The sequence below is a fragment of the Natrix helvetica genome (genome assembly GCF_964273705.1).
Source record: "Natrix helvetica genome assembly, chromosome: 3".
Lineage (NCBI taxonomy): Eukaryota > Metazoa > Chordata > Lepidosauria > Squamata > Natricidae > Natrix > Natrix helvetica.
Window position 1 is genome coordinate 168,467,751 of NC_138549.1, and position 144,179 is coordinate 168,611,929.

Sequence of the window (144,179 nt, forward strand, 5' to 3'; positions counted from 1 at the left end):
CCGGTTCTGTGGGCGTGACTTGGTGGGCGTGGCTTGGTGGGCGTGGCAGGGGAAGGTTACTGCAAAATCCCCATTTCCTCCCAGTCAGCAGGGACTCGGGAGGCAGAGAATAGGTGGGGGCATGGCCAGCCAGAGGTGGTATTTACCGGTTCTCCAAGCTACTCAAATGTTCCACTACCAGTTCTCCAGAACTGGTCAGAACCTGCTGAATCCCACCTCTGGCTGAATCCCCTTAAGACAGAAGTCTCTAACCTTGGCACTGGAGATTTTTAAGAAGAGACTGGACAACCACCTCTCTAAAATGGGTATAGGGTCTCCTGCTTGAACAGGGGGCTGGACTAGAAGCCCTCCAAGGTCCCTTCCAGCTCTATTCTATTCTAAACTTTATGATTTGTGCACTTCAACTCCCCAAATTGCTCGGCCAGCATTGAAATTACAGTGGCACTGGAAAAAAGTGACTTCCCACCACCACAATTTTTCACATTTATGACCATTATCGTGATCCAAATTTGGACACTTGCCTACTGATTCATATTTATGACGGTTGCAGTGTCCTCCTGGGGTCATGTGATCACCTTTTCCCAACTTCTGACAAGCAAAGTCAACAGGGAAGACAGATTCACTTAACAACAGAGTTATTGAGTTAACAACTGCAGTGGTTCACTTAACCACTGTAGCAAGAAAGGTCATAAAATAGAGGGCAAATTCATTTAACAACTGTCTTGCTTAGCAACAGACATTTTGGGCTCAATTGTGATTGTAAGTTGAGGACAACTTTACCTGTACCTCCAAATTCTCTGTGTAGCCCAAGATGCTGCCTCCTTCCACCCACAAAGGAACCCACAGCTTGTCTCGTCTCTCTTTTAACCTCTGCCTCACATCCTTTCTATCAGCAAGGGAGGAGTCCCCACCTTCCGATGCTCGTCACTCTTCCTCTCCTCTTCTGCCTACTCATATTGAAACTTGGGGCTTTTATATGGTTTAGATCTGACTCCTTGCCTCCCTTCTTTTCTCTTCTCTTCTCTTCTCTTCTTTCTTTCCTTTTCTTTCTTTCTCTTTCTCTTCCCTTCCACTCCACTCCATTCCCTTCTCTCCTCTCCTCTGCCCTCCCATTTCCTTCCCTTCTCTTCTCCTCCACTCCACTCCAGTTCTTTCTCTCTTCTCTTCTCTTCTCTTCTCTTCCCTTCCACTCCATTCTTTCCTGTCGTCTCCTCTCCCCTCCCCTCCCCATCCCTTCCCTTCTCCTCTCCTCTCCTCTCCTCTTCCCTTCCCTTCCCTTCCCTTCTCCTCCACTCCATTCCTTTCTCTCTTCTCTTCTCTTCCACTCCACTCCACTCCATTCTTTCCTTTCCTCTCCTCTACTCTTCCCTTCTCTTTCCCCCCTTCCCTTCTCCTTTCTTCTCTTCTTTTCTCCTCCACTCCTTTTTCTCTTCTCCTCTTCACTTTCTTTCCCTTCCTTTCCACTCCACTCCATTCTTCCTCTCCCCTCCCCCTCCCTTCCCTTCTCTTCCCTTTTCTTCTCCTCCACTCCATTCCGCTTCTTTCTCTTCCCTTCCCTTCCACTGCACTCCATTCTTTCCTCTCCTCTCCTCTTCCCTTCTCTTATCCTACACTCCACTTCTTTCTCTCTTCTCTTCTCTTCTCTTCTCTTCTCTTCTCTTCTCTTTCTTTCTCTTCCCTTCCACTCCACTCCATTCCCTCTTCTCCTCTTCCCTTCCCTTCTCTTCCCTTCTCTTCTCTTCTCCTCCACTCCACTCCATTCTTTCCACTCCTCTCCTCTTCCCTTCTCTTCCCTTCTCTTTTTCTCCACTCCACTTCTTTCTCTCTTCTCTTCCCTTCCACTCCACTCCACTCCATTTTTTCCTCTCCTCTCCTTTTCCCTTCCCTTCTCTTCACCTCCACTCCATTTCTTTCTCTCTTCTCTTCTCTTTCTTTCTCTTCCCTTCCACTCCACTCCATTCTCTCCTCTCCTCTCCTATTCCCTTCTCTTCTCTTATCCTCCACTCCACTTCTTTCTTTCCCTCTTTTCTTTTATTCTCTTCTGCTTCTTGTTAGATTCGGGCAACGAGAGACAGACTCCAGACGATAGTGACAACAACACCTCTTTATTTATAGTAGTAGTGATCCAGCTTGGCTTGGGGTCTAAGAGCTCCCCTTTTATAGGGATCAGGTACACCTCCCGTCCAATCAGAACAACCCCTTGTTCCCGCCCTAGTGGCGGACCTGAGTGGAGACTTACAGCGGTATATGCTAATATCTAACACCCCTCCCCTCTTAGACGGAGTGTTCCGGTTAGTGACAAAGTCCTGTAAATATGCCGGTTTCTGCCTTACTCGGGTGGATCGTCAAAGTTCGGGCTGAGTTGGAGCAGGCGTGAGATCGGCGTGTTCCTCTTGTTCCGTTTCGCTGTCAGGGGATGGTAGGTTCCCCTCGCTCGGAGGCTGTTCCGCTCCATCGTTGATCTCCGATTCCACCGCAGGCTTCGTGGTGCTGTAGTCCTCTGTGTTCGGGTATTCGGGTTGTTGTATTTGCTGATTTTCTGACGGAATGAAGTCTTCGTTTGCTGATCGTAGGTTGGAGTGCGTTAGGCGACCCCGGAGTTGGTCTATGTGCCTCTTCCAATTCCTCCCGTCCTCTAGTTCCAACAAGTATGACCGAGGACCCGTGATACCAATTACCTTTGCTGGAATCCACAGCGTTCCCCCTGCATAGTTGTGGGCGTATACCGAATCCCCTATGCTAAAGTTTCGAATTTTGCTTGTGGAGTCTGGGGGAGATGTGGCAGAGTAGTTTGGGTGAAGCCAGTCAAGGTGAGACCGTAAACGGCGACCCATGAGGAGTTCAGCGGGGCTCCTTCCGGTCGTGGCACTAGGGGTAATATGCTGGATTAGTAAGTAATGGTCAATTCGTGTTTGCCAATCACCTGGGCCCATCCTAGAAAGGGCCTCTTTTGCAGATCGCACCATTCTCTCTGCCTGTCCGTTCGATGCCGGATGGAATGGCGCGACGAGGGCATGCCGAATTCCCTGACTTGCTAAGTACGTTTCGAATTGCATGGCCGTGAATTGGGGCCCGTTGTCGGAGACCAGGAGGTCGGGCAGGCCGTGAGTGGCGAAAAGCTGTCGTAGTACCTTAATGACTGCCTCTGCCGTGATTGAAGTCATTAGGACTACTTCCAACCATTTGGAGTATGCATCCACAACTATTAGAAATGTTTGCCCTTGGACTGGCCCTGCGAAATCAATGTCTATTCGCGACCAGGGTGCTTTCGGTTTGTCCCATTCTGTGGCGGGTGCTTCAGGGGGTGCTGGTCTGGACTCTTGGCACGGATCACAAGTGGCTACCCATTCCTCTATCTCCTTGTCCATGTTTGGCCACCAAACGTAACTCCTAGCTAGCGCTTTCATCCTTACGATCCCCGGATGCCCAACATGTAAAGCCTCTAAGACATTTCTCCGCAGTGCGTATGGAACAACAACTTGATCCCCCCACAATAAACAACCTTGCAAAACCGACAGTTCATCGCGTTTAGACCAAAACAGTTTGAATTCGGGTCCCACATTCCCTTTGGGCCACCCCCTCCATACCCAAGTTTGTACTTGTCTGATTACATTGTCCTTAGCAGAAAACCTAGCAACGTCCTCAGAAGAAACTGGTCCTGAGTCCAAACAGTCAATCAATAGCACCGGTATCTCGGGAGTGGGGTCTGTTAACAGTTCTGGTAGTGGGCAACGGCTGAGTGCGTCTGCGTGCCCTAGTGTAGAACCCGGTCGATGTATCAATTTGTAGGAATACGCAGCCAGGAAAACAGTCCACCTGGTCATGCGCGGGGAGAGTGAGACCGGTGTGGGGCGGTTCCCCACCAAGAGACCCAGCAGTGGTTTGTGGTCTGTGATAAGTTCGAAATCGCGGCCGTAGAGATACTCGTGGAAACGTTTGACTCCAGCCACAGCGGCTAACGCTTCCCTGTCCATTTGGCTGTAGTTCCGTTCAGCCGATGATAAAGTCCTTGAGTAGAACGCTATGGGTGCTTTGTTTCCGTTTGGCATTCTGTGGCTGAGAACTGCGCCGACGCCGAAAGGTGATGCATCGCAGGTCAATACCAGTGGTAGAGTTTGGCTGTATTGGATGAGTAGCGAGTCGGTCGTGAGCAGGCGCTTGACTGCGGCGAAAGCGGCTGCCTCGGAGCATCCCCAGGTCCATTTCGCGTTCTTGGCTAGGAGTCGGTGTAGCGGCTCAGCGACGGTAGTTTTCTGTCTTAGAAAAACGCTGTAGAAGTTAAGAAGTCCGAGGAATGCCTGCAACTCAGTCTGATTTCGTGGTGTGGGGGCGTCCTGGATCGCCTTAATTTTCTTCGATGTTGGGTGTATACCCAGTCCATCGATTCTATACCCCAGGAATTCTACGCTAGGCACGTTAATTTGGCATTTTTCCTTTTTTAGGCGGAGACCCTTTTCTCTGATTCTGGCCAAAACAGTTCTAACACGTTTTAGTAGTTGCTCCTCATTTGCAGCCGACACCAAGATGTCGTCAAAATATGGGACAACTCCTGGTATGCCCTGCAAAAGCTGTTCCATGACGCTTTGGAACAGACCTGGAGCGATGCTTACGCCAAATTGTAACCGGTTGCATTTGAAAGCACCCCTGTGCGTCACTATAGTTTGGGCCTCCGCCGTGGCGCTATCCACAGGCAGCTGCTGATACGCTTGTGCCATGTCTAACTTTGCAAATATTTTTCCTGGCCCCAACGAGTGCAATAGGTATTGGACTACGGGCACAGGATATGCTCTCTGTTGTAGGGCAACATTAATTGTGCATTTATAGTCCGCGCAGATGCGGACTGACCCGTCTGGTTTAACTGGGGTCACGATGGGGGTTTCCCAGCGCGCGTGATCCACCGGTTCAAGGATCCCTTGCTCTACGAGCTTATCGATTTCTTTATCAATCTTGGGACAAAGCGCAAAAGGCACTCTTCTAGGTTTGAGTCGGATTGGCGCCACTTTTGGGTCTAGATTGAATGATATTGGCTTTCCCACATACTTACCAAGGCCGGGGCTGAACACATCCTCGAACTCCTTAAAAATCTGTTCAGCGCTGCTGTTCTCCACGGCGTTGATCCCGGTGACTTCTAGCCCCAGGGCTTCGAACCAATCCAGTCCCAGGAGGCTCTGTAATGGCGCGCTGGCGACGGTCACGGGCAGCTGGGCTATGATGTCTTTGAACTGGACCCAAAACGTTCCTTGACCCACGATGGGGACCCTGTTCCCCTGGTAGTCTCGTAGCAGGATGTCTGGTGTTCGCAGTTGGCGCTACTTAAGGCTCGGGATTGCTTTTTTCATGGCTGACCACGAGATGATCGTCAGGGATGATCCTGTGTCGACTTCCAGCTCGCAAGGGGAGTCCTCCAAGAGGACAGTGAGTTTCAGCTTTTTAGGCCGCTTTGTGCGGACCTGACCTATCGTTGTGAGATAGGTCCTCATGGGTTCTCTCTGGGGATACTCTCTCTCGGTTTCCTGGGAATACTCTCTCTCAGCTCTCTGTGAATACGCCCTTTCAGCTCTTTGGGAATACTCTCTCTTGGCTGACTCCCTTGGTTCTCTCTCTGGGCGCCCTTTGTTTTTCCGCCAAACCCCTGGGTTGGGCTTCTGTCGGCAGTACATAGGAGGCTGCCATTGTGAGGCAGGGACTTCGCTCCGGCACACTCGTGCGATGTGCCCAAGTTTGTCGCAATGCGAGCAAACAATGTTTGCTCTGGCCCTTCTTTGCCCCTGGCAGGTAGACTGGGGGTGGTTCCCTCCGCAGCTTGCGCATGGTGGCAAACGGAATTTGGATTTTCCCACCGGTCTTGTGTGACTGCTCTGCATTCGATGACTGTCTTCGAATTCGCTGTCCTCGACCTCTTGATCGGCGGCCTCATAATGTACTCTGGCGTGTCTGGCTCCGGTCTGGATCGCGCTGTATCCGCACTGTATTGTTTCGGAAGATCTGTCCGCTGATTCAGAAGCTCTCGCCTCGTCTAGTGCAATTTGCAGGCTTAGGTTGGGTTTGGCCAACAATCGTTTCTGTAAAGAAATGTCTCTTAACCCGCATATGAGGCGCGCCAGGATTTGCTCGTCCAGATCCCTGAACTCGCAATGTGTTGCTGCTTTCTGAAGTGCTGCAACGTACTGGTTGATGGATTCTCCCGCCTTCTGGTTCCTCGTGTTGAATTCCTGGCGACGAACGTGGCGGGAAGGTTTTGGCGCGTAATGTGTTTGCAGCGTCTGCTGTAGCGCCGTCCCTGATACTGCCTGGATGGGGGTTGGCTCGGAGAGATCCCTGGCCGTCTCGAAGACCTCTCGACCACAGTAGCTCAGGAACATGTTCTTTTTCCGAGAGTTCAGTACTCCCGTGAAATCATTTGCCTCGAGAAAACACTCAAACCTCAGCATGTAGGATTCCCAATGCTCGGCGATCGGGTCGTATGGAGCTGGTGGAGCGTGCATCGACATCTTGTCTGTGTTTGAATTTGCCGTGCTGAGATGGCTGCCGGAATTTCAGCCGAATTCCGGGGCTGGATCGGATCCGTAGATTTCGGAGGTATCTTCTTCGTCCTATCTGTCCCTCGATCCCATCCTCGTCGCCAATGTTAGATTCGGGCAACGAGAGACAGACTCCAGACGATAGTGACAACAACAGCTCTTTATTTATAGTAGTAGTGATCCAGCTTGGCTTGGGGTCTAAGAGCTCCCCTTTTATAGGGATCGGGTACACCTCCCGTCCAATCAGAACAACCCCTTGTTCCCGCCCTAGTGGCGGACCTGAGTGGAGACTTACAGCGGTATATGCTAATATCTAACACTTCTCCTTTGCCTTCTCTTCTACTCCCCTCCCCTCGGCTCTCTTCTCTTCTCTTCTTCTCCTTCTCTCTTCTCCTTCTCGTCTCTTCTCTGCCCCTGCCCTCATCCCATCCTACTACTTTGTTTACTTCAGACTGGTTGAACTTTAACTGCAGAGCTCAAATATCTACCAAATTAATAGTTTCTCTTTCCTGCCTCAACCTTTGATGCAACTTAACATCTTCACCTTTCCTTGGATTGTATGAACTTTAATTAAGTCTTTGTGGCTGCCACAAAGAAGGGAGGGTGAACCTATGGCCAGTCTAGAGAAAAGAAAGACTAGGGGTGACATGATACCAGTATTCCAGCATTTAATGGGATGCCACAAAGAAGGTGTGGTGGCAGTCAACGTATAAGCACCAGGAGGCAAGAAAAAAATGGATGGAAGCTAATCAAGGAGAGAAGCAACCTTGAATTAAGGAGAAACTTCCTAACAGTGAGGGCAATTAATCAGTGGAACAGAAGTTGTGGGTGCTTCATCACTGGAGGTTTTGAAGAAGAGATTGGACAGCCACCTATCTGAAATGCTACAGGGTCTAGTGCTTGAGCAGGGGGCTGGACTAGAAGACCTCCAAGGTCCCTTCCAGCTTTATTCCGATTCATTGATTTGATATTCCATTCACCAGAGAAGACTCAGGGCCCATCCTCAGATTTATGACTGTCTCAATAACCCATAGTCACATGGTCAAAATTTGGACACTTGCCAACAGGCATATATTAGAATAGAATAGAATGGAATAAAATAGAATAGAATAGAAAAATAACAAAGTTGGAAGGGACCTTGGAGGTCTTCTAGTCCAACCCCCTGCTTAGACAGGAAACCCTATATAATTTCAGACAAATGGTTGTCCAGTCTCTTCTTTAAAACTTCCAGTGTTGGAGCATTCACAACTTCTGGAGGCAAGTTGTTCCACTGATTAATTGTTCTAACTGTCAGGGAATTTCTTCTTAGTTCTAGGTTGCTTCTCTCCCTGATTAGTTTCCATTCATTGCTTCTTGTTCTGCCCTCAGGTGCTTTGGAGAATAGTTTGACTCCCTCTTCTTTGTGGCAGCTCCTGAGATATTGGAAGACTGCTGTCATGTCTCCCCTAGTCCTTCTTTCTATTAAACTAGACATACCCAGTTCCTGTAACCGTTCTTCATAAGTGAATCATATGACCATATGATTCACTTAACAACCGCAGTGATCTTCTTTAACAGCCCTAGCAAGAAAGTTTGCAAAATCAGTCCCGAATCACATTACAATTGCCTTGCTTAGCAGAGGAAATTCTGGCCCGAATTGTGGCCGTAAGTCGAGGATTACCAGTAAAGGAAAAGGTGAATTGAAACACAGGTGATCCTCAACTTATGACCACAATTACAAGCCTAACATTTCTGTTGTTAAGTGAGACCTTTGTTAAGTGAGTTTTGGCCCGTTTTATGACCTTTCTTGCCACAGTTGTTAAGTGAATCACTAGACTGATAAGTTATAGCAATTTGGTTTTTAAGTGAATCTGTCTTCCCCATTGACTTTGCTTGTCATTCGGTTGCAAAGAGATCACATGACCCCGTCATAAACAGGAATCAGTTGTCAAGCGTCTGACGTTTGATCATGTGACTATGGGATTGCCAAGGAGATAAGTATGGAGAATGATCATGTCACTTTTTCGGTGCCGTTCCAACTTTGAATGGTCATTGAAAGAACTGCTGTAAGTTGAGGACTATGTTGTGGCCCACCAGCTGCCGGCGGTCATAAATGTGAACCAGTTGCCAAACATCTGAATTTTGACCACATAAAGATGGGGATGCTTCAAACTGTCAGGCCTACAGCGGATCCATTAAGAAACTTTGGCCTGCCACACACTCTCTTCTAGCTTCATCTTTAGTATGCATATTCATTAAGGGGGGGATAGCAATGGGTAGAATGTGTTGTTTTCAAAATAAAAAAATCCTTCCTAGAAGCTCAAGGTTATTCTTTGTCTCCGCACCTCGATACCTGACCGGAACCAGCAGGATAGAGATGACAGCGTGGAAGAAGAAGATTGGACCATATGATGGATTAGTGGGTGCGGGGACAAGATCATGAACTTTCAACTGGGTGGGAATCCTAGGTAACTTCCAGAATTGGGATTCCCACAGATGTGCCAACATGTCTGACTTATTAAATTGGAACTTTAAGGAAAGGTTTGCCTTGGACTCGGATTTAATTCTGCATGTTACTTGGAATGCCGACGCAAAGGTCATAACTGGAAAGCATCCCTAAGTCACATTTTTTCAGCGCCGTTGTTACTTTGAACGGTCACTAAATGAACTGTTGTAAGTCGAGGACTACCTGTAGAATGTCCTTTGAACACTCTTCTTTCAGCTTTTGGGAGTTTCTGTGTTTGTTCCCAAAGGACTGGATTTTTAAAACGTTCACATAGTTAACATTAATCTCCCTAAGAGTGTATAACTGACTTAAACGAGGGTGGTGCCAAGCAGAATCACCTTAGAAAAATCAACCCTGAGTCACACTGGCGATTTCTCACAGGCATGTTAACTGAGGAAAATGAGGTCAAATTATAGAAATATTTAGGTGTGTAATCTTCCAAGGCAATTATCTTCAAAACACAATGTAAACACAGAAGCATCACTGCAAGATGAAGTTGTCTGAGAAGGAGTTGTTGTAACAAAAGGCTTAAAGATACCCCAAAGCAAATGGGGAATTAAAATAAAATGTTATAGGGCCTCCTGCTTCAGCAGGGGGTTGGACTAGAACAGCGGTCACCAACTGGTGGTCTGTGGACCACTGGCAGTCTGTGAGAAAAAATTGATAGTTTATACAGAAAAATTATTTGCATTTTTTATATTACACTAAATCAGGGGTCTTCAAACTACGGCCTCCAGCCGGATACATACAATATAATACAATACAATACAATAGTAGAGTTGGAAGGGACCTTGGAGGTCTTCTAGTCCAACCCCCTGCCTAGGCAGGAAACCCTATACCGTTTCAGACAAATAGCTATCCAACATCTTCTTAAAGACTTCCAGTGTTGGGGCATTCACAACTTCTGGAGGCAACTTCTGTTCCACTGATTAATTGTTCTAACTGTCAGGAAGTTTCTCCTCAGTTCTAAGTTGCTTCTCTCCTTGATTAGTTTCCACCCATTGCTTCTTGTTCTGCCCTCAGGTGCCTTGGAGAATAGTTTGACCCTCTCTTCTTTGTGGCAACCCCTGAGATATTGGAACACTGCTATCATGTCTCCCCTAGTCCTTCTTTCTATTAAACTAAACATACCCAGTTCCTGCAACCGTTCTTCATATGTTTTAGTCTCCAGTCCCCTAATCATCTTTGTTACTCTTCTCTGCACTCTTTCTAGAGTCTCCACATCTTTTTTACATCGTGGCGACCAGTATATACAATAAATGTTTGTGTTGCTGCAGAGAATCTCCCCCTTCGGGGTCTTTTTTGTGCGGGTCGGAGGGGGGCAGAAATTCTGACTTGGGCTTTGCTTCAGCCTCCTGGTGGGGGGCTTTGGGCGAAGGCTGGAGGGAAGTGACGCTGGTGGCAAAGAGCCAGCGGGCCTCGTTCCAGTGGGACTGCATCATGGCCTGGAACTGGTTGACCAGCTCAACCCACTGAGCCTCCAGGTGCCAGCACCTGGCCTTACACTCCCACAGGTCTTCCCTCTGCTTGGAAAGCCCATGCTCGTAGTCCTCAGTGAGGTGCTTCTGCTGTGCCTCCTTCTCGATCAGATCCAATTTGAACTGAGCCAGTTGTTTTGTCAACTCTTTCTCCTGGTGGCTGCTTAGCTCCAACAATTGCTTCCTGTTAGGGCCCTAAGGAGCCCGGGCGGGCAGGAGAGGAGTGGCGAGTAGAGACTGGCGAGGCACCTCTCGATGTGAGTGACATTGAGTTGGCCATGCCCACCCAGTCACATGAGCACCTTGCCACGCCCACCCAGCAGGTCATTAGGCAGATCGTATTAATGCTCCGCGGGATATAAAATTATGAATTTAGTGGTCCCTGAGGTCCAAAAGGTTGATGACCCCTGGACTAGAAGACCTCCAAGGTCCCTTCCATCTCTGTTATTCTGTTAAAATCACGAGAAGAACTGCTGGTGGAGAGACACAGTTTTAAATGGTTCTCTTGTTTGCAAATACAGGTAGTCCTCGACTTACGACCACAACTGAGCCTGGAAATTCTGTTGCTCAGTGAGACCGATGTTAAAGCCCATTCCACGACTTTTCTTGCCATGGTTATTAAATGAGTCACTGCAGTTCTTAAGTTAGTAAAAGGGGATCACATGACCCCTGCAACCCTACAACCGTCATAAATGTGAGTCAGTGGCCAAGCATCCACATTTTGATCACCTGACCACGCGGATGCTGCAAAGGTTGTAAGCGTGAAAAATTGTCCCAAGTCCCTTTTTTTAGTGCCATTGCAATTTTGAACTGTTGTATGTTGAGGACTACCTGTGCAGATGTGAAGATTCAGCACTATCCACACTAGAGGAATGGGTAGTGAAGAAACTTGCTGAGATGGCTAATTTGATTTATTTGATGCGAGAAAAATATCTATGTTTATTACTGACTGGAGTTATGTTGCAAGAATAGAGTTAACAGTTAAATTCATAACTGCAAATATAATTTACAGCAAAGAAGATCAGAAGCTACTGTGCTTCTTTGTATTTCTTTCTTCTCTATTTTTCGTTTACTTTTTTCCAGACACATTACTGGCACTCTAACATTGGAGGTTTTTAAGAAACGATTGGACAACCATTTGTCTGAAATGGTATAAGGTCTCCTGCTTGAGCAGGGGGCTGGACTAGAAGACCTCCAAGGTCCCTTCCAGCTCTGTTATTCTGATATTCCCTTTGTTGCCCTTTTAGCTTTCTCTTTGAATTCTTTCTCTTTCCTTTTTCTTACTTTACTTGCATTTGTTTTTAATCATCCTTGTTTAAAATCATCAGTCTATCTATCTATCATCTATCTATCTATCTATCTATCTATCTATCTATCTATCTATCATCTATCTATCTATCTATCTATCTATCTATCTATCTATCTATCTATCATCTATCTATCATATATATATATATATATATATATATATATATATATATGTGTGTGTGTGTGTGTGTGTGTGTGTGTGTGTGTGTGTGTTCCAGCATAACTCTGGAACGCCTCGAGCAATTTCAACCAAAGTTGGTACACAGATGACTTAATCTATGGAAAAAAAATATTGTGGGGGTAAGACAACACTAAATCCCCTCAGGGGTATGTGTTCTGTTAAGATACAGCCTGTTGTGCCTTAAAATGGCTTTCACTGTACTGCCGTAAAATGGCTTCTACTGTGCAGCGCAGTGGAGTTGCCATGGTAACAGCTTCCCAGTACTCCACAAGGGGGCTCCCCCCTCAAGCAGGAAACCCTAGGCTTCCGGTTCCGGCGGCTACGGCGACAGGCAGGTCTTTGCCTGCTCCAGCTCTCCCGGTGGGCTCCCCCCGCTTCTGGGGGGGCACAAGACGCCCTGGAGGGGCGTCTTGCCGAGGGAACGGCTCGCGGAGGGTCCTGGCGTCGGCGTCGGCTGGCGGGGGCTTCTCCGTTTCGTTCTAGGCATCGGGGAGCCTTTTGGAGGACGCGCGCGCGTGCGTCTCGCCCCATGCCGATCGGAGAATATACTTCTGAATGAAGCAGCGGCGGTGTGGTGAGAGGCTTCCTTTCTTCATTCCCTTCCTTTTGAATTAATGGACTTTTCAGCTCTTTTTTTAAACAAAGTTTCTTTCGGACTTTGCTGGAGGTGCGGCTAGAGGGAGGGGGATTTCCCCCCCCCCTTGGACAAGCGGCTTGAAAAGATTTTGCTCTCGCCCCCAGGGGAAGGAGGAAGGGGGAGAGCCAACTAATGATGCCTCACCCCTATAAAAGTGACTTTCCTTGGACTTAGATCTAGAACTTATGGGTGAACTGAGAATTTTCTGAACTTTTAAAAGTTTGTTATGCCTCTGAGCCCAAAACTGGCAGGGCAAGATGGCACACTTCCGTTGTCTTTGTGAACTGTGAGATCTGACTCCACCTTCAAAATTCAGGCTTCCGGTCTTTGTCTCCGAGCCGCCCAGAGGAATCTCTTGTGGATTGTGATTTTTTGAACCCTCTGGGGGAAAAAAAAAAAAAAAATCTTTCATCTATTGCTAGAGTGACTAAAGAAATTCCCATCTGTTTGGATTCTCTGTCTCCTGGACTCGACTGCCTGCTCTTCTTCTCCAGCTGCCCAATCTCTACAGTGACTGATCTCTTTGCTTTTTAAACCATGTCTCCAAAAAGACCACCTCCTGGAAAACCTGGTTTTGCTACTTCTGCTCCAACATCTGCAACATCCAGTCCAGCCACACAGTCAAAGATAACAGAATTGATGCAACCCAAGACTACAGAGATAGACTTTCAACAAATGCTCCAGCAAATCTTACAGGGCCAAGAGGAAATTAAGAAACAGCTAAGGGAAATGAAAGATGAAATTAAAGAAAACCAAGCGCAAATTTATAAGAACTCACAGAGACTGGACCTTGTGGAGGGTGGGGTGGCGGAGGCGAGAGGGGGGGTTGAGGCCTTGCGGAGGGGAAACAAAGAGCTTGATATTCAACAAATGAAAACAGATTTTGAGAGAATGTCCTTTTATCTTAGATTCCAAAATGTAATAGAAATAGATGGGGAAAATATAAGGGACATAATGACTAATATTTTAGCTGAATATACACACAAAGATAAACAACAGATGGAATGGGAGATAGATCTGGCTTATAGAGTGAACTCAGCATATGCCAGAACACACAATGTACCCAGGGAGGTTCATATTAGATTCCTTAGGAAAAGCACAAGAGATGAAATTCTGGGTGTGCAAAGGGGGCAAACATTGATATACCATGATAGGGAGATAACCATTCTAAAGCAGATTCCCAAAAAAATTAGGGAGAAAAGGAAAAATTATTCGCAATTGGCGAATAAATTATACCAGAAGGGGGTGTGGTTTAGATGGTTGATGCCTGAAGGTATGCTGATATTCTGGGAGGAGACAAGAATTAGAATTAACACACCCATAGAGGCACAGGCCTTTATGGAAAAAAACAAAGCAAACCTAGAAAAAACAGAAGACACCACAATGGTCACACAGGACACGGGAGGGGCCGGAGCTCTGCCAGCAGGGGGGGAAGGGGCAATACCAAGAAAGCTCAGATCACAAAAATGAATAAGAAAGCCACAATGTTATAAACAAACCGAAAGCAATAATGAAATTATATCTAGATTATATATTATAACTATATAAGCTGACTGAAAAATTTTTCTCTATAATTAATATGCTGATTTTTTATGACTATGGATTAATGTCTGATATTTGGATGTAACTTATGAGTTTGGAGGGAGGGGGCGTCTGTCACACTTGCTACTGCCAAAATTTGTAACCATTCCATTTACCCTTTTCCCTATAAATGTTTTAAAAAACCAATAAAACTTTTTTTCAAAAAAAAAAAAAAAAAGCAGGAAACCCTAAACCATTTCAGACAAAGTATTGTCCAATCTCTTCTTAAAAACCTCCAGTGTTGGAGCATTCACAAGTTCTGGAGGCTAGTCGTTCCACTGGTAAGGGGGAAAAACCAACATTAGAAATTATGATTGGTCTGGACATTTCCCCCCTATAAATAGATACCTGGGCAGCACCGGGTTATTGGTTAATTCAAAAAAAAAAATTTAAAAAAAAGAAAGATGGAGATTTTATTTGGAGGACATATTATTTGCAAAAAGCGAGCGGGGCATCTTTGAATCAAAGCAAGCAAGCAGAACAGTATCCATGGGCCCCGAGTGAAGGGCAATAACAGTTGAAGAAATGCAGAAAAACTAATCCCTGCATTGGTTCCAACTTCCTTGTTTTTCAAACTCTGGCCTTTAGAAACCCTTTGATTAAAACCAGCTTCAAATGTGGGAAATAAGTAAACTGATACATCAAATGGTATAATAAGTAGTAATCTCCCTGGTGCTTTTTTCAACCTTAGGACAAACCAAGAATTGGAGACGGGGAAAGAAACAAGATGCTTGATCCTTCTTCTTGGCCTGTTGTTGATGAATACAGAGACACTCCTTCAAACCTCAAATTTTTATTTGTCTTTTTCGTGGCTTTGGTTTGAGGATATAGCCGTTGTTTCATCTTCTTACCTCTGCCTAGGACAGAGTAAGACACCTGCAGACAGAGTTTATTTTTACAGAAGGCCCTTGGACTGAGCTAAATCTGCTCATGGATGGGAACGCTTCTGTCCTTTTGGCATATCTGACAGACACCTGCATGAAATTCCACTTTTGAACTATCTAAACAGACAAGCATTCCAAATAGAAGGGAAAGAAATGGAGGGAGTGACAGATTTTACTTTCCTGGGTTCCAAGAACCCCGCAGGTGGGGACTGCAGCCAAGAAATTAAAAGACGCTTCCTCCTGGGGAGGAAAGCTATGGCAAATCTAGACAGCACACTAAAAAACAGACATCTTCCTGCCAACAAGTGTATAGTCAAGGCTATGGCTTTCCCAGTTGCAATGGATGGCTGTGAAGATTGGACCGTAAGGAAGGCTGAGCGCCAAAGAATGGAGGCCTTTGAACTCTGGTGCTGGAGAAGACTCCTGCGAGTCCCTTGGGCTGCAAGGCGATCCAACCGGTCACTCCTAGAGGAGATCAACCCTGACTGCTCTTTAGAAGGCCAGATCCTGAAGATGAAACTCAAGTACTTTGGCCACCTAATGAGAAGGAAAGACTCACTGATGAAGAGCCTAATGCTGCGAAAGATGGAGGGCAAAAGAAGAAGGGGACATCAGAGAACGAGGTGGCTGGATGGAGTCACCGAAGCAGTCGGCGTGAGCTTAAATGGACTCCCGGAGATGGTAGAGGGCAGGAAGACCTGGAGGAACGCTGCCCATGGGGTCACCATGGGTTTTTAGAAAGAGAGATTTTAGAAAAAAAAGAAGAGAGTTCTTGTAAGTTCATGATGTAACTTAAGCATTTAAGGATAGAATGAACACCACCATTCTCATGATCTCTAAATGCCTTTGACTTGTATTTGGAAGCAACAGAAGAGCAGAATAATAGAACTGATGAGAGAGGTATTGATGGGGCTCTAGAGAGTTGACAGTGAGAGGTAGATGTAGAGGCAGATGAAATACTTAGACCAGGGGTGGGTTCTGGCCAACTTTACAGCAGAGAACTTAAAAACAAGATGGCGGCAGTGATGGCGGTGACTAGGGAACCAGTTTGCAGGAAACAGCAGCGACCCAGGCCGCCATACCATTACCGGTTCAGCCGAACTGGTCCAAAGTGGTAGAAACCCACCTCTGACTTAGACTAAATAGGAGTGATGCAAGAGGATACAATACCAAGGGAGTGTCTGAAGAAATGCCCACCTGGGTTCCAGTGACGTGCAGTCAGGTGAGGCAGGTGAGGCACAGCCTCACCACTCTCATCATGAAAAAAAAAAGGAAAAGGAAAAAGCTGAGCTAGTTGCTGCCTCACCGTGGATGACTCTGCTTAACCTCACTGGTGCTCTCCCTCCCCAAGTGTAGTGACTTCCTCCCCAGGCCCCCATTCATTTCTCTCTCACACACACACAGCTGGATAAAACTATATAAAAATCTAGCCCAGCTTCACTGATTACAAGTTTGAAAAGGCAACATGGCTCCACCTGCAATCAAACTACACTTGGGGAGGGAGAGCACAAGCGAGCACTGAGGAGACCACAGGAGGAGGCAGGAAGCCAGGCAAAGAGCCATGCTGTAGTACACACACTTCCCCCCAGCCTCTTTCTTTTGGAAGGCTCGGCTCCCCTCCGGCTTCTCTGCCTCTCCTCTCACCCCAGCCTGCCAGCAGGAGGTGGTGGGTGGGCTTTATTGTGTTCCAGGCATTTCCCACCCAGACAGCGGGCTGCATTTGCAATGGTGGAGGTGTTTGGGAAAGGCAGCAGGGGAATGGGGGGGGGATGGCAGAGGAGCTGCTTTCAAGCCACTGGAAAAGATATCCAATCCAACTTTTGTGTGTGTGGGGGGTTTGTTTGAGAGTGAGTGAGAGAGGGAAGGGGTAGGAGAGATAGTCCAATCCAACTTCTCTCTCTGTGTGTGTGTGTGTGTGTTTGAGAGAGGGGGAGGAAGGGAGAGAGGGAGGAAGGAGGGGAAGGAGAAGAAAAAGAAAAAGAAAGAAGGAGCAAAGGAGAAAAACAAATGCTGTTGCTTTAAATTGGAACTGAGCATGCCTGGCTGTGGAATTCTGGGAGTTGAAGTCCACAAGTCTAAAAATATTTGAAACCCAGCACTGTGTCAGTGCCTCACCAGTCATAAACCTCACCGCACGTCACTGCTGGGTTCAGTTCCAAGTGGGGGGAAAGACACTGCATTCATGGAATTTGCTTGGAAAGATGGTTTTAATGGTGGACAGGATCACATGCCTTGAAGTTGTTGGGTGAAGGAAAAAAAAGAGAGAGATGCTGAGAGTCCCTGGGTTTTAAGTCCTCTCTGGGCTTTTGAATTTGAGCTTCTATTCTGATTGGTTGTCAGTCTCCCATGGGGCCATGCGGGAGCAATTCTGTAAGTTGTCCTGAGTCCCAGGCTTGGTTGAGCCTTGCTGGGTGATGTAATCTCCCCAGGTGCCATGTGGTGAGATGAGTCGAGAGCTAATCCTATCATGTCTTTAGGGCAGGGACGTGCGGTCAGGGGAGGCAGGGGAGGCAGAGCCTCACCGCTCTCATCATTAAAAGGAAAAAAAAAAGGGAAAAGGCACACGTGGTCTGATTCCCTGCCTTCCTGAGTCAACATGAAGGGGACCGCGGAGCGCGCTCCACCAGCTCGCACTCCACTGTCCCCTTCATGTTGACTCAGGAAGGCAGGGAATGGGACCATGTGTGCAGGAGGCTGAGGCTGGCTCAGCCTCCTGCACACGTAGTCCCATTCCCCGCCTTCCTGATGACGTCACCAGCCTCACTAGCCATAAACCTCACCGCACGTCACTGCTTTAGGGCCATGTCTTAATCCCATCACCCTGGAGCTGAAGGTGGGGGAGCTGTAGGAAGCTGTTTTGTCTTTAGAAACATGTTTCTCCTTTTCTCATCCAGGGAAATAGAATATTCTGCCTTTTTAATATTTCCCAGAATATTTCATTCTTCTAGGAGGTGGGTGGATGCTAACTTCCTACAGGTGGAGCATGGGAGATTTGTCAAAAAGACATTGAGTTGAAATATTAAAAAGGGCAAGAGATGATAAGATAGATGCAGTATACTTCTTAATATGGAATTTGCTTTATGAAGGGTTAGAAAATAGACAAAGAAATTGGGAAAATATTATGTATACTGCTGCATAATACAATATATTATAATTACTATGTATACATAAATGTTAGAAGTTGAAAGATTATTACCATGTATACCTAAACTAGTATTCTACAAAGATGATTAGGGGACTGGAGACTAAAACATATGAAGAACGGTTGCAGGAACTGGGTATGTTTTGCTTAAGAGAAAGAAGGACTAGGGGAGACATGATAGCAGTGTTCCAATATCTCAGGGGTTGCCACAAAGAAGAGGGAGTCAAACTATTCTCCAAAGCACCTGAGGGTAGAACAAGAAGCAATGGGTGGAAACTAATCAAGGAGAGAAGCAACTTAGAACTGAGGAGAAATTTCCTGACAGTTAGAACAATTAATCAGTGGAACAGCTTGCCTCCAGAAGTTGTGAATGCCCCAACACTGGAAGCCTTTAAGATGATGTTGGATAGCCATTTGTCTGAAACGGTATAGGGTTTCCTGCCTAGTCAGGGGGTTGGACTAGAAGACTTCCAAGGTCCCTTCCAACTCTACTATTGTATTGTATTGTATTCTTATTCTTATTATATTGTGTATAAAGTAAATTGACCCAGACAACATACTGTTCACTAAGCACTTATGTATGTCAAAGAAAAAACTATAAATATTTTTTTAAAACAGAGATTTTAGATTGAAGAAGAGAGTTCATGATGTATCTTAAGCATTTAAGGATATTGTAATTGTCACCATTCTCACCCCTAAATGCCTTTGACTTGTGTTTGGAAGCAACAGAATAACCGATTAACAGAGTTGGAAGGGACCTTGGAGATCTTCTAGTCCAACCCCCCTCAAGCAGGAAACCCTATACCGTTCAAGACAAATGGCTATCCAACATCTTCTTAAAGACTTCCAGTGTTGGGGCATTCACAACTTCTGGAGGCAACTTCTGTTCCACTGATTAATTGTTCTAACTGTCAGGAAGTTTCTCCTTAGTTCTCGGTTGCTTCTCTCCTTGATTAATTTCTATCTTGTTTGCTTCTTGTCCTGCCCTCAGGTGCTTTGGGAAATGGGTTGAAACCCCCTCCCCCCTCTTCTTTGTGGCAGCTTCTCAGGTATTGAAAGTACATTCTGGATAGATGGAGCTGGGCTGCTTGTAAACAGGGAAATACCACTGCATTTATGTAAGGGTCACTGGAGGGTCTCCCATGAAACCAGCTGAATAAGAGAAGACTCCCAGTGTTCTCGTGATGGGAGCGCGTACGTCTAAACCTACACATCTCTTTTATTGGTTACAAAAATGGGTGGTTACAGAAGGCAAACAAAGGAATAGCAAAAGGAAGATTATGATTTCATACATAGCAACACTTTACACGTGATTATAAAAAGTAGTTACAAGCCAGAGATATCGCAACTAGAGGTGAAAGCCTTTTCTGTTCTGCCAGGAAAGGAATGTCTGTGAAAAACTCGCTTTCGTACTTGGAAGGTCAGAGAGAAATGTGTTTATTTGAAGTCTATATGTGTATCTTTTTTTGTATATTGAGACCGAAGTATGTCTCCACAAGGCACCAGGCTAATTGAAGATTGCAACACATTTAAATTTCAGAAAACAAGCTGGGATATCAATTGATGCAACATTATTTCATGGCATGGTGTTAGATTTTGCAGACGTCTCCCTGATGTGCTACTTTTGAATCAGTCTCACTTGAAGTCTTCCAGAAGCTGTGATTGTGCTGGAACTCAGATTAGTGCTGTGTTGGAATTCTGTTTTTAGTTACCGTAACCTTTATCTGGTATTTAAACCTTGAGTCTCTCTTCTCCTTCTAATTTCCAAGATTTTTCTCTTATCACCCACAATATACCAGAATAAATGGAGCGTAGCTTTTCAGGGTCAACATAGACACCAAGTCCCAAAACGGATGATTAGATTCTCCTACGTTTTACGTTTGACTATTTTGCGAGAGGCCAAAACAATGACTGGTGGATAGATAGGGTTTTTTTTTTCCTCTCTCACACACACATCCTCAGCAGCTGTGCTTGTGTGTTGGGCCTAGCCAGGTTGGTGAAAGATTAGATAGTTGAACGGAGCACAACAGGCAAACCGTGTGAAGTTTTAAAGTCTGTTTGATTAGGGTCGAATGGATTGCATAATCCAGCCGATAAGGATTCGCTGCTAAATTGAACGATTGTGCAAGGGCAAAAAAGAGAGGAGTGAATTCAGTGCTCATGTTAAGAGAGTTGTAGCCACACAGTCCCTGCACAAAATGGTCTGTAACCAGATTAGCTTGTCCTAAAGGAGGGTTTCTCAACCTTGGCAACTTGAAGATGTCTGGATTTCAACTCCCAGCGGCTGGGGAATTCTGGGAGTTGAAGTCCGGACATTTTCAAGTTGCCAAGGTTGAGAAACACTGTCCTAAAGCATCTGCTTAGGATACAGAAGAAGAGAAAACCACCAGTAGCAAAGTGGATAACTATATAACACAAAGACTTAACATACCGCATGCCTGCAAATTTGGCAGTTCGATCCACACCGGCTCAAGGTTGACTCAGCCTTCCATCCTTCCGACATTGGTAAAATAAGGATCCACATTGTTGGGGGCAATAGGATGACTCTGTAAACTGCTTAGAGGGGGCTGTAAAGCACTGTGAAGCGGTATATAAGTCTTAAGTGCTATTGCTATAATCATATATAAATAAAATGCCAATGAATGAAGAAAAGCTACAGGAACTGGGCATGGCTAGTCTAGTGAAGAGAAGGCCCAGGGGAGACATGATAGCAGCGTTCCAATATTTGAGGGGCTGCCACAGAGAGGAGGGGGTCAAGCTGTTTTCCAGAGCACCTGAAGGCCAGACAAGGAATAACGATGGAAACTGAACAAGGATGAGATTCAACCTAAAAATAAGGAGAAATTTTCTGACAGCGAGAACAATCAACCAATGGAACAGAAGTTGCCTTCAGAAGTTGTAGAAGAGAAGGAAGGAGAGGGAAAGAAGAAAGAGGAAAGGAGAGGAAGAAGGGGAGGGATAGGAAGAGGAGGAGAGAAGGTATGAAGGGGAAGAGGTCGAGAGGAGTAGATGAGAGGAAGGGGAAGAAGGAAAGGAAAAGGAGAGGAGGAAAGAAGAAATTAGAGAAGGGAGGGAGGGAGGAAAGGAAAGGAAAATAGGATGGCGGTAAAACAAAATAGGTGCATGGGATGGTAAGCAAAGCAATCCCAATCATATATTTTAATTTTTTATGTGGAAAAGCGGATGTTTAAAAGTGTTAAAATGTGATAATAACTATGAGAATGTATACTTGTAAATGTGTGTATGAGACTAAAAATAAAAAACTTTAAAAAAAAGAATTTGTATATCACTGGAAGCTTTCAAGAAGAGACTGGACTGGCCACCTGTCAGTCTCCTGCTTGTGGGGAGGGGAGGGGGGAGGGGTTGGACTAGATGACCTCCAAGGTCCCTTCCAACTCTGTCAACTTGTTAAGAACTTTACCTGGGGAGGGGGATATTTCCCCCAAATCTCTATGCCCCCTTTAGGTTTTCCTCTTATTCTTGCTATTGTTCTCCTGTTTCTTTTTGTTCTGTCATTGTCTTCCTTCCCCCCCTCCTCACCCTACCCCGCCCCGCCCCGTTTTGTCACGCCTCCCCAGCTTTGTTTCTCTTAACCCTTTCCCTCCCTGCCCGTCAATCTCCCGGGCTGTCATTTCGGCTGAAGCCCCGCTTTTCTCGCCATTGGCTTAAGCCGAGATAAGACCACCACGTCAGAGGCGCTTGGGTTGGTCCGGCCAAACCTTAGTCCGGGCGAAGGAGGCGGGTTTTTAACCCTGGGGATTGAATGAGAGGGAGGGGAGGGAAGGGGGAAGGAAGAACCGAAGAAGCTAGAGGCTCTCTCCGGGTCAGTGCAAAATAAAAACAGGTACAGGTGAAGCGAGGTGGAAGCGAGTTGTAAAACGCGGAAGGCAGGTTAGTTAGGCTAGGAAGGAAAGAAGGAAAGAAAGAAGGAAGGACGGAAGGGAGGGAGGAAAGAAGGAAGGAAAGAAGGGAGGTAGGAAGGAAAGAAGGGACGAAAGAAGGAAGGAAAGAAAGAAAGAAAAATCGAGTGGCTCAAACGAAACGTCGGAAAGAGATCGCTACCTGGCATGAGGGAACTACGATGTTTTCCGCGCAGCCTAATGCTGACCGACGCGCCTCGCCGCTCGGTTCCTTAAGGATCTGGAGGCGCGCCATGCAAATCCACCCAAGCCCGGGAACGGCGTCGGTGTGACACGTGGAACGCAGTCACCCGTGGGAACGGGGAGCCTAGGTAAGAATGGAAGGGGAATCCGGGCTGGGTTGGGCGGCCGGGGGCGGAGGGAGATGCCTCTCCGGATCCCTCCATTGTCGTCATCCCCGTTACGGGGGAGCGGGCGGGGGGCGCAATCCAGATGTGTCAAAAGCACCTCGGCCGGTTTAGATTCCGCTTCTCGTTTTCCTCTTCGGAGCATCCGAATTTATTTTATTTTATTTTATTTGGATGTTTTTTTCCCCCTGACCGCTTTGCTTGCACCGAGCTGGAGCCGAGGAGAAGATGCGGATAGTTGTGTTGTTAAGAGCCGGTAAGTCTCCCCCCTCTCCCCCCCCTTTTCTTTTGCACGCTGAAGACCAAACGCCGCCGAGATGATTCAGCGTTTCAAGCCGGGGGAGCGGTTGTAAAAGCGGTTGTGTGGCGGAGATGAATGGGGACGCGGCGGGTGGTTTTGTGCGTTGTGTGTGTGTGTGAGAGAGAGAGATGCAGAAGGGCGCGAAAAGCTCTTGGCAACGAGACGGGCGTGTGTGTGTGTGTGTGTGTGTGTCTCTCTCTCTGTGTATGTTTGCTTGTGTGGGCGCGGGCGTGCAAACGGCTTCCTTTGTGTGACACACGTCTCTCCCCCACGGCAGCCAAGCAGTTTTTCCTCGGGTTTGGTTGTATTTTGCTAGGGGGAAAAACGGCCGGAGTGCAGGCGCGTTAAGAAAAATTAACGGGGAATGGGGGGGGGGGGGACGGGGACGACGACGGTGTTTCCTTTTCTTCGGGGGGAGGGTTAATTGATTTCACTCTGTTCATGCTCGACGCCTCCTTTCTGCGCTTTGCTCAAATGAGAATTTTCGTAGCTCAGGGTTGAGGTGGCGAGAGGTCCTTTGGTGCTCTCGGAGCTTGGTGGAGCTTTGGAGTTTGGTGCAGACGTTTCATTACTCAAACTAGGTAACATAATCAGTGCTACAAGGGAGTGGGATTTGGGGGGGGGAGGAGGAGGAGGAGGACTGGGGGATTCCTTGGTGCTCTCTGAACTTGGTGGTTTTCTTGTAGACGTTTCATTACCCAATTAGGTAACAGATGACAGATTAACAGAGTTGGACCTTGTAGGTCATCTAGTCCAACCCCCCAACACCACCAATGCTAGAAGGAAGTGGGGTTTGCGGGGAGGAGGAGGAGGAGGAGGAGGAGGAGGAGGAGGAGGAGGAGGAGGAGGAGAGGAAGGGGGCTGGGGGGGTCCTTGGTGATCTCTGAACTTGGTAGTTTTCTTGCAGACCTTTCATTACCCAATTAGGTAACAGATGACATTATTTACAGAATTGGACCTTGTAGGTCATCTAGTCCAACCCCCCAACACCATCAATGATAGAAGGAAGTGGGGTTTGCGGGGAAGAGGAGGAGGAGGAAGGAGAGGAAGCGGGGCTAGGGGGGGGGTTGTCCTTGGTGCTCTCTAAGCTTGGTGGTTTCCTTGCAGACGTTTCATTACCTCCTAGGGACACACGTGTCCTTTGTGCCGTTTCGCGCGGTCCAGCGGCGCCCGAGGGGGAGGGTCGGCCGGTGCTTTTCTGGAAATTCTCGGGGAAACTTTCTGCAGTTTCGGGGTGTTTGTCCAGGAGAGAAAAGAGAGGGGCGAACTTCTTTCTCTCTCCCCCCCCCCCTCCCCATAGCGGGGTTTAAGGGAACGCAGGTTAGCCGACACAGGGAGCAGCAACCTTTCCTCTCTGCCCGAGAGAAAATATCTTTTTTTAAAAAGGGGGTATTTTTGTTCTCTATATACAATTATAGATATACATTCACATAATTGTTATTCTTTTTTACATTCGTCGTTCTTATACATTTGTCATTCCATTTTCAGGGTTATAACATACGGTTTGGGTTGCTTTGTTTACCATCCCTCTTTTGATACCATCTTCTTTTCCCTTTCTTTTCTCCCTCCTTCCCTTCTCTACTTCCTTCCTTCCTTCCTCTCTCCTTTCCCTTCCTTCTTCCCTTACCTTTCCCCTACTCCACTCTTCCTCTTCCCCTTCCTGCCCTCTCTCCTCCTCCCTTCCATCTTCCTCTCCTTACCTCTATCTTCCTTCCCTCCTCTTCCTCTCCTCCTCTCTTTCTTTAATTTTTATTTTCTTGGGGTGGTATTTCCCCAGACCCAAAAATAGTTAAATATAATTTCTTGTTCCCTTTCCTTCTCAAATCTATCCTGATTATGCCCCCCTTTTGTATCTTACTTTTGAATATATAAATATATTATTATTTTCTTCCCTATTCCCCCCTCCCCCCGCCTAGAAAATAAGATGCTCTTGTGCTGCCTTCACACGACTCGCTTAACTCGGTCAGGTGTAAACTTCTGGGATGGAGATTCTCCCCCCCCCCAAAAAAAAAAACCGCTCAGGTTGGGTCAGGTTTTGGCTGCGAATAGAGGGCGGCTTAAAACTCTGGAAGGGAAGCCAGATCTGGGTTGGGTTGGGTTGGGTTGGGTTTAGTTTAGTTTAGTTTAGTTTAGTTTAGTTTAGTTTAGTTTAGTTTAGTAGTTTAGTTTAGTTTAGTTTAGTTTAGTTTAGTTTAGTTTAGTTTAGTTTAGTTTGTTTTTTCCCTCCGCATCTCGTGTGAAGCCAAACAACACCCCGGCCCACGGGGTTGTGCGAAGGCAGCCTCCCTGCTCCGTAGATTACCCTTCCGGCTTCGCGAGCGGCGGGCGCAGCTGTCTTCTTGGAGCCGAGAAGCGGAGGCGCGCCTGCAGGATGTGGGTGGCACAATCGGTTGGCGTCCAGGGACAACCGTCGCGCTTGGGCGGAGAGGCGAGCGCGTGTCTACTATCCGGGGTTACCGTCGGTCATCTTTCCAAGATGAGAGGGCAGGGAGGGAGGGAGAGAAAGAGAGAGAGGAAAGGAAGAAGAGGGGGGATAAGGGGGAGCGAGGAGGGAGGGAAGGAAAGAAAGAGGGGGAGAGAAAGGGGAAGGAGGGAAGGAGAGAGAGGGAGGGAAAGGGAAAGAGAGAAGGCGGGAAGAAGAGGGAAGGAAAGAAAGAGGGGGAGAGAAAGAGGAGGGGAGGAAGGAGAGAAGGGGAGGAAGGAGAGAAGGAGGGAAAGAGCGGGAGGGAAGGAGAGAGAGAGCGAGAAGGAAAGAAGGAAGGAGGAAGAGGGAAGGAAAGGAAGAGGGGAAGAGGGGGAGGGAGGGAAGGAGAGGGGGAGGGAGAGAGGGAAGGAAGGAAAGAAAGAAAGAGGGAGAAAGAGGGGAGGGAAGGAAAGGGAAGAAGAGGGAAGGGAAAAAAGAGGGAGGGAAAGAGGGGAGGGGAGGAAGGAGAGAAGGAGGAGGAGAAAGAGAGAGGGAAGGAGGGAAAGAGCAGGAGGGAAGGGGAGAGAGAGAATGAAGGAGGGAGGAAGAGGGAAGGAAGAGGGAAGGAAGGAGGGAGGAAGAGGAAAGGAAAGGAAGAGGGAAGGAAGAGGGGGAAGGAGGGAAGGGAGAGAGGGAAGGAAGGAAAGAAAGAGGGAGAAAGAGAGGAGGGAAGGAGGAAGAGAGAGAGAGAGAGAGGGAAGGAAGGGGGAAGAAGAGGGAAGGAAAGAAAGAGGGGGGGAAAGAAAAAACCCGCCCTCTTCCAGCAAAGTCATTCCCTCGCTGCTGACGCTCTGGGGAGACGGGTTTTCTTCCCACGCTGCTTGACAACGAGGGAGCCGCCGCAGCTCTACACCCACCCCCATCCCTCCGCTGACGCCGCCGCCGGGGCTTCCGAGCCGCTGGTTTGGCAGCAGGCACGGGGCGGAGGGGATCCTAGAGGAGGAGATCAAGGAGAGGGGGGAGGTTAATCCCTGGTTGGGCCGCAGAACAAAGTGGCATTGAGGGGACTGCAGCCCTCGAGGGGTTTTAAGGCACCACAAGACGCTTGTTGGCTGGCTTCGCGCGACATTCTGGCCCTGGGGAGTAAGTTAACCCTTCTCTGGTTTTGTGGAGGGCAGTCAAACAGAACCCAAGCCACAGGAGCAGGGAATCGTTCAAAGCCTACAGTACCTAAGGTGGCCTTGTGTGAATGTGACTGCTAAAGAGGCAACTGATCTTAGAGAATCAGTGGGTGTAGGGATTAAGGTGCTGATCTAGAAATGAGACAAGGAGTACTATCATAGTTCTGACTTAGGGATGAAAGCCAGCTAGGTGATTTTGAGCCAATCATCAGGAGACTCTGAGTTCTAGGTCTGCCTTAGGGATGAAAGCCAGTTGGGTGATTTTGAGCCAATCACCAGGAGCTTGGGAGTTCTAGTTCTGCCTTAGGGGTGAGTTTGAGTTTTATTGGATTTATATGCCGCCCTTCTCCCAAAGGACTCAGGGCGGCGTACAACATTAAAAAACACACATCACGAAAGTTAAAAAGAAATTAGATACATATCCAAAAAACAAACCCAATTAATAGGACAATAACATTTTAAAAAATGAGACAAAATTAACATTAACAGGCCAGGCCGGCTTGCTGGAAAAGCCAACTTTTTAGGGCGCGTCGGAAGGACCGGAGGTCAGGGATTATGCGAAGCTCCGGGGGGGGGGGGGGAGCTCATTCTAGAGGGAAGGCGCTCCCACAGAGAAGGCTCTCCCCCTGGGGGTCACCAGCCAACACTGTCTGGCCAAGGGCACCCTGAGGAGGCCAACTCTGTGGGATCACACTGGACGGTGGGAGGCTACTGGTGGCAATAGGTGGTCTCGCAGGTACTAGCTAGGTGAAAGCCAGCTGGGTGATTTTGAGCCAATCACCAGGAGATTGTGAGTTCTAGTTCTGCCTTAGGGATGAAACACACCTGGGTGATTTTGAGCCAATCACCAGGAGACTGTGAGTTCTAGTTCAGCTAGTTTAGCCCATATTTTGCTGTTTTTCACATAAATGGGAGCATTTTGCCTTCCCCCAGCCCTGGTGAAGCCTGCAGAGTGCTGCTGGGGGCTGGGAGAAGGGAAAAACACCCCATTATTTTTTTTTTGCAAAATTGGGATCCGTGAGCCTGGGGCTTCAGGAGGCAGCCCAAAATGGCTGTATTTGGTATATAAGATGCACCAATATTTCCACACTCTTTTAGGGGGGAAGGTGTGTCTTTGAAAAATACAGTATTTATGATGCAATTAAAAAACATGTAGCCCTCCATCTGATGGAGTTTCTTGACTTCTCCTATTCTAGGTCAATACTTGTGAAATTCATCCCTCGTCTATTGTGGTGGGTGGGGAGGGGGATTCCCCCTCACCCCCACTGCCGCCACCGCCCATATCAACTCTTTATGGTCCCTTGTGTTTGTGGATCATGGTTAGCTTGGAATCAGAGATGACTCAAGCAGAATTTACTCATTCAGACTGAAAAAGCCCAGGTCCTTGAAGGAGAGGAGTTCGTGGGTTTGATAAAATAGTAACTCAAAGGTGATGAATTTGTAGCGTGAGTAAGAGCGAGTGGAACAATCACATGGGTAAGACGCATGACTAGGAAATTTGGAGTTGTCAATCTTTCAACGCTTGCTAGCTTGGGGAAAGCAGTAAAAAAAAACAACCACTGATTTTTTTTTTAAAAAAGCATCAGGCTATTCAGTGAAACTAAAAAGAACACCTACGTCTCAGAAGCGAAAGTTTGAAGGCGAAACTAGCATGCACCGAACGATATCCGTACAAGCCAACATGTTTGCTTAGGCAAGCTAAGGCAGTTATTTCACCTTACTTTTCAGTGACAGCCTCTGTGGCTTAAACTTCATCTTTCTGCCTACATTCAGAGGCCTCCAATTATCTTCCACCTTATCTTGGAAAGTTGGAATCGGTAGATTGAGAGATGTAAAAAAACACCTTGGTTTCTCTAAAACGTCCTTGTATGTGCCCTCCTCTTCTCCTTCCCGCAACTTATCATTGGCACAAAGAATCTTCAAATTTGGTTTGAGATTCACTTTTGATTCACCTGGAGCAGGGGTTGGCAACCTGTGGCCCTCTGCTGTGGCTCCCACAATTGATAGGGCTTTCAGTTAGGACAGGTAGAGGAAAAAGGACGCCACGCTAGGAGGAGACTCTATGGTGGGAGAACCGGACTTCGATCAGCAGAGGAAAAAGGATACTGCACTAGGAGGAGACTCTATGGTGTGGGAACCAGACTTCCTGTCGGCTCCAGAATTGAAAGGGGGGGCGCTTCCGGTTAGGACCTTTGTGGCTTTTTGAGTGTTTAAGGTTGCCGACCTCTGACCCGGAGTGACCCTGAGGTTGAAATAATAGACTATTCTTTCTCAATTTGGGGCAGTTTGAAGATACAGGCAATCCTTAACTTACAACCATTTGTTGGGTGACAGAAGTTGCAATGACATTGATTGATGACCTGTGTCACACTTACATGGTCACATGATCAAAATTTGGAACCCTTGGCAACTGACATGTATTTATGATGGTTGCAATGTCCCGGGGGTGTGTGTGTCATATGATCCCCTTTTGCGATCTTCTGATGAGCACTCAGTGGGAACGCCAGATTCATTTAACCATGTTACTAACTTAACAACTGTCAGTGGGGAAGCCACTCAACAACTGTGTTATTAGCAACTGCAGTGCTTCACTTAACAACTGTGGCAAGAAAAAGGGGGCAAGGTTCACTTAACATTTGTCTCACTTAAGCAACAGAAATGTGGGGCTCAATTGTGGTTGTAAGTCGAGGACTAGCTGCACTTCATTAAACTCTTTGGGTGAGAGATTGGGAAGAAGGCAATCTCTTCTCTTCTTCCCAATCCCTAGGAAGATTGTAGATGTGAGCAACCGAGGGATATCAAAAATTGTTCATGGCTTTGCTAAGAATTAGCAGCTTAGCCCAAGGTATGGAAAGGATGGAGGAGAAGGAGAAATGCCAAATTTTCAAAAAGAAACCCAACCTTAACAAACTCAATTATAAATGAAAGCTGGAGAAGACCCTATCACCTTTTCCAAGATTCTGGACTTTTAAATCCTAAAACATCCAAAGAGCAAGAAAGATGATTAAGGGGCTGAAGGCTAAAATATATTGCAGGGCTTGGGTTCAGAGGTGGTATTCAGACCAGTTCTCCCGAACCGGTAGCGGAAATCATGGGTGGGCCTGCCCACAAGCCCTGTCTCTATGCTGTTCTATTTAGGCACATTTTTGAGGCCAGGTGCATGCGCGGAAGACTGGGCGCATTCATGGAAGGGGTGCGTGCGGGGAGAATCAGTGGTAATAAAACATAAAACCTGCCGTTGATTGAGTTTGTCTAGTCTTTTGGAAAGAAGGACTAGAGGGGAGACATGATAGCAGTGGTCCAATATTTGAGGGGCTGCCCCCAAGAAGAAAGGGGACAACCTATTCTCCAAAGCACCTGAAGGCAGGACAAGAAGCAATGGATGGAAACTAATCAAGGAGAGAAGCAACCTAGCCCTAAGGAGAAATTTCCTGAGAACAATTAATCAGTGGCATGGCTTGCCTTCAGGGGTTGTGGGTCACTGGAGGTTTTCAAGAAGAGACTAGACAGCCTCTTGTCTGGAATTGTAAAGGGTTTCCTGCTTAAGCAGGGGGTTGGACTAGAAGACCTTCAGGGTCCCTTCCAACTCTGTTTATTCTGTTACCTCCACCTGCTCTATAAGAGTTGGCACATTCAAATCTGCCCATCATTTGTTGGGCAGTCACCCAACCCCAAAACATAATGCAATCCTTTCCACGCTTATCCCAGTTAGCAAGATGCTCTGCTCTTCTTTGCCTTCAAGCTTTTTTATTCCAAAAGTATTTCACCACCACCACCCCCGAGTCCCGAGCCTTTTGTTCCAAATTGTTGTTGGCTTATGGTAGTTGTCTTTAGACAATAACCTCGGTGATGTGATCAGTGAAAAAGACACTTTTCTCACCACAATCTGTGCAGTGAGGATAAATACTCCAGAGGAGTATTTATCTCACCAAAAAGGAGAAGGATACGACCTAGCCTCCATCGGCCTTCTCCCACCCTGCCCCCAAATCTGGCATGAAGTTAATATGGGTATTTACGGAATCTTTTCATCACCTCTCTCACCATGCTCTGCAACCGGCGATGGCCAACTTGATGACTAATCACAAACATTTGCAGCATTTCCAGAAACTTTCCGCTGTTGCCAACATTGCAGATGTGAGGCTCAGGTAGAACACACAAGAGGCCGCGGACATGCCCCAGTTTTAAGATAAATCTGGTGCATTCTTGTATTGGCCCCTGAAGGTCCTGGAATAACTGAGAAGCACCTCGAAAAAGGTAGAACACAGGAAGTGGAGATTGGCAGTTCCTTTGCCTGAGCAGGCACAATTGTAATTTTTAAAATTTTATTTAATTCAATTTTTTTAAAAGAAAAAGTGGGGAGAAAGGCATGGAGGCTGATTGGAAAGATGGTTTATTGAAGAGGACCACATGAGTTTGAGGTCCTGGGCAGCTGACCACACAGAGTGGAGAGTGAGGGTTATTTATACCTTCTCTTGGGCCTGGCCCTTGAGCTTCCTGTCCCTGTGGCAAGGGCATGTATTCTGTTGGTTGTAGTCAGACTCCCATGGGGCCACGTGGGGTCATGTTTGTCTGAATCAAGCTGAGGCTGTAATTACCTTATTCTACTGAACCAAAAGGAGTTGGAAGTCATCATTTTCCCCCCTTCTACTCTACTTTTCTCCCCCTTTTTCTCTCATATTTTCCCATATTTTCCTTTTTTCCGTTTGTATTTTTGTATTTTATGTTTATATTTTGATAACTAAAAAATATTGGGGAAAAAGAGGGGAAAAACCCTACCCTTGAAATAACTTGATCCCAGGCCACTGTTCTGACCCCCCTCCATCCGGTAATGAACGCTGACACAGGCTTAGCTGTTTGCCACACTTTATTTACAGTACTATAATCTTGTTGGCTGAAAGCCCAAACACGACTCACAGGCAAGATGGTGGCAGCAACCCAGACTCCAACAGATACAGACAAGAGCTTCTCCAGCTTGTTACAAATGGAAACACAAGGCAGATCAGACAAGAAGTTCTTCAGATTACTATGAGCGGTTGTGTCCTGCAAAAAGCCTCCTCCCAAAGCCCCTTCTTATATACGCTCTTGGGAGGGGCCAAGCCACAACCACCTGAGCTTGATTATCTCTTAGGAGCTTGTCTCCGGAGCAGCTGTTGCCTTCATTTCTCCGCCCTTCTTAATCTTGTGTCAGGGACAAACTCTCTTTGATCTTCCCCACTGCTCCATGCCTCAGGTGCCTCCTGGTGGCCAACCAGCCTCTCTGGTCCTTGCTCTGGGTCTGAACCCTGCCCAGGGTCCTCCATCTCTTCCATAGCAACTCATCGGATTCATCGCTATCTGAGTCCCTCAGCAGCTCCGAAGGATCCTGCTGGGCCACAACAGGCCACATAATGAATGAATGAATGAATATTTATTTCTTAGCCGCACCCTCTCCCGAAGGACTCGGGGCGGCGTACAATAAAACATATAAAATACATATCTGAACAAGACATACATATAACAAAGACGTGTACTAAGACGTGTACAAGGAGGAGGTGGGCTGATGGATAAAAACAATTAAAATCACAATATTTAAAAACCCCTAAATAAATAAATAAAATTCAATTAAATTACACAAATAAAAACCCGTCAGGAGCGATATAGTTAGATCATGGTTGAGCCAGGCCAGCTACTTGGAATAGGTGGGTCTTGAGCTTTACACGGAAGGAGTGGAGGTCAGAGGTAGTCCTAATATCCGGAGGGAGGTCATTCCACAGGGCTGGGCCCGCCACAGAGAAGGCTCTACTCCTAGGCACCGCCCCTCGGCACTGTCTGGTGGACGGCACCTGGAGGAGGCCCTCTCTGTGCGAGCGAATTGGTCGCAGGGATGTATGGGGCAGGATACGATCCATAAGGCTTTGAAGGTGACAATCGTAGTTTTCCATGACTGGGTCTCATTGATTCAGGTCCAACACCAATAACTGCCCGCGGACCTACCCTACCCTACCGCACTGAGCTCTGTCCATACCTTCTGCTTTGTGACCCAGCTGGATCACAAGCCTATCTTTCCTTGGTAGGTCTAAGTAAGCAGAGGCAAGGATTAAGAGTGAAACAACAATAATGTCATGGAGCCTGAGTCCGCAGAGGAGGACGAGCCAGAGCTGGGGCCAACAGAGGTTGAGGGGCAGCCTCATGGCTTTGGAGAAACATGGGGAGGAGCAGGATGAGGCAACCCCAGGTCCCTTGGGCTTGCGACTGTTTGCCAGCAGGGAAGAACAGGGGCAGGACGACTGAGAGAGGGGGGAAGAGAGGACAGGCAGTGGAGATGAGGAACGATGGAGATCAGGTGAAGAACAAGGACCACCCACTCCTGATCCCCCAGCACGGAGAGTGGAGAGAAGGCAGGAACAGCGCAGGAAGACACGACGACTCGGGAGGAGCACACCCCACCCCATCTTCACAAGGAACACCTGGGGACTGAGACTTAAAGAGACACTGTGGAGAGGGGTGCTTGTTGGGAACAAACACTGAATTTGTGGAGTTTTGTGTGTTGTTGTCGATGTCTGGAGTTTGCTGGACTTCTTGCCTTATCATTGCCTTGTTCCTTTGCTTTATGGACTCATTGCCTTGTTCTCTTGCCTTGCTGGACTTCTTGCCTTGAAACCGTTGTGCTAACAGTGTTTTGCTGGACTGCAGGCTGCTGGAGTTATGTGTGTGTGAGCGAAAGTTGGAGCAATAAAAGGGAGTTTGAACTGTCAGCTGATTGTGTTGCTTCCATGCCTTGCCCCTGGTCATCACAAATATGTAGCTAAAGGTAAAGGTTCCCCTCGCACATATGTGCTAGTCATTCCCGACTCTAGGGGGAGATGCTCATCTCTGTTTCAAAGCCGAAGAGCCAGCACTGTCGGAAGACGGCTCCATGGTCATGTGGCCTGCATGACTAAATCTCAAAGGCGCACGGAACGCTGTTACCTTCCCACCAAAGGTGGTTCCTATTTTTCTACTTGCATTTTACATGCTTTCATACGGCTACGTTGGCAAAAGCTGGGACAAGTAACGGGAGCTCACTTCGTTACGTGGCGCTAGGGATTCGAACCACTGAAAGGCAGACCTTTCTGATTGACAAGCTCAGCATCTTAGCCACGAGCCACTGTGTCCCTCTGACTGTATTACTCTGACTGTAATACACCACAATGTATACAGGTAGTCCTTGATTTACAATCATTCATTTACTGGTCATTTGAAATTACACCACCACTGAAAAAAGTGGCATGTCTATTTTCACACTTATGAGCATTGCAGAATCCTCATGACTAAACATCAAAGGCACACGGAACGCTCTTACCTTCCCACCAAATATGGTTCCTATTTTTCTACTTGCATTTTTACATGCTTTCGAACTGCTAGGTTGGCAGAAGCTGGGACAAGTAACAGGAACTCACTCTGTTACATGGTGCTAGGGATTTGAACCGCCGAACTGCCGACCTTTCTGATCGACAAGCTCAGCGTCTTAGCCACTGAGCCACCACGTCCCCATATGTAGAGGAATAGGTAGAAATATGTAGAGGAGGCATCAATTGAGGGCCCTTCAGCCAGATCAGCAGAATGTTCTCAATTTCATGGCCTTCAAAGCTCTTTTGAAGGATTTGCAATTTCCCAGGAAACTTATTCCCCTGCCTGCCCTTGGGGACAGCTGCCCCAGCCAACTTGGACAGCTGATTTGTTAATGGCCCATCTCTTTCCTGGCAGGAAATTAGCCGCTCTTAGTGCCAAGACATTTGGGCCTACAATGGTAACACAATCTTCCTTTTTTTTTGCCCTTTATCTTGGAAAGAAATGGCTCTTCCATTTGACCATGTTTTCATTATTTATTCTTGGACCAGGGAATTATTTCTGAGTGCAAAAGCTCCTTTCCAGAGGCTTCTTGGAGGTGTTGCCTCTTTTTTCCTAAACATTTTCTTGGTATGGTCTACTCTCAAATCTTCCTGGACTTGGGGTCTTTAATATTAGTTCAAATTAGTTCTTGGAATGCTATCATACAATAAGGTGAGGATCAGTGATGGGGATTCAAAAATGTTTACTATCGGTTCTATGGGTGTGGTTTGGTGGGCATGGCAGGGGAAGGATACTGCAAAATCCCCATTCCCTCCCCACTCCAGGGGAAGGATGCTGTAAAATCTCCATTCCCACCCCACTCTAGGGGAAGGATACTGTAAAATCCCCATTCCCTCCCCGCTCCAGGGGAAGGATACAGTAAAATCTCCATTCCCTCCCCATTCCAGGGGAAGAATACTGCAAAATCTCTATTCCCTCCCCACTCCAAAGAAGGATACTGTAAAATCTCCCCTCCCTCCCCACTCCAGAGGAAGGTTACTGTAAAATCTCTATTCCCTCCACACTCAAGGGAAGGGTACTATAAAATCCCCATTCCCTCATGATCAGCTGGGACTCGGGAGGCAGAGAATTGATGGGGGCGGGGCCAGCCAGAGGTGGTATTTACCAGTTCTCTGAACTACTCAAAGTTTCCGCTACCGGTTCTCCAGAACTGGTCAGAACCTGTTGAATACCACCTCTGGTGAGGATATTGTTTCACCCCATTGTGTGTTGTCTAATCTGACAGGTTTTGATTTTCCGGTGTCCAAGGCAGGAGCCCCGTTCACACAAAATACAGTCCTATAGTTAAAGGATATAATGATTTTCTGAATTTACGGAATTGTCCAAGTTTGCACAACACACTGAAATATAAACAAATAGCTTGATGCCAACTTACTTTCAAGATCATGTCCTTCAGCCAGAATTGATTCATCTGATGCCTACAGTGCAGTGATAGGTTGTTAATTTTTTTTACTACCAGTTTGGCGCACTCCTGCGCATGCACAGAAGCCTCCCGGCGGGTGGGCAAAGCCTCCTGCCACCGCTACAACCAGTTTGTCCGATCCGGGCCGAAACAGGAGCAACCCACTTCTGATGCTGTGCATTGGAATTTCATTTTAATATGTGTCATTGTGTATACAGGAAAATGTCAATAAAGATTATTTAATTCAAACATGGTGGGGAAAAATTGCTTATGATTCCCCATTTTTTAAGGTTAGGGGCCTGAGGCAAAAAAGAGATGAAATAATCTGTTTTCTGGATCTACCCTCTGCATTCAAACATAAAATAACCAAATGGGGTCAGTTCACACAACATGTAAAGCCATGCATGCGAAAGAAAACGGCAACATTAAAATGAACCTAGGTTGTCACTAACCAAGGTCAAGATGTTGTGCAAATGTTTCACTTCACAAATTTTGTGCAAAACTTTCAGCCTGATGCTGATATATGTAGCAAAAAATGTTTCCCATTCTTGTACTTAGCAAGATAACCTTTCTGTCTGTTTCTTTTTTTGTGTGTTTGTGGGAAATCTTAGCATAGCTTTAGAAGAAAAATGTATGAGTGAGTTGAGCATCAAACATTGTACTTGAAAGATAACCAGTTAATTCCAAAACCAAAATGAAATGGAGGGGGAAATGAATGAATGAATGAATGAATGAATGGGAAGGAAGGAAGAAAGGAAGGAGAGAGAGAGAGAAAGGAAAGAAAGAAAGGGGAGGGAGAGGGAGGAGGAAGAAAAGGAAATGAGAAAAAGAAAGAAGAAAAAGAGTAAGAAAGAAATGGAGGAGGAGGAAGAGGGAGGAGGAGGAGAAGGAAGGAAGAAGGAAGGAGAAAAAGAAAGAAAGGAAAGAAAAAGAAAGAATGAGAAAGAAAGAAAGAAAGAAAGAAAGAAAGAAAGAAAGAAAGAAAGAAAGGGGAGGGAGGGAGGAAGAGAAAGGAAAGGAGGAAGGAGAGAAAGAAAGGAAGGGAGGGAGGAAGGAAGGAAATATCACAAGTTAAACACATTTAGCGAGTTTAAGGTTACAAACATTCATCCCAGATTCTCTCACCCACAAACAAATCTGTGAAGTATCATCCATGCAGCCCTGATGTCACTAAAAGCCCATTAAGTATTTCTGGGTACAATATTATTTATTAAAGGGTGAGACTTGAGTACAGCTGCTGACTCTTCAACCTTCCATTTACTTTGGCAGGATTGCCCCAAAGAGGGATTTAAATAACTCCAGGGCTTGATCTGTGATTTCCAAAAGTGTAAAAAGCTTTCTCGAAGCAAAGTGAAAGAGAAGAGCAAGGGGGGGGGGAAATCACCCAAGTGAGTTTTTTGCTTCCACAAAATGCAACGCCCTCCCTTTTTCAACCTGCTTTGCTTTTTCCTTAAAACCATAACTGACTGTTGCGTTGACGGTGGGTGCAGATGTAAAACTCCATTTAGAACCTGAATGGATTCCTGCAAGCGCAGAAACATGCCAGTGATGGCAGAAGAAATTAAGGAATTGGTTTGGGGGGGGGGGCGTGGCCAGCCTGGGCCGCTGGCAGTTCTGTGACACAGACCAAATCAACACTACTGGTTCGGCCAAACCAGGCCGAACCGAGAGCAACCCATCTCTGCCCTGATGATGTTACCTAGTTTGGGTAAAGAAACGTCTGTAAGAAAACAAGCTCAGAGAGCACCAAGGCCCCCTCATGTCAACCTGAGCTACAAATATTTTCCCTTATTAATATCTCATTTGTTTAAACTGAATAAGGTCACAGGGATTTATGCAGCTGGATTAACAGAGGGGATTTTGATGTTCCAGTTTAGCCAAACATGAATATTATCTCCGACTTCTGAAGGAAGGAAAACCCTGGCATTTAGAGCGTAATGGCTCTGCTTTTCTGGTCTCTGTTTCAACTTCTCTTTCACGCTGCCTCATCGTTACCAGTTTTAATAAGATTTCTCTCAATGGTCTCCTTGTCCGCAAATGTGATCCTGTGAACAGTGGAATGATTGAGCATATTACCCTAAGCTCAAAGATAAAAGTGTAAATTGGATTCACCCAATTTAAACTCTCTTAACTACTCCTGGAGATGTTGGAATCTTCCTTTTGACATCTTACTTCACCGAGCATAATGAGGACTTAAGAGAAGTGGATATGAAGTCTCCGCACTGGCAAATTAAACATGGTCGAATGTTAGTAATAAATTGTTGAGTGATTTCACATCAGACAAGAGTAGATTTACGATCAATCAATCAAACGGAATAGAGCTGGAAGGGACCTCTGAGGTCTTCTAGTCCCAGTGAATCCCAGTGGTGGGATTCAAATTTTTTTACTACTGGTTGTGTGGGCGTGGCTTTGTGGGCATGGCATGGCTTTGTGGACGTGGCAGGGGAAGGATACTGCAAAATCCCCATTCCCCCAACACCACACTAACCTGCTTTCCAGCTCCGTTCTCCTGTTCAGGGCAACAAAAGAAGATCAGCTGGGAGGCAGCAGGGGCGGGGCCAGCCAATTTGCCGGTTCTCCTAACTACTCAAAATTTCCACTACTGGCTCTCCAGAACCTGTCAGAACTGGCTGAATACCACCTCTGAGCCACTCCTTAAGCGGGAGACCATTTCAGAACAAGTGACTGTCCAGTCTCTATTTAAAAACCTCCAATGATGAGGCACCTACAATGTCTGGTGGCGAGCTGTTCCACCAATTAATTGTCTTCACTGTTAGGAAGTTTCTCCTTAATTCCAGGTTGCTTCTCTCCTTGATTAGTTTCCCTCCATTGTTTCTTGTCTTGCCTTCTGATGCTTTGGAAAATAGTTTGACTCCCTCTTCTTTGCGGTAGCCCCTCAAATACTGGAACACTGCTATCATGTCCTCCCTAGTCCTTCTTTTCTCTAGACTAGCCAAATCCAATTCCTGCAAAATGACAACTCCCAACATTGTCATAGTAAGAGAAGGGGGGAAGGGAGTGCATTCCCCATATACTGTCGGCTGAAGTCGGATCTCAGATTACTGCAGCAGACTTGGGAGAGGTGCATCCAGTGGTGGGTTTCAAATTTTTTTGGAACCTCTTCTATAGGTGTGGCCTGCTTTGTGGGAGTGGCTTGCCAGCCATGTGACTGAGTAGGAGTGGCTTGGCAGTCATGTGATTGGGTGGGTGTGGCCAACTTGCAAAATGTGATGAAACTCACTTAACAATGCTCTTGCTTAGCAACCAAAATGTTGGCTCAGAAACTCTGGCATATGAAGCATGCAAGACTTAAAGCTGTCAAGTTACAAAACCCTTGCACCCCTAACCCTTTAGAAAAAAAAAACCCAGGGGTGTTCAAACTTGACAGTTTTAAGAGTTGTGGACTTCAACTCCCAGAATTCCTCCTCCAGTCATGTTGGCTTAGAAACTCTGGCACTGAAGTGTGTAAGTCTTAAAGCTGTCAAGTTACAAGACCCTTGCACCCCTAACCCTTTAGAAAAAAAACCCCAGGGGTATTCAAACTTGACAGCTTTAAGACTTTAAGGTTTGAAAGCGGAGGTAGAAAGCTGCACGGTCCATCTCCATGTGAATAAGCGATTCCTCTAGATTTTTATTTGATGCTTTCATTTGTTGTTCAACCTGGTTTATTTTTGTTTCTGTCTGTTCTGTTCTTTTTTCTACTTCTTTTATTAATTGTTCATTCTTTCCCAGAGCTTGTTGTATAGTTTCCATTTTATCATCTAATTTCTGTATATCTTTCTTGACTTTATTTTTCATTTCACAAATCTCTGCTTTCATTTCATTCATATCTATTTTCATTTCATTCATATCTTTTTTCATTTCATCATGGTTTTTTGTTGCTGTTTCTTGGAATTTTAGCATAGTTTCTTGAATGGTTTGCAGCACTGTCTGTATATTTTCAGTATTCGACCCCACATTTGTTTTTTCTGTTTCATTCATTTCTTCTGTTGGCCCTTTGGATGTTGGGGGGGGGGCGGCGAACCCCTTGTTGTTGGGCATGGATGAATAAGGAAATCGGGGCAGAAGTATATAAAATTGAAATACTACCAAACACCTGGGCAGACCATAACCCCATTAAAATAATCTGGAAAGGGGGAAAAAAAACTAGACGAAGATGGACATTAAACCTGCAAATATTAAAAGAAAAAGAATTTATCCAAAAGTGTAAGAGTGAGTTGGGACTATTTTTCAAAGAAAACACAAAAGAACAGACATCAATACAAAACCTATGGGATACCATGAAAGCCTACATACGAGGAATCATTATAGCTTATTCAGCAAAAAGAAATAAAGAAAAATGGGCACAACAGAAAGCATTAGAGAAGGAAATTGAGAACCTAGAAAAAGAACTCCAAAACAAACCACAAAGTGACAAAATTAGAAAAGATTGGATGCTAGCGAAACACAAATTAAACATACTAGTCCAGGAAGAAATAGTAAAACACTTAAAACTAACGAAACAAAAAATTTTTGAACAAGCAAATAAACCAGGAAGGTGGTTATCTTATAGATTGAGAAAAGAAAGAGAAAAAAGACTAATATATCAACTCCAAGAGGAAACGGGTGAATTACAACACACAAGGGAAGGGAAAAAAAAGATTGTACATAAATATTTCGAGAAGTTATACAAGGGGGAACAAGTAGATGACAAACAAATACAAGAATATTTGAACAAAGAAGAACCCCCAGTAATACCGGAAGAGATGAAAGAAATGCTAACGAAACAAATAACAAATATTGAACTGAAACAGGCAATTCAAAAACAGAAAAATAATAAAACACCAGGTCCAGATGGATTCCCAGCAGAATGGTACAAAACGATAAACGAGCTGAATGAATCAATAGAACCCCTAATGTTGGAGATGTACAACGAAACATTGATGAAAGCAAAAATACCAAACACATGGAGGGAAGCATACATTACGTTAATATATAAAGAAGGTACAGACCACAACCAAATTCAAAATTACAGGCCAATCTCGTTGCTGAATGTGGACTACAAAATATTTGCAACAATAATAGCGGAGAGACTAAAAAGATTACTAAATGATTACATACACCCAGATCAAAATGGATTTCTCCCAACAAGACAAATTAGAAATAATACCAGAACAATTGCTAATATCTTGGAGTACTATGAGGTGCATACAGAGAAACAAGTGGCACTTGTATTCCTGGATGCACAGAAGGCATTCGATAATTTAAATTGGCAATACATGAAACAACAAATTAAAAATATGAATCTAGGAAATAAATTTGAAAAATTAATAGAAACAATATACTCCACCCAAAAGGCAAGCATACTATTGAATGGGGAGAATACAGAGTCTTTTGAAATAACGAAAGGAGTGAGACAAGGCTGCCCACTATCACCTCTGCTTTTTATTCTGACGCTAGAAAGCCTTCTGATACGAATTAGAAAAAACCAGAAAATAAGAGGAACCAAAACTAAAAAGGAAGAATACAAAATACAGGCCTTTGCAGATGACTTAGTATTTATCATAGAAGATCCATTAGAAACAGGGAACAGGTTAATGCAAGAACTAGAAAAATATGGAAATGTGGCAGGACTAAAAATTAATAGAGAAAAGACTAAAATAATAACCAAAAATCTGAAGGAAAAACAGAACAAAGAATTAGAAAAAACAATAGGACTCCAGGTAGTAAAGAAAGTCAAATATTTAGGAATATGGCTAACTGCAAAGTGCTCAACCATAAAAGAAAATAATTACACAAAATTAGTGCAACAAATAAAAAAAGACCTAGAATTATGGGGGAAACTACAACTATCGCTATTAGGGAAAATAGCAACTATAAAAATGAACATATTACCAAGAGTCCTATATCTATTTCAAACGATCCCCATAAAACTAGAGAAAACTTTTTTTACTGAATTGAATAAAATAATACGAAAATTCATCTGGCAAGGGAAAAAAGCTAGGATAAAACTGAAAGCATTACAGGACGATAGAAGCAGAGGTGGTATGGGACTACCTGACTGGGAACTCTACTACAATGCAGCAGCACTAATTTGGATTAAAGATTGGATAAATCTAAAAAACAAAAGAATATTAGCAATAGAAGGCCACGACCTACAAACAGGATGGCACTTTTTCTTATGGGAAGAGAGTAAAAAGAAGCAAAAATATTTCCATAGACATTACATTAGAGAAGCATTAATTCAAGTCTGGAATAAAATTAAAGCAAAACACTATATGAAAATACCGGCATGGCTTTCCACCATGGAAGCCATGATACACCCCAATACGCTAGATTTATCAAAAATGGTTAGGTATAGTGAAATATTAGATAACCAAGGGAATTTGAAAACGAACCAAGAACTAAAAGAGAATAATATCAATATAGATTGGTGGCCATACCTCCAATTACAATCAAGATATAAAAAAGATATAAAAGAATATGGAATATATACGGAATTGCAACAAATAGACAAAATCTTAATTGGCCCAGAAAACAAATTTATAACGAAAATGTATAAATATTTGTTAGAAATAAACTTAGAAGAAGAAATAGTTAAAGGATGTATGATAGCATGGGCCAAAAATTTTGGTTATAACATAGATCTAGCGGATTGGGAAAAAAATTGGAATATAAATTATAAATTAACGAGATCAGCGACACTGAAAGATAATATATATAAAATGTTTTATCGTTGGCACCTACCACCAACAAGATTAGCAAAAATGTACCCAACACTGAAATCGATATGCTGGAAATGTAAAAAAGAAGAAGGGACCTACGACCACATGTGGTGGACATGCCCGGAATCGCAAAAATACTGGAAAAGAATCTGGAAGTGGGCACAAGAAATTACGGGGGAACAAGTAAAGTATAAACCCGAAACCCTTTTATTAGGAATAATTAAAGGGAACTATACAAAAAAAATTAAATATTTACTAACACATATATTAACTATAGCTAGAATTGCCTTCGCCCAATGCTGGAAGCAAAACAATACACCGCCAGACGAATTAGTGATAAAAAAATTTTTGGAGTGCGCAGAGATGGACAAACTAACTCAAAAATTACAGGACAAAGAAGAATCGGAATATTATGAAATTTGGAATAAGTGGTATGAATGGTTGGATAATAAGAAAAACATTTAAGCCGAAAACAATATACATAAATAAACATAGAACTGTATATAAAAGTAGGTAAATATGTTAAACATCATAAAAATGTATAGATAAAATGACATAAGGATTGTAATATATGGTAAAGAGAGGAAAACATACATAGATACGACGATGTAACATTGTACAAACTGTTGATATAAAGAGTGTAATATGTGATAAAAAGACAAAAACAATAAAAAAATTATTCAAAAAAAAAAGACTTTAAGGTTTAGATAGGACTCTTAGAGGTGGGTGGGACGATTGGTGAACCAGCCAATCAGTGAGCAGCGGGCGGGGCAAGCGTGGTGCGGACGGGTGGGGGGAGGGAGCTGGAACCCATTCTAAATGGCACAGTAGATTTGTGGAACCTCTTCTATAGAAGATCTTAGAACAGGCAGGAACCCACCCCTGGGTGCATCTCATAGGGGAATGTAATTTATGACACAGCCTGAGGGGGGAGGGAAGGAACAGGTGTAAAGTGCAACTATAAATCAAAAAAAGCTTAGATCTGACTGCGAAAAGATCTTGCATACGATGCTCCTAATAAATAACTAGTTTTGTATTGAAACTTGACTCGATACTCATGAATCAATTAGGGCATTTTTAGGAAACCTTACACAACCATTCTTCATATGTGTTTGTCTCCAGGCCTTTAATCGCCTTAGTTGCTCTTCTCTGCACTTTTTCCAAAGTCTCAACATCTTTTTTGCAATGTGGTGAGCAAAACTGGATTCATTTTATTCAAGGTATAAATGAAAGATTTGTTGGGCTTTTATTTCCAGGAAATAAGCTACAAATTTTGAATAGGAATCCACCCTCAAGGGATCATTTTTCACGGGACTCTGCCATTTCTGTGATAGTCTTGCAGATAATGGTTTTTCTGTAGCTTCTTTATAGTTCATAATTTTAAAAGTTTTGTATGTTTCATAAGCTTGCACTAATTACAGCAATTCATTCCAGACTAATACACGTTTAGCTTTCTGATACATCATTCAGTTTTCAAATGACTTTTTGATTTTTTAAAAAAGTATTTATTTACCTATTGAAAACAATTTCTAAATCTCTTCCCTTTCAAGGAAGACATCAAAAATTTCTCAGATTGTCACTTGTTACATACTGTTATTTATCATTGTAAAAAAACCTAGACCTTTTTGAATACAAGTAGTCCTCGACTTACGACCATAATTGAACCCAAACTTTCTGTTACTAAGTGAGAAATTTATTATGAGTTTTGCCCCATTTTATGACCTTCCCTGCCACATTTGTCAAGTGAATCGCTGCAGTTGTTAAGTTAGTAACACAGTTGTTAAGTGAATTTGGCTTCCCCATTGACTTTGCTGGTCAGAAGGTCACAAAAGGGGACCACATGACCCCAGGACACTGCAACCGTCATAAACATTAGTCAGTTGCCAAGCGTCTGAATTTTAACCCTGTGACTATAGGGTTGGTGCAACGGCCATAAGTGTGAAAAAAATGATCATGTCCCTTTTTTTCCAGTGTTGTAACTGAAGGGGGGGGAGAGAGAGACAAGAAAGAAAGAAAGAAAGAAAGAAAGAAAGAAAGAAAGAAAGAAAGAAAGAAAGAAAGAAAGAAAGAAAGAAAGAAAGAGTGAGAGAGAAAAGAAAAGAGAGCGAAACAAAGAAATAAAGAGAAAGAGAGAAAGAGAAAGAAAGAAAGAGCAATGGAGAGAGAGAGAGGCAGGAAAGAAAGAAGAAAAGAAAGAAAGAAAGAAAGAAAGAAAGAGGAAGAGAGAAAGCATGAGTGAGAGAGAAAAGAAAAGAGAGCGAAACAAAGAAAGAAAGAGAAAGAGAGAAAGAGAAAGAAAGAAAGAGCAAGGGAGAGAGAGAGAGAGACAGGAAAGAAAGAAGAAAAGAAGAAAGAAAGAAAGAAAGAAAGAAAGAAAGAAAGAAAGAAAGAAAGAAAGAAAGAATTAATTAATTTATGACAATTATTGAGCCCAACATTTTGGTTGCTAAGCAAGAACGTTGTTGTGAGTTTCACCACATTTTACAAGTTGGCCACGCCCACCTGGTCACATGACCACCAAGCCACGCCCACAGAACTGGTAGGGAACATATTTGGATTTCACCACTGCTTAGAATGGCCTTTAAATGAACTGTTGTAAGTCAAGAACTACCTGTGCTTGTAGAATCAGAACATTCTCCCAAAGGAATGTTTTCAGTTCTCTAAATCTGGGAAAGGATCCGTTGTTCAGAGCCCTTTATTTCCAGCAATACAATAAGTGGTGAAATGCATTTGTTCTTATTTCCTCTTTTGCCAAGTTTCCATTTTCCCACTTAGGAGGGAAGTGAAATGGCTCAACTGAGAAGGTCTTTGGCTTCAGAACTTTTCCCCTGGGCGTTGTCCTGTTTCAGAGGAGAATTAATGAAACACACTATACAGTCGATCCTCAATATGAATAAACTTCTACAACAGTACTACTTCTTATCATTAGTCACTTCTAATTGGATTATATGTTACGGTTCTGACCCAGCTCTCCAAACATGACAAACCCCCTCTGAAGTTAACTCAAAGATTCCTTATTACGAACGCCGGCAGCTCCGACAAAAAGTTTCTCTCATCGCAGACTAACAAGTCTGTCCGGCTGAAAGATAAATAGTTGTCTGCCATACCTATTCATCTTCACCTCCTGCCTTTTATCCCCAGAGCTAGGGTGGGGCTTCGCTAGCAGCGGTGGCTCTTCCTTCCCAAGGACCGGCCCATAGATTTCCACTGCTCTCCTCTCCTCTGCCTTCTGCGCATCCACGCGTCAGGCACTGGACCCAGCTGTTCTTCCTCTTCCTCATCAACCACCTCTAGACCTGGGGGCTGTTGACTCTCCATCTGAGGGCTGACAGACGGTCCAGGCTCTGCCTCTCTCTCTCTCTGCCAGCTCCATTCCCTCTTCCCGCTCAGAGCACTCAGTTTGTCTTGATGTTGACCTTGACTCCCACGCCTGTTCCTCCTCTGATTTGGCTGCTGGTGGAGCTGGTGACTGACAGGCCACAAGAGTTACTTGGATTATTTAGATCATCTCCATTGTTCATGTATTTATTGTTGCTGGCTGGGGAATTCCGGGAGTTGAATCCCACCCATCTGAATGTTGACAAGAGTGAGATATTGGTTATCTTGGCCCCATATTTCAGTTCTGTTTAAGATCTAAACTGAGTTTTCCTATCCTAATGGGTTTATACTAAAATACAGAATAACAGAGATGGAAGGGACCTTGGAGGTCTTCTGGATCGAATTAACACCTTGAGCAGGAGACCTTATACCATTCTGTGGCCAAATGTCTATCCATACTCTTCTTGAAAACCTCCAGTGATGGAGCACCCACACCCATCTGGAGGCAAGCTGTTCCACTGGTTAGTTGTTCCTATTGACAAGAAATTTCTCCTTAATTCTAGCTTGGATCTCTCTTTGATAAACTTCCATCTAGTATGTCTTCTTCTGCCTTCAGGTGCTTTGGAGAATAGGTTGATCCCCTCTTCTTTGTGGCAGCCCCTCAAATATTGGAACACTGCTATCATGTCTCCCCTAGTCCTTCTTTCTCTTAAGCTAGACATACCCAGTTCCTGCAACCGTTCTTCATATGTTTTAGTCTCCAGTCCCCTAATCATCTTGGTTGTTCTTCTCTGCACTCTTTGTAGACTAGAGCCTCAACATCTTTTTTATAGTGTTGTGAGCAAAACTGGAGGCATTATTCTAGGTGTGGTTTTACTAGGGCTTTACAGGAGAGCCTCTGATGCAACACAGATTGTGAAGTTCCATCAAGGTTGTCCTCTCAATATCCTAATGGACCAAGGCAAAAATGGTCATTTCCTTACAGTAGTTCAATTGTTACTGGGTAGCCCTGTTCAAATAAAAACCCTTCACTAGGTCATGAAGTGGGTTAGTATGTCAGTGGACTTAATTTTAGCTTCAAAGTCCCTAGGGCTGTTTGGTGCTGATTAAGCCTGCTTCTTTCACCAAATGCTGAAAGACTTTCCAGAGTAGATTTAGGATAGTTTGGTTGTTAGTTGCGAAGTCGTGTCTGACCCATCGCAACCCCATGGACAATGTTCCTCCAGGCCTTCCTTCCCTCTATCATCCTCTGGAATACATTTAAGCTCACACCTTCTGCTTTGGTGACTCCATCCAGCCACCTCATTCTCTGTTGTCCCCTTCTTCTTTTGCCCTCAGTCGTTCCCAGCATGAGGCTCTTCTCCATGGAGTCCTTCCTTCTCATTAGGTGGCCAAAGTCTTTGAGTTTCATCTTCAGGATCTGGCCTTCTAAAGAGCAGTCAGGGTTGATCTCCTCTAGGACTGACAGGTTGGATCACCTTGCACTCCAAGGGACTCGCAGGAGTCTTCTCCAGCACCAGAGTTCAAAGGCCTCAGTTCTTTGGCGCTCAGCCTTCCTTATGGTCCAACCTTCACAGCCATCCATTGCAACTGGGAAAACCATAGCCATACACACTTTTGTTGGCAGGGTGATGTCTCTGCTTTTTAATATGCAGTCTAGATTTGCCATAGCTTTCCTCCCCAGGAGCAAGCGTCTTTTAATTTCTTGGCTGCAGTCCCCATCTGCGGTGATTCTGGAGCCCAGGAAAATAAAATATGTCACTATCTCCAAGAGACCACCTTGCAGTCCAAGGGACTCGCAGGAGTCTTCTCCAGCACCATAGTTCAAAGGCCTCAATTCTTCACCTCTCTAAACACCGCCTAATGATTTCTTTTCTACTGTTCACTCCAGGACCTGACCAGGGGTGAGATGATAGCAGTCTTCCAATATTTGAGGGGCTGTCACAGAGAAGAGAGGGTTGACCTCTTCTTCAAAGCACCTGCGGGCAGGAGAAGTAACAGGTGGGAGTTTATCAAAGAGAGATCCAACTTAGAATTGAGGAGAAATTTCCTGGCAGTGAGAACAATTAATGATTGGGGAACTAAAAGGGGAACTAAAAACTAAACAGGAACTTCGCAGTCAAGGGATAGATATCACATGGTGGTCACAAATGCAGATACAATCTTATAAGAAAGAGATTAATATGTATGGTTTTAAAAAAGAGTTAACAGAATTAGAGCAGCTATTAACTGGAACAGATGATAAACTGATAAAGAAATTATATTGTTATATACTAAGTATTAAACTTGAAAGTGAGCAGGTAAAGGAGACAATGTCTGCCTCAGCTAAAAACTTTGGATGGGCAATAGAGTGAGATAAATGGCAGAAACTATGGGATAGAAATGTTAAATTGACTATGTCAACTGCATATAAACAAAATTGGTACAAAATGTTTTATAGATGGCAATGAACACCTGCAAGACTGACCAAAATGTATAAAAATAGATCTGGAAGGGTAATCAACCATTGGGTTCATACTATCATATGTGGTGGAGTTGCCCAAAAGCTAAAAAATATTGGATGAAAATACACACTTGGTTGGAAAAGCAGCATATGGACTTGAAACCATTTTTTGTTGGGCATCCTACCGGAAAAATATGATTAAAAAGACTATATATTTGGTTTTACATATATTAACTGCAGCCAGAATAGTATTTGCACAACAATGGAAAAATGATGAGATTCCATCACATGAGACTGTAATTAAGAAAATACTAGAATGCGCAGAAATGGAAAGATTAACACTTACTAAGGATAAAGAAGAAACTAAATATTTTTTGATGTGGGATGTATTTTATCAATGGTTTCACAATAGAAACAGAAGTTAGAAAGGAGGAGATATAAAAAGAGGAAATGTTTACATGGAAAGAAGTTGATGACGAAGACGCTATGTATTATTGCAATTATATTAATATATAGTTATATTATTAACATTATTGTGACAAATATAATAACAAATATGTGGATTATGACTGTTCAAATAACTGTATCCAGATCACACACTGTTTGATGGAAATGAAAAGTAATATAAACCAAAAAATAAAACATGAAAAAAGAACAATTAATGAGTGAAACAACTTGCCTCCAGAAATTGTGGATACTCCGTCACTGGAGATTTTTAAGAAGAGATTGGATAGCCATTTGTATGGAGTGGTATAAATTCTCCTGCTTGAGCAGGGAGTTGGACTAGAAGACCCCCATGGTCCTTTCCAACTCTCTTATTTTGGATTCTATTCTGTATTTTGAATCTTTTTCACCCTCTTGGAGACCAAAACCAACAGCTAGGAATTGACAACTTCTCTGCCTCCTTTGTAGAGGCTGAGAGACCCCAGAAAATGGTTGCTGTCCAAATGACTTTGTGGTCTTGATACAGCGCTGCTGACATGAGGGTGTTGGCCATGACAGCAGATGACCAAAACAGTCAATCAAACAGCCCTACAGATACCCTTGACTCTTCCTATAGACCATGTTTTGGATGGTGGAAAGGGATACAATGACTTGCTTTCTCAGGCCATCCAAAAAGAGCTCAGACACAGTCGGGATCCAAAGTAGGTCATGTGTTCAAGCAGAATTGGGCCATCAGAGAACATGTTAAGATTTCTATATAATAAACTGGAATGCTACTTAGAACATAGAATCATAGGGCTGGAAGGCCCCCTGGAGATCATCTGGTCCAACCCCCTGTTCAAGGTGAAAGACTGGATACCATCCCATTCAAATGGTTGCCCAGTCTACTTTCAAGGTGCTGACTATCATCTTTAAAGCGCTCCATGGCACAGGACCTAGGTATTTGCGGGATCGCATCCTGCCCCATACATCCCTTCGGCCGATCCGCTCTCACAGAGAGGGACTCCTCCGGGTGCCGTCCACTAGGCAGTGCCAGCGGGCGACGCCCAGGAACAGGGCCTTCTCTGTGATGGGCCCGACCCTCTGGAATGACCTCCCCCCCGATATCAGAATAACCCCCGATCTCCGCTCCTTCCGTAAGAAGCTTAAAACCCACCTGTTCAATTTAGCTGGCCTGGCCTAATCCCAGTTTAGTCCCTCAAGTCTGTATTTTAAATTTTTAGGGGTGAGTTTTTAGGTTGTTTTTAATTTTTATCACTTTGTACAGCCTATTGTTTAATTCGATTTTACGGGAATTTAAGGGTATTTATTTTTGTATACGGTTTTTTATTGAGATGTCTGTATACCGCCCCGAGTCCCTTTGGGGAGAGGGGGCAGTCTATAAATCTAATAAACTTGAACTTGAAACTTACTCTTAAAAACCTCCAGTGATGAAGCACCCACAACTTCTGGAGGTAAGCTATTCCACTGATTAATTGTTCACACTGTCAGGAAATTTCTCCTCAATTCTGGGTTGCCTCTCTCCCTGACAGGCTGCCACCAGAGGTGGTATTCAGCAGGTTCTGACCAGTTCTGGAGAACCGAAGGCAGAAATTTTGAGTAGTTCGGAGAACCAGTAAATACCACCTCTGACTTGGCTGCCCCCATCTATTCTTTGCCTCCTGAGTCCCAGCTGATCGGGGGGGAATGGGGATTTTGCAGTATCCTTCCCCTGCCACGTCCACCAAGCCACACCCACAGAAACGGTAGTAAAGAAGTTCAAATCCCACCACTGGCTTCCACCTGTTACTTCTTTTCCTGCCCTCTGGTGCTTTGGAAAATACGTCCATCCCCTCTTCTGTGTGATGGTTCCACAAGAACTGGAAGACTGATATTCTAGGACATTCTGCTGATTTCTCTTATGTTCTTTTTTTTCCCCCAGAATGAAGTGTTCCATGATCTCTCCTTGGCCCGTCTATTAATTTATCTATTTCCTACAAAATCTCTCCTTCTGAAGACCAAGATTTCAGCCCACCACCACAAGGATCCAAGTCAAGACAGACAGGCAGGCAGACAGATAGACAGACATCTGAGAATCCCAACTGGCCCCGTTGGATGGAAATGTCTCACAACATGGTGGGAGAAAATGGCTTCCACTGTACTCACAAGCTTATTTTCTCCAACGCACCCAATTCCTCGGAGAACAGTCCTCCTTTTGATAGCCCCAGTCCTCAGGAATCCTGCCCCACTCCTTTGAGCAATGGGGCATTCTACTCCAACACAAACAGTCCTTTGGATTCCTGCAGGAAGCCTCTCTGTGAGGCAACGTCCCCCAACGAAAACGGGTTCAACGGCGGCATCAAATACGTCTCCACTGAGCAGGAGGTCCTGGTGTGCGGGTGGGGCGGCTTCACCCCAAGTTGTTTACAGTTTTTCAACACCCCCAAAGGAGTTCTATTCTTCCTGTGTGTGGCTTCCTTCCTGCAAGGCATGACCGTCAACGGCTTTGTTAACACCGTCATTACATCAATCGAGCGGCGCTTCGACCTCCAGAGCTACCAAAGCGGGTTGATTGCCAGCTCCTACGACATCGCGGCCTGCGTGTGTTTGACGTTCGTCAGTTACTTTGGGGGCAACGGTCATAAACCGCGGTGGCTGGGCTGGGGAGTTTTGATCATGGGGATTGGCTCCCTCATTTTTGCCCTGCCCCACTTCACCACCAGCCAATACGAAGTCCATTTTTCGGAGGAGGTTGGCACGTGCTCCTCCAATCAAAGCGCGTTGTGTTCAGAAAGTGTCTCCACCCTCTCTAATTATCAGTTTGTCTTCATGCTCGGACAATTTCTACATGGGATTGGAGCAACGCCACTCTACACCCTTGGGGTGACCTATCTGGATGAAAATGTCAAGTCCAACTATTCTCCTGTGTATATTGGTAAGTTCTGCAGTCTACAGAATGATGGAATGGATAGGAGGATAGCATTTTATTTATTATTTATCTATCTATCTAACTATCTATGAGCCACGGTGGCACAGTGGTGAGAGTGCAGTGCTGCAGGCTACTTCTTGCGACTGCCGACTGCCTTCAATTTGGCAGTTCAAATCTCACGAGGCCCAAGGTTGACTCAACCTTCCATCCTTCTGAGGTGGGTCAAATGAGGACCCAAATTGTTAAGGGCAATAGGCTGACTCTGTAAACTGTTTAGAGAGGGCTGTAAAGCATTGTAAAGTGGTATATAAATGCTATTGCTATCTATCTATCTCTCATCTATCTATTTTATTGATTGTGTGTCTGTCTATCTGTCCATCCATCCATCAATCCCATCCGTCTGTCTGTCTGTCTGTCTATCATCTATCTGTCTGTCTGTCTGTCCATCATCTATCTATCTTTTTATCTATCTGTCATCTATCTATCTATCTATCTATCTATCTATCTATCTATCTATCATCTATCTATCTATCTATCTATCTATCTATCTATCTATCTATCATCTATCTATCTATCAAACCTGTATGCTACCCTAAACACGACTCCAGGCAGCTTAGAGTCATTGAATGAAATAGCAATAACACCTAGACTTATTTACCACTTTACAGCCCTCTCTAAGCGGTTTACAGAGTCAGCCTGTTGCCCCCAAAAGTCTGTCTCCTTATTTTACTAACCTCGGAAGGAGGGAAGGCTAAGTCAGCCTTGTACAAGTAGTCCTTGATTACTGGTGGGATTAAAAGGTGGGAGCAGATCTGACCTTGAGGGGCAGGCTGTTCCCGAAGATGGGCTTCACAGCCCAAAAATGATCCTCTTCTGGAGCCCACCAGCTGCAGGGCTCTGCTGCAATTCTTGCCAGATGTAAGGATACAATGGCAGAATGGTAATTTGCACATTTTAAAACTTCATTTCCTCGCTTGTAAGGGAATGACATGCCTGCAAGAAAACCACTAAGATCAGAGAGCATCAAGGAGCCACAGTTCAACCCCTGAGTTATCAATTTATTTTTATTTGTTTATTTATACACTGTATTGGCGGCCCATCTTATCATAGGGCCATGATGGCGAACCTATGGCGCGTGGGCCACAGGTGGCACACAGAGCCATCTCTGCAGCCACATGAGCCGTCACCCATGCCGGCTCCACTGTGCATACACATGCGCCTCCTCCCGGCCAGCCGATTTTCAGGTCTCTTCTGGCAGACACGGGCGCATGCACGGGGCCGGGGGCGATGTGGAGCTCTCCCCCCCCCCCGTGCCCCATTTTTAGTCCCAGGAGGCTTCAGGGAGGCCTGCTAGTGCCAAAACGGGGGCTGCGTGCACATGCACAGGGGGCAGGGCCTGCAGGAGGACATTGCATGATGGTGTCAGGACATGCGCTATTGCGTGTGCAAGCAAGCTTTCGGCTCCCGAGGGGAAAAAAGGTTTGCCATCACTGCCATAGGGTAACTGGGTGGCTTAGTTAAAATGAAAAAAGGTTAAAATAATGCCAATGACACTTGGGTAAGATGGGGGCGGCGGCATAGGAAGGAAGTGGGATCTGTTATTAATCAACCACCTCCATTATACAGATTCCCCCACTGGGACCTCAAACCAACTGGCAGAGCCAGGGTTTTAGGCCCTTACAGAAGGATAGGAGGATTGGGGTCAACCACAAGATGTTCCAGAAGGGAGGAGTAGGAGTGGGATTCAAAAAGTTTAGCAACCGGTTGTCTGCCTGGGCGTGGCCATGGTGGGTATGACCTACTCGGCCTCCTGCACCATGGCGGAGGAGAGGAGGGAGTTTTCTCCCTCCCCAGGCTCTGGAGGCTTTCCTCGAGCCTCCGGGATGGCAAAAACAGCCTCCCCTGGGTGTCAGCATTCCAAATATCATCCAAAATTAAATCAGAGTCCAAGGCAAAGCATTGCTCTAAGTTCCAAGTTATTAAGAGAGCCATGTTGGCGCATCTGTGGAAAACCCGAATCTGAAAGCTTCCTGGGTTTTCCACCCAGTTGAAAGTTCAAGATCTTGCCCCCCACACCCACAAGTCCATCACACGGTCCAATCTTCTTCCTCTGCCATGCTGGCATCTCCACCCATCCAGTTCCGGTCAGGTGCAGAGATGCAGAGACAAAGGATGACCTTGAGCTTCTAGAAAGGAATGTTTTGTTTTGACAACAACACATTCTACAATTCTACTCCTTACTATTCCCCCTCCCAATTACCCTACTGATGAAACAGCATAATAAAATAATAGAGAGTGTGGCAGGCCAAAGATCCTAAAAGGAATATGACTGCAGGCCTGACACTGGGCTTCAGAAGCCAGAAACATGCCCATTTTCAGACTTCTGGGAGGCCTGTATTTCACCCTTCCAGAGCCTCCGCATGGAGCCCTGCACTTTCCTGGCATTCAAAATGGGCTACATGGAGACTCCTGGGAGGGCAGGGGTGCCTGGGGCAGCCAGTCCTTGCAACTACTGGTTTGGCGAACCAGATGTAAAATTAGCATCTGGTTCGCCCTAACCGGCTGAATCCCACCCCTGGGCTGGAGCCATGACAGAGAAGATCTTCCTCCTGGACCCGGTCAGTAACAGGACCCACAACATGCCGCCTCTGCCGGCATGAGTGGTGCAGGCCAATCCTCATGGGGTGAGATGGTCCTTTAAGTAACCTGAATCCATGCGATAAAGGACTTTAAAGGGTTTCATGGCAGGGTTTTAAGATATTCTCTTCTATTGGTGCAGCAGTCCAAAAGGCTGTCACAGGCCAATGGGAGCAGGTCTGTTTGCTGAAACCGAGGGCACACTCCAAACCAGTCAGTTGAAATGAACAAGCAGTTCAGAAGAAGATGGTTAGTCGGCGAAACCGTCCTCATTGAACAAGAGAAGAAACCACGGTAGAGGTTCTCCAGTTGATGGTCACCTATGGGGAATGTATCCTCTGGGTCATGTAGTCCAATCCTTACATTGTCCAGGAGGTGGGATTAGAGCAAAGGTCTCCAAACCTGGCAACTTTTAAGACTTGTGGACTTCAACTCCCAGAAATCCCCAGCCATGATCGCTGGGGAATTCTGGGAGTTGAAGTCCACAAGTCTTAAAGTTGTACCTGCGAGACCACCTACTGCCACCAGTAGCCTCCCACCGTCCAGTGCGATCCCACAGAGTTGGCCTCTTCAGGGTGCCGTCGGCCAGACAGTGTCGGCTGGTGACCCCCAGGGGGAGAGCCTTCTCTGTGGGAGTGCCTTCCCTCTGGAATGAGCTGCCCCCAGAGCTTCGCATAATCCCTGACCTCCAGTCCTTCCTGTTAATTTTATCTAATTTTTAAAATGTTAGTGTTATATTAATTGGGTTTGTTTTTGGATTGTTTCTAATTTCCTTTTAACTTTTGTAGTATGTGTTTTTTAATGCTGTACGCCGCCCTGAGTCCTTTGGGAGAAAGGCGGCATATAAATCCAATTTAAAAAAAGTTGCCAAGTTTGGAGACCTCCCAGATTAGAGGACCTTTCAACTTAATGACTGAACGAAATTTGAAGAAGGTTATATGCAATTGCCTTCTTTGCCCCAGTTTGAGCCTGGGCAAACACCAAAATCTTCCATGTTGACCTTTTCCCAATATCATAGTTGTGTCTTGTCTCTTTTCAGCCGTTTTCTACACCGCTGCCATATTGGGCCCAGCAGCTGGCTACTTGGTTGGAGGCATCTTTCTCAATATTTACACTGAAATTGGGAGACAGTAAGTTCCTGGTCCCCTTTCTCTTTCCTTCCATCAGCCCTGAAAATTTCCTTCTGCCCCTGTCTCAGTATACTTCCATCAGGTAGAGCCAAAGTCAGTGTCAACAGGGATGTAGCTTCAATGCATGTCAGCGTTTTCAGACAGGTATTTCAAGTAAGATATTTCAGAGCACACTCCTGCCCTGCAGGGAGTCCTGGACCCTTTACGCATGGCAGGAGAGAAAGTTGATCACCTTTCATATGTGCTGTCTCCGAAGCATCACCTGGCACGGCAATATTCCAAGTGGTGTAGTGGTGGAATGTGCTGGAATTTCTAGCATGTCTACTCTATTGAAACAGCAATGTCTAAGCTGGCTTGGGCATGTTGTGAGAATGGATCCCGAAAGATCTCCTGCATGGGGAATTAGTGCAGGGAAAGCACCTCAAAGGGAGACCACAGCTGTGATATAAGGATATCTGCAAGAGGGATCTAAAGGCCTTGGGAATGGACATTAACAGCTGGGAAACCTTGACCTCTGATCGTTCAGCTTGGAGGCTAAAGATGCAGCTTGGCCCAGCCCCCCAAGGTCAAACACACAACCCTGATGCAGCCCTTAATGAAATCGAGTTTGACACCCCTATTCTGGTCAATGTTTCTCAACACTAATTTTTGAAGATGAGTGGACTTCAACTCCCAGAGTTCCCTATCCAGCAGGGTTGGCTAGGGAATTCTGGGAGTTGTAGCCCACTCACCTGGAATTCAGTTGTCAAGGTAAACACCAATCTAGGAATGGCAATTGGCAGCAGCTCATTCATCCCCAACTTAGAGCACTTTTGAGCTCCTAAAGTTCCACCCTCAATTCTTAAGTTAAATATAATGGGGGGAAATCCCCAATTCTCCAGGCCTCATTCCAGGGGTGAAATCCTCCCGGTTCGGCCCAGTTCGGCCGAACTGGTAGAATCGATTGCCCTTTGTTCTGCGAACCGGTACTAAAAAGAAAGCTTCGGAGGATGGTGTCACTCAGCTGTGAGCCACGCATTCGTCAGAAGCTTTTTAAAACAAAAAAAAATGCTTTAAAAAGCTTCCGGCGATCATGCGAACTGGCAGGGAAAAAATGCTTTAAAAATCTAAATGAACAGCGAACCGGCAGGGGAAAAAATGCTTTAAAAGCTAAAAAAAACTAGCTGAAAGTGGGGAAAAATGGCCACGCCCACCCAGTCACATGACACACGCCCCCACAAGCCACTCCCACAGATCTGGTGATGTCGGAATTAGATTTCACCACTGCCTCATTCCTTTGTTTTTTGAAGCATGTTCACTTCTGGTTTGGTTCCTATGTATTACTGTTGCCAGGAGAAATTCTCATTATTAAGTTTTCATCACCGGGTAGATAGTTTCTGTTGAAAGGCAAAGAGCCCCATTCAAACTGCAATGGTAACTATGATAATAACTCATGGCCAAGGTTTAGTTGAGAATGGAATAAAAGGTATCCTATAGTGATGTGAGTCAGCAGAGTGTTTACAAGAAAGCTAAACCACCCAATTCAATTCTTCAGCTGATTCACCAGTTAGAGCTCGCTTGGCATTTACGCAGCGCTATCCAGAATGATGTTGAGTCATTCATTACGCTAGTCCTCAACGTACGACTGCGATTCAGAACCAGAACTTCTATTGCTCAGCCAGGCAGTTGGTAAATGAGTCACACCAAATTTCATTGTCCTTTTTGCCGCATTCATTAAACAAATCACTACGGATGTTAAGTGAATTACAGGGCTGTGGTTAACTTAATTTGTTTCCCACTGACTTCCGCTTGACGGAGGCTGGCTAGGAAAATCACAAATGGCAATTGCGTGACCCCAGGATACTTTATCTGCCATAAATACATGCCTGTCAAGCCCCCAAATTTTGATCATGTGACCCAGTGGTGGGTGGCAAATATTTTTTACTATCAGTTTGGGAACTTCCCGGGAAGGTGCAACACTTCTGCGCATGCACAGAAGCCTCCTGCCACCGCTACTACCAGTTCAGCCAAACCGGGCCAAACTGGGAGCAACCCACCACTGATGTGACCATGGGAGCACTGCAATGATCATATGTGCAAGGACTGGTTATAAGTCACTTTTTTCAGTGCAGGTGTCACTTCGAACAACCACTAAACAAATGGTCATAATTTGAGCATTACCTGTAAGCTTAAAGTTCTATTAGCCTTAGAAATTTTTCCTGGGTGGCATCTTTCATTTTCCTTTCTTTTTGTACTTTTGTCATTCTCACTTCCCTACCATATAGCCCAGCGATGGCGAACCTTTTTTGGCTCGCGTGCCACAAGTGGGGGGAGCGCAGGGGGGTTGTGTGCGGGCGTGCCGCACCCATAATGCAATGTGAGACTCCCGAATGCGCATGCGCGCACAACGCACTCCCCCTCCCCATTTTTACATGCTTTTTTCGCCCTCCCCAGGCTCCAGAGGCTTTATAGGCGCCTGTGGAGGGCGAAAAGAGCCTCCCCCGTGCCCCCGGAGGCCCTCCGGGGGCTTCAGGGACTGTCCGAAGGCTTCCCTGAAGCCTTCGGAACGCTTAAAACAACCCTCCGAGCAAAACGGAAGTGACTTCCGGTTTGCTCGGAGGGTCGTTTTAAGCGCTCCAAAGGCCCCAGGGAAGCCTCCGGATGGGCCCTGAAGCCTTCAGAACGCTTAAAACGACCCTCCGAGCAAACCGGAAGTCACTGAAGCCTCCGGAAGGCCTCGGGGGGGGGGCAGGGAAGCTCTTTTCGCCCTCCCCAGGCTCCATAGGAGCCTGGGAGGGGGAAAAATGGTTTTTAAAAAGGTGAACTCAGCCTTGCGTGCCCTGACAAATGGCTCCACGTGCCACCTGTGGCACGCGTGCCATAGGTTCGCCATCACTGATATAGCCACTTGGGTTGTTTATCTGATTAAATGATTAGGGGACTGGAGACTAAAACATATGAAGAACGGTTGCAGGAACTGGGTATGTTTAGCTTAAGAGAAAGAAGGACTAGGGGAGACATGATAGCAGTGTTCCAATATCTCAGGGGTTGCCACAAAGAAGAGGGAGTCAAACTGTTCTCCAAGGCACCTGAGGGTAGAACAAGAAGCAATGGGTGGAAACTAATCAAGGAGAGAAGCAACTTAGAACTGAGGAGAAACTTCCTGACAGTTAGAACAATTAATCAGTGGAACAGAAGTTGCCTCCAGAAGTTGTGAATGCCCCAACACTGGAAGTCTTTAAGAAGATGTTGGATAGCTATTTGTCTGAAACGGTATAGGGTTTCCTGCCTAGGCAGGGGGTTGGACTAGAAGTCCTCCAAGGTCCCTTCCAACTCTACTATTGTATTGTATTGTAAATGTCAGGGTTCCAAGTAATAAATCTATTGCAAGCAAGACTCCGAGGCAATTGAGTTCCTCAAATATTAATTGTATTGGAAATATCTTATTGGCACATACTTGGTGAAAACCAACTCTGAAACTCCCCTACGGTTTTCACCTCATTAAAAGTAAAGTAAAAGATTTTCTCAAAACAATCAGTCACGTGGTCCAATCATCATGCAGTCTGACAGCCGGGTGGCATCACTCCGCCTTCTTCCAACCAGTTGTGAGAATGTCCTTGGTTCCTTAGAGAAAATATTTTGTTTTGGCTAGAAAAATCCCTCTATCTCAAATCCCCCCTCCCTGACCCTCAGCTCCAGTGTGGCAACACTGAAGCAGACAAAATGGCTTCGGTCAGGACAGCTCCAAGATTGACATGACATTTAAAGATCTCATCTGTTCCTCCCACTTCAAGAGTAGCCTAAGATCCAGCAAGGGGATTTTTAAAATGCTTAGTTTAGTCCTAGATGTTGATCTGAGTGGCATATTGGCCTAGTGGTGAAGACGCTCGCCTCCCACTTGGAAGGTTGAGAGTTCAATCCTAGGTGGCAGCAGATATTTCTCTCCTTGGCCACAAAGAAAAAATATTTGCTGTGAACTCCACATAGGCATCGGGAAGGGCATCCAGCCAGCTAATGCTCAGTTCCATCCAGTCGCCCTGACTCTATGCTGAATTAAGGGAGTAAATGGTTGTAAAAAGGGAGCCCTAGATCTGGAAACTTTACACAGTTAGTTTTCTTTCTTTTTCTTATCCTTGGGACTGTGATTATCATGAACACAGTTGTTGTTGCTGTCCCAGGTTGTCAAATGGAGTCCCAACAAGTCTTGAGCTGGGTGGGAAAAGCTAGTCTGAGACTCACTCTCATTTTGTTTGCTTGCATGCATGTATGTGTGCATGCTTTGTTGTTGTTGTTGTCATTATCCTTTAGCTCTGTCTAAAGCTCTTGTCATTATCCTTTAGCTCTGTCTAAAGCAAAGTACGACGACTTTGATTTATTTTTTCCGGTGGTGCCCAGTTTGTAACCCTTACAAAAAGAATGCCTCACTTGAAAAATTTCTCCCAAGTAATTAAGGAACTAATATATCTTTGAAGAAAGAAACGGCTACATTTCACGCTTGTTTGAATTAGCTTTGTCTCCAAGTTAGAGAGGCTGATTTGATTAGATTTCTGGAAGTTTATGACTTTTTTCCTGGCTTTATTCCCAGAATTGATATTACACCCGACAATTCCCTGTGGGTTGGAGCATGGTGGATTGGATTCCTAGGCGCTGGCGCTGGTTCCCTCTTGATTTCGGTACCCATTTTGGGGTACCCTCACCGACTCCCAGGTACGTGAACTGAATCCCAACCAAATTCTTTCAGCTTCTTTTCAGGATTTTGGAAACCTGCCAAAATAGCTGCTGCTCCTACCCATCAAGGGTATAAGGTAGTATAATAGCTGTCTTTAAAAAAAAAAAAAAAAAGGCAGTGTTTTGAATCTTGATGCAGTGTTTTGAGGAGGAGGAGGAGGAGAATAGAAATAGAAATGAATAGAATAGAATAGAATAGAATAGAATAGAATAGAATAGAATAACAGAGTTGGAAGGGGCCTTGGAAGTCTTCTAGTCCAACCCCCTGCCTAGGCAGGAAACCCTCTACCATTTCAGATAAATGGTGATCCAACATCTTCCTAAAAACTTCCAGTGTTGGAGTATTCACAACTTCTGTAGGCAAGTTTTTCCGAGGAGAAGGAGGAAGAGGAGGAGGAGGAGGAGGAGGAGGAGGAGGAGGAGGAGGAGGAGGGGAGGAGGAGGAGGAGGAGGAGGAGGAGGAGGAGGAGGAGGAGGAGGAGGAGGAGGAGGAGAAGAAGAAGAAGAAGAAGAAGAAGAAGAAGAAGAAGAAGAAGAAGAAGAAGAAGAAGAAGAAATTCTATCCATTGTATTTTAAGGATGTAAATACAGATGGTCCTCAATTTACAACCAAATTATGTGGTTGCTAAGTTTAATTTCTCCTTGATTTCACACCCCTTTTTGCTATGGTTATGGGAATGATGGGTTCATCAAGCAAATCCAGATTTCTCCACGGTCTTTGCCTGTTAGAAACCAGCTGGAAAGGTCGCAAACAGCAATCATATGACCCAGGGATGTTGCAATCATTGTAAATATATGCTGGATGCCAAGCTCTTGATCAGGTGTCAGTGGGGACACCGGAACAGTTGTAAGCCTGAACATCAATCATATGACATTTTTTTCAGCACTATCATAACCTCTGAACGGTGGGTGCTCCTCCAAGGTACCTTCCAACTCTGTTATTCTATTTTGTTCCATTCTAATGCATTCCATTCTATTCTAATTTTTTTGGAGTGGTCCTAGATCATGGATTATCTATATAGTCTATCTACTGTGTTTTTTGGTGTGTACAAGACGCACCAAGATTTCAAAGAGGTAAGTGAGAAAAAGTTTTTGTCCTCCCCGGTCCCCTAGGAGCACTCTGCAGGCTTCAGCAGGGTTCGAGGAAGGCAAAAGTGCACCTGTTTTTCACCGAAATGGGGGCATTTTTCCCTTCCCCCAGCCCTGCTGAAGCCTGGAGACTGCTTCAGGGGGTGGGGGAAGGCAAAAATGCCCCAATTTTTGCAAAAAACCACCCTGTTTTTTTACCTATTTTTCACAACAATGGGTTCTAGGGGCGGGGCTTCGGGAGGCCAAAAATAGCTGTATTTGGTGTATAATAAACACCAAAATTTCCACTCTCTTTAGGGGGGGGGGGAAAGGTCCGTCTTATATTCCGAAAAATATGGTATATAGCCGCGGTGGCGCAGTGCTTAGAGCACAGTACTGCAGGCTACTTCTGCTGACTGCTGGCTGCCTGAAATTTGGCCATTCGAATCTCACCAGGCTCAAGGTTGACTCAGCCTTCCATCCTTCCACGGTGGGTAAAATGAGGACCCAGATTTTGGGAGGCAATAGGCTGACTCTGTAAACCACTTAGAGAGGGCTGTAAAGTGCCATGAAGCAGTATGTAAGTCTAAGTGCTATTGCTATTGCTATATTGCAAGCATAAAATTAATTAATTAATTTTAATTAATTAATATTTTTGTCCAAAATTGAGTAGACATCAGTGGTGGGATTAAAAAAAATTACTACTGGTTCTGTGGCATGGCTTGGTGGGCATGGCAGGGGAAGGATACTGCAAAATCCCCATTTCCTCCTGATCAGCTGGGACTCGGGAGGCAGAGAATAGATGGGGCAGGGGCAGCCAGAGATGGTATTTACCCGTTCTCCGAACTACTCAAAATTTCCGCTACTGCTTCTCCAGAACTGGTCAGAACCTGCTGAATACCACCTCTGGTGGACATTCAAATAGGACTGCTGCAGAAGGCTGTAACTTTTGCTTGCCAAGGATTGTAAATTTGTCCCTGAGGTCTTCAGTGGAAAGCTCTCAAGATGATAAGATTGGAAAAGGTGTAAACATTTATAGCTGGACTACCTTAGAGGGAGAATGTTGGCATAAGTTTTCAGGAGTATAGTACACTTACAAATAATTGGCCTATCAAATAGTACTCTGAGTAGAAACTGATGGTATATAGCCCACTTTGCTAACTCCTTTATGCATCAGAATGCAACATAGACCATGTTGGAGTATACAGGTTGCAATAAATAGTTATAATCATAAGCATAATTTGCTGAATAAATCCCCAGTGGTAAGTTTTATTTACTGAGCATACCAAGCTATAAATCAAATTTTGCAAAGCACAGTAGCTTAATTCCTAATCTGCTATGACAAACTACACAAAATACTTGGGGTATTTGGCTGTTGGTAAATCAAATACTCATCTAGCTCTTTCAAAAGGATGACCTTTAATGGAATGGAAAGGAAAGGAAAGGAAAGGAATGGAATAGAATAGAATAGAATAGAATAGAATAGAATAGAATAGAATAGAATAGAATAGAATAATTCTTTATTGGCCAAGTGTGATTGGACACTCAAGGAATTCATCTTTGGTGCATAAAGAAAAATAAAACAGAATATATTCATCAAGAATCATAAGACACAACACTTAGTGATCTTCATAGATTATTATTAAGCAATCGAATTATACTAGGAAACAAATGAAACAATATAAAATGTAAAGATACAAGCAACATAGTTATAGTCATAAGTGGAAAGAGATAAGTACTAGGAAGGAAGAGAAGAATAATAGAAATAGTCTTAGTAAATAATTGGACAGTGTTGTGGGAATTAGTTGTTAAGCAGAGTGTTGGCATCCGGGAAAAAACTGTTCTTGTGTCTAGTTGTCTTGGTGTGCAGTGCTCTATAGCTTCCTTTTGAGGGTAGGAGTTGAAACAATTTATGTCCAGGATGTGAGGGGTCTGTAAATATTTTCACAGCCCTCTTTTTGACTTGTGCAGTGTACAGGTCCTCAATGGAAGGCAGGTTGGTAGCCATTGTTTTTTTCTGCAGTTCTGATTATCCTCGGAAGTCTGTGTTTGTCTTGTTGGGTTGCAGAGCCAAACCAGACAGTTATAGAGGTACAGATGAGAGACTCAATGTTTCCTCTGTAGAACTGAATCAGCAGATCTTTGGACAGTTTGAGCTTCCTGTGCTGGCGCAGAGAGAGCATTCTTTGTTGTGCTTTTTTGATGATGTCTTTGATGTTTGGTGTCCATTTTAAGTCTTGAGATATGATAGAACCTAGAAACTTGAAGGACTCTACTGTTGATACTGTGTTGTCTAGTATTGTAAGAGGTGGTAGTATAGGAGGTTTAACTTTAAATGGTTAAAGCTTAGCTAAGAAATCCAAATAATAGGAATAAATTATCATTGTTAAAGAATTGACAACTTTATTTTAAGAGAAGGCATGGCAGAAACCTCAGGACGTTGGTTGTTGATGGGAGCATTGATATGCTCAGATGATCCAGCTGATAAGTCACAAATCAAAGATCTTATTGAAACATTTGTTGTCCTAGGATCACAGCGTTACATAGTCATGCGAGTTTCGGAAACCCACCAATCAAAAGATGGCAGCCATAAAACAGCCTCGGATCCTGATTTCGGAAAGACGGTCAAAGATCTGCCACAGTAAGAACTTGCCTTTTTAATCGTTTATAAACATTTGTATTGAATGTGACTTTGGGGTACTTTTTGCACGCTGAACCCGCAGTAATGCCAGCAGCAACCCACCCTTGGAAGGGTGACAAGCTGACACATATTGCACAGGTACAGTATATAGGTGGTACCTTGCTCAATGGTAGTAATTTTGAGAGGAATCTTGGAGTCCTAGTGGACAACCATTTAAATAGGAGCCAGCCGTGTGCAGCAGCTGCCCAAAAAGCCAATACAGTTCTAGGCTGCATAAACAGAGGGATAGACTCAAGATCCCGTGAAGTGTTAATGCCACTTTATAAGGCCTTGGTAAGGCCATACTTGGAATTCTGCATTCAGTTTTGATCACCAAGATGTAGAAAAGATGTGGAGACTCTAGAAAGAGTGCAGAGAAGAGCAACAATGATGATTAGGGGACTTGAGACTAAAACATATGAAGAACGGTTGCAGGAACTGGGTAGGTCTAGTTTAATGAAAAGAGGGACCAGGGGAGACATGATAGCAGTGTTCCAATATCTTGGGGGCTGCCACAAAGAAGAGGGAGTCAAGCTATTCTCCAAAGCACCTGAAGGCAGGACAAGAAGCCATGGGTGGAAGCTAATCAAGGAGAGAAGCAACCTAGAACTAAGAAGAACTTTCCTGACAGTTACAACAATTAATCAGTGGAACAACTTGCCTCCAGAAGTTGTGGATGTTCCAATACTGGAAGTGTTAAGAAGATGTTGGATAGCCATTTTGTCTGAAGTGGTGTAGGGTTTCCTGCCTAGGCAGGGGGTTGGACTAGAAGACCTCCAAGGGCCCTTCCAACTCTGTTATTTTAGTCTATTCTATTTACTTATGTATTTATTTGTTTATTGGACATCTACAGATGTATAAGCATCACCGGTGGTTGGGTTCCTTCAACATGCTCAGTCATGACATCCCTTTAGTCTAGTCTAATTTGTTGTTTTATTCCTTGGATGAGTCTGCTACCAAACCGAAGACAGCATTGAATTGTCTTCTAAAGAGGATCCAAACAAATGCATCCTTCATTCCTGAGGCCCTTGTGCTGCCTTCAAAACAGACTGAAATAATTCTGTGCTGTATCTTCATTGTACACAAGTTGTGAGCGGCTGCTCCTAAAGACAGAGAATCATCAGTATATTGGGGGCCAAAATAGGATAGCCCACAAATCTGAACTGAGCTAAACTCAGAAGCATAGACTTTATGTTCTGACCTAGGCTTCCTGAGACAGTAAAAAGCAGACGCGTAGTCCCCAAAACCCTCTTTTTATTTCAATGGCTCTGAATTATGTTCATTCACAGCTCGTAATGAGTCACAAATAGTTTGTAAAGAGTCTGACAGAAGTCTGCCACAGTCTTTTAGGGTAATGCTGATAAGCACCCACCTTTATCTCCCTTGAAACGCTGCCTGAGACCTCACTGGCAATTAGCTTTGAAAGGCCCCACGGAGCACAGAGGCAAAACGGAATCTTGGACTTTAAACTGACCAGAATGAACAAAGTTGCTTCTTGCAAAGGCTCATGTGCCTTTGCTCCTCCTTTATGTCTTATGAGAGGGGCCAATCATCTCCAAAACTCCTTACTCCCAAATTGCCCCTTTTGTCTTAACTGTTTTTTGCCTTCTGGCAGCTCTGCGCATGCACGCACTGGGAACAGACTCCCCCTGTTCCTCTGCCTTGCTGATGTCCGATTTTGGAGGCTCCAGAGGCAGCACATAACTCCCAGATGGCCCTGGCCCCCTCTCTGCCCCCGATGCAGACCCCTCATCCGAGCTTTCCCCAGACTCCAGGACTGACCCATGTTCCTCCCCAACTTCCTCACTGTCCAACTCTGTTGCCAGCTCCTCAGGTCGCCGGTGGACCACACCACTTTAGAGCAGTGTTTCTCAACCTTGGCAACTTGAAGATGTCTGGACTTCAACTCCCAGAATTCCCCAGCCAGCATTCTGGGAGTTGAAGTCCAGACATCTTCAAGTTGCCAAGGTTGAGAAACACTGCTTTAGAGGAAGAACAGTAATTTGGTTAATGCTAGAGTTAACCTGTTGGGAATCGTGAAGTTACACCAGACAGATTAATCCCACCACTGAGGTTTACTCAATTTTGGACAAAAATGTTAATTAATTTTATGCTTGCAATATAGCAATGGCAATAGCACTTAGACTTCTATACTGCTTCACAGTGCTTCACAGCCCTCTCTAAGCGGTTTACAGAGTCAGCCTATTGCCCCCCAAAATCTGGGTCCTCATTTTACCCACCTTGGAAGGATGGAAGGCTGAGTCAACCTTGGACCGATGAGATTTGAACGGCTAAATTTCAGGCAGCTGGCAGTCAGCAGAAGTAGCCTGCAGTACTGCGCTCTAACCACTGTGCCACTGTGGCTATATAGATAGTCTATATAGATTATATATATAATCTTGATCTATGACCACTCCATAAAATAGAATAGAATGGAATGCATTGGAATGGAACAAAATAGAATAACATAGTTGGAAGAGACCTTGTAGGTCATCTAGTCCAACCCGCTGCCCAAGCAGGAGACCCTTTGAAGTGGAATCTATTGTAAGCCCATCTTTGCGAAGGAAATTGTATTTTCTCCGAGGCATCTTGGTAAAAGCAAGTATATAGCAGCCATCATTCATCTAAGAATTGTTAAGAGTAAGATATATATGGAAACTAAAATTTTTGACCATTTGCCAATTCTGAAGACCATCACACAGTTATTCGACATAAGAAAATTAAATTCAAAGACAGCGTTTAAAAGCCAGGCAGAGTGCGACCAACTCAGCAAACAAAAATAAAACGAAAGCAGTTTAAATGTTAGCTTGTGACTTTAACCTCTTTTTCCTCCAAATATTAACCCAACTTTTATTGAATGAAAGGATGAAACTGAGATCTTTGCATTAGGAAGCCATCTGCAAAACCCCTCTCAATTATTTCCTTATTCCAATACTAACTATGCAGTTGGGTTTATACATCATGTTTAGTCTTAAACTTAACTATATATCAAGTGATGGCTAAACTTTTTGCTGTCGTGTGTCGAAAGCATGCGTGTGCGACAGCACACCTGTATGTCTGCACCCATAATGCAATGTGCGTGCCGTTTGGGGCCTGGAAGGCCTCCTGCACCAATGTACAAGCCAAAATGGGGTATAGGGGTGCCATGCGAGGCCCCAAAAGGCAATGCATGCAACACCCTCCCCCCATGCATGAATGTGCATGTCCTCCACATGCACCCCGCCCCATGCATGAATGTGCATGTCCTCCACATGCACCCCGCCCCATGCATGCGCGCCAGAGACCCGAAGACCAGCTGGGCGGTGGTAGGCGCATGTGCATGCGTGCTAGAGCTGGGCTCAGGTGACGACTGGCATGCCCACAGAGAGAGCCCTGCATGCCAACTGTGGCATGCATGCCATAGGTTCACCATCATGGCTATATATTGTTTTATTCCTTTAACATGATGTGTGTAAAGAAATATCCCTCATTGTGGTTTAATATGGCCTGGTCCAGACAAGATGCTAAGATAGTGGCTTGTTTGCAACACAGTATAGAAGTCACAAAATAGGTTTAGTTGGCATGAATTCAACCACATTTCCTACTAATAGTCCACATTGCAGCATTGAAAATGTTACCTAGTTTGAGTAATAAAACATCTGCAAGAGGAAAAAAAACCAAGCTCAGAGAGCACCAAAAAAAAAACCCACCCAGTTAAAATTCTCCATTTCCTAATACCTTTAACTATTCATACAGAAAGAGTTATTGTGTGGCATACATTGTCTGGTTAATTTTCTTCTCTTTCTAATTTCCTGGTAGTGAATATGGGGGAAAACCCTTTCAGTAAAGCAGAAGAAAGTACCACAAATTGCATTTTAGATTAGGGTTTTTTTCTTCTTCTTCTTCTTCACCAGATTTAACTGTCTAGAAATGTAGACATCTTACCAACTGGTAGGTTGGGTTCCTAGGTCATCCTCACTTCTGGGAAAGCACTTGTGTGAGAAAACACTGCTGAGCAGCTGCTTACAGCATATCCCAAGGGAGTTGGTGCACAAATTATTGTTTCCAATAGTATTTTCTTCCAGGAAGCAATTTTCTGTAAGAGACATTTCTCTGTTCCCAGGACTGTGTTTTTCCCCCTGAACACTTTAATAATAAAGACTATTTATTTATTTATTTACAGCCCACCTCATCCAGAGATGATTTTTGGAGGGGCATTTTCCTTGGATTTAGGGATTTTTCTTGGAGCTAATGTTTTGTGTGTGTGTGTGTGAATCACATACAGATTATTTATTTGGTCAATTATCATAAAAATAAGAGTTGGGCAGCAAAATTTCATTATAGTCATATAGCATAATAAAAACTGATTTAAATCATATGTAAAATTCTAACTACATCAAATGTAACATAACTTTCACTGAGCAATTTTGTGCTTATTTCTTAGTCATTTTCTAAAATTAATTTTTATTGAATGTTTTGATCTTTAAAAACAATAAAAAAGACATAACAGGGAAAAAAACACAATAAAACAAGACAAAACACGGAACATACATAACAATATAGAGTAATTTTACAGCTTTCAATATCGGCTTTCCTGCCTAGCTTTTATAATTCTCCCTTCTGCATTGCCTTCCTATTACTATAGCCTTGTCCTATGATGTAACAAGCATAATATACACACTTATAGTAGTATTCATTATTTGTATCTCTATCTATTTGTATTCTCTATTTCCTGTTTTGGCTTCTGATTTCTAGCCACTTGTATATTTTATTCCATACTTTATAGAAGTCTGGAGCTAATGATTTTTGATGAGGGAGGAGGAGGAGGAGACAGCACAATACTACACTCTCGTAAAAAGATTTAATGTCAGGGTTCCAAATAGCATCTCAAATTAAATCAGAGTCCAAGGCAAAGTATTGCTCAAAGGTCCAATTTATTAAGAGAGCCATGGTGGCACATCTAGGAAAACTCGAATCTGAAAGCTTCCCAGTTTCCCCCACCCAGTTGAAAGTTCATGATTTTGTCCCCACACCCACAAGTCCATCACATGGTGCAATCTCCCACTGCTATGCTGGCAGTTCCACCCATCCAGTGCCGGTCAGGTGCAGAAGTGCAAAGACAAAGGATGACCTTGGCTTTCTAGAAAGAATTTTGTTATGGCTACATAGCATCTAACTCTGTACAATCCCCCCTCCCATTTTCCCGCAATAGAAAATACATAGTAGAATAATAGAAAGTGTGGCAGGCCAAAGATCCAAAAGAAAAGATGGCTGCAGGCCTGACAAGTAGATTTGCAAAACACACAAATTAAAATATAGTTGTTGTTTTCTGAGTCACTGTGTCAAGCAAATACACCCATTATTTAGGCTTTGAAGTTTGCAACTCCCTGGGAATTTTCTGTAGTTAGGATAAAGCATTGCAACTAGAACCATTTCCTAGAAGATGCACAAATAATTCCCAGATGTGAGATCTGCTGGAATTTCTTTAGCTCTCCATCTTTTTCAGAATTCCTTCCTGCCGCCAATCATTGTTTTCCAATCCGGCCATCATAATTTGGGCCTGCAATCTTTAGGATTCTCAATTCTCAGTTTTGTCATTCCGACTTTCTGGAGAAAGTCGTGAAAATCTGTCCTACGTTGCCTGGTTTCTATTTCATTCTTTGTTCTAATGTTCTTCTAGAACAGGGTTATCCAACCTTGGCTACTTTAAGACTTCCAGACTTCAACTCCCAGAATTCCCCAGCCGGCATGGCTGCGGAATTCTGGGAGTTGAAGTCCACAGGTCTTCAAGTGGCCAATGTTGGACATCCCTGCTCTAGCTATTGATGTCCAACTAACCAGAATGGAGAGACAGATTTTTAAAAGATAACAATTATTTTTCTTTAATTATAAGACATTTGGAGAATACGCCATGAAGGATATGGGATTATTTGTTGTTGTTGTTAGTTGCAAAGTTGTGTCCCACCCATTGCGACCCTATTGACAACATTCCTCCAGACCTTCCTGTCCTCTACCATCCTCTGGAGTCCATTGAACTCCTACTGCTTTGGTGACTCCATCCAGACACCTCATTCTCTGCCATCCCCTTCTTCTTTTGCCCTCCATCTTTCCCAGCATTAGGCTCTTCTCCAGGGAGTCCTTCCTTCTCCTTAGGTGGCCAAAGTATTTGAGTGTCATCTTCTGGATTTAGGACCTTCTAAAGAACAGTCAGGGTTGATCTCCTCTAGGACTGACCGGTTGGATCGCCTTGAAGTCCAAGGGACTCGCAGGAGTCTTCTCCAGCACCAGAGTTCAAAGGCCTCCATTCTTTGGCGCTCAGCCTTCCTTATGGTCCAACTTTCACAGCCATCCATTGCAACTGGGAAAACCATAGCCTTGACTATACACACTTTTATTTGTTTTATAATCCTCAGGAAAACTTTGCTTAAAAAGAAGAATCAACTAAAATAAATGGAAATCACCTTATTAATGCTTGCACACCTGGCTTGGAACATAATATCTACCCTAAATAATTTGTTCCTTTGGGGTTTTTTTGGATCCTAAAGGTCACTTTGGCTGCTATTGAAGAACCCAACTTTCATCTTCCTCTGCTTAGCTGGAGCTACAGAAGCTACCTTGATTGCTGGGATGTCAACGTTTGGCCCCAAATTCCTTGAATCCCAATTCAGCTTAAGTGCCTCTGAAGCAGCAACTTTGTTTGGTAAGAGAAAAAGTCGTTGAATGAAGCGTTAGGGGAGTTTAATCCCCATTTAACTGAGTTCAGCTCCTTCAGATAATTTGCTAGTATTACTGCTCCAAGTTTCCAGAATAGAAATAGCATTGATCATGCTGGTTTGATGATCTCGGATAGAGTTTAGATAGGGAAGTGTACTCCTTTTTGGTCCAAATAGACTTCTCGTTTGCCCTCAATAATGATTGTTAATATAAGTGATTGTTAATCCGTGTGGCCCCACTTGGAACTCATAGTCCAGAGGATAAAAAGCATGCACGCTCAAAAACCAGCAAACTTATGTTTTTGAGGCTGACCAGACTAATGACGCTAGCCAGGTGAATACCTGGTAGGCAGAAATCCCCCCCCCCCTATTTTCCTCCCCCAAAACTAAGGTGCGTCTTATACTCCGAAAAATACGGTAATAATAAGCTTGTCAGTGAAATTGAATGTGATTTAAATAACAAAGAATTAGATTTGAAAATGACGGATCTGTTTCCTCTCCTTTGGAAGGCTACCTCGTGGTTCCAGCTGGAGGCGGGGGCACTTTCCTCGGAGGCTTCATCGTCAACAAGTTTAAGCTGCGCTGCTCAGGGATCATCAAGTTTTGTTTCATGTGCACCATGTCGAGCCTGCTGGCAATTTTTATCTTCTTCATTGATTGCCCCAACATGCCCATGGCTGGAGTGACCCAGAGGCATGACGGAAGGTAAGCAGGGGAAGAACAATCTCTTTGCAAAGGAGGCGACTCCCCCCCAAAAAAGCTGCAAAAAGGATAATATAACATTATAAATCTACCTACCTACCTGTGGCGGGTTTCTGCTCCCGTTGCAACCGGTACACTGCAACAGGAGCCGGGGGTGCACCACGGGCATGCGCTCTGCGCACGCATGCGCATCCACTACCTACGATGCTCCAGCTGCTCGGCGAACCATTGCACAGGTGCCGTACGTTGCGCACGCATGCACACATGGCACATGTCTTTCAAATACAGGTAAGGAACACGGGCAGGCGGGCCCTCCAAAGTATCGTTCTAGTACGGTGGCTGCTGCTTTTGGCAGGCACCGGTATATGCGTACCGCCTGTAAACCACCACTGCTACTTACCCTGTTTCCCTGAAAATAAGACCTCCCTGGTGTCAGGCCTGCAGTTATATTCCTTTTTAGGATCTTTGGCCTGCCACACTCTCTATTATTTCACTGTGCTGTTTCATTAGTGTAGTAGTTGCGAGGGGGGAATAGAAAGGAGTAGAATTGTGGAATGTGTTGTTGTCATTCCTTTCTAGAAGCCCAAGGTCATCTTTTGTCTCCGCACCTCTGCACCTGACTGGAACCAGCTGGGTGGAGATGCCAGCGTGGCCGAAGAAGATTGGACCATGTGAAGGGTTTATGGGTGTGGGGATAAGATCATGAACTTTCAACTGGGTGGAATCCCAGGAAGCTTTTAGATTTGGGATTCCACAGTTTGTTGCCAACATGTCTGTCTTATTAAATTGGAACTTTAAGGATAGCTCTGCCTTGGACTCTGATTTAATTCTGCATGATATTTGGAATGCTGACACCTGGATAATAAGACCAATCGGGCGTTTGAATGTATGCGCTAAAATAAGCCCTCCTCCGAAAATAAGCCCTGCCCGAAAAGATTTTAATATATGTGCAGCCGGTCCCTGCCATTTCCTGGGGGGGGGGAGGGAAAGGAGGGAACATGCCCACGTGTCCCGCAGGCACCTGCCATCCACACGGAACAGCCTTGCGGAGCCGCTACCGCAAATCCAAGCTATCGCGCCCCTTCTCTTAGTGGTGGCTGCAAAAAAGAGCGGCAGGCCCAGCTACACTAGGGCTGGCAAGAGTGTGCCAGAAACAGAGACAGAACCTCCAGCCCTCTCTGGATCAGCTGATCCATAGGCTGAGGTTAAGGGGCCTCCTGCACCTCAAAAATAACAAGACCTCCTCAAAAATAAGGCCAAGTGCCTATTTTGGGGGTCAATAGAAAATAAGACCCTATCTTATTTTCTGGGAAATATGGTTATCTATCTATCATCTATCTATCTATCTATCTATCTATCTATCTATCTATCTATCTATCTATCTATCTATCCATCCATCCATCCATCCATCTATCTATCCATCTATCTATCTATCTATGCCCTATCTACTAAAATTATATGTATCTAGCTGTGTTATCTTTCTGTCCATCCACCCACAGTATCCATCCATAATATCCATTCATCTGTCCACATTATCCATCTGTCCATCCCTCCCTCACCTATCTATAGTATCTATGCCCACCTATCTATGTTGTCTGTCTGTGTCTATCTATCAGTCATCTATCGATTTTTCTATTTTCTGTCGTATTTGCTGTAACTATATCCAGCTAGCTGTGTTGGTTATACCATATTTTTCGGACTATAGGACGCACCAAGATTTCGAAGATGTAAGTAAGAAAAAAAGTTTTTGCCTTCCCTCAGCCCCCAGCAGCACTCTGCAGGTTTCAGCAGGGCTGGGGGGAAGGCAAAAACGCCCCTGTTTTGTTTCAAAAATGGGATGCAGGGGCGGGACTTTGGGAGACCAAAAACGGCTGCATTCAGTTTATAAGACGCATGAACATTTCCATGCTCTTTTAGGAGGGAAAAAGGTGCATGTAATACTCTGAAAAATATGGTTAATGTTACCTACACTATATATCTATCTATCCATTCAGCTGTCTATACATACATATATACATACATGCATACTATCCACAGTATCAATGTCCATCTATCTATGTTGCCTATTTAACTATCTACCTATCCTTTATCATCTACTGCATATAGTATATCTGTCCATCATCTACTCCCTATCATCCACTTTATCTATATTTCCATTTATTCATCCATCCATCTCCTGTTCTATGGAAGAGTTGCAGGCAGAGAAGATCAACCGTGTAACAGGCGTTAGATTTTTAATAAATAATCCACAAATACTATAATATTTGGATTTTCTTTACCATCTTCCAGAGAGGTTACTACTCCTGAACCACTTTTGGAAGTATACAGACACTGCCTTATACTCAATTCTGACCGCTAAAATAAATGAATAGGATGGGGGGGGGGGAGGGCAGATATTACAGTAGAGGTATGAGACATTGATACAGTAGGTGCCCAAGGATGCTGTACACTCATGGCTGACATGAATAGCAGCAGCACTTAGACTTATATACTGCTTCACAGTGCTTTAAAGCCCTCTCTAAGTGGTTTACAAAGTCAGCCTATTGCCCACAACAATGTGGGTCCTCATTTTACCGACCTCAGAAAGATGGAAGGCATATGCCAGAATACACAATGTCCCAAGGGTGGTTCATGTTAAATTCTTCAGAAAAACCACAAGAGATGAAATTCTAGGAGTTCAAAGGGGGGAACCTTTAAGATATAAGGACAAAGAAATAACCATTTTGAAACAGATACCAAAAAGAATAAGAGATAAGAGGAAGAAATTATTCTTTATAACTAAAAAATTATATGAAAAAAATATCTGGTTCCGGTGGCTAATTCCAGAAGGCCTGTTGATTTTTGGGAGGGGGGCAGAGTGAGAATTAATACAGTGGTGGAGGCAGAAGCCTTCGTGGAAAAACATAAGAACCTCCTAGGTGAAGCAAGAGACGGCGCACAAGACACGAAGGGGGGAGGAGCCTTGGCTCAGCCGACAGACAGGGGAGAGGAGACAGTAATGAAACTTAGGTCACAGAAATGAATTAAAAACATATTGCAATTGCTAATATAATGAAATGTAGAAGTGATATAAAATATGATTGAAGATGCTAAAGAATTGAGTAAAATAACTGCTAATATAAATGTAAGAATGGTATTTTGATATATATAAAACATGAAAGAGATGTAAGATTCCGGGGAAGTACCACCTTCCATATGATGTAGCTGTCAAAAAATTTTCTCCCACATTTATGTACCCTTTTCCCCAAAATATTTGAAAAAAAAACCAATAAAACTTTTGTTTAAAAAAAAAGAAAGAAAGATGGAAGGCTGAGTCAACCTTGAGTTGGTCAAGATCAAACTGCTGGCAGTGGGCAGAGTCAGCCTACAATACTGCATTCTAACCACTGCGGCACTACAGCTTAAGAACACCACTTCATGTTGGTCTCAAACTAGCATCCAATGACTATTGACATATATCAGTAACCCTCAGCTGGGTAAATATCCTTCTTGCCTTGCATGTTTTTCTCAAGTGTCTCAACTTATGATGCTAGAAAGAAAAGATGATCTGTTGGAGGAGGAGCCAACATCGTGACAATACAGACGTGTGGTCTCCATGCTCCGAGACTGCAGCCGATACTTTTGCCGCTGGGTGGTCCAATCGGACCTAAACCGTTCTGCAGAGACTGTGAACAGGAAGAATACGTCTTGCTGATCTCAGGGACATTGCAAAGTCGCTGATCAATGCAAGAGAAGTTCTTCAAGCCGGCGACAAAATATCCAGCCATTAGGCTGATGAAGTCAGGGCAGCTCCAAAATGGAAGGATACGGAAAGAGAAAGTGTTTCCAGCTGGTGAGGAATTTTTACCATTTTAAAAGAGACTGCCTATAAAAAACTTAAAATTAATTTAAACTGGAGAACAGAAGAAATAAGCAGCGGAATTAAGTTTTGAATGGTTTTGGAATAAGTTTGCTTCTTCTATTTTTTTCTTTTATTATTCTTTGTAACCTATGGACTAAAATTATCTTCTTTCATTACTGTGGGTGTTTTTCTAACTCATTCAAGAATCAGACCTTTTTTTAAAAACTTGGAATATAAAATAGAAACAAAAAGAAACAAAGAAAATTGTAACAATAGCACTGCTACTCGGAGGCTGGGGGTTTGTGTATTGGAAACAAAACACTTTTATTTTCCTTACTGATTATCCTGGCTTGGCACTCCAAGGTCTCATTGCTTGTTTATAGAGAGTGATAAGAAGAAAAGCATACAGATGTCCCTTTGAAGTATATCTTTAACCAGAGAAAAGTGAAAATAAAACTTTATTGTGAATCTATGCTTAATCTTATTAAAACCTTCCAAGCTAGAGCAGCAGTGTTTGTTAGTTGGAGATAATGGCACAATTTCAACAGCAGAAAGAAATTTCAAGTCTGGAAAAGATATTCTCAGAAATACAGAAATTATCAAACACATTTGAGAGGATGAAGAAGAAGTTGGAAGACTTAGAGCATCTAACAGTAAAATATGATGAAGAAGTTGGAGATGTTTATCAAGTGGAAAAAGTGGAGGTTAGAATCCTAAAAACCGAAGAGGAAAATGACCATAAAGAAATTAAATTTGCTGATATTTATAGTAATTGGTTTGTGTCTGGAAATGGAAAGAGTGGAATACTGAAAGAGGAATTAAATGGAGGCGAAATCTACCCCAGATGGCAAGACACAGAAGAAGAACAAACAAAAGAATTTATGGATTTAAAGAGAGAAATTTCATTAGCAACATCATTGATAACACTACTGACAATTAAAGATAAGCCGATTAACAAAACAGAAGAAGGGCATCGAAATTACATGAGAGATTTTATAAGCAAGGAGTTGCTAAGAGGAGTCCATACAAATTTGATTAAAGAGATGATTAGAGGACTGATACCAGAAATGGCAGAAGACATGAGACTGTTTTGCTACTGGAAAGATACAGGTTGATAGATGGAAGTGTATCATTTAAAACTAGTTAAACTTAGTGAAATTTAGTGATAATAGATATAGTTAAATAAATAATTGATAATGATAATAATGTATACATGTGTAGTGTTATGATAAGTAATAATTGGATATGAATATTGAATGGTACCCATGAAAGGAAGATTAGAAATCTTTTTGATTATATAGAAAGGTTAATAAAAAAGAACTTAGATTCAGTTAAGTCTTGATTATTAGGGAGGGAAATATTATGATACAGGATATAGTCAAATAAAGGAGGGATAATGATAACAACATATGTATATATATGTATGTATCAGTGACGTGCGGTGAGGTTTATGGCTGGTGAGGCTGGTGACATCATCAGGAAGGCGGGGAATGGGACCATGTGTGCTGGAGGCTGAGGCTGCCTCAGCCTCCAGCACACGTGATCCCATTCCCCACCTTCCTGAGCGCGCTCCGCCAGCTCGCGCTCCGCGATCCCCAACAGCAGCTGCTTTTCAGTGCTTTTCTGTGCGTCTGGTGTTTAGGACATCCGGCTATCTACTTAAACGCCAGACACACAGAAAAGCACTGAAAAGCAGCTGCTGTTGGGGATCGCGGAGCGCGCGCCGGCGGAGCGCGCTCAGGAAGGCGGGGAATGGGATCACGTAGGACGGAGGTAACCAGAGTGGTGCCGAGGGGTCCGGGCGGATGAAGGAGCGAGCGAGCGAGCGATGGAGGATCAGGCAGCCTGATCCTCGGTCGCTCGTCCGCCGGACTGCCTCGGCGCCACTCTGGCTACTTCCCTCCGTCCGCGCATGGCAGCTGCGGCAACGTCATCAAGCACCTGCCACTTCTGGACGTCTATTGCAGTCGCAAGGAGCGCGCAAAGTACAGCGGAGGCAGGAAGGTTATTGGCGCTTCCGAGAACCCTCCTGCCTCTGCCGGTTGCCCAGCTAGCACCGCCCCGCGCGTGCTCCTCCTCCCTCCTCTTCCTCTTATATATATGAAACTCCCTTATGGATATTATTATTATATATTATTATTTCATGATGAGAGGTGAGGCTCTGCATCCCCTGCCTCCCCTGACCGCACGTCCCTGGTATGTATGTATGTATGTATGTATGTATGTATGTATGTATGTATGTATGTGTACAACATAAGGAAACTGGATGTAAATTGTAAACAGTGATTTAGAAAGGAGGATTAGAAAATTTTGTTACTAAATATTATGGATGTTTAGCTAGAATAGGCCATAAGGATTCAGTGTTATTGGAGGATTTTAGAAATAGTAAATGAAATGCCAGTATGTGGTTATGTATTAAATCTTGGTATATTTTATGATGAAGGATGTTTAAACAATTGTAGTCAAATGAAAATGGAGGTATGATGATGGTAACATGTATAAACATCTGAGTTAAAATACTTGAGTTAATATGAATTATGTTTGTTGACTGTGGAAGAGATGCACGAAAGCCTTTTTGTAACCAACTGATACACTTTCTACAGTATGTAAAGAAGGAAGATTCTTAAAAAAAAGATGATCTGTTGATGACCAATTATCTGTTTTGTTTAGGATCCTCCTGCAAGGTCACCTCAACCTGTCTGACCCCTGCAACATGGACTGCCATTGCCTGCGTGAGACCTACAATCCCGTGTGCGGGGACGATGGTATCACCTATTACTCGCCCTGTCATGCTGGTTGCAAGAAAGCATCAATAAACCACGATAGCGGGGAAAAGGTGTGTGCGGGATGTCAGTCTCCACCCGTTCTCCAAGTCCTTCTCGTGTCTGGTTGATGCGTCACCAAAGGATTGAGGTTGAGTCTGCGTGTGTATGTCCATGTGGAATGGAATAGAATCAGAATTAGAACTGAAGTTGGAAGGGACCTTGGAAGTCTTATAGTCCAACCCCCTGCTCAGGCAAGTAGCCCTATACCAGCGATGGCGAACCTTTTTTGGCTCGCGTGCCATAAGTGGGGGAGCGCAGGGGGTAGTGTGCGGGCGTGCCGCACCCATAATGCAATGCGCGACACCACCACCCCCAGGGTTTTTTTTGCCCTCCCCAGGCTCCAGAGGCTTTATAGGAGCATGGGGAGGGCGAAAACAGCCTCCCCCCCCCCGGAAGCCCTCTGGAGGCTTCAGGGACCTTCAGGAGTCTACCCTGAAGCCTCCGGAGCAGTCAAAATGAACCTGCGAGCAAACTGGAAGTGACTTCCGGTTTGCTCGGAGCATTGTTTTGAGCACTCCGAAGGCTTAAGGGACCTTCAGGATGCTTTTCCAAGGCACCTGAGGGTAGAACAAGAGGCAATGGGTGGAAACTAATCAAGGAGAGAAGCAACTTAGAACTGAGGAGAAACTTCCTGACAGTGAGAACAATTAATCAGTGGAACAGCTTGCCTCCAGAAGTTGTGAATGCCCCAACACTGGAAGCCTTTAAGAAGATGTTGGATAGCCATTTGTCTGAAACTGTATAGGGTTTCCTGCCTATGCAGGGGGTTGGACTAGAAGACCTCCAAGGTCCCTTCCAACTCTGCTATTGCACTGTATTGTATTGCTTCCCTGAAGCCTCCGGAGCAGTCAAAACGAACCGGTTTGCTCGGAGGGTCGTTTTGAGCGCTCCGAAGGCTTGAGGGACCTTCAGGATGATCCCTGAAGCCTCTGGAGCAGTCAAAACAACCCTCCGAGCAAACCGAAAGTCCGGTTTGCCCATAGGGCCAGTTTTTTGCACTCCGGAGGCTTCAGGGAAACTCATTAAGCCTCCAGAGGGCCTCCGGGGGGGCGGGGGGGGGCTCTTTCGCCCTCCCCAGGCTCCAATAGTCTCTGGAGCCTGGGGAGGGTGAAAAATGGCTTTTAAAAAGGGTGAGCTCAGCGCCTCACGTGCCCTGACAAATGGCTCCGCGTGCCACCTGTGGCACGCATGCCATAGGTTTGCCATCACTGCCCTATACCATTTTAAACAAATGGTTGTCCAATCTCTTCTTAAAAACTTCCAGTGTTGGAGCATTCACAATTTCTGGAGGCAGGTTGTTCAACTGATTAACTGTCAGGAAATTTCTCCTTAGTTCTAGGTTGCTTCTCTCCTTGATTAGTTTCCATCCATTGCTTCTTGTTCTACCCTCAGGTGCCTTGGAGAATAGGTTAACCCACCTGCCCCTCTTCTTTGTGGCAGCCTCTTAAGTACTGGAACACTGCTGTCGTGTCATAAGCGACCTGGAATTAAGGAGAAACTTTCTAACAGTGAGGACAATCAACCAATGGAACAGAAGTTGCCTTCAGAGGTTGTGGGTGCTTCATCATTGGAGGCTTTTAAGAAGAGACTGGACAGCTATTTGTCTGAAATGCTATAAGGTCTCCTGCGTGAGCAGGCAGCTGGACTAGAAGACCTCCAAGGTCCCTTCCAGCTCTATTCTGATTGATTGAATGAATGAATGAATGAATGAATGAATGAATGAATGAATGAATGATTGGTTGATTGATCATCCTAGTCTTTTTCTTCATTAGACTAGACGTAACCGTTCCCTCAGTCATGTGCATGTCCAGATGCTGTGGCCTGAATTTAGGGATGTTTGCAAGCAAAACATGAGCTGTACCGCTCAGCTGTGGTTTGTTTCCCCTGAGCAATATTGACCAGAGAAAAGAAATAAGATACCACCATGTTACACTGTGTAGTGGCTCTTCTAAACTTTAAGACTTGTGAACTTCAACCCCCAGAATTCTGGGAGTTGAAGTCCACAAGTCTTAAAGTTGCCAAGGTTGGAGACCCCTGTTCTAAAGTACTGTCTTTGTTTCCCAAGGCTTATCATGAATGCAGCTGCATTGTTGAGCCCAACGCTTCAGTCTCCGGCCTGGCTGCGGCAGGGAAGTGCACATCTTCATGTGAAAGGAGGACTCTTCTCTTGGTCTTCATGTTTGTTATCATTCTCTTCACATTCCTAAGTAGCATTCCTGCGTTGACAGCTACATTGCGGTAAGCTACGTGGAAATAAGACTTATTTGCTGAAAGCCTGAGCCAAAAAGAATGTTTTTTAAGCTGTCTAAATCAGGAGTCTCCAAACTTGGTCACTTTAAGACTTGGGGACTTCAATTCCCAGAGTTCCTCAGCCTGCAACTTGGCTACTTTCAGACTTGCGGACTTGAACTCCCAGAACTCCCCAGCCTGCATGGCTCGGTGAGGAATTCTGGGAGTTGAAGTCCATAAGTCTGAAAGTGGTCAAGTTTGGAGTCCCCTGATAAACTCAAACACTCTCTCTCTCTCTCTCTCTCTCTCTCTCTCTCTCTCTCTCTCTCTCTCTCTCCCTCCCTCCCTCCCTCCCTCCCTCCCTCCCTCCCTCCCTCCCTCCCTCCCTCTCTCTCTCTATCTCTCTATCTCTCTTTTGAAATTAAGTCTGCAGGCAAATTAGTTATTACTCCAGATCAACATTGGCTATAGGAACAAAACTAGGTTTACGCTACATCTTAAATCCTACCTTGATGTGAGCAAACCAGAAACAGCTATAATTTTATATATATAAATATATGTTATGGGACGTGGTATGTCAGTGGCTAAAATGCTGAGCTTGTTGATCAGAAACATTGGCAGTTCAGTAGTTCGAATCCCTAGCCCTAGTGATTCGAAAACTCAAGCACCTATCTACCTTCCTTCTTTCCTTCCTTCCTTCCTTCCTTCCTTCCTTCCTTCCTTCCTTCCTTCCTTCCTTCCTTTCTTCCTTTCTTTCTTTTGAAATTAAGTGAAGGCAAATTAGTTATTACTCCAGATCAACATTGGCTATAGGAACAAAACTGGGTTTACACTACATCTTAAATCCTAACTTGATGTGAGCAAACCAGAAGTGGCTATAGTTACATACAGTATATATACAACTATATGTGTTTATAAGGGACGCAGTGGCTCAGTGGCTAAGAGGCTAAGAGGCTGAGCTTGTCGATCAGAAAGGTCGGCAGTTCAGTGGTTCGAATCCCTAGCACCACGTAACAGAGTGAGTTCCCGTTACTTGTCCCAGCTTCTGCCAACCTAGCAGTTTGAAAACATCTAAAAATGCAAGTAGAAAAATAGGAACCACCTTTGGTGGGAAAGTAATAGCGTTCCGTGAGCCTTCTGTGTTTAGTCATGCCAGCCACATGACCACAGAGACATCTTCGGACAGCACTGGCTCTTTGGCTTTGAAACAGAGATGAGCACCGCCCCCTAGAGTCGGGAATGACTAGCACCTATGTGCGAGGGGAACCTTTACCTTATGTATGTTATATATGATGACCACAGATATAATAAGTGGGATAGTCTGGTTAAACAACCTGCTTAAAACAATTGCCTAAGTTCCTACAACATCCTGAGAGACAAATGAATCAGTCCATCTAACCAACTGCGTAATTCTTATCATTCTAATGAATCATATGGTGTGAAGCCATCCCATGCCTGTGGATACATCATTGTGTTTAAGGATATATTTAACCTATAATGTGGAGACCTATCTGCGTGCACAAGTACAGGTAGTCCTTGACTTAAAACCATGGTTGAGTCCAAAGTGTCCATTGCTAAGGGAGACAATTGTTAAGTGAGTTTTGCCCCATTTTACTACTTGCCACAGTTGTTAAGTGAATCACTGCAGTTGTTAAGTTAGTGACAAGGTTGTTAAGTGAGTCTGCCTTCCCCCGTTGACTTTGCTCGTCAGAAGAGCGCAAAGGGGATTAACATGATCCTGGGACATTGCAACCATCTGTGGGTTTCACATTTTGTTACCCACGGTTCGCCGCGCATGCGCCCAGCCTTCAGCACATGCGCTTTGCTCACACATGCGCCTTCTGTGCATGCATGTGTGTGAAATGGGCCTAAATAGGGCAGCATGGAGCCGAGGCAGGTGGGCCCACCCACGATTTCCACTACTGGTTCAGGTGAACCAGTCCGAACCGTCTGAATGCCATCTCTGCAACCATCATAAATGTCAGTTGCCAAGTGTCTGAATTTTCACCATGTGATCATGGCAGTGGTGAAATCTAAAAAATTGTACTACCGGTTCTGTGGGTGTGGTTTGGTAGGCGTGGCTTATTGGGATCATGTGACTATGTAGTCCTGTAACTGGGGGATCAAAAGACAGAAACTCACTTTAACAATGGCCTGCTGGAGCAGGGGGGTTGGACTAGATGGCCTCCAGGCCCCTTCCAGCCCTCAATTATGATCTGAAGCTGCGTCTAGTGCCAGGTTTGTAGTCCTTCCTTCCTTTCCTTTTTCCCTCCCTCCCTTTCTTTCTTTCTCTTTCTTTCTCCCTTCATTCTTTCTCTCTCTGTCTCTCTCTCTCTTTCCTTCTTTCTCAGCACCCTCCACCCCCCTTTTTTTTGGCCTAGAAGGCTTCAGGGAAGCCTGCTGGGAGCAAAAATGGACCCCACCCATTTTTGCCCCTCCCCCCGTTTTTGGCTCTGCAACATGCGATCATCAGAACTTTTAAAAAAACTTTTTAAAGTGTTATTTTACTACCCGTTCAGGTGAACCGGCCCGGACGGGTAGCATTTCCCTCCTGAATCATGGGAATGCTGCAATGGTCGTAACTGTGAAAAATGTCCACAGGTCACTTTTTTCTGTGCCTTTGTAACTTCGAACGGTCACTAAATGAACTGCTTTAAGTCAAGGACTGCCTGTACCTAAGGGATGGCATTTGCGTTACAACACACATTTGCCACTTCTGCTTGCCCCTCCTCCCAAGAGATGCCTAGCCTTTGCCCAGCTCGTTTTACGCATCCCTGTGTGGTTAATTCATTCTCACCCTTAATGGCAACGGGGGAAAATACAGAACGGTTGTATTCAAATCACTCTGGGGCGCTGATCCTGCTTGCCTTTGTTTTTCAACGTTTGTTTTATGTGTCCTAGGTGTGTTTCCGACAGACAGAGGTCCTTCGCACTAGGAATCCAATGGATTGTTGTGAGAACGCTAGGTATAGTATCCAGGCAAAATCTGTAGCCTTCTCCGTGTTTTGTCTTAATTCGGATACTGGAAGGGAAGGGGAGTGAAGAGAAGAGAAGAGGGGAGGGGAGGGGAGGGGAGGGGAGGAGAGGAGAAGAAAGGAGAGGAGAAGGGAAGCGAAGTAAAGAGAAGAGGGGAGGGGAGGGGAAGGGAAGAGAAGAACAATGAAGAAATAATGGAATGGAATGGGAATAGAATAAGGAATAGGAATAGAATAAGGGATGGGATGGGATGGGAAGGGAAGGGAAGGGAAGGAGAGAGGAGAGGAGAGAATAAAGAATAGAATAGAATAGAATAGAATAGAATAGAATAGAATAGAATAGAGTAACAACTTTATTGTCATTTTGAAAGTACACTAATCGGCATATATTAAAATGAAATTTTGTTGCACGCAGTTCTCAAAGGGTCCCCACCTCCAATATAACTACATATACAGTACGTACATACATACATACATACATACATACATACATACATACATACATACATACATACAATAATGCATATATCCACACACTGTCAACTCACAAAGCATCCTTGCCTCACAAAGCATCCTTACAGTAATTTAATTTACTGTATTTGTTTTTAGGGGTTTGAATTTATTTTATATCTGCTTTGTACAGTTCTTTTAACTACATTTTAACCTCCTCCATGTCAATTGTCAACTGTACATATTTAATTTAATTTTATTGTATCCTGTTATATTTTGTATGAACTGTACACCGCCCCGAGTCCCTTGCGGGAGAGGGGGCGGTCTAGAAGCATTAAATATTATTATTATTATTATTGCATCAACAGAATTGTATCACAGCGGCCAGTTGTTTCGCCGGATTTGGCATTGATTACTAGTCGGGCCCCACCCAGGGGCCTAGGACGTCGTAACGTATTTTCGTAATATACGTGCAGATCCAAGCAGTGCAGCCTTTTGCATTTGACTGATGGTGATTTTGTCAATTTTTAACTGTTTTAAATGTAATTCCAGTGCTTTTGGAATAGCACCCAGTGTGCCAATTACCACTGGAATTACCACTGCTGGTTTGTGCCATAATCGTTGAATTTCAATTTTTAAGTCCTGGTATTTTGCGATTTTTTCATATTCCTTCTCGGCGACCCTGCTATCACCTGGTATTGCGATGTCTATGATTGTAACCTTATTTTTCTCAACCAGTGTGATGTCTGGTGTATTATGCGCCAGTATTTTATCCGTTTGTATGCGAAAATCCCACAAGATCTTGACCATCTGACCCTCGACGACTTTTTCAGGCTTATGTTCCCACCAGTTTGTTGCTGTTTTAATATTATAATTTTTGCACAAATTCCAGTGGATCATTTGTGCCACTGAATTGTGCCGCATTTTATAGTCAGTCTGCGCGATTTTTTTACAGCAGCTGAGTATGTGGTCAACAGTTTCATCAACTTCTTTGCAGAGTCTGCATTTGGCATCATCAGAGGATTTTTCGATTTTGGCCTTAATGGCATTTGTTCGGATAGCTTGTTCTTCCGCAGCCAGGATTAGTGACTCTGTTTCTTTCTTTAATGTACCTGCTGTTAACCATAACCAAGTTTTTTCACTGTCCACTTTATCTTTTATTTTTTCCAGAAATTGGCCATGCAATGCTTTGTTCTGCCAACTCTCCATTCTTAATTTTATCACATCTTTTTTGTATTCTTGTTTCGTCTGTTGGGCCTTCAATAGATTTTTGTTCTTTACTTCGATTAATAGATGTTCTTGACTTTCTTTTAAATAATCAGCCAGTGCATGTTTTTCTTCTTCAACTATTTGCTTCACTTGTAATAATCCTCTGCCACCTGATTTTCGGGGCAGGTATAGTCTATCAGTGTCACGCGTGGATGTAAACTGTAGTGCATTGTCATTAGTTTCCTGGTTTTTCGGTCTAAAATGTCCAAATCAGCTTGTGTCCAGTTAACTATACCAGCTGTGTATCTTATAACTGGTATTGCCCAGGTGTTTATGGCCTTGATTGTATTTCCACCATTCAATTTAGATTTCAAAATTTTCCTAACTCTGTTGGTGTACTCTCTCCTGACAATATTTTTTACTTCTCCATGCTTGATGTTATCCAACTGCAGAATGCCTAAGTATTTGTAGGCTTCATTTTCGTTGCATTTAATTAGTTGGCCATTGGGCATTTCAATTCCCTCACACGCAGTGATTTTGCCTCTTTTTATGGATACAGTGGCACATTTTTCCATGCCAAACTTCATTGAAATATCGGTGCTGAATACTCGGACTGTGTTTGTCAATGATTGGATTTCTATTTCTGACTTTCCATAGAGTTTCAAATCATCCATATATAATAAATGCGAAATTTTTTCGGCTTCTTTGGCTGTTTGGTAGCCTAATTTCATTTTTTTAAAGATTACTGATAGTGGGATCATCGCGATGATGAAGAGAAGAGGTGAAACTGAATCACCCTGGAAAATTCCTCGCTTGATATTAACCATTCCGTAGTTCTCATTCCCTACTGCCAACTCGGTTCTCCATTGTTTCATCGCCTTTTCAGTAAAGGATGTAATATTTTTGCTAATGCCAGTTGTTTCTAAGCATTTTATGATCCAACTATGCGGCAATGAGTCAAATGCCTTTTTGTAATCAATCCAGACCATATTCAAGTTCGTTTTTCTGTTCTTACAATTTTCTAATATCATTTTATCAATTAGGAGCTGATCTTTTGTGCCCCTGCTCCTTCTTTTGTTGCCTTTCTGCTCTACTGGCAAGATGTTGTTTGTTTCCAAATAATCCATAATGTTATCTGCAATAATGCCTGTGAGTAATTTGAAGGTTGTTGGCAAGCATGTTATTGGTCTGTAGTTTTCAGGTATTGTTTCTTTAGTTGCATCTTTCTGAATCAAGTATGTTTTTCCAGTTGTCAACCATTCATCAATTTGGCCATTTTGTAAAATCTCATTCAGTTGCCTGGCCAATATTGCATGTAAACTGGTCAGATATTTGAGCCAGAAACCATGTAATTGGTCCTTTCCAGGTGATGTCCAATTCTTTACTTTTTTTACTCGATTTTTGACCATCTCAGTTGTTATTTCTAATACTTGCATTTGTTTGTTGCCAATGCTTTTCTCAAAGTCATGTATCCATTTTGCTTCCTTATTGTAGTCCTTTGCATTTTCCCACAATTCTTTCCAGAATTTAACTGTGGCCTGCTTTTCTGGTTTTTGACTTTTGGTGTCATCATTCACATTAAGACTTTGATAAAAACGCCGTTGGTCTGATCGAAATTGCTGATTTTGTTTATACTGGATGATTCGTGCCTCATATCTTTCAATTTTCCTAGCTGTTGCTGTTATCTGCTGTTTTACAATCTCTACAGCTTCATTGATGTTTCTTGTATCCAATCTATACCTTCTGATTAGCTGATCTATAATTTTGTTGTTTCTAAGTCGTTGCTCACGCATGTTCTTCAAATTGCTAGCATCTGCCCTTAATTTTTTAACTTTTTGTTCCAATCGGATTTTCCACTTTGGCTTTGATGCTTTTTCTGTTGTGTAACTAGGTGCTTTGATTTTAATGCCTAGTTCATTAGTGACTATTGCGGCTGCGCTGTACATTAACTGGTTCGTTTCCAAGATGGATCCCGATTCAATTGTTGAAAGCACTGCATTAACCATTTTCATGATAGGGGCCAAAATTTTCTTAGGCACAGTTTTTAATGATGGTAAACGTTGCCGTTCCTTATTAAGCAGAAAATGCTCCATGATCTTGTCCTTCAATTCTTTTTGTTTCTGAGTTAGTTCATCAGTTGGTTCAGTGATAACTGGTTCTGGTGATAGTGTTGTTAGAAGTTGTGAATGCCCCAACACTGGAAGTCTTTAAGAAGATGTTGGATAGCTATTTGTCTGAAACGGTATAGGGTTTCCTGCCTAGGCAGGGGGTTGGACTAGAAGACCTCCAAGGTCCCTTCCAACTCTACTATTGTATTGTATTGTTATTTCCTCCCCGACAGCTTCTTCTGGGAGTTCTACTACAATGCCTTTAGGTGTGTCTTGAGTATCAGTTATTTCTGCTTGTGATGTTGTTTTCTCAGTTTTGCAATTTGCTTGAATTTCCTCAAGTTCAACTTCACTAAACACTTTATTTCGTGTAATAAATCGCCTTTGATCTGCAAGTCGTTGTTCACTAACATTTGAATCTGGATGTTGTTGTTTCCATAATTCATACATTCGCTTTAAATAACCTCTTTTCCCAGGCTCTGAGTTGTAATAACAGGCCATTATGGCACGGTTTTCATCGGCACTATATTTTTGTCGTTTTGTTGGCTGGTCCACTTGTAGCCCACTTTTCGACGGATGTCCAGGGACCTCAACATCCGCCGCGGCCCTTGTTAACCCGCGTGACGACCGATGCGGTATAGAATTTTTATTTGTTTCTTTCACCATGTTATATGGGTTGGCGGGTTTTTTTATGGGGCCAGGTTGCCAACCTGACCTCAACCCTCCTCCTTTCTCATCCGGGCTTGGGACCGGCAACGGCGGAGTTGTTATTATTATTATTATTATTATTATTATTATTATTATTATTATTATTATTATTATTATTATCAGAAGTGCATCACAGCGGCCAGTTGTTTCGCCGGATTTGGCATTAATTACTAGTCGGGCCCCACCCAGGGGCCTAGGACGTCGTAACGTATTTTCGTAATATACGTGCAGATCCAAGCAGTGCGGCCTTTTGCATTTGACTGATGGTGATTTTGTCAATTTTTAACTGTTTTAAATGTAATTCCAGTGCTTTTGGAATAGCACCAGTGTGCCAATTACCACTGGAATTACCACTGCTGGTTTGTGCCATAATCGTTGGATTTCGATTTTTAAGTCCTGGTATTTTGTGATTTTTTCATATTCCTTCTCGGCGACCCTGCTATCACCTGGTATTGCGATGTCTATGATTGTAACCTTATTTTTCTCAACCAGTGTGATGTCTGGTGTATTATGCGCCAGTATTTTATCCGTTTGTATGCGAAAATCCCACAAGATCTTGACCATCTGACTCTCGATGACTTTTTCAGGCTTATGTTCCCACCAGTTTGTTGCTGTTTTAATATTATAATTTTTGCACAAATTCCAGTGGATCATTTGTGCCACTGAATTGTGCCGCATTTTATAGTCAGTCTGCGCGATTTTTTTACAGCAGCTGAGTATGTGGTCAACAGTTTCATCAACTTCTTTGCAGAGTCTGCATTTGGCATCATCAGAGGATTTTTCGATTTTGGCCTTAATGGCATTTGTTCGGATAGCTTGTTCTTGCGCAGCCAGGATTAGTGACTCTGTTTCTTTCTTTAATGTACCTGTTGTTAACCATAACCAAGTTTTTTTACTGTCCACTTTATCTTTTATTTTTTCCAGAAATTGACCATGTAATGCTTTGTTCTGCCAACTCTCCATTCTTGATTTTATCACATCTTTTCTGTATTCTTGTTTCGTCTGTTGGGCCTTCAATAGATTTTTGTTCTTTACTTCGATTAATAGATGTTCTTGACTTTCTTTTAAATAATCAGCCAGTGCATGTTTTTCTTCTTCAACTATTTGCTTCACTTGTAATAATCCTCTGCCACCTGATTTTCGGGGCAGGTATAGTCTATCAGTGTCACCACGTGGATGTAAACTGTAGTGCATTGTCATTAGTTTTCTGGTTTTTCGGTCCAAAATGTCCAAATCAGTTTGTGTCCAGTTAACTATACCAGCTGTGTATCTTATAACTGGTATTGCCCAGGTATTTATGGCCTTGATTGTATTTCCACCATTTAATTTGGATTTCAAAATGTTCCTAACTCTGTTGGTGTACTCTCTCCTGACAATAGTTTTTACTTCTCCATGTTTGATGTTATCCAACTGCAAAATGCCTAAGTATTTGTAGGCTTCATTTTCATTGCATTTAATTAGTTGGCCATTGGGCATTTCAATTCCCTCACATGTAGTGATTTTGCCCCTTTTTATGGATACAGTGGCGCATTTTTCCATGCCAAACTGCATTGAAATATCGGTGCTGAATACTCGGACTGTGTTTGTCAGTGATTGGATTTCTATTTCTGACTTTCCATAGAGTTTCAAATCATTATTATTATTATTATTATTATTATTATTATTATTATTATTATTATTATTATTATTATTATTATTATTATTATTGCCTACTCTCGAGTTGCCATAGGCAGGGGGAAGCAATGGCTTGAGCCTCATGATTTCATTAGGGCCTCGGTCGGAACCCTGATAAATACACTCTAGGAAACAGTCTAATTCGGATGTGTACATGTACATGGCAAGAAAAACGAACCATGGGACTTTATCAGACGGATGTCATAAACCAGTGGCTCCCAACCTTTTGGGCACCAGGGAGCTGGTTCCATGGAGAAAAGTGTTTCCGTGGACCGGAGGGGACGTGGTTTAGTGTGCAGCTTGCCACCCACGGATGGGGCTTTGCTTTTTTCACGGCCTAGTTGCTGTCATGCCTCTGAGAGGTGCCAGTCCACAGACTTGGGGACCCTTGCTTTAAACTGCTGAAATTTTGGCATGTCAGAATACAGTCCAGATAGTCCTTGACTTACCACCATTCGTTTAGCAAGCATTTGAAGTCACAATGGCACCATGACTTATGACCATTTTTCACACTTACGGCCATTGCAGAAATCCTTATGGTCAGGTGATCAAAATGTGGATGCTTGGCAACTGGCATGTATTTCTGCACTGTCCGGGGACATGTGACCTTCCCCACCTGCTTCTGAGCAGTAACGTCTGTAGGGGAAGCCAAGTTCATTTAACACCTGCATTATTCACGTAATACCTGCAGTGATTCACTTCAGAACTGTGTCCAAAAGGTCGCAAAAATGGGGCAAAACTCACTTAAGACTACCTAACTTGGCAGTGGAAATTTGGGGGTCAGTTGTGGCCATAAGTCAAGGACTGGCTGTATAGACGCTGAGCTAGAAACATTCCATTTGTGAAGGACGAAGCTTTTGCTGTTCTGCTATCACTGGGAAAATATATAACCGTGGTGGCGAAACTATGGCACGCAGAGCCATTTCCGAGGGCATGCAAGGTGTTGCCCAGTCAGCTCCAGTCAGGGGTGGGTTCCTGCCAGTTCTAAGCTCTTCTCTAGAAGAGGTTCCACAAATCTCCAGTGTCATTTAGAACCGGTTCCAGCTCCCTCCCCGCCCCCCGCCCTTCCACACATCATCAAGAGGAAGAGCGAGAGGAGGAATTCTGGGAGTTGAAGTCCACAAGCCTTAAAGCTGTCAAGTTTGAACACCTCTGGGTTTTTTTTTCTAAGGTGTTAGGGGTGCAAGGGTCTCGTAACTTGACAGCTTTAAGACTTGCGTGCTTCAAATGCCGGAGTTTCTGAGCCAACATTTTGGTTGCTAAGCAAGAGCGTTGTTAAGTGAGTTTCACCACATTTTACAAGTTGGCCACGCCCATCCAGTCACATGGCCAGCAAGCCACTCCCACCCGGTCATGTGGCTGGCAAGCCACTCCTACAAAGCAGGCCACACCTACAGAAGAGGTTCTAAAAATTTTTGAAACCCACCACTGGCTGACATGCACACCCTGGCCAACTGATTTTGACCTTGATTTTCAGCCGTTTTTCACCTTCTGGAGGCTTCAGGAGGCTTCCCTAAAACCACCGGAGGGTGAAAAACAGTCCAATGCGCAAACCGGAAGTCGGAAAACAGGCCATTTCTGGCCTCCGGAGGGCCTCTGCGGTGGTTGGGGGAGGCTGTTTTCACCCACCCCAGGCTCCTAGAAAGCCTCTGGAGCCTGGGGAGGGCGAAAAAGAGACCTATTGGGCCCACCGGAAGTCGGAAAACACACCATTTCCGGCCTCCGGAGGGCCTCCCAGCGGGTGGGGGAGGCCGTTTTCTCCCTGCCCAGGCTCCAAGAAAGTTGTGTGCACATGCGCGGGGCAGTGGTGTATGTGTGTGTGTGTGTAACATGTGCATGTGCAGGGGGCATGGCACCGGGGGGGGTGTAAAATTATGGCGGTGGGCACGCAAATGCGTGCGATGGCGTGCGTGCGTGCTTTTTGCGCCCAAGGCAAAATAGGTTTGCCATCACTGATATATAAGGTTGATCTTGGCACTGGTATTTTTTTAAAGAGGTCACGAACCGTTCTGAGTGAATATTGTCTTACCGCCTGTTCTCTCGGAGTCATCCCCCCCCCCATTTATGAAGTTAGCCAGTGGAGACTTTCAAAAATAAATCTGATTCCAAGAAAGACAAGATGAAATATGATTGACACCCCAGCTTGTTCCAGAAGTAAGTTGCATAACGTGAAATGCTGGAGATATATGACACCTCTCGTTTCTTGTCTTTTCACAGGGAGCATCCCGGGCCCCATTGCTTTTGGGTCGATGATTGACAAGTCGTGTCTTCTGTGGCAGAGTCAATGTGGTGAACAAGGATCTTGTTACGTCTATCAGAACTCCTCCATGAGTCGGTACACCCTGATCGCTGGTCTGATATTCAAGGTAACTCCGGATTGCAGCAACAGCAATAGTCGACTTCTATAGACTTCTATACTGCTTCGTAATGCTTTACAACAGGGGTCCCTAACCTTTGTGGCTTGGCAGCCCAGCTGGGGGGAGAGAGGAGCCCACCACTCATGCGGCTGGTTGTGACTAGGCTACAGCCCGATAGTGGGCTGCGGCCCACATGTTGGGCACCCCTGCTTCAACACCCTCTGGACTGATTTACAGAGTCAGCATAATTCCCTCAACAATCTGGGTCCTCATTTTACCGACTTCGGAAGGATGGAAGGCTGAGTCAACCTTGAGCTGGTCAGAATTGAACTGCTGGCAGTGGGCAGAGTTAGTCTGCAATACGGCATTCTAACAGGGGTGGGTTCCGGCAGTCGCTACTGCCGGTTCGCTTGTGGGTGTGCCACAGACGTATGTGCAGTGTAATAGAACTTGCTCTGCGCATGCGCAGAAGCCAAAATAAAATGGTGGTGCCATAGGCGCTGCCCGGAGAAACAATTTGGGGGGCATGGCAGGCCTGGGTCGCTGCCGGTTCCAGCGACCCAGGCCGCCAAACCACTACCGGTTCAGCCGAACCGGGCCAAACTGGTAGGAACTCACCGCTGCATTCCAATGACTGTACCAGCATGGCAATAGAATAGAATAGAATTTAGACTTATATACCGCTTCATAGTGCTTTATAGCCCTCTCTAAGCGGTTTACAGAGTTAGCATATTACCCAACAATCTGGGTTCTCATTTTACTCTGCAGTGGGCTGAGTTAGCCTGCAATACTGCATTCTCACCACCAAAGATCCCAATTCTGCTCATATTTCCATAGCTTAATTAATGTTAAATAAAATGTCCCTTAAGCTGAGCTGCCAGGTAGATTATGGCGGCTCATTTAAGGAGACCTTTATACCAAACTCTTCTACAGGTAGTCCTCAACTTACAACCATTCACTTAGTGACCATTCGAAGTTACAACAGCACTGAAAAGAAGCAGCTTATGAGCATTTTTCACTTATGACCGTTGCAGCATCCCCCACAGTTCACGTGATCAAAATTCGGAGGCATGGCAGCTGGCACGCACATATCTATCTATCTATCTATCTATCTATCTATCTATCTATCTATCTATCTATCTATCTATCTATCTATCTATCATATATCTATCTATTTATCTTCTATCTCTAAATGATCTATCTATGTATCTATCCATTTCTATCTATCTACTATCTATCTATGTATCCATCTTTCTATCTATCTATCTCTAAATGATCTATCTATCTATCTATCTATCTATCTATCTATCATCTTCTATCTATCTCTAAATGATCTATGTATCTATCTATCCATTTCTTTCTATCGATTTATCTATCTATCTATCTATCTATCTATCTATCTATCTATCTATCTTCTTTCTATCTATCTTCTAAATGATCTATCTATATCTATCTATCTATCTATCTATCTATCTCTAAATGATCTATCTATATCTATCTATCTATCTATCTATCTATCTATCTATCTATCTATCTATCTATCTATCTATCTCTAAATGATCTATGTATCTATCTATCCATTTCTTTCTATCTATTTATTTATCTATCTATCTTCTTTCTATCTATCTATCTCTAAATGATCTATCTTTCTATCTATCTATCTATCTATCTATCTATCTATCTATCTATCTATCTATCTATCTATCTATCTAATCTATCACCTAACTAGCTGGCATTAGCGCTGATGATGTTACATAGTTGGGTAATGAAACGTCTGCTAGAAAACAAGCAAGCTCAGAGAGCACCAAGGACCCCTCGTGTTGAGGACTAACTGAAATCTGGGGAGGCATCGTGCTAATGTTTTAGAGTCGTTTGGTTCATCCAAGGAGCCAATCAATTCCTGTTCCGATTATCTTTTTGGTTTTTTGTATTCTAAGAAACGGGGGGCACGTAGGAACGGCGTTCTTGCTGAAAGATTGAAAACCCAAATTTGGATGTCTTACAGGTGATGGGCTCGTGTTTCTTCCTACTAGCCTGCATGCTCTACAAAGCCCCTTCCCCTGAATCTCAACACGGCAGCTCGGCCGTCTCCGAAAATGGCACCTGTGATCTCCAGGAGAGTAAATCTTCACATCGGCCTCCGGAGGGCGACGTATAGCCTTTGGGCTATCCCAAACAACTTTCTCATAATTGCCCAGAAACTGTGGCGAAAGAATGTCTGACTCGTCTCTTCTTCTTCTTGCAGATTTGGCTTCTTTTCCTCCTTTTGCAGGGAAAAACAATTTTGTGAAGATCTATTATTGGTTTTTGTGTGTGTGTGTTTTTTTTTTTCCACAAGCAGTAAAAGCACATGGCAAAACTTGAATCCTTGCCTGTCCGCCATGAAAAGGGGGAGCTAAGGATCTTGAAGAGATGAGCTTCATTTTCTCCCAGATCTAGACTGCAATTCCGAGATGGTCTTGGAATATTAAAAAGAAAATGGAAAGCAACAGCAAGAAGCTGGTTTTTTTTTTACTTACTCAGTGAAAAACCCTTGATTTATGGAGTGCTTTGATCTTGTATTTAGACAACAGATCTGACCTCAAGATTTGTGCCATTTTTTTCTCTCCACTTCTTACAGTATTAATTTATTTAAAGAAGGGCTAAACATAACTTTATACCATTCCTTTACAAAGCACAAAAGAAGCCAACCATGCAATGGACCACACATTCAAGCTGATGTAAAAGTTTCTTTGGTATAAATGAGGTATAAATATCGTCTAGCCAACCCATCGTTTGTTGATTAAAAATGTGAAATCTTTCTTAGGTAATTTTTTGGGGGTCTGTTATTTGTTATTCATTTATGTTATTTGGTCTGGGTTTTTTGGGGGGGTCTGCCAGGTTTTCAAGTGATGAAACCCATTCAAAGAAGAAATGTGCAAAGTCCATCTTCGAAAACAAATTTCTTTTATTTAGGTAGATATCAAATTGGCAAGGTCTGTTGTAATTCCGGATCTGACATAAACAGGAACTACACCACATCATATTGTAAGTTAGAAACACCCCCTCGAAAGTCACACTCTCCAATAAACACTCAATCCACATTGCCCCGTGTCTTCAAACTTTCCGCAGCCCTCCCGACCTCTGTATTCACTGACAGAGGCGTTGCAGGCTGATCCTTCACTGTTTCCAGGGTGGCCCCACGGACCAGATCTAAGCCCTTGAGTTTGACACTCCTAGACTAGAAGATGATGGAGGAGGAGGAGGAGGAGATTTCAATGGTGATAAAAAGGGAACAATATGATTTCTTCCTGGTTACATCCAAAAACTTCTAAAACAGTGGTCACCAACTGATGGTCCATGGACCACTCGTCATCCACGAGAAAATTTTGCTGGTCCGCAGAAAAATTATTTGCATTTTTTATATTGCACTAAATTAGGGATCCTCAAACTACGGCCCCTGGGCCAGATAGGTGCAATGAACGCTTGGGCTTGGGGGACAACAGACTCAAGCTTAACCCCTCCAAGACTGAGTGGCTGTGGCTACCGGCGCCCCGGTTCAACCAGTGGATGCCATCGCTGGCCATAGGGGGCGAACAACTGCCCCCCGTGGAACGGGCGCGCAATTTGGGCGTCCTCCTTGATGCCCGGCTGTCGATGGATGACCATGTGACAGCCGTGGCGAGGGGGGCGTTCCACCAGGTTCGCCTGGTGCGCCAATTGCGCCCGCTATTGGATCGGGACACCCTACGCACAGTCACTCATGCGCTGGTGACGTCTTGCCTGGACTACTGCAATGCTCTCTACATGGGGCTCCCCTTGAGATGCACCCGAAGGCTGCAGCTAGTTCAGAATGCGGCCGCGCGTGCCATCATGGGAGGAACAAGATACTCCCATATAACACCACTCCTGTGCGAGCTGCACTGGCTACCTGTGGTTTTTCGGGTGCGTTTCAAGGTGTTGGTTACTATCTTTAAAGCGCTCCATGGCATGGGACCTAGTTACCTGCGGGATCGCATCTCACCTCACACATCCCTACGACCTATCCGCTCTCACAGGGAGGGACTCCTCCAGGTGCCATCCGCCAAGCAGTGCCAACGGGTGGCGCCTAGGAGTAGAGCCTTCTTTGTGATGGGCCCAACCCTCTGGAATGACCTCCCCCCCGATATTAGAACTATTAACGACCTCCGCTCCTTCCGACAGAAGCTTAAGACCCACCTGTTCCAATTAGCTGGCTTAGCCGATTTATAGCTCCATCTTTCACCTCCTGGCAAACATTTTATTGTGGAATTTTTAAGGGAATTTTAATCTTATTTGTATTTTAATTAAATATGGTACAGTATATTTTCTACCTCCTCCGTCTATGTCTATGTTTATGTCTATGTATTCTATTTTGATATGTATATGGTTTTTAATAATGACTGTACACCGCCCCGAGTCCTGTGTAGGAAAGGGCGCGGTTTATAAATAAAAGTTTGATTGATTGATTGATTGATTGGGCTGCTGCAGAGAGTCTCCCCCTTCGGGGTCTTTTTGTGCAGGTCGGAGAGGGTCAGAAATTCCAACTTGGGATCTGCTTCTCCCTCCTGGTGTGGGGATTTGGGCAAAGGCTGGAGGGAAGCGCCGCTGGTGGCGAAGAGCTGGAGGGCCTTGTTCCAGTGGGACTGCATCATGGCCTGGAACTGGCTGACCATCTCAGCCCGCTGAGCCTCCAGGTACCTTGCCTTGCACTTTTGCAGGTCTTCCCTCTGCATAGAAAGCCTATGCTTGTAATCCTCAGTGAGGTGCTTCTGCTAAGCCTCCTTCTCGGTCAGATCCAATTTGAACTGAGCTGTTTTGCCAAATCTTTCTCATGGTGGCTGCCTAGCTCCAGCAACTGCTTCCTGTTGGGGCCCTAAGCATCCCAGGCGGGGAGGCGAGGAGTGACTGAGAGGGGAAGGGTGAGTAGAGGCTGGCAAGGCGCCCCTCGAAGTGAGCGACATCGAGTTGACCACGCCCACCCAGTCACATGACCACCTAGCCACGCCCTCCCAGCCGATCATTAGCCAGATCATATTAGTGGTCCACGGGATTTAAAATTATGAATTTAGTGGTCCCTGAGGTCCGAAAGGTGGGTGACCCCTGTTCTAAAATCAACTTGCCAAACTTAACATAACAAAATACACAAAATCGGTCAGCAAACATTTTCTCAAACGGTTGGTTTGCACTTGTTCAAAATGCATAGTGAGTGCAAATGTTTGAATTCATATATATTTGCTGGAGGTAATTGGTTTTTTTTCTTTGTAATTTTTAAATTGAATTCTTAAGCTTCCCAAGCTACATATTTGGCACAAAGGGGGGGAAACTTCATTGGTGTTGTTACAGGGGAGATCATGAAAATGAGGCGTTGATTCCTGGCAATATATCACTTGGTTTGTTTGTTTTTTAAATTTATTTATTTATTTATTTATTTATTAAATTTATAGACCGCCCCCTCTCCCCGAAGGGACTCGGGGCGGTGTACAGACAGCAGGATAAAACAATATATGGAATTAAATAATCTTAAATACCCCTAAAATCAAATTAAATATTAGGCTGTACAGTAGAATAAAAATTAAAAACAACCTAAAAAACCTACCCCTAAAAAATTTAAAATGCAGGCTAGAAGAATTAAACTGCGGTTAGGCCAGGCCAGCTAAGTTGAACAGGTGGGTCTTAAGTTTCTTGCGGAAGGAGCGGAGATCGGTGGTTATTCTAATGTCGGGGGGGAGGTCATTCCAGAGGGTTGGGCCCATCACAGAGAAGGCCCTACTCCTGGGCATCGCCCGCTGGCACTGCCTAGTGGACGTTACCCGGAGGAGTCCCTCCCTGTGAGAGCGAATCGGCCGCAGGGATGTATGAAGTAAGATGCGATCCCGCAAATACCTAGGTCCTGTGCCATGGAGCGCTTTAAAGATGATAGTCAACACCTTGAAACGCATGAAAAGGCATGAATAGCCTTTAGGAGGCTTATAGGCTTATTAAAATAACATGCTAATAATAAAAATACACACCAAGCCTTTTTCCTTGGTGAGATAATTTTTTCCATCTGCAAGGAAGAGCTTTGCTTCTATTTCCATTTGGAGAGGGAACAAAACTCTCGTGCTTTTTATTTGCATATGGAAACAGAATCTATTGATTGGATGAGTCCAAATTCAATATTTAAGAATATTTGACATCTCCTGTTAAAAAGCCAGAGAGCAAGAATTGGGGAGAAAATAGATAGTCTGTTTTGACCCTGCCTTAGTAGAAAAAAGAAACGGACTCCTCGCCAGTAAAAACCGCTCTTTATTTACCTCTTGTGAATTAATTGCATTCACCCACCAAAAGTCCAGGCAAGAGTCCTTCAAAGAGTAGAACTTATCAGTTCCTTGTGATAATTGTAAGGCCATGAGCTCCCAGCCGAAAGGCTGCAAATTAAGTTGTGGCAAGCAGCCTTTTTTTTTGCTCAAATTTTGCCCACCCCGCAACCCCCAGGAGCACTCTACAAGCCTCCTAAAGACTGTACATGCCTTTTCACGAAAAACAGGCCATTTTTGGGAGGTTTGCAGAGTGCAAAAACTTTTTTTTTTAAGTCTTATACTCCAGTGCATCTTATACTCCGAAAAATACGGTAGGTAATGGAATATTGTTATACAAAGAAAAGGCACTTTTACCTCACTCTGAGTAGCTTATTCAGGTTTGGGTAACGTTGTAGATCAGGGGTTTCCAAACTTGGCAACTTTAAGACTTGTGGACTTCAACTCCCAGAATTCCCCAGCCAGCACATTGAAGAATTCTGCAAGTTGAAGTCCCCAAGTCTTAAAAGTTGCCAGATTTGGAGACTCAGACTATATATCATTTTAGATCTGCTCTGTGTGGTAAAGTCACCATGCTAGACAGCAGGAGGCTGTGCGTTCTAGTACTGCCTTAGCCACGAAAACCAACTGGGAGACATTGGGCGAGTCATTCTCTCCCAGCAGACCTGCCTCACAAGGTTGTTGTTCTTGGAGGGAAAATAGGAGGAAGAGGAAGGAAAGTATTACTGTGTTTGCTGCCTCGAGTTATTTATAAGAATAATAATAAAGGCATTATACGAACAAACAAAAAGACACATCTGTGGTATACATTTGACTTGCAAAGCAGTTTCCCAGAATTTCTTCCATCAGTATGCAAAGCAATGAATAAAATTAACTAGCTAACGGATGGGAAAGTCTTGCTCAACCTTGCTATTTTCAGACTTACTAGGGGACACTGTTGTTATTCTTTGTGTTCTGATCTTGGCTTCCCAAAAGCACGAAGCTGACTCCTCGTCCCAATAAATATCATTTTATTTCGTTTCAATTTCAATTTTCAATTTTATTTGATTTATAGACCACCCCCTCTCCCCGAAGGGGCTCGGGGCGGTGTACAGGCACCACATTAAAAACCATATACAAAGAATAAATACACTTAAAATCAAATTAAACCTTAAAGCTGTACAGGATGATAAAAATTAAAAATTAACTTAAAACCAACCCCTAAAAATTTAAAAGTGCAGAATTGAGGGACTAAACTGGGATTAGGCCAGGCCAGCTAAACTAAACAGGTGGGTTTTAAGCTTCTTACGGAAGGAGCGGAGATCGGTAGTTGTTCTGATGTCAGGGGGGAGGTCATTCCAGAGGGTCGGGCCCATCACAGAGAAGGCCCTACTCCTGGGCGTCGCCCGCTGGCACTGCCTCGTGGACGGCACCCGGAGGAGTCCCTCTGTGAGAGCGGATCGGCCGAAGGGATGTATGGGGCAGGATACGATCCCGCAAGTACCTAGGTCCTGTGCCATGGAGCGCTTTAAAGATGATAATCAACACCTTGAAATGCACCCGAAAAGCCACAGGTAGCCAGTGCAGCCCGCGCAGGAGAGGTGTTACGTGGGAGTACCTAGAGACTCCCGCAATTGCCCGCGCGGCCGCATTCTGAACCAACTGCAGCCTTCGGGCGCATCTCAAGGGGAGCCCCATGTAGAGAGCATTACAGTAGTCCAGCCGGGACGTCACAAGTGCATGGGTGACTGTGCAGAGGGCGTTCCGGTCCAATAGGGGACGCAATTGGCGCACCAGGCGAACCTGGTGAAACACCCCCCTTGCCACGGCCGTCACATGGTCATCCATTGACAGCCGGGCATCTAGGAGGACGCCCAGATTGCGTACCCGATCCACGGGGGCCAGCTGTTCGCCCCCAATGGCCAGTGATGGAAGCAACTGGTTGAACCGGGTTCAATCAGCAAGCCCAACTGCCTCCCTGGGCCCCACTTCACGCATAGGGACTCACAACCGGTTATCTGTGGCACAGTGGACTCTCTTGGCTCAAGGCCTTCCCTTATGACAGTGGTTCTCAATTATTTTCTGTCATGCCCCCCCTAGGAAGAAGAAAACATTTCGCGCCCCCCGCGCGACTGTAAATAGTATCATTTGTCTATAAAATTGTTATAAGTACACCTCTGCATAACACTGTATCCTTGTCAATCCATGATGGATCCCAATAAGGACGGTTACCCCTTGCGATGATGTCCAGCCACCAAACTCCCATATTTTGCGAAGTGGATAATGGACTACAAAGAGAAAATATGGTTTTAGGGCTTGAAAGCTACGCAGAAGAAAGGAAGGCCAACCCATCAAAAGGATGGAGAGCTGAAGAAGGATTATTACAATATCCCTGGAAATACTACCACCTTATTGGAGCTCATAGGCTGCTTGTAGTAGATTCTTGGCAGAGCTGAGATGGAGGTGGAACATCCACTTTGCTGGTCCAGTGGCTGAGGCATGGAAGCCAGCTGGGTGATTTTCCCTCTCAACCCGACTCACCTCACAGGGTTGTTGTAGGGAAAATAAGCTGAACAAGGAGCACTAGATGTATTATGTTCCAGCAGGGGGCTGGACTAGAAGACCTCAAAGGTCCCTTTCTCTTACCTTCCTGTCCCCTTCCCCCACCCTACCCTATTCCAACAAAAACATTATAAAAATATTTATTTCCCATTTCTTGCCAGCCCTAGCAAAGAGATTGGCCTTTCCTAATGGCCTCCTCTCCAAGCCCTCCTTGGCCCAGCTTCCCCGCAGCCCACAAAGCTTCCCGGTTTGGGTGTGGGGGGCAAGGGAAATCCCAATGCGGCAGCCGCGATGTTCCGGACGGAGCGATTCCTGGGTTTGTATTTGCGAGCTCCGAAGCGAGCGCTCCTCCGGGGCGGAGGCAGGCAGGCAAGCAGGCGGGGCGTGCGCTGGGGTGGCTCGGCCACCGGGCGTGGCCAAAGCGGTCCCTGAGAGGCTTGTTTGCTCGGCCAGCAGGGCGGAGGCGGAGGGGCGGACCCCCGTTTCCCGGCAGCTTTCGTGCTCTCCCCCCGACCCGGCGAGGAAGAGGAGCCGATGGGACCCGCCGTTGCCGCCTTCGCCGCCAGTTAGCTCAGAGGAGACGCGAGCGAGGCCACAAAGACCTCTTTGTGCACCAGCGGCCGCGGCCCCCTCGTTTGCACCCAGATGGAAAGAGAGCCTTCACGACCCTCTTTACGGAGCCTCGCGCCCCCCCTGGGGGGCGCGCCCCACTATTTGAGAACCGCTGCCTTATGATAACCGCTACCCCACCACCCCTGCCCTGGGCCCGTGACTGATGAAATGTGCGGTAACCTGGCGGGCACATTTCCACAAGGGGAGTTTAAAGTGAATTCCTCTCCAGCAAAGTCCCGGTCAATAGTCTTACAAGAGATTTTGCAACTACAGACCTTTATCAGGCTTGGAGAGCTGCCAGGTTGATATCTTCCAAACTCCATGATGTAGCAGCAATTACTTGGCAAGAAGTCAGGAACAGATCTTCCCCCTAATGAATTGAACTAATTGTCTCCTGCAAGCTCCACTCCCCTTTCCCTCCTCTTTATTCCTTATGGGAGGGGCCATTCACTGTCCACCTGTGGCTTTACTTCCAAGTAGACCCTTGTTCCTTAGCTGTTCCCTTCTCCTGGCAGCTCTGTGCATGCGCACATCAGGAACAGGCTCCAGCTGTTCTTCTGCTGCACTGACATCCGACTCCAAAGGCAGCTGATAACTGTCGGATGGCCCTGGCCCCATCTCTGCCTCCGACGCACAGTACTTGTCCGAGCCTTCCCCAGGCTCCAGGACTGGCCTATGTTCATCCCCAACCTCCTCACTGTCCGAATCTGCTGCCAGATCCACTGGTCACTGGTGGGCCCCAACATTTTGCTTGTCTTCAAAGGGTATTCAAAGGATTCCCACCTCTGGTGGGAAGGTAACAGCATTCCATGTGCCTTTGGCATTTAGTCATGCCGGCCACATGACCACGGAGATGTCTTCGGACAGTGCTGGCTCTTCGGCTTTGAAACGGAGATGAGCACTGCCCCCTAAAGTCAGGAACAACCAGCACATATGTTTGAGGGAAACCTTTATCTTTTACAGTCAGTGTAAAAATAAAACTTATGCAGCTGTGCCAAGTGAAACCTATAAATCTGATAGTGTGGCTGTCTAACTTTGTTAGATATCCCACAAAGTAACCTTACCATCTAACTTTATTCATTGTCATTCTCCACATAAGCTGACAATCACTTTGTTCAATCGCTCTGCTTTAATCGAAGATATTTTCAAATCCTAGTACGTCTGGAGCTGGAATTGGCTGGGAAAGAATCTAATTTATATTATAGCTTCTCTTCTCCCCCCCCCCCCCCTTAATCTTTTGCTGAACACCAGAAGTGCTTGTTAGATTTATTTCCCTTCTTTTCTCAACTTCAAAGTCTTCATTCATTTTGATCTCCACCACAGCAACTCGGTTGTAAGGATAAATTGGTCTGAAAAAGAGAGACAGAGAAAACTTTTTGATCCTTCTCTCATCAGTCCTAATTCGACATTACAGTTCTGTGGCGATCCACATTTCATTAAAAAGAGATGAAAATATTGTTCCCTTTGTCTACTTGTCTTCAATGTACGACTGAAATTGAACCCAAAATTAAGGTTGCAGACTATGCTGGTCTTTATGTGATTGCACCCGATTGTATCACCTTTTCTTGTGGTGGTTAAGCAAATGCCATGATTGTAAAGCAAACACCAGAGTTGTTAAGCAAATTCATTGTCCACAATTTTTGCTGGAAATCAAAATCAAAAGACTCCATCTCGCGACGCTTGTGTTGCCCCGCTGCCAGTTTTTCTGGCTGACAAGCTCAGCACCTTTAACCGCTGAGCCATCGGGGCTCCATAAGTACCTATATCTCCTGCTTATCATTCCTAGTCAAGCTTGGCTGACTTCAAGAATCCAACCGAATCAAACCTGAATAATGCTGAACAAAGACAGGAATTCAATTATTGCCCAATTGCAAAACGGAAAACAGTGGTGCATTTCTTCCAGAGTGTTGCCAATAAAACTTTCTGGATGTCTCCAGGGGGCTGCTAGGAGCTGGAATAACTGGAGCTTAACTTGAAGGTGATGTTTGAAATCTTTCCAGATGTGCCAAAACACACTGGAAATTCCACATTAAAGCCAAAAGAGAAAACTTTAGAGTTCAGGGTTCCAAATAGCATGCAAAATTAAACCAGAGTCCAAGGCAAAGTATTGCTCAAAGTTCCAACGTATTAAGAGAGCCATGTTGGCACATCTGGGAAAACCTGAATCTGAAAACTTCCCGGTTTTCCCCACCCAGTTGAAAGTTCACGATCTTGCCCCCACACCCACAAGTCCATCGCATGGTCCAATCTTACACTGCCATGCTGGCAGTTTTACCCATCCAGTTCCAGTCAGGTGCAGAGGTGCAGAGACAAAGGGTGACCTTGGCTTTCTAGAAAGGAATTTTATTTTGGCTAGACAGCATCTAACTCCGTACAACCCCCCCCCCCATTTTCCCACAATAGAAAAAGCATAGTAGAATAATAGAAAGTGTGGCAGGCCAAAGATCCAAAAGGAATATGGCTGCAGGCCTGACATAGAGATGTTGGAAGAAATATCCTTCTGGGTTCAGTTCCAAGTAGGGAGAAAGACACTGGGAACATGGAGGCTGTTTGGAAAGATGGTTTAATGGTGGACAGGACCACATGGCTTGAGGTCCTGCGTAGCTGACCACATGGAGTGCAGAGTGAGATATATTTATACTCTCTCTTGGGCTTTGAACTTGCTTCCTGGTCCTGTGAGAGAAATGTATTCTGATTGGTTGTCAGGCTCCTATGGGGCCATGCAGGGGTAACTTAGTAGGCTGTCTCGAGTCCTAGGCTTGGTTGAATCTTGCTGGGTGATCTAATCTTCCCAGGTGCCATGAGATGAGATGGAGATGAGGGATAATCCTATTATGTCCTGAGGTTGAAGGACCTTTGTGTTGTAGATAAGTTGGCCCAGCCTTTTGTCTTGTAGATGGGATGGCCCAGTCTTTCTGGGGCTATTAACAAAGGTGGGAACTGCTTTCCAAGAGCATGTTTCTCTTTTTCTCATCCAGGGAGGTATAAAATAAGAGCTGATGTGGTGCAGTGGTTAGAGTGCAGTACTGCAGGCTACTTCAGCTGACTGCTAGCTGCAGTTCGGCAGTTCGAATCTCACCAGGCTCAAGGTTGACTCAGACTTCCATCCAGTGGTGGGTTCTGGGAGGTATGGCCCAGTATGTCCATACCGGTATGTTGTAGCCCAACAGGTTCTGGTTCAGCTGATGCTGGACTCAAGATAGTGAGGCATCTTTTCAGTCGGCCCTGGATGATGTGGAAGACCCTGTGCAGGTTGCAGAGTTGGCCACCAGGAGGCGCCTGAGGCATGGAGCAGTGGGGAAGATCCAAGGCAGTCAGTCCATGATGCTAGAATAAGATGGGCTGAGAAATGAAAGCAGCAGCTTCGTAGGCAGGCTCACAGACGATAATTAGCACAGGTGGTTGTAGATTGGCCCCTCCCAAGAGAGCTTATAGGTGAGGCGTTGGGAGGGGACATTTGCAGGAAACAACCATTCGAAATTAGCAGTGAAGAAAGTCGATGTCTTAGAGCCGTGTCTGAATATCTGATTGGTTTCTTGTATTCTGAGTTATCTGGGCCTTCGGCCAAAAGGTTTATTATCTTGCAATTAAACAGTGGCAAACAGCCAAGCCTGTGTTTTGGCTTGTTCACAGGCGTGGAAAGGGGGGTCAGAACACGGTAGTAGCCAGGAGCAGCGGCCACCGTGCCGGTACGGTGGCTCATTTGGCCCACCCGCCCGCCTGTGTTCCATAACTGTTTTTGAAGTAACCGGGCCAATTGGGCATGTGTGTACAGCGTGTGGCTCCTGCGCGACCTCTGCCAAGCAGCTGGGTGTCACAGGGCAGTGGCATGTGCATGCATGCGCAGCGTATGTGCCTGACTAGGATGCCCGGCCCCGTGCGCAGCGTACCATTTGCGACGGGGTCTGGAACCCACCACTGCTTCCATCCTCCCGAGGTGGGTAAAATGAGGACCCAGATTGTTGGGGGAAAATAGGCTGACTCCGCTTATCCTGCTTAGCTGTTTGAGATCAGACCAAGATCAGAATAACAAAATAACAGAAGTTGGAAGGGACTTTGGAGGTCTTCTAGACCAACCCTCTGTTCAAGTAGCAGACCCATATCAGACTAATGGCTGTCTAGTCTCTTCTTAAAAACTTCCAGTGATGGAATACTCGCAACTTCTGAAAGTAAGCCATTCCACCAATGAATCATTCTCCCTGTAGGGAAATTACTTTTTAGTTCTAGGTGGCTTCCCTCCTTGATACGTTTTCCCTCTGAAGTTCACGGTCATTGATTAAACTCAATTTTAAAAAAAACCTTGGAAAATCTTGGCCATTTCATGCCGACATAAATATAGATAATGAGCACAATTTACAGGGAACTTGGTTTTTTGATTTTTTTGAACTTGATCCTTCTGAGGTGGGTAAAATGAGGACCCAGATTGTTGGGGGGAAATAGGCTGACTCTGTAAACCGCTTAGAGAGGGCTGTAAAAAGGATTATGAAGCGGTATGTGCGCTATTGCTATTGCTAATATTCTTGCCTTTTTAACATTTCCTAGAATATTTCATTCCTCTAGGAGAAGGGTGGGTGCTAACTTTCTACAGAGAATAACAGGTTTTTTTTAATATAAAATAAAAAATCAAGCATGTTCACATCACCATCAGGCTTATCATTTCTGGCTGTTGAAGCAGGAAACGGAAATCCTATTTTCAGAAAGATGAGATGATCTTTGAGTAGTGATTTCATATGCCCACTAGATGGCAGTCATGGCCATGTTTTCGCCATCTTCCGTACACCAGAATCCTCTCTATGGCTGTGCAAAGCCAGGGGCTGTTTTTTGTTCCTGTTTAGGTATTAAGAGCGATGGGTGGAGGTTGCAGAGTTTGTTTGCTTGGCTCAAGTTACAAAAGCAAACAAAACAGGGTTTTTGTAGGACTTTCATCAAAGCAATACATCCTTTTGAAGATTTTCATAATCCTAACACCTTTCACTTATTGGGATCAAAAGTCTGGTCATAAAAATCAGATTAAAGATTTCAGACCACCTTATTGTTGTTAGTTGCAAAGTCGTGTCCGACCCATCGCGACCACACGGACAATGTTCCTCCACGCCTTCCTGTCCTTCGGTAGCTCCACCCATCCGCCTCATTCTCTGTCGTCCCCTTCTTCTTTTGCCCTCAATCTTTCCCAGCATGAGGCTCTTCTCCAGGGAGTCCTTCCTTCTCATTAGGTGGCCAAAGTATTTGAGTTTCCTCTTCAGGATCTGGCCTTCTAAAGAGAAGTCAGGGTTGATCTCCTCTAGGACTGACCAGTTGGATCACCTTGCAGTCCAAGGGACTCACAGGAGTCTTCTCCAGCACCAGAGTTCAAAGGCCTCAATTCTTTGGTACTCAGCCTTCCTTATGGTCCAACCTTCGCAGTCATACATTGTAACTGGGAAAGCCACAGCCTTGACTATACACACTTTTGTTGGCAGGGTGATGTCTCTGCTTTTTAGTATGCTGTCTGGATTTGCCATAGCTTTCCTCCCCAGGAGCAAGCGTCTTTTAATTTCTTGGCTGCAGTCCCCATCTGCCGTGAGCTTGGAGCTCAGGAAAGTAAAATCTGTCACTACTTCCATTTCCTCCCCATCTATTTGCCAGGAATTGAGAGGGCCAGATGCCATGATCTTAGTTTTCTTAATGTTACGTTTCAAACCAACTTTTGCACTCTCCTTCTTCACCCGCCTCAAGAGGCTCTTTAGTTCCTCTTCACTTTCTGCCATTAGAGTGGTATCATCTGCATATCTGAGGTTGTTGATATTTCTCCCAACTTAATTCCAACTTTTGATTCATCTAGTTCCGCCTTTCTCATGATATGCTCTGCATATAAACTAAATAGGCAGGGCAACCGTATACAGCCTTGCCGGACTCCTTTCCCAATTTTGAACCAATCAGTGGTTCCATGTCCAGTTCTCACTATTGCATCTTCTTGACCCATATATAGGTTTCTCAAAGAGATCACCTTATACTTCCTTGTTGTGGCCCAGCTGGATCCGGTTGAGCTGCTGATGGACTCGGATAGCGAGGAACCATATGAGTCTGCCCTGGACGATGTGGAGGACCCTGCACAGGGTTCAGACTCAGAGCAGGGACCAGAGAGGCTGGTTGGCCACCAGGAGGCGCCTGAGGCATGGAGCAGTGGGGAGGATCAAAGGCAGTTTGTCCCTGATATTAGATTGAGAAGGGCTGAGAAACCGAAGCAGCAACTCCGTCGGCAGACTCACAGAAGATGATTAAGCACAGCTGGTTGTGGATCCCCCCCCCCCGAGAGATTATAGGTGAGGCGTTGGGAGGGGACATTTGCAGGAAACAACCGTTCGACTTAGGAGTTAAGAAAATCTATCTCTCTATTCTAGCCGTGTCTGTTCGTTTGGACTATCTGCGTTGCTTCATTTGAATTATCTGGGTTGCTGCAGAGCTACTCTATTGAACGTGAGTTGTCTGGGCCCTCAGCCAAAGGATTCGTTATCTCAGTAATTAAACAGTGGCAAACAGCCAAGCCTGTGTTCTGGTTTATTCACAGGTGTTGTTGGGGGGGGGGGGGAGAACACTTCCTGTATTGATAGATTCATGCATCCTGTTAGTGTAGCTTACACTCCCAATATGGTGTCTCTTATCAGGTTTAATCCTACTTAACTGTTTGAGATCAGACCAAGATCAGAATAACAAAACAACAGGAGTTGGAAGGGATCTTGGAGGTCATCTAGTCCAACCCCCCGCCCAAGCAGACCCTACACCATTTTTGACAGGTGGCAATCCAGTCTCTTCTTGAAAGCCTCCAGGGATGAAGCTCCCATAACTTCCGAAGGCAATTTCTGTTCCATGGGTTGATTGTTCTCACTGCCACTTATTTCTAGGTTGAATCTCTCCTTGATCAGTTTCCATCTATTGCTTCTTGTTCTGCCTTCAGGTACTTCAGAAAATAGCTTGACCTCTTCCTCTCTATAACAGTTCCTCAAATATTGGAACACGGCTATCCTGTCTCCCCTTGGCCTTCTCTTCACTAGACTAGACACAACCAGTTCCTGCAACTGTTCTTCGTATGTTTTAGTCTCCAGTCCCCTAATCATCTTGGTTGTTCTTCTCTGCACTCTTTCTAGAGTCTCCACATCTTTTTTACAGCGTGTTGCACCTATTTGTTGCACCATGTTGGCTTCTACAGCAAGCGAACCATTGGAGCAACTGGTAGTCTTCTGCTGAATGATGACGTTAATTGAATAGACTTGTAGAATGACAGTTGGAATTGTTTGTCTAATTAGATCAATTAACTGCAAAAGCTGTCTCTTTGTTCGCCTCCAGATACTCAGTGTTCTGACCCGGCTCTCCAAACAAGACAAACCCTCTGTAGTTAAATCAATATTTCCTTTATTAGGAGCGCCAGCCGTGCCGGCAAAAAGCTTCTCTCTCACAGCAGGCTAACAACTCTGTCTGACCGGAAGATGAATATTTGTCTGCCGCATCTATTCCTCTCCGCCCCCCTGCCTTTTATCCCCAGAGCTAGGGTGGAGCTTCACTAGCAGCGGTGGCTCTTCCGTCCCAAGGATTGGCCCATAGATTTCCACTGCTCTCCTCTCCTCTGCCTTCTGCACATCCGTATGTCAGGCACTGGGCCCAGCTGTTCCTCCTCTTCCTTATCGGCCACCTCCAGACCTGGGGGTGACTCTCCATCTGAGGGCTGATGGACGGACGGCTCACACACACACAGTCTCTCTCTCTCTCTCTCTCTCTCTCTCTCTCTCTCTCTCTCTCTCTCGCCTTGATGCTAGCCCTGACTCCCACATCTTCTCCTCCTCTGATTCAGCTGATGTAGAGGCCAATGGCCAACAGGCCACATCTGGTGGATTGAGAGAGAGAGAGCTTTGCTCCCTTTTCAGCAAGGGATGTCTAGGAATTAGCTGAGAATATTTAACAATGATCCTTATACAGGCAGTCCTCAACTTACAACATTTCGTTTAGTGACCATTTCAAAGTTACAACAGCAGCGAAAAAAGGAGAGATTCAACCTGGAAATAAGGAGGAATTTCCTGATAGTGAGAACAATCAACCAATGGAACAGAAGTTGCCTTCAGAAGTTGTGGGAGCTTCATCCCTGGAAGCTTTCAAGAAGAGACTGGACTGCCATCTGCCAGAAATGGTGTTGGGTCTCCTGCTTGAGTGAAAGGTTGGACTAGATGACCTACAAGGCCCATTCCAACTGTGTTTATCTAATCAGCTGACCCACCTATATATATATACACACATATACATCCTGCCTCCCGAAACCCCGCCCCCTTCACCAAAATGGCCGTGCATAGCCTTTAGGAGGCTTCAGAGTGCTCCTGGAGGTTTGGGGGGGGGGCAACATTGATCAAAAAATGGCTGTTTTTCACTCATTTCTGCCCTTCCCAGCCCCCAAGAGCTCTCTGAAAGCCTCCTAAAGGCTATGCATGGCCATTTTGGTGAAGGGGGCGGGGTTTCGGGAGGCAAAAAATGCTGTATTCAGTGTATAAGACCCACCCAGATTTTCACCCTCTTTTTTTTTGAGGGAAAAGGGTGCATCTTATACTCCGAAAAATACGGTAACCCCTCCACAACTCCCATCATCCTGCCAAAACCAAGTTTCTTGAATGAAAAGCAAAACATCTTCTTTCTCAACAGGAGGGGGTGGGAAATGTCCAGTTGCCTTTTGGAAAAAAAAACACCTTTAAATCGACTATGACCTGGATGGCTGAGCATGCCCATAGACAATACAAAGGGAAAGTCTCACCTTCAAAATCTCAAAACACCAATGCCATAAGAAGAAACCACCGTATACTCGTAAATGCTAAATGCTGTAATCCTGCAGAGAAAGAAAATGCTTGTTCTAGGAAGAAAACCATCCAAGATTTTAAAATCACATTAGCCAAAAGGCTGAGCTGGCATCCAAGTAGCATTTTAGCAGTACTTTGATAAATGGAGCTAGCTCTGTTCTTCTTTTTTTAAAAAAAAAACCCCAAAAAGCAAAAAAGCAAAAGCAAAACGAGTTGAGTTTTACCCAGCGCACTGAATCTCACACTCCCTGATTTTATATTAGTCTCATTTGCATGAACATAAATCAATTTTCAGACTCTTTACAAGCCCATGACAATAATCAACCTTTTCCCAACTCAATTCTTTCTCCCCATCAGGTTCCCGGATCAGTTAAAATCATGTCATAAAGATATGATTTCCCATGGGAGGCCTCTCCTTTTACTGTGTTAATTGCCTTAATTAATCCAATGTTTCAAAACATAACAGAATAACAGAGTTGGAAGGGACCTTGGAGGTCCTCTAGTCCTCCTGCTCAAGCAAGAAGCCCCTATACCATTTCAGACAAATGGGTGTCCATTTGCTTCTTAAAGACTTCCAGTGTTGGAGCATCCACAACTTCTGGTGGCAAGCTGTTCCACTGATAAATTATTCTATCTGTCAGGAAATTTCTCCTTAGTTCTATATCCGTGAGGGTGAACCCATGGCATGCATGCCAGAAATGGCACAGAGGCCTCTCTGTGGGCACGTTCATTGTTGCCATCTCCTCTTCCGGTTTCATGCACATCGGCCACCTGGTCTTCGCGGGCAGCAGAGCATCGGAAAACAGCCTGAAAACAACCCAAAACCTCACCATTTTTGAGCCATTTTCCGGGTTGTTTCTGGACCTTTGGGGGTCATTTTCAGGCCATTTTTTCAGGCTGTTTTCTGGGCCTTTTTGGGTCATTTTCAGGCTGTTTTGGGGGGCATTTTTCAGGCCATTTTGTGGATCAAAAACACCCCCAAATCTACCTGAAAATGACCCCCCAAACCACCTGAAAGCAGCCAAAAATGGCCAAAAATGGCCTATAAACAGGCATGCATGCGCCAGTCAGCTGGTTTTCAAGTTTATGGTTCTCCAGCATGCACACAAACACACATATGCACACACATTTCTGTTTGGAGACTCGGTGCTGAAAAGGTTTCTCCATCACTGTTCTAGGTTGCTTCTCTCCTTGATTCATTTTGGCCTCCTTCGTCTTTGTGGCAGCCCCTCAAATATTGGAAGACTGCTCTCACTTCACTTCTTTTCCTTAAACTAGACGTATCCAATTCTTGAAACGATTCTTGTTGGAATTCATTGTTGGGATGTATTTCTACAGTAGTATTTAGCCAGTAAATGGCGATATTTACAAGTCTGGATCTATGCTATATGCTCTATGCTCTTTTGTTCAAAGTAGATTTTCCTATTTCCTGTTACAGTTCTGTAGTTGAGCAGAAAAGTACATGGTGACTGTACTCTTTGTTTGCTCTGTGCGGTGCTTTATATAAACAGAATTTCTAACAATTCTCCATATGTTTTAGCTTTCAGTTCCCATTTTGTACTATCAATTTTAAAGGATAAAATTAACACTCTGTGTAATACACAACTGTTCTGACCTAGGCTTCCCAAGAGCATGAAGCAAAATCCTTGTCCCAACAAAAAACATTTTTATTAATTTACTGTGAATTCTTCTCATTCACATCCAACAAAGTCTTTCAAGGGAGGATTTACAGTCACAGACCTGATCTGGCTTGGAGAGCTGCCAGGCCGATATCTGCAGAACTTGGCAAGGAGTCTCGGAGAGTCACGAACCAATTAAGCAAACTAATTGACTCTGGCAAACTCCACTCCCCTTTCGCCCCTCTTTTATTTCCTCTGGGAGGGGCCATTCATCATCCACCTGTGGCCATACTCCCAAGTCGACACATGTTCTTTAGCTGTTCCCTTCTTCTGGCAACTCTGCGCATGCGCACACTGGGAACAGGCTCCAGCTGTTTGTCTGCCTCACCGATGTGTGACTCTGAAGGCAGCTGATAGCTGGCATATGGCTCTGGCCCCCTCTCTGCCTCCAACACAGAGCCCTCATCAGAGCCTTCCCCAGACTCCAGGACTGGCCCATCTTCCTCCCCAACCTCCTCACTGTCTGAATCTGCTGCCAGATTCTCTGGTCGCTAGTGTGCTACAACAACAACTGGAAAGTCCATGGAATACTGTTGCTCTCTAAGCTTGGTTGTTTTGTTGCAGATGTTTCATTACCAAAATAGATGGTATCATCATACACTTAGTGATGTACAGGGAGACCTTTAAATATTGGGGTTGTGTCAGGCCCAGGCTAAGAATGACATAGAACAATCCATCCAAAGTTCAGTTCTTATAGGCAGATGAAACCTTTACTCAAGGGTCCTTGGTACTCTCTGAGCTTGGCAGTTTTCTTATAGACATATCATTACCCAACTAGATAACATCATCAGTGCCAGAAGACAATGTTACCCAGTTTGGTAATGAAATGTCTGCAAGAAAACCACCAAGCTCAGAGATCACCAAGGACTCCATAGTCACTCTCTTTCCCCTCCTCCTCCTCCTCCTCCTCCTCCTCCTCCTCCGCCTCCGCCTCCGCCTCCTCCTCCCCCCAACAAACAGCTCTCCCTTCTAGAACTGATGATGTTATCTAGTAGGGTAATGAAACATCTGCAAGAAAACAACCAAACTCAGAGATCACCAAGGACTCCATAGTCACTCTCTTTCTCCTCCTCCTCCTCCTCCTCCTCCTCCTCCTCCTCCTCCTCCTCCTCCCAACAAACAACTCTCCCTTCTAAAACTGTTGATGTTATCTAGTAGAGTAAAGAAACATCTGCAAGAAAACAACCAAACTCAGAGATCACCAAGGACTCCATAGTCACTCTCTTTCTCCTCTTTCTCCTCCTCCTCCTCCTCCTCCTCCTCCTCCTCCTCCTCCTCCTCCTCCTCCTCCTCCTCCTCCCAACAAACAACTCTCCCTTCTAAAACTGTTGATGTTATCTAGTAGAGTAAAGAAACATCTGCAAGAAAACAACCAAACTCAGAGATCACCAAGGACCCCACAGTTCACCTTGTGCTACAAATATTCTCTTCCATCGGTACCTTTAAGTCTGTTTGTGATGTGCACTACAAACTGTAGAAAACTTTTAAAAGAAACTTAAGGGCAGATCCTGAGAGGTTTCACCATACAAAAATATTCTCTTTTACTTACGAAGCTGGTGAATTCCGAGCACAACACTTACAACGAAGTGTTGTCAAAACCTCATTGCAATTCCTCAGAAGATTTCTCTTGTTTGGCACCAGGAGCCGTTTTTATTTTTCAACTCTGCCCTCAAGGGTCCTTGAGGTTCTTTCAAATTTCTCTTGATGTTTTCCTGAGGTTTCTTTATTCCTGGAGGTGACAGACGGGCTTCTGTGCTCTGGTGCCTCTGCCGAGAAGAGTCCCCATCTGCATGCAGCTTTTAAGACTTTCCTGTCTTGAAATGTAGAGGTCCCTCAGCAGATTGTGCTTCAGAATTTAATGGTCAACCGGGTGGGTCAGAGAGAGGGCCCTCCAGTAAAAGATAAAGGCCATATCCAGCTGCGGGCAAGATCAAAGCAACAAAAACGACACAGATTTCACACTGGTTTTAATGCTCAGGTAGAGTAACAATGAAGAGACACGGTGGCTCAGTGGCTAAGATGCTGAGCTTATTGATCAGAAACGTTGGCAGTTCAGTAGTTCGAATCCCCAGCCCTAGTGGTTCGAAAAGTCCAGCACCTACCTACGTTCCTTCCTTCCTTCCTTCCTTCCTTCCTTCCTTCCTTCCTTCCTTCCTTCCTTCCTTCCTTCCTTTCTTTCTTTCTTTCTTTCTTTCTTTCTTTCTTTTGAAATTGAGTGCAGGCAAATTAGTTATTACTCCAGATCAACATTGGCTGTAGGAACAAAACTGGGTTTACGCTACATCTTAAATCCTAACTTGATGTGAGCAAACCAGAAGTGCCTAAAGTTATATACAGTATATATATATAATTATATGTGTTTATAAGGGCTCAGTGGCTAAGAGTCTGAGCTTGTCGATCAGAAAGGTCGGCAGTTCAGTGGTTTGAATCCCTAGCGCCGTGTAACAGAGTGAGTTCCCGTTACGTATCCTAGCTTCTGCCAACCTAGCAGTTCGAAAGCAGGTACAAAATGCAAGTAGAAAAAATAGGGACCACCTTTGGTGGGAAGGGAACAGTGTTCCGTGCCCCTTCGGCGTTTAATCATGCCAGCCACATGACCACAGAGACATCTTCGGACAGCGCTGGCTCTTCGGCTTTGAAACGGAGATGAGCACTGCCCCTAGAGTCAGGAATGACTAGCACATCTGTGCAAGGGGAACCTTTACCTTTACTTAGAGTAATACAGAGTCTTGAAGCAGTAGGAGGAATTTCCTGTTGCCCCAATTAGTTCATTAATATCTCTTTGAAAGATTCCTGATTTTGTCCCCAGCTGGACTATGTTGCTGTTTATGAAAGAAACCGCCCATCGACTGGCCTTCTGTCCTTTGATAGGTTTTGATAGTTTGTACATTGATGAAATATATTATTCAGGGGTGATATTCACTTACCTTCCCTACTGGGTCACAAATGTGAGCGTGCTCCTCCCCGCATGTGCCCAGCTTTCCACGCATGCACTTTGGCAAAAAAAAGGGGGGGGCAAATGGGATGACATAGAGATGGGGTGAGTGGGCAGGACCACGATTTCTGCTACAGGTTCAGGAGAATCGGTCCGAACCAACAGAATACTACCTCTGGTATTATTCACAGGAATAGTGAAACCATAAACCTCTTTTTATTTTGCTGTTGTTGTTTACTAGGGAAATTCTCAGAGTTCTATTAGTTTCCCCTTCTAGCCTAAAACTAGCAAAATGATAAAATGGTATTATCCTCCTTTCCTCATATTTTCTTCCCCTTCCACTCCTTCATCCTTTCCTTTCTCTTTCTCATGCCTCTCCTTCCTTCCCTCCTTCCTTCCTTCCCCATCTTTCCTTTCCTTCTTTCCTTCCCTTCCCTTCCTTTCCTTCCTTTCCCCATCTCCTTCCTTTCCTTTCCTTTCCTTCCCTTCCTTTTCCCTTCCCTTCCTTTTCCCTTCCTTTCCCATTCCTTCCCTCCTTCCTTCCTTCCCCATCTCCTTCCTTTCCTTTCCTTCCCTTCCTTTTCCCTTCCCTTCCTTTTCCCTTCCTTTCCTTCCTTTCCCATTCCTTCCTTTCTTCCTTCCTTCCCCATCTCCTTCCTTTCCTTCTTCCCTTCCCTTCCCTTCCTTTCCCATTCCTTCCCTTCCTTCCTTCCCTTCCCCATTTCCTTCCTTTCCTTTCCTTCTTTCCTTTTCCTTCTCTTCCCTTCCTTTTTCTTTTCTTTCCTTTCTTTCCCTTCCTTTTCTTTCCTTCTTTCCTTTCCTTCTTCCCTTCCCCTTCCCCTTTCTCACAACTGGACTGGAGGGGGTAAACATTCAGGGAAGAAAAAGACCCTGTGACAGACTCAAAGGACCATATGGACTAGTAACATGGGAAAGTGAGACAGCAAGCAAAGAATGCCATTGATTGCTAACTTAGAGCTTGAGAGGCAACACTTCAATTAAGCCATGGGAGAGATCCTATTGATGGCACAATTTGGAGTGTTTGAAGAAAGGCATAATATGCAGCTGTGTCTGGAATATGACCATAGCCAAGAAGTGTCATCTACAGTCGCTTTTTGCTGCAAACTTACAAAACTACTAGGTTCATTTGTGGACAAGAAAATCAACAAAGAACATTAGGGGACTGGAGGCGAAGACATATGAAGAACGGTTGCAGGAACTGGGTTTGTCTAGTTTAATGAAAAGAAGGACTAGGGGAGACATGATAGCAGTCTTCCACTATGGCAGTTCAAATCTCATCAGGCTTAAGGTTGACTCAGCCTTCCGTCCTTCCGAGGTTGGTAAAATGAGGACCCAGATTGTTAGGGGCAATAGGCTGACTGTGTAAACTGCTTAGACAGGGCTGTAAAGCACCGTGAAGCGGTATATAAGTCTGAGGGCTATTGCTAAGTGCTATCTGAGGGACTGCCACAAAGAAGAGGGAGCCAACCTATTCTCCAAAGCACCTGAGGGCAGGACAAGAAGCAATGGATGGAAACTAATCAAGGAGAGAAGCAACCTGGAACTAAGGGAGAATTTCCTGACAGTGAGAACAATGAATCAGTGGAACAACTTGCCTCCAGAAGTTATGAATGCTCCATCAATGGAGGTTTTTAAGAAGAGATTGGACAACATTTGTCTGAAATGGTAGAGCGTCTCCTGCTTGAGCAGGGGTTTGGAGTAAAAGACCTCCAAGGTCCCTTCCAACTCCGTTATTCTGTTAAATCTAAGATCGCATGGAGACAGAACCGTAATTTTAAAGGGCCCCTTCCAATCATGTTTCAATTTCACGTGTACTTTTACGTGTGCTGAATAAAAACGCCAGGATGGGTCAAAAATTTGGATAGGTTGCGTGGACGGCTGCGACCCACCACATGTTTAATGGACCCGTGTCCCTCCTGGTTGGTACTGGCATCTTGGGAGGTGACCCGAGGCTGGCTTCTGGGCCTGGTGAATGCCTCATTGGGTGAGGGATCCTTACCAACCGCCTTGAAGGAGGCGGTGGTGAGGCCCTTACTTAAGAGGCCTTCACTCGATCCAATGGAGCTAGCTAACTATCGTCCAGTCTCCAACCTTCCGTTTCTAGCGAAGGTTGTTGAGAATGTGGTGGCGCAGCAGTTTCCATGACACCTTGACGAATCCGAGTATCTAGACTCACGCCAGTCCGGCTTCCTACCCGGGCACAGCACAGAGACAGCCTTGGTCACGTTGGTTGATGATCTCTGGAGGGCCAGAGATAGAGGTTGTTCCTCTATCCTGGTCCTATTAGACCTCTCGGCGGCTTTTGATACCATCGACCATGGTATCCTATTGCGCCGGTTGGAGGGGATAGGAGTCGGAGGTACCGTTTTGCGGTGGTTCGGCTCCTACCTCTCCGACCGGAGGCAATGTGTGTTGACAGGGGGACAGAGGTCGACCCCGAGGCCACTCACTTGTGGAGTGCCACAGGGGTCGGTCCTCTCGCCTCTCCTGTTCAACGCATATGTGAAGCCGCTGGGTGAGATCATCCGTGGTTTTGGGGTTGAGTATCACCTCTACGCTGATGATACTCAGCTGTATATTTCAACCCCAAACCACCCCAACGAGGCTGTCGAAGTGATGTCCCGGTGCTTGGAAGCCGTGGAAGGGTCTGGATGGGGGACAACAGACTTAAACTCAACCCCTCCAAGACTGAGTGGCTGTGGCTACCGGCACCTCGGTTCAGCCAGCTGATCCCATCGCTGGCCATAGGGGGCGAACAATTGCCCCCTGTGGAACGGGCGCGCAATTTGGGCGTCCTCCTTGATGCCCGGCTGTCAATGGATGACCATGTGGCAGCCGTGGCGAGGGGGGCGTTCCACCAGGTTCGCCTGGTGCACCAATTGCGCCCCCTACTGGACCGGGATGCCCTACGCACGGTCACTCATGCGCTGGTGACGTCCCGCCTGGATTACTGCAACGCTCTCTACATGGGGCTGCCCTTGGGACGCGCCCGGAGACTGCAGTTAGTTCAGAACGCAGCCGCGCGGGCTGTGATGGGGAGTACTAGGTACTCCCACGTAACACCTCTCCTGCGCGAGCTGCACTGGCTGCCTGTGGTTTTTCGGGTGCGTTTCAAGGTGCTGATTACCATCTTTAAAGTGCTCCATGGCACGGGACCTAGTTACTTGCGGGATCGCATCCTCCCACATACATCCCTGCGGCCAATTCGCTCACACAGGGAGGGACTTCTCCTGGTGCCGTCCACTAGGCAATGCCAAGGGGCGACACCAAGGAGTAGGGCCTTCTCTGTGATGGGCCCAACCCTCTGGAATGACCTCCCCCCCGACATTAGAACCACTTCTGACCTCCGCTCCTTCCGGCAAAAATTGAAGACTCACCTGTTCCGATTAGCAGGCCTGGCATAATTACAACTGTCCCTCCTGGCAAATGTATTATTATCTGGTTATCTTAGGGGTTTTTTAATTCGTTGTGTCTGTTTTCGGGATTTAAAATTTGTATTTATATAGCTTTGTACAGTTCTTTTAATTGCATTTTAACCTCCTCCAAACTGTACATATTTAACTTTTTTACTGTATTTTCTGATATTTCTATGGACTGTACACCGCCCCGGGTCCCTTTTGGGAGAGGGGGCGGTCTAGAAGCACCAAATATAAATAAATAAATAAATAAATAAATAAATAAATAAATAAATAAATAAATAAATAAATAAATAAATAAATAAGGAAAGGGGGGGGAAAGATACTTTCGCACTGACAGGTGTGTTGCCAACTGAAGATAAGTGAAGTCTAATTATGCAGAAGGCTGCTGAGAATATCCAATGACTAAAGTGGATTAAGTCTGAAGCCCTTGTTAAAATCAGTGCCATTGCAATTGTAGCTTTAATATCCGGTTGGGGAAGATACTCCTGTGGTCAAATTGGGAGAACTTGTTCCCTGATTGTTCCTTTGCTCTGATCTGCGATGCTGCTTGAGGGCTCAACCTAATTAAGGGGAGGAAAAGCTCTTGATAAGGAAGAAAAATAAATTTATCATGTAGCCGCATGCTAATATGTAAAGGAGGCCCTTAGCAAAAGGCTGCTGTGATATTCATCATTTAAGCTTCTTCTTCTTATAAACAGAAACTATAATATTAAAGGAACAATGACACTAGCTTAATGGGAAATTTCTTGAACAGACACTATCTTTTCAAGTTCAGTTGCGGCATTGATTTGGAGAGTCAAGAAGAAATAAACTAAGATTAAAAGGCTGCCTGTTGTAGGAAGTTAAAATCCACCCCTCTTCTAGAAAAATGAAATATCCTGGGAAACATAAAAAAAGGCTGAATATTATATTTCCCTGGATACGAAACGGAGAAACATGTTTTAGGCAGGAAACAGACTCACTCTTAATAGCCCCCACCTTTGCCTTAGCTATTCTACTCTACATAACACAGGTAGGATTAGCCTTCCACAGAAACTTACCGCAGGGCACCTGGGAAGAAGCAATGCTCAAGCAAACTTGGAGTCAAAGCACAACCTAAAGAGTTGCCCCTGCATGGCCCCATGGGAGTCTGATAACCAATCAGAATACAAGCTCAAGATCAAAGGCCAGAGAGGGCATAAAACCAGGAACTTTCAGCATCTCGGTCTCTTTTTCTTCTTCACTCAACATCTGGGAGCATGGGATCCCCCTTTTCTGTTCAGGACCCAAGCCACGTGATCTTATCCATCATTAAACCATCTTTCCAAGCAGCCACTGTATTTCCGGTGTCTTTTCCCCCACTTGGAACTGAACCCAGAAGGACATTTCTCCCAACGCTATGTGACGGTTGAAAAATAAACTATATGGGAAAAACCATCTTATGCCAAAATCCAAAACCCTGTGACCGAGAGGTGCTTCTTTTCAAGAGGCACGTGGACTTTCTTGTTGTTGTTGTTTTTAAGACATTTCGCTTCTTATCCAAGAAGCTTCTTCAGCTCTTGAAGCTTTCCTGGAGCTGAAGAAGCTTCTTGGATGAGAAGCGAAACATCTTCAAAGAAAAACCAGAAAGTCCACTTGCCTCTTGAAAAAGCACCATGATCTGGATATCTGAGAATCTCCATAGACTCATGACGACATGCTTTGATTTGGAGTTTCAACTTGACACTCATTTAGTCAAATCTCTGAAATTGATATTTCGAATTCACTTGGTGATTTGTAGTGAATCAGCTTGGTTCTAATGGTTAAGACACCAGGCTAGAAACCAGGAGACTGTGAGTTTTAGTCCCACCTTTGGTATGAAAGCCAGTTGGATGACTTTGGACCAATCACCAGGAGACTGTGAGTTCTACTCCCACCTTAGGTATGAAAGCCAGTTGGATGACTTTGGACCAATCACCAGGAGACTGTGAGTTCTACTCCCACCTTAGGTATGAAAGCCAGTTGGATGATTTTGAGCCAATCACCAGGAGACTGTGAGTTCTAGTCTCACCTTTGGTATGAAAGCCAGTTGGATGATTCTGAGCCAATCACCAGGTGACTGTGAGTTCTAGTCTCACCTTAGGTATGAAAGCTAGTTGGATGATTTTGAGCCAATCACCAAGTGACTGTGAGTTCTAGTCCCACCTTTGGTATGAAAGCCAGTTGGATGATTCTGAGCCAATCACCAGGAGACTGTGAGTTCTAGTCTCACCTTAGGTATGAAAGCTAGTTGGATGATTTTGAGCCAATCACCAGGTGACTGTGAGTTCTAGTCTCACCTTAGGTATGAAAGCCAGTTGGATGATTTTGAGCCAATCACCAAGTGACTGTGAGTTCTAGTCCCACCTTTGGTATGAAAGCCAGTTGGATGATTTTGAGCCAATCACCGGGAGACTGTGAATTCTAGTACCACCTTAGGCATGAAAGCCGGCTGGGTGACTTGTGACTTTGAGCCAAGTCCTCTCTCTCAAACTAACCCACCTTACAGGGTTGTTGTTGTGGGGAAAATGTGAGAAGGAAAGCGTGCCAGATAGGTTAGCTGCCTTGAATTCTTTATAAAAATAATAAAGACAGGACATAAAATAAATAAATACATCTCCATGGAATGCTTCTCAGAAATATTTTGTTATGCTGGTGTCTTACGGTGCAATGTTGCATCTGATCCCATATATTGGGGGGGGAAGAGAACAGATCTCCAGCCAGGATTCTATGCAGGGCAAATGCCAGAACAAACCCTACGAAATCTGTTTTTCTCTCTTCGTTACAGACGATAATTAGATTTAGTTGCCATAACTCTGTGTGATATCTAAATGTTAATGTAAAATTCCCTGCTGTGGTTTTGGGTTTCATACCACGATCTGTATGTTGCATCAAAGCAGCAACAGGCAGCTGGCTTCTGGTGTAGAAGTAATAAGCCAAGGAGAGCTCATTATTTGTAAAGATCTGTCAGGCCTGCAGCCATCTTTTCCTTTGGATCTTTGGCCTGCCACACTTTCTATTCTTCTACTATGCATTTTCTATTGTGGGAAAATGGGAGGGGGGAATTGTACGGAGTGAGATGCAATGTAGCCATAACAACATTCTTTCCAGAAAGCCAAGGTCATCCTTTGTCTTTGCACCTCTGCACCTGACCGGAAATGGATGGGTGAAACTGCCAGTGTGGCAGTAGGAGATTGGACCATGTGATGGACTTGTGGGTATTGGGGGGGGGGGAGATCTTGAACTTTCAATTGGTTGGGGAAAACCGGGAAGCTTTCAGATTTGGGTTCTCCCAGATGTGCCAACATCTCTCTCTTAATAAATTGGAACTTTGAGCAATACTTTGCCTTGGGCTCTGATTTACTTTTGGATGCTGTTTGGAACCCTGACACTAGTAAGACAAACAATTGCAGCTGTGAAAAACGGTCACGAGTCTCTCTTTTTTTCCATAGTGCTGTAGTAACTTTGAATGGTCATTAAATGAACCCTTGTAACTCGAGGAACACCTGTAAACCCTAACTCTAACCTGAGCAGGAGAAAATCTCGTTAAAAATCCATCGACGCCAGCGTGTTCTCCGGGGGGAAACTGTGTGCTAGGAATATCTGAACTGCATTAGGTGGGCAGCGTAGCGAAGGCTTTACGTTTATTTGTTCGTCGGTGACATCTAATTTAAAACTCTAGGAGGCCATCCATCACTTTCACAAAATCACAATCAGCAGGAGCTCACCTGGAGGAAGAGTCAGACCAGCACACGGTCATTTCTTCCAGGTTGATGGAAAAATCAGAAAAGTGCCTAAGAAACATTCAGCCTCTTCGATACGGCCCAGCTAGCACCTATCAAGGCAGCTCCTGTCGCTGCAAATCTTATCCCACTGTGCCTTAAAAGAAAACAACCAAGTTACAGGCATTGCTTTTTTTAAAAAAAAAGAATTTAAAGCAGCATGTGGGAACTCCTTATCCACTACAGGGGTTGCACATCAAAAAGATAAAGCCTCTTCTGTACCATCATGGCCGCCATCTTGACTTTCTGACCTCCCCATGGTGGACACCTCCATCCTTGCAGTTGGCAGTCTGAGTGAAGGGTTTGTATCAGAGATGGTATTCTATTTTCTTCACTACCGGTTCGGTAGTAAGAGCACGTGAAGAAGGCCCTTGATGACATCAAGGTAGGTGGACGGAGCCTCATATTATCATCACTACCGGTTTGCCTGAACCGGTCCGAATCGGCAACATATCACCTCTAGTTTGTAAACTTTCTCTTGGTCTTTGCACTTGAGCTTCCTGTTCCTGTGGAAGAACATGTATTCTATTGGCTGTTGTCAGACTCCCACAGGGCCATGTACAAATCCTAGGAGTTTGTCAGTGCTAAGTTTGGTTGCAATTTGGTCAGCTGATGCAATAAAGGGCTTTGTTGGGAAACTCCTATTGCGGCTGAGGGCTAATCCTACCTTTGTTCAGACTTGCTGCAGGGAATTTGCTTATGAATAGAGCTATCTATCTCTTAAGTGCTGGCATCTGCTGTGGGCTATTAAGGAAGGCGTGGGCTGCTTTCCAAGAGCTCATTTCTACATTTCTCATCCGGGGAAATATAATATTCTGCCTTTTAAAAAATATTTCCTTCTTCTAGGAAAGGGGAGGATGCTAACTTTCTACAAAGCGGGGGGCGGGGAAGCATTTTACTTTGTCAATGGAATGCTTTGCTATTTAATTACTTGGTACTCTTTTTAACATTCTGCAGTTCGTCAGCAACATTCCTTTTAACAAGGGCTCCTACTGAATTCAGACCTCCAGAAATCTTCCTTTGGGATTTTTACAGAAAGTGTAAAAAGCCGTCTGTTGGAGATGCAATTCTACCGTGGAAGATAAGACCTAGCCCCATGATGGCGAATCTATGGCACGCGTGCCACAGGTGGCACACAGAACCATTTCTGAGGGCACGTGAGGCATTGACCTGTCAGCTCCAGTGCTGGTCAACTGGTTTTCGGCCGTTTTTCGCCCTCCGGAGGCTTCAGGGGAGGGCGAAAAACCTCCCAATGTGCAAACCGGAAGATCGGGAACAGAACTGTGCATTGGGTTGTTTTTCAAGCCTCCGGAGAGAGAAAAACGGCCTGACAGGCAACCCCAAAGTCCATTCCCGAACTTCCAGTTTGCGTATTGGGACATTTTTCCCCCTCCCCAGGCTCCTAGAAACTTACTGCAGTTGTCAGTTTGCCTTGAGGCTGTCATTAGACAGAGGAAATGTTCTCTGTTGGATAAAATATGTGCGGATGGATTTGTAAAAGGAATAGAGATGCACAATGAACAATGTGGGTCCATTTTCACTGCGAATATTTATTGATATTTATCTATTACCAATAGCAATAGCACTTAGACGTATATACAATACAATACAATAGTAGAGTTGGAAGGGACCTTGGAGGTCTTCTAGTCCAACCCCCTGCCTAGGCAGGAAACCCTATACCGTTTCAGACAGATGACTATCCAACGTCTTCTTAAAGACTTCCAGTGTTGGGGCATTCACAACTTCTGGAGGCAACTTCTGTTCCACTGATTAATATACCGCTTCACAGGGCTTTATAGGCCTCTCTAAGTGTGTTACAGAGTCAGCCTATTGGCCCCAAACAATCTGGGCCCTCATTTTACCGACCTTGGAAGGATGGAAGGCTGAGTCAACCGTGAGCCTGTCAGGATCGAACTGCTGGCAGTGGGCAGATTTAGACTGCAATACTGCATTCTAACCACTGCATCACCACGGCTCTTGGTTGCACAGCATGTTGTATTCCTGCTACCCCTGGTTTATAAGTGATCTGGCTAAGCATTTTAGGATCCAGCAAGTGTCACAATACCTATAAATCAAGTCATTAACATAAGCCCTGTGATTTATTCTGAGGACATAATATGTTATAATAACATACTGTAGTAGTTGTATTTTGATAGCTTGGATTTCCTGCATTTATTTATTCATTCATTATATTTTTTATCCTGCCTTTATTACTTTTATAAACACCTCATGGTTAACGTACATAATATTCCTTCGGAAGGATGGAAGGCTGAGTCAACCTTGAGCCTGGTGAGATTTGAACTGCCAAATTGCAGGCAGATTGTTATCCCACCCTTATTACTTTATAAGTAACTCAAGGGGCCATCATACACCATTCTCCTTCCTGCTCCTGTTTTCCCCACAACAGCCCCATCAGGTAGGTTGGGCTGGGGGAGAAAGTGACTGGCTCAAAGTCACCCAGCTGGTTTTCATGCCTAAGGCGAGACTAGAACCTATCATTTCCTGGTTATTGGCCCCGTTCTGACTTAGGTTTCCCAAAAGCATGAATCAAACTCTTTGTCCTGACAAAAACCCTTTTTATTAATTTACTGTGAATTCCACTCATTCACATCCAGAAAAGTCTTTCAAGGGAGGATTCACAGTCACAGACCTGATCTGGCTTGGAGAACTGCCAGGCCGATATCTGGAAAACTTGACAAGGAGTCTTGGAGAGTCATGAGGCAATGAAGCGAACTAATGGTCTCCTGCAAAAGCCCACTCCCCTTTTGCTCCTCTTTTATTCCCTATGGGAGGGGACATTCACCATCCACCTGTGGCCTCACTCCCAAGTCAGCCCTTGTTCCTTAGCTGTTCCCTTCATCTGGCAACTCTGCGCATGCGCACACTGGGAACAGGCTCCAGCTGTTCTTCTGCCCTACTGATGTCTGATTCCGAAGGCAGCTGATAACTGTCGGACAGCCCTGGACCCCTCTCTGCCTCCAACACAGAGCCCTCATCAGAGCCTTCCCCAGACTCCAGGACTGGCCCATGTTCCTCCCCAACCTCCTCACTGGCCGAATCTGCTGCCAACTCCACTGGCTGCTGGTGGGCCACAACAGGCCCTTAGTCATTCATCCAGCTTTCCTGTCTAATAGAACTAGAACTCACCCTCTCCTGATGGCCACCTTAATCTCTAGGCCAAACTTTTGTTCTCCATATACAATTATAGGTATACATTCACATAATTGTTTTTCTTTTTTATATTCGTCGTTCTTATACATTTGTCATTCCGTTTTCAGGGTTATAACATACGGTTTGGGATGCTTTGTTTACCATCCCTGTTTTGACACCACCTTCTTTTCCCTTTCTTTTCTCCCTCCTTCCCTTCTCTCCTTTCTTCCTTCCTCTCTCCTTTCCCTTTCCTCCCCCTCTTCCTCTTCCCCTTCATACCCTCTCTCCTTCTCCCTTCCATCTTCCTCTCCTTACCTCTATCTCCCTTCCCTTCCCTTCTCTTCCTCTCCTCTCCTCTTCCTTTCTCTCCCTCCCTCCCTTCTCTACTTTCTTCTTTCCTCTCTCCTTTCCCTTCCTTATTCCCTTACCACACCCCTACTCCTCTCTTCCCCTTCCCCTTCATACCCTCTCTCCTTCTCCCTTCCATCTTCCTGTCCCCACCTCTATCTTCCTTCCCTCCTCTTCTCCTCTCTTCCTTTCTTTTTCTATTGTTGTAGGTGTCTCTTCCAGCTCTTACTTTTTATTTTCTTGGGGTGGTATTTCCGCAGACCCCAAAATAGTTAAATATCATTTCTTGTTCCCTTTCCTTCTCCAATCTATCCTGATTATGTTCCCCCCCCTCTTTGAATCTTACTTTTGAAATTGAATATATACATATATTATTATTATTATTATCTTCCCTATCCCCACCCCCACCCCCCGGATATAATTTTAATAAGGGCATCACTCCATGTGACTCCCTCTCCAACATGAAACCGCAAGTTGTGAGTCCTGAAGAAACCCACACATCATGTTCCTCAGAAGAGGAGTGGTTTTCTGCAAAGGAGTAGCAGGAAAAAAAGAGAGAGAGAAGCTGTCTTCCACATTAACTTGTAAAAGAATGCTATTCTTGAATTCAAATAAAGCCATTAGTCTTTGCAAGAATTAGTTTCAAGCATGTGGTAGTTTTATTATTATTTATAGCAAAGGATGAACAACCAACTTGCACACTCTATTTTTTGAAACGAACGTGATATAGGAGGCACAAATATAATCTTATGCACAGTTAACCAGACCTAAGCTGCAGTAATCTCAATTCTGTGCAAAAGCACAGTTTCCACTCGTGAAACACATTTAATTTTCCTGAAACATCTTTAGAGAGCTGAAATAAAAACCCTCTGGCTTTTTCTTATATATTCAAGTCTTGTAGAGTACTGTAATCAGTATGGTATGCAGAGGGTTCAGACTGATTCGGGTGAACTGATAGTGGCAGTGGTGCGAGGCTCCGCCTACCCACCCTGATGTCATCACGGATCTTCTGCGCACATGCCCAGATGTGCCCAGATGTGTGCGCGCTCCCGCTACCAAACCGGTAGTGAAGAGAACAGAATACCATTACTGACTGTAAAGGTAGCAATTCAGCTACTAGCATGAACTTCAGCTCCATCAACAGCTACCCAAAGGTGTTTTTTCAAAAGGCAAGTGGACTTTTTTCCAAGGAGGAGGAGAGGGAGGAGGAGGAGAAGCAGAAACAGAAGAAGAAGAAGAAGAAGAAGAAGAAGAGGAAGAGGAAGAGGAAGAGGAAGAGGAAGAGGAAGAGGAAGAGGAAGAGAAGCAGAAGAGGAGGAGGAGAAGCAGAAGTAGAAGCAGAAGGAGGAGGAGGAGGAGGAGGAGAAGAAGAGGAGGAGGAAGAGAAGAGGAGGAGGAGGAGAAGAAGAAGAGGAGAGTAGTAGTAGTAGTAGTAGTAGTAGTAGTAGTAGTAGTAGTAGTAGTTTTGCTTCCCATCCAAGCAGTTTCATCAGTTCTGGCAGGATGGTGGGGGCTATGGAGAGATTAGCTCTGACAGGATGGAGGTTGGTGTGGAAAGATCATATTCATGAGTTGTAGAGATCACTCCCCTCTGGCCACTATGGGTAACCCTGGGATACAGCCTTGAGAAAGATATGTCTGGAATGTGCTTCTGTTTGTGGCTGCCGTGCTGTTTCATCAGCTTCCCATCCCCCTCACCTATGGCAACTCGAGAGCAGGCCAGGGATGCTTTGCGAGTTGACATCAAGATGTCATTGGAGAGAAAATATCTGATCGATAATTCTTGCTTCTGGGTTCCTTAATTGGGAACATTTCTTCTCATTCTGCTTGTTTTCTTTTCCTTCCTCTCCTATGACCCTAAACATTTTGTCTAGCCTTTCATGGAAAATGTCTGTGAAAATCCTTGATCCCACAATGAAAGCTTATCTCTGGATAGTGCAAGATGCCTTCTGCAGACGAATTTGACCAGAAAACATTTCTAAGAACCATTTTGTTTTCTGTGTGAAGGCTCTCTCCCCCCACCCTCTTTTTATCCCAAAACTTTTATTAGCTGCAACACTGGAATTTTTGCCTTTTGTGCAGCAGTTTGGAAGTGGCAACTGCCTATTAAAATCATGGGGTGGAGGAGGGAAGATGAAATTCAAAGGGGTTGAGCAATCATGTTGAGGAATGGATGCTTGTAACTAAAATTCCTGGGTGTTTTTTTTTTAAGATGCCGTGATATTTACCTTCATCCTATTCAGAGCATTGCCCTTATAAAATGGAGATAATAAGAGAGTTGGGCATGATGGGCTGGCTGCTAAAGCAAGGTCATGGCACACACTTGAAAATAAATCAGGAAGACTGGGAAGGGGGGGTCTGTCTGGCAAGAACAAAGAATGCTTATCAACAGGGAATATGAATGTGTAAAGCTTGTAGTAATTATGGGTAGTTAGAAAGTTGATAAAAGTAACAAGATTTAGACAACTTGCAGACCTCAGCTAAAAGTTAGGAACAGAGATGGCCGGCAGCAAATGAAACGTCTATTAGATAACTCCTGGAGCATTCATTAGCCAAGGCTTAGAAATAGGACAGCTATAGACCAATAGAACAAATTGTAGAATTATTGCTATAATGTTTATTACAGGGTATTTCTTATTATTTCACCTTCTCCTTTTAGTGAAAATGTATAAAGCTTTCTTCATCCTTTGTTCTTAGTTCTTGGCCTTTTGACCAGGAACCCTTTTCCTTGGAGTACTCCAATAAAAAAGCAATCAGAAAACCTGCACCTTGTGTCTGGCATCCATCATTGGCTTCGGCACCAAGCTTAGACCCGAATTGGGGACAACAGGAGGGGCATACTGCTTTGGCTTAATCTCTCTCCTGGTATAGCTGACAAAGCAAAGGGAGCCTGTGGCTTAGAGGAAATACATCTACCTAATATGCAAGTAGCCCAGGTTCGAATCCCAGAAGGGTATGGTTAGCTGATGAGAGCTAAATAGCTTGAAATAGATCTATACTAGTCTCCCTTTATTTCTTTGTCAGTAAACATAAAGTCTACAGACAGAATCTTACCAGAGTAAAGCAACTCTTTCCATAATTATAAGTATGCTCAATGAACTGCTAGGAAGGGGCCATCTTATCCCTCTTTTCTGCCTACCAGACATTCCATGCTCCGCTGCCTCTTTGCCCTCTGGGAAAAGCCCCTTCCTCTTTGGACTCCAGACTATATTCTACTACACTAAGGGTTTCCAAACATGGCGACTTTGACTTGTGGACTTCAACCCCCAGAATTCCCCAGAATTCCTCAGCATGATTGGCTGAGGAATTCTAGGAGCTGAAGTCCAGAAGTCTTAAAGTTGTCAAGTTTGGAGGTCCCTGCATTTTACTATCAGAATATTCAAAAGATAGATGTTCCGATTGCAATTTCTGTTTTTTTTTCCTGTCCTTTCAACTGGAAAGTGTGCCTAGAACACAACTCAGGTACATCCAGAACATATTCAGAATTAAATAATAATAATAATAATAAATATTTATTTCTTAGCCGCACCCTCTCCCGAAGGACTCGGGGCGGCGTACAACAAAACATAGGAAATAAATATATCGACATACATATAACAAAACATATACCAAGACATATATACGACATATACAAGGAGGAGGTGAACTGATAGATAAAAACAAGTAAAAACACAATGTTTAAAAACCCCTAAATAAATTGAATGCAATTAAAATACCACAAATAAAAAACCCATCAGGAGCGATATAGTTGGATCAAAGTTGAGCCAGGCCAGCAACTTGAAAAGGTGGGTCTTGAGCTTTACACAAAAGGAGCGGAGGTCAGAGGTATTCCTAATATCCGGGGGGAGGTCATTCCACAGGGCTGGGCCCGCCACAGAGAAGGCTCTACTCCTAGGTGCCGCCCCTCGACACTGTCTGGTGGACGGCACCTGGAGGAGGCCCTCTCTGTGCGAGCGGATTGGTCGCAGGGATGTATGGGGCAGAATACGATCCCGTTAAACCGTTAAAAAGGTGCAATTTAGAAGGATGGATGGATGGATTCAGATTGTTTTTAATGCTGCAGAATTGTGGGTGCTCATTTCAAAAACTTAGCTTAGCCCCTTCCAATTTTATTACGGCTAAGTTTTTGAAATGGGCTTAAATGAGAAGGGAGACATCAGCAGCTGGCCACTAAGTGGTGCTACAGGCAATCTTCAGTCACATCTGCGCTTCTCACAAATGAAACTGAAGGGAAGCCAAAGTGACATTTTGAGAGAGGAATATGAAATAGCACCATTGGAAATATACTGGCTGCTGGAGATGATAAAATGCAGCCCCACACGTTTAAGTGCCTTTGTTGTAAACTTAGTTCAAACCTGGCTCATCCATGTTGGCACATCACCTGGAAAGCGGCATCTTTAATTTCAAGAAGGGCAATACATTATATTGATCAGTCTGGTCCACTGTTGTACTTTACAAAGTATGTGTCCTTGTGCCAACCTGAGCGGATCTACAAAGCTAAACAAGGTTGGCACTGATTAGGAATTAGATCAGGGGTGTCAAACTCAAGGCCTGAGGGCCGGATACCAGCCCGCGTGATGCTTAGATCTGGCCTGGGGGGGGGGGCTGCCCTGGAAACAGGGAAGGACTGGCCCGCGGTGCCTCTGCCAGCGAAAACGGAGCTCGCAAAGGCCGCATGTAGCCCTCCTGAACTCCATTTTTATTTTACCATATTTTTCAGAGCATAAGATGCACTGGAGAATAAGACGCACCAAGGTTTTGAAGAGGCAAATTTTTTTAAAAAAGGTTTTGCACTCTGCAAACCTCCCCAAAACAGCCTGTTTTTCGTGAAAACGGGCCCATTTTTTTTAAAAGGGCATGAATACCCCTTAGGAGGCTTGAAGAGTATTCCGCGGGGGGGGGGGGAGGCAGGCAAAAAGAAGCAAAAAAATGGCCTGTTTTTCATGAAAACAGGCTTGTTTTTTCGTCAAAAAAGGACATTAGAAAGCTTATAGAGTGCTCCTCGGGGCTGGGGGGGGGCCAGCATTGAGCAAAAAACGACCCATTTTTCACTCATTTCTGCCCTCCCCAGCCCCCAGGAGCTCTCTGAAAGCCTCCTAAAAGCTATGCATGGCCGTTTTGGTGAAGGGGGCAGGGTTTCGGGAAGCCAAAAATGCTGTATTCAGTGTATGAGACGCACCCAGATTTTCAGCCTGTTTTTTGAGGGGAAAAAGGCGCGCCTTATACTCTGAAAAATACGGTGTTTATTTATTTATTGTCAAACATGTACGCGATAAGAGGCATAAGTATAAACACAGCATGAACACAGGAAAACGGGTACAAATAAATGGGGACATTAGGACAGGCATGGTAGGCACACTGGTGCGCTTATGCACGCCCCCTTGCAGACCTCTTAGGAAAGGGGTGAGGTCCACGGTGGACAGTTTAAGGTTGAAGCTCAGCGCTGGGTTCCGGCTGCTGCTGCTCCTCCTGCCAGTTTACTCAGGGACGTGCTGTGCGCAGACGCACCATGTGGAGGCGTGCTTAATGCGCACTGTGCGCACATGCACAATATTTAAAAAAAATGCTTCTGTGCATGCGCAGAAGCAAAAAACAAGATGGCGCCGCCTATGGCGCCAAGGAGAGAACCAGTTCGGGGGCATGGCAGGCCAAGTTACTAGCTATTCAGCCGAACCGGGCCAAACCGGTAGGAACCCACCTCTGTTAAAGCTGTGAGGCTGTAACAACGGAGTCAGGTAGAGCATTCCAGGCATTGACCACTCTTGCTGAAGTCGTATTTTCTGCAATCGAGTTTGGAGCGGTTTACCTTGAGTTTGTATCTATTGTTTGCCCGTGTATTATTGCGGTTGAAGCTGAAGTCATTGTTGACAGGTAGGACGTTGTAGCAGATAATTTTGTGTACTACGCTTAGCTCAGACCAATAGGCGGTGTAGTTCTACATCAGGGGTGTCCAAACTTGGGAACTTTAAGAGTTGTGGACTTCAACTCCCAGAATTCCCCAGCCAGCATGGCTGGCTGGGGAATTCTGGGAGTTGAAGTCTATAAGTCTTAAAGTTCCCAAGTTTGGACACCCCTGTTCTATGTTGTCCAAGCGCAAAATTTCCAGCCATAGGGTATTCTATTGCTGGCAGAGGGTTGCAGGAGGCCATTGCAGCCAAAAAGTCCACCAATAGGAACCCTGGTCATGAGTGACGTCATGCTGGCCATGCCTACCCTGGCCACGCCCACCACCCTGAGGTCAAACACAGCTCTGGTGTGGCCCTCAATGAAATTGAGTTTGACACCCCTGAATTAGATCAAGAGAATTAGGCATGTATAGTCTAATGAACAGAAGGACTAGAGAGGATATGACAGCAGTCTACCAGTACTTGAGGGGCTGTCATAGAGAAGAAGTCATTGATCTATTGTCCAAAGCATCTAAGGACAGGACAAGAATTAACAGGCGGAAGATCATTAAAGAGAGATCCAGCCTAGGAATAAAGAAAAATGCCCTGACAGTGAGGACAATTAAGTGGAACAGTTTGCCTTTGTGGATGCTCAATCACTGTTGTAATTTTTTTTAAAGAGGAGACTGGCAAGCCACTTGCCTCAAAGGGTATAAGGTTTCCTGCTTGAGCAAGAGCTGTTGGGCTAGAAGACCTCCAACGTCCTTTCCAACTTTATTGTTCTTTTGTATGTTGTAGCATTTGGATAGCTGATTACTTGGGAAGTCTGTTGCATAGTCTGGGAGGACAACAACAAAAATCCCAGAAGACGACAATGGGAAATCACTTCTGTATTATCCCATGAAAACCATATCAACACCTCCAAGAGGTTACAAGGAATTAAGTAAACTTAGTTAAGTTTATTCTTAACTGGTAACACTATCTAACTGGTCTTCTCATATCCAACCCATTGCGACCCCATGGACAATGTTCCTCCAGACCTTCCTGTCCTCTACCATCCTCTGGAGTCCATTTAAGCTCAATCCGACTGCTTTGGTGACCATCCAGCCACCTCATTCTTTGTCGTCCCTTCTTCTTTTGCCCTCCGTCGTTCCCAGCATTAGGCTCTTCTCCAGGGAGTCCTTCCTTCTCATTAGGTGGCCAAAGCATTTGGGTTTCCTCTTCAGGATCTGGCCTTCTAAAGAGAAGTCAGGGTTGATCTCCTCTAGGACTGACCAATTTAATCACCTTGCACTCGAAGGGACTCACAGGAGTCTTCTCCAGCACCATAATTCAAAGTCCTCAATTCTTTGGCATTCAGCCTTCCTTACGGTCCAACTTTCACGGCCATCCATTGCAACTGGGAAAATCATAGCCTTGACTATATGCACTTTTGTTGGCAGGGTGATGTTTCTGCTTTTTAGGATGCTGTCTAGATTTGCCATAGCTTCCCCCCCCCCAGGAGCAGGTGTCTTTTAATTTCTTGGCTGCAGTCCCCATCTGCAGTGATCTTGGAGCCCAGGAAAATAAAATCTGTTACTACCTCCATTTCTTCCCCATCTATTTGCCAGGAATTGAGAGGACCGGATGCGATGATTTTAGTTTTCTTAATGTTGAGTTTCAAGTCATAATGTTGAGCTTTTTTAATACGAAAGAAGAAAAGTATTAAATCCTTCTGGGATAATGGTATTAACTGTATTCATATTAATAGAATTAAAATGGAATTACAATTGCAAATATGTAGATTGATGTATTGTTTTGTTTCATTTATGGGTATTGTGTGCTGCTCCCCTAGACATTCCTAATCCTTTTGTTCTGTTTTTCATTGTTCATGACTTTAATTGGGTAAGCTGCCCGGTTTTGTCTCTACCTGGGCATCCTCTCAATCTAAATACATCTAAATCCAAATACGATAATTAAAGGAAAATACTTTTTTGTTTTCCCTTCCTGTGCCTGAAGCTTAATTGTCAGCATGCTGCTCAAGAGCCAAATGTAGCCTTCAGTCTGAAAGCTGGTGAAGGAATTCTTCAAATTTAAGAAGGTTTGGGAGTTTATTCTCAGAAATTGCATCGCCTTATTAATGTTCCAGGAAAAAAAAATGTTGAGGTTCCAAGCAGGAACAAACAAAACATTTCAAAATCTCCAACTGTTTAGCAAGAGTTTTTAGATTAGTTCAGCAAAGCAGTTCCTTACAGGGAATCAGAGGTGACGCACTTCGCAATTTAACAACTTGAATTAGTATTTTCACAGTTTGAGTCATGCAAATTTGCCAATAATCTTGGGAGGGGGTTTCTTAACTTTTCTCAATATTCTTTGATTTGGCATCAACAGAAGACCCTCCCAGCATGAGAGGAACATAAAAAGAATAACTCCAGATCAAATCAAAGTTTTCCCAGTTCAGGTGTTGTGGCCCGCCAGCAGATCTGGCAGCAGACTCAGAAAGTGAGGAGGTTGGGAGGAACATGGACTAGTCTTGGAGTCTGGGGAAGGGACTGATGAGGGCTCTGCATCAGAGGCAGAGATGGGGCCAGGGCCATCTGACAGTTATCAGCTGCCTTCAAAGTCGGAGATCAGTGGGGCCGAAGAACAGCTGAAGCCTGTTCCCAATGTGTGCATACCAGGGGTGGGTTCCTGCCAGTTCTAACGTATTCTATAGAAGAGGTTCCACAAATCTACAGTGCCGTTTAGAACCGGTTCCATCTCCCTCCCCCCGCCCGTCCGCACATCATCAAGATGAAGAGCGAGAGGAGGAATTCTGGGAGTTCAAGTCCACAAGTCTTAAAGCTGTCAAGTTTGAACACCCCTGGTTTTTTTTTCTAAAGGGTTGGAGTGCAAGGGTCTTGTAACTTGACAGCTTTAAGGCTTGCGTGCTTCAAATGCCAGAGTTCCTGAGCCAACATTTTGGTTGCTAAGCAAGAGTGTTGTTAAGTGAGTTTCACCACATTTTACAAGTTGGCCACGCCCACCCAGTCACATGGCTGGCAAGCCACTCCCACCTGGTCACATGGCCGGCAAGCCACTCCCACAAAGCAGGCCACACCTACAGAAGAGGTTCTAAAAAAAATTGAAACCCACCACTGGTGCATACACAGAGCTGCCAGGAGAAGGGAACAGCTAAGGAACAATGGCCAACTCGGGAGTAAAGGCACAGGTGGACGGTGAATGGCCCCTCCCAGAGGGAATAAAGAGGAGCAAAAGGGGAGGGGAGTTTGCAGGAGACAATCAGTTCAATTCATTAGGGTGAAGATCTGTTCCTGACTTCTTGCCAAGTAATTGCTGCTACAGCTTGGAGTTTGGAAGATATCAAATTGGCAGCTCTCCAAGCGTGATAAAGGTCTATAGTTGTGAACTTTTTTTTTTTCTAAACAAAGTTTTTTATTGGTTTTTTAATGTTTTACATAGGGAAAAGGTAGGGGAAAAGTTACAAATTTTGGCAGCTGCGAAATGCGGTAGGTGCACCCCCCCCTCCAAACTCATAGTATACATTTGCATAAAATTCAAATATTACATAATATCATATAGTCAGTGTGGTAGATTCAATTGGTAATTTCGGTCAGTTTATATCATGTGGATTTTCTTACTTATTTGTGTGATCTGAGCTTTCTTGATGTCGCCCCATCTCCCCCAGCTGGCAGTGCTCCGGCCCCTCCCATGTCTTGTACTTCTACTGGAGTGTCTTCTGGTTTTTCTAGGAGTAGTTTATTTTTTTCCATAAAGGCCTGCGCCTCTATGGGTGTATTAATTCTAACTCTTGTCTCCTCCCCGAATATTAGCATACCTTCAGGCGATAACCATCGAAACCACACCCCCTTCTGGTATAGTTTACTCGCCAATTGTGAATAAAATTTTATTTTCTCCCTCACTTTCTTGGGAATCTGTTTCAGAATGGTTATCTCCTTATCTTTGTATATCAAGGCTTGCCCCCTTTGTGCATTCAGGATTTCATCTCTTGTGCTTTTCCTAAGGAATTTAATGTGTACCTCCCTGGGGACATTATGTGTTCTAGCATACGCTGAGTTCACTCTATAAGCCAGGTCTATTTCCCACCCCATCTGTTGTTTTTCCTTCTGAATATACTCAGCCAAAATGTTTGTCATGATGTCCCTTATATTTTCATCATCTATATAGTTGTGAACTTTCATGAAAGACTCCGACAAGCAACGGAGAAGCCAGATTCACTTAACAACCATGACGTCTGCAACGTAACAGTTGCAGAGATTCACATTATAACGGTGGCAAGAAAAGGCGTAAAAGAGTGCAAAATTTCACTTCTCATCCGAGAAGCTTCTTCAGATCCCACCACCGTGACTACCAGTTTGCCCAATCCGGGCCGAACCAGCAGGAACCCACCTCTGGTCAGTAGAGATTCTCTGTCATACTGGTCATGATTGTCCCAAAGGGGCTTTTTCAGGAGGCAACGAGACTGTCTTCCTTTTTCTTTTGAAGACATTTCACTTCTCATCCAAGAAGCCTCTTCGGCTCTAGCAGGATAGTGAGAAATTGAAAGATCCCTGCTATCCCCTGTCAGAGCTGAAGAAGCTCCTTGGATGAGAAGCGAAACATCTTCAAAAGAAAAAACAAGGAAGTCCAGTTGCCTCCTGAAAAAGCACCTGTGAGAAAACGTGCTATGTTACAAAAATCAAGGTATTTGTAACCTGGCGCCAACCACTTACAATAGCTTGCTAGAAGTACCAGATGAGATGTCTGCAAATTTGCAACGGGTGTAGTGGGAAAAATGCTCCCCTTAGCTGCTGGAAGTATCATCAGAATACTAAGCAAATCAACCTTTTTGCCATGGCGTGCCAAAAGCGGGGGGAATGCAGGGGGGGTCATGCGCAGGCAAGCCCACACTCATAATTCTATGTGCGCGACCCACCACGCATGCATGCGCGCATGAGCCCCGTCTTCCCCCACTCTTTTGGCAAGTGATGGACCTGTTTTTCACCCTCCCCAGGCTCCAGAGGCTTTCTAGGAGCCTGGGGAGGGTGAAAACAGCCTCCCCCCCCGGAGGCCCGGAGCCTCCGGAGGGCGTAAAATGGCTGAAAATGAAGTCTAAATTCAGCTGGCCAGCTTGCGCATGTGTGCTGGAGCTGACAGGGAAATGCCTTGCGTGCTCTAAAAAATGGCTCCACATGCCATCATGGATTTAGGACATAGTATATGAGGGTTAGAAGAAGTGGTGGGTTTCAAAATATTTTAGAACCTCTTCTGTAGGTGTGGCCTGCTTTGTGGGAGTGGCTTGCCAGCCATGTGACTGGGTGGGAGTGGCTTGGCAGTCATGTGACTGGGTGGGCGTGGCCAACTTGTAAAATGTGGTGAAACTCACTTAACAACGCTCTTGCTTAGCAACCAAAATGTTGGCTCAGGAACTCTGGCATCGAAGTGTGGAAGTCTTAAAGCTGTCAAGTTACAACACCCCTGCACCCCTAACCCTTTAGAAAAAACCCCCAGGGGTGTTCAAACTTGACAGCTTTAAGACTTGTGGACTTCAACTCCCAGAATTCCTCCTCTTGCTCTTCATCTTGATGATGTGCAGACAGGCAGGGGGAGGGCGTTGGAACCGGTTCTAAATGGCACTGTAGATTTGTGGAACCTCCTTCTATAGAAGAGGTTAGAACTGGCAGGAACCCACCCCTGGTTGGAAGGGACCTTGGAGGTCTTCTAGTCCAACTCCCGGCCCATGGCAGGTGATCCTATACCAGTGTTGGTGAATTTTTTCAGCAGCAAGCTCTAAAAAGGGAGCACGGCAAACCGGAAGAGGGGATACCTGGCACGCATGCACGTACCATGAAGCTCTGCTTCCAGTTTTAGGCATGTGCATGTGCAATGGCCACTTGGCCTTCCAGTTTCTGGCACGCACGTGTATGTGTAAACCAGCTGGCCAGCGCGCATGCTGCAAACTGGAAGTCCAGGAGGACTGTGCATGCATCCACACTGGGACGCTGTTCCTCTGGTTTCTGGCACTCCCACATGTGCGAAAACCAGCTGGCTGGCATGCAGCCGTGCACCAGAATCCAGAACAACCACAGGCAACGGTTCAAGCCCAGAGAGATGGCTCTGCATGCCAATTCCGGCACGCATGGCATAGGTTCGCCACCACTGTCCTATAGCGTTCTGGATTTTCTTTGAGCTTGATGGGATGGATACAGATGATCATAGAAAGAATAACAGAACAGAATAACAGAGTGGGAGGGGACCCCAGGAGTCATCCAGTCCAACCCTTACTTCACTTTCTTCCTTTAAGCTGCTTTGCAAAACCGCAAGTGGGCTTGATTCAAAGCCTTGTTGAACCAACCATCTGTTCAGCCCTGTAAAACCTGCCTTTCCATGAGTGGCTACAGGTTTTCAGGAACGATTAAACTACCCGCTGCAAGACTTATGTGTATCCACCCCGTTTCTGTTCGTATAGCACTTGCTGCAAAGATGTATCGGTTTTACGAGGGCATGTGTGATTAAGCGCATAAATCAATGTTGCAAATCACTACCCTGCAATCACTGGAATTTTGCACCGGTCCCTTAGCCAAAGACGATAGGGAAATGAGAAGAAATCACAAGGAGAAATGATGCCTAGTCAAGAATGCAATTACAACATCGGTGGTTTATGGGGCGTATATGGGGCGTACATCAGAAAGTAAGGCACTTTGTTGGCTTGGTTTCCAACTCAAGACTAGTAGATCTATACTAGTGCTAAGGAGGTGAGAACAAATTGGGGGTGCATTAACAATTCGCTTGTGTAGCTATAGATCAGCTGAAGGTATCACAAGCTTAAGAAGTACATCGAGAATTTGCTTCCGGTTTATGGGCAGTCTTCCAAGGAAAACTAAGTCTCTGCCAGGAGTTGCAGGTAATCCTTGATTTAGAATAGAAGAAGAGAGTTGGAAGGCACCTTGGAGATCTTCTAGTCCAACCCCCTGGTCAGGCAGGAAACCATGATGGCGAACCTATGGCACTCGTGCCAGAGGTGGCATGCAGAGCCCTCTCTTTGGGCACATGCACCATCCCCAGCTGCTCTTCTGGTTTCTGCTCATCTTTGCAGGTGCCAGAGCATTGGAAAATGACCTGAAAATGGCCTGAAAAATGCCCAAAAAGCAGGCCATTTTCAGGGCCTTTCTGGACCATTTTCCAGACCATTTTCAGGCTGGTTTTTGGGTCATTTATGGATGTTTTCCGCCTAAAATACTTGGGGTTTTTTCGCCCGAAAAACATTTGTTTTTGCCTGAAAAACGGCTTACAAACAGCCCCCAAAACAGCCGGAAAATGGTCCCCAAAGAGCTGAAAACGCCCCCCAAAACATCCAAAAAACCCCCAGGCCAGCTGGTCTTTGGGTTTCTGGCACTCCAGCGAGCATGCATTTTCTGGTTTGGGCACTTGGTGCCGAAAAGGTTCACCATCATTGCCCTATACAATTTCAGACAAACGGTTGTCCAATCTCTTCTTTAAAACTCCCAGTGTTTTAGCATTCACAACTTCTGGAGTTGTTCCACTGATGAATTGTTCTAACTGTTTCCCCTTACTTCTAAGTTTCTTCTCTCCTTGATTAGTTTCCACCCATTGCTTCTTGTTCTGCCCTCGGGTGCTTTGGAGAATAGCTTGACTCCCTCTTCTTTGACTTACAACCATTCGTTTAGTCGATTTCAGAAAAGGCAGGTAGAGCCACACACCTCTCCTTATTAATGGTTCACCTGTGGAGGTGGTTAGCAGGATGAAATTCCTGGGTATGCAGCTAGTGAGTAGGCTGGCTTAGTCCCTCAACAGTGAGACACTGGTGAAGCAGGCACAGCACCACCTGCATTTGATGTCACATGAGAAAAAGTACCCCATTTTTCAGAGAGTAAGATGCACCAAGATTTTGAAGAGGCAAATTAAAAAAGAAAGTTTTTGCACTCTGCAGACCTCCCAAAAATGGCCCGTTTTTCTCGAAAATGGGCCCGTTTTTATCAAAACAAGGGCATGCATAGCCTTTAGGAGGCTTGTAGAGTGCTCCTGACGGCTGGGAGGAGGGACAAGCAAAAAACAGTCCATTTTTTTGCAAAAACAGGCCCATTTTTGTCAAACAAAATGGCCACGTATAGCCTGTATGAGGCTTTCAGAGTGCACCTGGGAGCTGGGAAGGGGGCAAAAATGAGTAAAAAATGGCCCATTCCATGACTGAGAACAACCCATGATTGAGAACCGACTGAGAACAATCCATGATTGAGAACCGACTGAGAACACTCCATGACTGAGAACTGACTGAGAACAATCCATGACTGAGAACCGACTGAGAACAATCCATGACTGAGAACCAACTGAGAACAATCCATGACTGAGAACCGACTGAGAACAATCCATGTCTGAGAACTGACTGAGAACAATCCATGACTGAGAACCGACTGAGAACAATCCATGACTGAGAACTGACTGAGAACAATCCATGACTGAGAACTGACTGAGAACAATCCATGACTGAGAACCGACTGAGAACAATCCATGACTGAGAACTGACTGAGAACAATCCATGACTGAGAACCGACTGAGAACAATCCATGACTGAGAACTGACTGAGAACAATCCATGACTGAGAACCGACTGAGAACAATCCATGACTGAGAACTGACTGAGAACAATCCATGACTGAGAACTGACTGAGAACAATCCATGACTGAGAACCGACTGAGAACAATCCATGACTGAGAACCGACTGAGAACAATCCATGACTGAGAACCAACTGAGAACAATCCATGTCTGAGAACTGACTGAGAACAATCCATGACTGAGAACCGACTGAGAACAATCCATGTCTGAGAACTGACTGAGAACAATCCATGACTGAGAACCGACTGAGAACAATCCATGACTGAGAACAATCCATAACTGAGAACAGACTGAGAACACTCCATGACTGAGAACTGACTGAGAACACTCCATGACTGAGAACAATCCATAACTGAGAACTGACTGAGAACAATGCATGACTGAGAACTGACTGAGAACAATCCATGACTGAGAACCGACTGAGAACAATCCATGACTGAGAACTGACTGAGAACAATCCATGACTGAGAACCAACTGAGAACAATCCATGACTGAGAAACGACTGAGAACAATCCATGACTGAGAACTGACTGAGAACAATCCATGACTGAGAACTGACTGAGAACAATCCATGACTGAGAACCGACTGAGAACAATCCATGACTGAGAACTGACTGAGAACAATCCATGACTGAGAACTGACTGAGAACAATCCATGACTGAGAACCAACTGAGAACAATCCATGTCTGAGAACTGACTGAGAACAATCCATGATTGAGAACTGACTGAGAACAATCCATGACTGAGAACTGACTGAGAACAATCCATGACTGAGAACAATCCATAACTGAGAACCGACTGAGAACAATCCATGACTGAGAACTGACTGAGAACAATCCATGACTGAGAACCGACTGAGAACAATCCATGACTGAGAACAATCCATGACTGAGAACCGACTGAGAACACTCCATGACTGAGAACTGACTGAGAACACTCCATGACTGAGAACTGACTGAGAACACTCCATGACTGAGAACAATCCATGACTGAGAACTGACTGAGAACAATCCATGACTGAGAACCGACTGAGAACAATCCATGACTGAGAACTGACTGAGAACAATCCATGACTGAGAACCGACTGAGAACAATCCATGACTGAGAACCGACTGAGAACAATCCATGACTGAGAACTGACTGAGAACAATCCATGACTGAGAACCGACTGAGAACAATCCATGACTGAGAACCGACTGAGAACAATCCATGACTGAGAACCGACTGAGAACAATCCATGTCTGAGAACTGACTGAGAACAATCCATAACTGAGAACTGACTGAGAACAATGCATGACTGAGAACTGACTGAGAACAATCCATGACTGAGAACCGACTGAGAACAATCCATGACTGAGAACTGACTGAGAACAATCCATGACTGAGAACCAACTGAGAACAATCCATGACTGAGAAACGACTGAGAACAATCCATGACTGAGAACTGACTGAGAACAATCCATGACTGAGAACTGACTGAGAACAATCCATGACTGAGAACCGACTGAGAACAATCCATGACTGAGAACTGACTGAGAACAATCCATGACTGAGAACCAACTGAGAACAATCCATGTCTGAGAACTGACTGAGAACAATCCATGATTGAGAACTGACTGAGAACAATCCATGACTGAGAACTGACTGAGAACAATCCATGACTGAGAACAATCCATAACTGAGAACCGACTGAGAACAATCCATGACTGAGAACTGACTGAGAACAATCCATAACTGAGAACCGACTGAGAACAATCCATGACTGAGAACAATCCATGACTGAGAACCGACTGAGAACACTCCATGACTGAGAACTGACTGAGAACACTCCATGACTGAGAACAATCCATAACTGAGAACTGACTGAGAACAATGCATGACTGAGAACTGACTGAGAACAATCCATGACTGAGAACTGACTGAGAACAATCCATGTCTGAGAACTGACTGAGAACAATCCATGACTGAGAACTGACTGAGAACAATCCATGACTGAGAACCGACTGAGAACAATCCATGACTGAGAACAATCCATGACTGAGAACCGACTGAGAACACTCCATGACTGAGAACTGACTGAGAACACTCCATGACTGAGAACAATCCATAACTGAGAACTGACTGAGAACAATGCATGACTGAGAACTGACTGAGAACAATCCATGACTGAGAACTGACTGAGAACAATCCATGTCTGAGAACTGACTGAGAACAATCCATGACTGAGAACCGACTGAGAACAATCCATGACTGAGAACCGACTGAGAACAATCCATGACTGAGAACCGACTGAGAACAATCCATGACTGAGAACCGACTGAGAACAATCCATGTCTGAGAACTGACTGAGAACAATCCATGACTGAGAACAATCCATGACTCAGAACTGACTGAGAACACTCCATGACTGAGAACAATCCATAACTGAGAACTGACTGAGAACAATGCATGACTGAGAACTGACTGAGAACAATCCATGACTGAGAACCGACTGAGAACAATCCATGACTGAGAACTGACTGAGAACAATCCATGACTGAGAACCGACTGAGAACAATCCATGACTGAGAACAATCCATGACTGAGAACCGACTGAGAACACTCCATGACTGAGAACTGACTGAGAACACTCCATGACTGAGAACAATGCATGACTGAGAACTGACTGAGAACAATGCATGACTGAGAACCGACTGAGAACAATCCATGACTGAGAACCGACTGAGAACAATCCATGTCTGAGAACTGACTGAGAACAATCCATGACTGAGAACCGACTGAGAACAATCCATGACTGAGAACCGACTGAGAACAATCCATGACTGAGAACCGACTGAGAACAATCCATGTCTGAGAACTGACTGAGAACAATCCATGACTGAGAACCGACTGAGAACAATCCATGACTGAGAACAATCCATGACTGAGAACAATCCATAACTGAGAACTGACTGAGAACACTCCATGACTGAGAACTGACTGAGAACACTCCATGACTGAGAACAATCCATAACTGAGAACTGACTGAGAACAATGCATGACTGAGAACTGACTGAGAACAATCCATGACTGAGAACCGACCGAGAACAATCCATGACTGAGAACTGACTGAGAACAATCCATGACTGAGAACCGACTGAGAACAATCCATGACTGAGAACCGACTGAGAACAATCCATGACTGAGAACAATCCATGACTGAGAACCGACTGAGAACACTCCATGACTGAGAACTGACTGAGAACACTCCATGACTGAGAACAATCCATAACTGAGAACTGACTGAGAACAATGCATGACTGAGAACTGACTGAGAACAACCCATGACTGAGAACCGACTGAGAACAATCCATGACTGAGAACCGACTGAGAACAATCCATGACTGAGAACCAACTGAGAACAATCCATGACTGAGAATTGACTGAGAACACTCCATGATTGAACACTGACTGAGAACAATCCATGACTGAGAACCGACTGAGAACAATCCATGACTGAGAACTGACTGAGAACAATCCATGACTGAGAACTGACTGAGAACAATCCATGACTGAGAACAATCCATGACTGAGAACCGACTGAGAACACTCCATGACTGAGAACTGACTGAGAACACTCCATGACTGAGAACAATCCATGACTGAGAACCGACTGAGAACACTCCATGACTGAGAACTGACTGAGAACACTCCATGACTGAGAACAATCCATGACTGAGAACCGACTGAGAACAATCCATGACTGAGAACAATCCATGACTGAGAACCGACTGAGAACACTCCATGACTGAGAACTGACTGAGAACACTCCATGACTGAGAACAATCCATAACTGAGAACTGACTGAGAACAATGCATGACTGAGAACTGACTGAGAACAATCCATGACTGAGAACTGACTGAGAACAATCCATGTCTGAGAACTGACTGAGAACAATCCATGACTGAGAACCGACTGAGAACAATCCATGACTGAGAACCGACTGAGAACAATCCATGACTGAGAACCGACTGAGAACAATCCATGACTGAGAACCGACTGAGAACAATCCATGTCTGAGAACTGACTGAGAACAATCCATGACTGAGAACAATCCATGACTCAGAACTGACTGAGAACACTCCATGACTGAGAACAATCCATAACTGAGAACTGACTGAGAACAATGCATGACTGAGAACTGACTGAGAACAATCCATGACTGAGAACCGACTGAGAACAATCCATGACTGAGAACTGACTGAGAACAATCCATGACTGAGAACCGACTGAGAACAATCCATGACTGAGAACAATCCATGACTGAGAACCGACTGAGAACACTCCATGACTGAGAACTGACTGAGAACACTCCATGACTGAGAACAATCCATAACTGAGAACTGACTGAGAACAATGCATGACTGAGAACTGACTGAGAACAATCCATGACTGAGAACCGACTGAGAACAATCCATGTCTGAGAACTGACTGAGAACAATCCATGACTGAGAACCGACTGAGAACAATCCATGACTGAGAACCGACTGAGAACAATCCATGACTGAGAACCGACTGAGAACAATCCATGTCTGAGAACTGACTGAGAACAATCCATGACTGAGAACCGACTGAGAACAATCCATGACTGAGAACAATCCATGACTGAGAACAATCCATAACTGAGAACTGACTGAGAACACTCCATGACTGAGAACTGACTGAGAACACTCCATGACTGAGAACAATCCATAACTGAGAACTGACTGAGAACAATGCATGACTGAGAACTGACTGAGAACAATCCATGACTGAGAACCGACCGAGAACAATCCATGACTGAGAACTGACTGAGAACAATCCATGACTGAGAACCGACTGAGAACAATCCATGACTGAGAACCGACTGAGAACAATCCATGACTGAGAACAATCCATGACTGAGAACCGACTGAGAACACTCCATGACTGAGAACTGACTGAGAACACTCCATGACTGAGAACAATGCATGACTGAGAACTGACTGAGAACAACCCATGACTGAGAACCGACTGAGAACAATCCATGACTGAGAACCGACTGAGAACAATCCATGACTGAGAACCAACTGAGAACAATCCATGACTGAGAATTGACTGAGAACACTCCATGA

At 44.7% G+C, this 144,179-nt stretch overlaps 1 protein-coding gene across 3 annotated transcripts; it reads left to right on the plus strand.

The window, feature by feature from the left end:
* Window positions 1-21,977: 21,977 nt before the first annotated feature.
* SLCO4A1 (solute carrier organic anion transporter family member 4A1) lies at window positions 21,978-94,401 on the plus strand. 3 transcript variants are annotated; one of them, XM_081948893.1, is made up of 12 exons: window positions 21,978-22,448; window positions 49,974-50,966; window positions 54,637-54,727; window positions 59,292-59,413; window positions 63,032-63,143; window positions 69,707-69,861; window positions 70,384-70,579; window positions 77,088-77,253; window positions 79,308-79,480; window positions 82,373-82,437; window positions 90,813-90,961; window positions 92,958-94,401. In XM_081948893.1, the coding sequence occupies exons 2-12, from the start codon at window positions 50,147-50,149 to the stop codon at window positions 93,108-93,110; spliced, it is 2,202 nt and encodes a 733-aa protein (XP_081805019.1). In that variant the 5' UTR covers window positions 21,978-22,448; window positions 49,974-50,146; the 3' UTR covers window positions 93,111-94,401. The 3 variants fall into 3 exon arrangements, with proteins under 3 accessions (XP_081805019.1, XP_081805020.1, XP_081805021.1); XM_081948894.1 differs by lacking the exon at window positions 21,978-22,448 and adding an exon at window positions 22,617-22,740; XM_081948895.1 differs by lacking the exon at window positions 21,978-22,448 and adding an exon at window positions 23,237-23,366.
* The last annotated feature ends 49,778 nt before the right edge of the window (window positions 94,402-144,179 follow it).

Bases quoted from the DNA above. Each gene is read 5' to 3' on its own strand.
- SLCO4A1 (XM_081948893.1), top strand. From the start codon at position 50,147: ATGGAAATGTCTCACAACATGGTGGGAGAAAATGGCTTCCACTGTACT. The intron at 50,967-54,636 runs GTAAGTTCTGCA...GTCTCTTTTCAG, and splicing joins CTATTCTCCTGTGTATATTG to CCGTTTTCTACACCGCTGCC. The intron at 77,254-79,307 runs GTGTGTGCGGGA...TTGTTTCCCAAG, and splicing joins ACCACGATAGCGGGGAAAAG to GCTTATCATGAATGCAGCTG.